The following is a 124,466-nucleotide window of genomic DNA, read 5'->3' on the forward strand; positions in this document are numbered from 1 at the left end:
ACTGATCGATGGGCTTCAGTCCAATTGTTAATCGATTCGAATTCAGATTGTTCTTGATATTTCGAAAGAGGAAAAATCTTTCGTCGCTTCGCGGCTTAAAATACACCTTCGAGTGACATGATGCACGTCACTTGGCCTGTCACTCGGCTTGGACAGGGAGAAGATGAAGAACAAGAAGATTTTAAAAGAAGATGAAACATTCACCGTTTCCGTTGCTCCAAAGAGAGATGGTAACAAAGGCGGGATTTGCATCGACTCCCTCCTTACGGTTTTCTAACACCCGCACCAAAGGCTTTCCAAGAAACCCATGCGCTTTGTCTCCCGTCCAATTTATTACGAACACCATTTTCATTTCTTATTTATTTTCACATTTATATGTCTACTTCCCAACGGCCTGAGCCATGCCAGAATTCTGTAGGCTTGTCATTTTCGGAGACTGAAACAAATGACACGTCGCCCAAGTCATCTATTCACGTTCAGTCCGGACCACCTCACGCTTTTTCTTCATCTCATAAAAAAAATACACAAAAATACACCATAACATCAAAACCTATAATCTGCTCGAATGCTATAAAATAACAATACATGCATTTTCTTAGACACATTTGTAAATAATGTTCCAAATATTCAGAATGAAATTAGTAATCGAATACGCCTATAAAAGATGATGTATCAGTAGGTAATAAAATAACTATAAGTTATTAATTTTAAGGCAAGTATTTATTGAAAATTATTAGAATAGTAATAACTTCATCAAAATCGGTAATATCAGATTTATTAAATGCAAAAAAAAATAGGCATAAGGTGTAGAAATTAAAATATTATTTGCTTGAAATGTTGCAGAATAAAATGAAACGAGAAACACTGAGAGCAAATGGGAAATTTAAAGATAATTAGAGTGGAATCGCTAGTTATAAATAGACGCTATGCGTTTGAAAGGCAGAAAACGGCAGAAGAGAATAAATAAAGTAAAAATGAGGTCGTTTTTGGTGAAACATGTTGAGCCGGGCTGGCTGGCTGTGGCACAGGTTTTAGCTGTGAAAACAACAAGTGTCAACTGTATATAAGTTAATGGTGGTGGTTAACGATGAAGAGAAGGATGAGGAGGAGGAGGCCGGGAACGAAAGGAGTCCCGACAAAGACGGAGGGCGACTTTCCTTTACATTTGGTCCACACATGTTGGCTGGTAGCTCTCCTCATCGTCGAACTTCATCATCATCATCATCATCTGAAGCCGATGAGTGAACAAACGCTGGCCGAGGCATTCTTTGTTTTCTTGGTCTAGTTTTTAAGATTAGGAAGTTCGTTTAGTTAAACAAACAGAAAAACATTATTATGCCTTTCCATCACTGACAGATATATCACTTGGCTCGCTTCTTTTAACTCTTTTTTTTTGTCCTGTCTCTCTCTCTCTCTCCTGGATTACTTTTTAAATACTTCACATTGCAGCTTTATTTATACAACACCGTCGGCCCCAGAATCCAAACAAATAAATTTCCAGTCCATAATGATGACGATCAAAATGTATCTTTAAACGCTGCATTTATTGTTAAAAAACATTTCGAAAATTGATCTTGTGTTCCGGAAAATACACTGAATTTGTTCAGTATTTAATTTTGGCACTGGTCCCTACTAATTTAACACAATAATTGTGCGTGCATCACAAACAAACAAATAAATTTATAATTACCCGTAATTAGTGCACAATTTGCAAGAATTGATCGGAATTAAACTAAATCAACATTCCGGAATTCGATTACAATTCGCACATTTAATTAATGACTATGTAAAACATCATCATTTATTATATATATTCACAAACGATAATCAGACCAAATACTCAAATATTAATTATATTCATGATAAACTTTAAAACAAATTGTTACTTTAAGAAATGATACATGTTATGACATTTATGAAGTTTCAGTAATATGAATTAAATAATTTTGATAGTTTCATTGTTTAATAAAATAGAGAGAATTTGTATAAAAAAAGGAAATAAACTGTCAAGTGTCAAATGGGGGGAAAGGGGAACGAGTAGCGTTTGTTAACGTACAGTGTATGAAGCGGGGAAAGAAAAAGGAAACAGTATTTATAGTTTTAAAGCTGTTAGTTTTGCCGTGGAACGAGTGTTTGGGTTGTAGGTAAATAGCCTTGTCGTTTGAGGGAATCTTTGAAATAATATAAATACAGGAGAAGAGGAGAGTAAAAATTTCCCCAGGCAGGTTTATATTTACTCATCCATTTCAGTTAAATACTATTTTACTACCAGGCTGCGAACAGCTTGACAGGGTATATTGGAAGGAAGACGGAGCAAAATGAATCTCTCGGTTTTCTTTCTCGTGCTCGAAACTCTCGAATGTGTATGTATGTGTGTAACGTACTTCGTCGTTAACTGCTCGATGTTTCATCTCCAGTTTTAAGATTATAATGGGCCTCTAAACAATGAAATCAAAACTTCGCGCCTGGAGTTAAACACGAACCATGGGATATAAATCACGTCGCCGGTTGCCAAAGTACGTGGATATCTGGCTGTGTTTTCCGTTTGCAGAATAATATCAGAAACGAGTAGGTGTGTGTTTAATTAACGCCTTATCGCCGTTGCGCGATCGCAAGCGGAATTCTTATCCGTCCTCTCGTTGGGATTCTCGTGTTTCCTCCTCCTATGGATCCAACGTTGGACGAAGGATGGCTGTTTGGAGAGTACAGGAAGAGAGTACGAGACGAACGGAGATGGAGCTATCTCACGTTGCGTGTGTATAAATTAAACGAGAGTGTGAATATTGCACATATCTGGCGTGCCTGGACTCCCTTCAGTACATGAGCTAGTCGTGTCTTTCCGTTTGACACACATCCATTAGTTAAGTTAATGGATGTTCGGCCGGAGATATAAATTGTTCGGTTCCCAGATTAAAATTTGATAAAACTCCGAAAACTGTTGTAGATACAAGATAGTAGCCATCAATGATCACGATACATAAATTCTCCTCGCTTCAAACAAACACACCAAAACAGAAAAACAAACAACGAAATAAAGAAGATGAAATCGTGGACAAGTGGGAAAAGGCTAGGGAGAATCATTCGAACGTGTGCATGAGAGAGACATTTGTTATATACCTTGTCTTCTTTTTCATTCATCTCACCTCGTTTATTCTCAGGCACGCACGTAAAACGCGACAAGAAATAAACTGAATCCATACAAAAGGAACCTGCCTTTCAATTTGTACTCGTTTCGACCATGTCGCCGGTTTCATTTCTTAGGTTAGCTGTCAGATTAATCAGCTGTTTACGCTTGACGCCATCTTGTTGATATTCGAAATGCCACCATATTTAGTTCTTCTTAATTGTTCAATTGCTCATTAAGATTTCTTTATACAGTGCTGTGCAATAATTTCTTTCAATTTCACAAATGTCATTACAATACGTATCAATATAAATTGTCATTTATGAATTAAAACTTAACAAGTACTTGTTTCTGCAATTATACAAATTGCCATTTTTCTTTTGCATTTTTCACATAATTGAAATGTATAATTTATAATGATGATAATTATAAATAAACGTTTTCAGTTATAACTGCGCGAATATAAATATAAAACAGAAAGTGATGTAAATGTCATAGATAATGATGCGAAGATGTTATGTATTGGAAGGAATAAATGAATATTGGACACACAAAATGTGTGTTTCTTTGGGAGGCGTTAGATTGAGAGACGAAAGAGAAGTAGAGAAAAAAAGATACCACACACACACACACTACGAATGATGTGGAGCCCAAGAGCAGCAATAAGATGAAAAAGCGAGGAGGCGAGTGATTAATAATTTATTTCAATCCTCGATTCCACTCAACGCAAACACATCCATTCCACTTGTAAGCTAAATAAATTAATCGGATTACGAGCTACATTATCACATCTTTACTAAAATGTAAAAAGGAATGTACTAACGCGTTTTAAGTATCGAAAGTAATCCAAATTTGTGAAGCTCAATTATGAAAATTTATTATTTTGAAGTCTAAAGTTAAGATTGATTTTATTAAATAGCGTGCAAACTAATAAATTCTCAAATTGTAGTGTTTTTTAAGTTAATTATTAATAATTGTTTACTGAACTCTAACATGACGTGTTGTTTCAGAAAAAAGTAAGTGTATTCATTGTTTTAGAACATCTAAAATGCTATGTAAAATTTAAATTTATTGTTTCAAATGAAATTATTTATTTTGTTAAGTTATGAAATCTTTGTACGATAAAAATCAAAGTTTATTGTTTCAAAGTTGAAAGTGAATGCTTATTTAATTGAATTAGAAAATCCAAAATGCTATGTAGACTAATAAAGTCACAATTTATTGTTTCAACGTCGCAACCGGAATGTCTTTTGAAAGCGAATATTTTGTGGTATAGTTTAGTATTTTTCTTGGAAACTATGGGCTAAGCCCTCATCATTCATCATCGACGCAAATTCCGAAAATTCTCTTCTCTTTTTTGTTTGTTCTAGTTCGTCATGTATCCTTTTTTTGCCGTTACTGTAATGTATGTGTGTTTCGTTTCATCCATAAATTTTCGAATTTTGCTCCGTGTCCGATTTTGTGACATATGCAAAGCGGCCGGGTCAAAACCCAAAAAACCTTTCTGCTTCTTCCAAACCTCCTCCACCTTCTCTTTTTCATCGTCCTCTTTCCATGTTTCGGGCGGCAGCCGCCGTCGGAACAGAAACAAACGGCGTAGACTCAACACTCGAGGAGTGCCCAAAGGAAAGAGAGAAAAATAAAACAACGCGAATTGAAAGAGGAAAAGTAAATAACAAAGAGCGTTTGGTCAGCACAACAAAAAAAAGAAAGAAACAAAGAAAGAACTGTAATTTTCAAACAACTCGCAATAAATTATATGGGCAAATTACGTAGGCAGAGCTACGGAAATCATTTCAGTTCGTCTTTCGGTTTATTTGGCCGTAAATTACTTTTAATCGTTGCAGCCATTTTATACTTTGGTGAAATTAATAAATTTCAGGAGAACCACAAAAAAAATATATATTTAAGTAAATATATGTACAAATGTCCGAAAAGAGACGAGCCATAAATTTCCGATTAGATTGCCTAAACTCGAAGACTTGCCAGAGATGAAGACGGAGAACGAAACGGAGAAAAAAAAACATTTCGAAGGAGAAAAAAAATATATATATGAGAGGAATACGAGGAGAAGCAGACGAAGAAAATAAGAAACGGTACAAAAATATATATTACATAATTTATAGGCGCTTTCAGAATTAATTTTATTGTTTGTGAAAAACAAATCTGTCGATTCATAAATTTTCTAAATAGTAATAATAAATAAAATAATTTCTACATTTTCATCAAATTAATTGACATCTAAGAGCAATATAAAAAAGCAAAACAAAAATAACTAAAATCTTAAATTATTATTACTATTTGGATTTATTAATTTATAAGTAAAAGCAAATTGGTGTAATTGCTTTCACCTTTCTTTATACGAATCTTTAAAAAAGAGTTTATTAACAATTAGTAACTGTTTATAATAGATAACTCTCATGTGAATCACTTGAAAATACTGAGTTTGTAACTCGTTATAATATTAGAGATGCTTATAATCACTTCAGCCGCAAATTAATTCAATTAAATTTAACATAATAAAACAAGAATTTAAAAGAATTTGTATGCGTTTTCTATATATTTAATCATTTTATTGAAAATTTAATTATAATTCTTTTGAGTATGTTTACATATTTACCACAAACAAATTAAAGATTCATAATAAAATGTTTGAATAGAAATATTCGTCTCACATATTTAATTTCAAATTGATATGTTTCATAATTCCGGAGAAGCGAGCAATCAATTTAGATATATAAATAAAATATATGAAAGGCTTTTAATCGATTACAACCGAAGGAATATAAATATATTACTTTTTTTTTGTTCTTGTATCCTCGTTCTGAAGATTAGCTTCGCGATAAGGAAGAACATACATTAATCTGGTGTTCCTTCTGCTTGTACCTTTTTTCTTCCTTCACGTTTGTTGCTGCTGCTTCTGAACAGCACGATATGAATTATGATGTTTTAAGAGACACGAAATCGATTCAGGGCGGGAGGGGGCGAAGTGCTTGAAGAGTGTGAAAGGAAGATGAGGAACAACAGAGGGAAAAAAGGTTGTTTCCTATTATGTCAAGGATGGTACACATTGTTCGGGCCACCGTCGTTCAAAGATGTTGTCTTCACGGTAGCCTCGTTTAGTGTCTCCATAAGTTTGCGCCCCCATTGTGTTTCCCGGCATGCCCATCGCCCGAGGGACAAAGCCGTATCCTCCCTGGGTCCCAAAATCCTGGACACAGACACGAAGGAGGCGGAGACGCGACTTCCTCCTCACATCCTGTGAGAATCTCTCTTCCCAACTCATTATGTTCTTTCTCTCTCCACGCATTATGCTTCACGTCAATAGAACTTTACTACTTCTGACATTTACGTAACATAGACTGCTTCTGTTTCTAATTACATGATACGATTAACATTGCACTTGAAATAAAGACAAAATTGAAATTCCAAATTTGTCTTACATTTATCCGTACAATGTCCAACGGTTTGAGACACATTTCCTAATAAGAAGTAAATTTTTGATTTTTACCTTATATAGGGTAGAACTTATTTTTGTTGGTAATTGATATAAAATGATAACTGAAATTGTAATATCGTAACATTTTGCATAGGCTAGAGCAGATTTGAGTTATTTCGAATTGAATAACGTTCAATCTTAAGATAGATCGAAGTGGGGATGTTTGTACTTATTTTGGGTGCATTCCAATTGTCGTTTTTCATCTCTTCGTGTTTCTTTTCGCAAGTTTTCCCCTTTGTTCGATCCCATTTCATCGAGCATACGGCATTTTAAGAGCGCACCGTTAATTTTTAATGGCTTTCGCGAATCAAATTTTCCTCCGCCCGCACTAATTTTGGATCCGGTTACCAAACGGCGGTGCGTTTTATTTCCAGCCCGGATCCCCGTCAATAGAAAACAATTCCGGCTATTTCTATATCTCTTCTATTTCCTTTCAACTTGTCAACCCTTTTTAGAAAAATGCAATTTTCTAACGTACTCCGAAATTTAAATCGGTATTTCGTAGTATGTCTTGATATAATTTGTGTTTGTCGAAAAGGTTTAAAAATTTTGTGAAGCGAAAAAATAAGGAGCAAGATAAAATAAAATAAAGATGATGATGTTAAAAAGGGGGTCGAGAAAACAGGCTCGGAGACGTTATTTTAATGTATGTTGAAGGAGAGATTTTTAACTGCGTCCCTCACGGGACGTGCGTTCCTTTCGGTCCGAGGGAATGTGACAAGCAAGAAGCGGAGGAAAACATCTTTGTGGACAAAGTGGATAAAATGTAAAGGCGAAGAGAATAAAAAAATGTGTAAAGACCACGAAAGAGGTCCAAGAAGTGGGACTACTCACCGATCTCTATCTGCATCTGGGGTCGATTCCGTCCGCGCCCTTTTCACCTGAAACACACGTAACAATGCACACAAATATTAGTCGAATCCAATGAAATATTACTTAATATATAATACACAATCAATGATATAATTTCATATACATTAACTATACATCCCTGACTTCAACCTGACATTGCAATATAAATAAAAAACAAAATATTTAGTTAATATTATTCTAATAATTAAGTTTTTTTTTCTCTAAAATATTCAAATAGAAAACTTTTTCATAAAACAAATGAATTAATCTATAATAACTACCTAAATAAATGTAATTTTTACATGTTATAAATGAATGCAATTAATTGCAACTAAATCTTTTCCATATTATAAAGTTTAATTTAATGAATTATTAAGTTCTTATTTCACGCGATAAAAAGGGTTTCCGTCTTACTCGAGCATAGATATCTTCGAATTTCTTCCACTAAAATTACGAATTTCTCCTATTCAAATTAAAATTATATAATGTTATCAATCAAAATATCAACCGAAATTAAAATCTAATTTAATAAAAAAAAACATTTTAATTATTACATGTTTCGAATTAAGGCAATAGTATTTTTTATCTAAGTTGTCTTGACTAATTGATTGTTTTAATTGTTCTATAAGTTACGCTCAAATGTTTTTTAGTTTATTAATATTATATAATTAAATAAGGTTGGCAAATAATGGAACTATAAGCATTTTAAATAAAATTAATAACTTAAAACATCTTTAATTGGACAAGTGAAAGAATTATAAAAAAAAACCGTAGTAGTCTTGTGAATAAGAAAATAAAAGTTCAAACAAATGAGGATTAGCAAAAAATGGATTGCAAAGATTTGACTTCTCGATTCGTAGAAGACATAATTCATCTTATATTGATTGATAAATGACTAATTACAATAATAAATTAACGCAATTAATTTCATTTGAAAAATATTCATTCAGCGTCATGTTCATATTAATAAGGAAATCAATTAATTTAATTTAATTAAGAAAAACTAATTAGACTCGCATTTAAATTTAATTAGGAATATTATTATTTAGGAGTATTTATATTTCAAGTGTAATTTATAAAGAAAACTTTAACAAAAACATAGATGCGAAGTATAATTAAAAATAATTAAATTTCATTGGTATGATTTAATTAATTGGAACAAGTGTATGCAAAACTTTATAATTTAGTATCAATTGAAAACCGAAGAGATAAAGATGACGGCAATGCTGTTAACAATTTTCTGGTTAATTTACTTATGCAATTAAAAGAAACTGTTTTGATTAAGTTCTCATAATCACGAGAGATTTAAGATTATTACTAATAGATTTTCGTGATATCTACCTTTGGTTCGCACATCTTGTCTATCATTGTGCATCTTGCGTTATTGTTGGAATTCAAGTAATTGTACGGCATTAAAGTCACCATTTTTTGGCACCCGTCGGCACCCACAACTTCTGGTCCACTGTGGCTCGCCAAAGCGAGACTACCGATCGCACGGATTTCGTGAAAATCTAGTATATATTTGTACGTACAGAACAAAACACGAGAAGGATTCGTTACAAAACACTCCTAACTTGTAAGTTGAAAACTTAACAAAATAAAACAAAAACTGTACACGCGCAGGTTACGCAACGCAAGTTCCTTGTTGTTTCTACGCTTTTTTTATGCAATATATATGTATATAAAGTTAAGTTTGTTTATTTTTTTTACAATATATCAATTCTGTCAGAAGAAAATCCAAAATTCACGCATTTCACTTGTTTTTCAGCTGTCACTTGGATTGGTTATTTCGCGAACTTTCGTTGTTTGTTGTTGTTATGGTTATTGAAAAAAAACGAGATGTTGCAAGTGCGAGAGTTGGCGTGCGACTGGAGAGCTTCCAGGGAACGGGACCTAGGCTCGAGGCCGGGGGACGACGATGCGCCCCCTGGCGTCCGGCGCCGACAATCTAGGACGAGGGGACCCCGCGCACTCGTCCTTCCAAGGACCAATGATACAGTTTGCTCTTAAAAGGTAGGACGAACTGTGTCTGCCCAATACAATTCCTCTTCATTTGTTATCCATTAGTGCCCTTTCGCCTGAGCGGCACACGAGAGCGATTTGACGAAAGAGAAATTTTCTTATTTTACTTCACTTTACTATAACTGATACTTAATATTTTACAATAGTTAATTTATTTCGAGAACTTATAGATATTTGCTAAAATAAGTTCTATTAATAAATGGATATAATAAAGATTGTTCAAAAATAATTGACAATAAAATATTGAGTTTGTAATAAAAATTTATTAGTTGAAGTGTGATTGTTATTTAAGTATAATATTTTAATAATCAATAGCCCTTTGTATCGGTTGATTTTTTTTACGACTGATGAAATAAGCATTATTTTTTTTAATAAATATATTTTATTTCCTTTCAACTCGACTTATTCTAAAAGTTTTTTTTATTTTGAGTTCAATTTAAAATTGATTAAATGAATAATAAAACTATAGTTCAAGAAGATTTCATGTTACTCTCAAAAAATAAAAAATGAAAATGAAACATTTGCCAAATATCAATGTCAGAATATTTCAAAAAGAATAATGAATGTAATTTTTGTATATTTGTGACAATTTGAAAAATTGGAATTACGCCAAACCGTATAATATGTTCTTTATGAAAAGTCCGTATGAAAATTGATTGAAAATGATGATTGTTTTTTTTTATTCTTTTTCTAATGTTGAAACATTTATTTATTGTTTTATAAACAAATTTTTGATAATTAATAATATATAATATTTCTTGGTATAATAGTTTAAACCGTTTAAATTCAATTACATTTAATATTTGTACACGTTTTAGATTCTCATCCGGAATATTTGATGTGAAATTTTAGAATCACCACTTTGCTTGGGTATATTTACGCATAGAGTGTGTAGCATATGCAATATCGATTAATTTTTTTTCTCTCCCCGGATTGAGTCATTAGCTTGTGCGATAGGAGGTTATGATAATTGGACGGTTTGGAAAATGTGATGAATGATGATGAGGTTGTTAATGATTGATCCACCCCTTCCCAAGGGAACACTCGTCGCCGAACTCTCTGGATAAATGAGCGAAGTGCTCGTCCGTACTAAAACGAGAGAGAGAGAGACGGATGTACGACTAATTGAATGAAAGAGAGAGAGAGAGAGATAAATAGATATAGAGAATCGATGGAAAACAAAACATAATGTGAAACAACAACGGCATTCTATCGCTGCCAGCCAACGTTCGTTCGTTATTTATGGTATTCGAAATTCAGAGAAATCTTCTCAAATGTGTTTATTAAATTAATCACTCAATTATAGAAACGCACACAGCTTAATTAATGGGATTGAGAGAGATAGTTGGGGAAAAAAGGAAAAGTCACTATTTTTTTTTAAATAGTGAGTTGTAAATCAAATCACAAACTTGATTTGGCGTTTTTATTATCTTTCCAATAGCTTTAATTTATAACTGTATAAAATGAATTGAATAATTTTCATTCGTGACTAAAATCGTTTTAATATTATTGTTCAAACAATGATTTTTCAAGATATTCCATTTGGTGCAATAACAACTCGACTCAATCAGTCGAAATAGCTATATTTAGCTGCGTTGTATTTAGTGCAGGAAATAATCTAGCGCGTAAAGTTCGCGTTTCATTATTTTTAAGATTAATTATTTTTCTCGATGAAATTGGATTTTTTATTGTAACTTATTTTCTTGGCTTGAAATTTGTTGCATTCATTGTTCATATAATATTACCTCACACATCTAACTAAGAACTTTGATTAACAATAATAAGTTGTTAAGTTGGACACTACTTGCGGAAAATGATTAAAATCTTGTTATTTTTCACACGAGAAAATCGTGTGTATTAACTGAATAGAAAAGAAGGGTTTGTCAAATAAAGTTGACAAATATTCCATTAGATTTTATTGCTCGTCTCTGCTCCACACTCTGGTGTTTTCTCGATGCTTATCTGATGATGAGGGGGGTAGCGTTTCGCTTCCGGTACCGGATTCTATTATTGAGTTTGGAACTTGTCGGGCCGCGATAAAAATCTGGTAACAAATCGGACTAGTTTCGGGCCAAAAAATCCAACCCGAAACGATATTTAAAACAGCTGCTTGCTCTAACATTCAACTTCTTTTTTTTTTCTCTCGTTCATCTGCACCATCACTAAATTCTTTCCTGTTTTCTATTCCAATTCCTGTTTTGGAAAAGGTAATCTATATTTATGTGTGTATGAAATTGCACGAAAATTTACGACAGGTAGGGTAGTAGTAGGCTGGGGCGTCGTCGTCGTCGCAGTTTACGATCTGTTTTGGAGAAGGCAAAATACGTATCGGGTTTCATCTTCCGTAAATACGCGTTTTTAACGCCCTCCTTAATTATTATTTTATTGCTGCCTGGCAACCAAAACGTCAAAGAACAAAAAAGCATTTCCACTTTCGTTTTGTTTTGCTTTTTTTTCGCCTATATTCATGTGTTTCCTTCTAATAGTCCTTCAATTTTGGAGTTAGAAATTACTTCGATTTTATATATAATATAAGACAAAAATAATTTTGTCGGTTTGTACTTTTATATTTATAAAAAAGGATAAATTTTACAATTGGGAAAGGAAATGACATGAATTTGACATTGTATGACAGATGTCAATTTTTGTTAAATTTGCTAAACTAATAATTAAAAGCATATTTATTTTAATTATTATGATAATTACTCATGATAAAACTATAAAAATCAATAGAAAATTGGCTTTCCCGGAAAGTTCTTGATGATTTAACCTAAAAGTTGAATTTCAATTTATAAAAAACTTTGCCTATATTCGTGCATTTCTCAACGTTTTCAATCTAATTGATCCAATTTCAATTTTGGATTTAGAAATTACTTCGATTTTATAAACAATATAAGACAAAATTTAATTTTGTCGGTTTATACTTTTTAATTTATAAACACAGAATAAATTTTACCATTCGGAAAGGAATTGACATGAATTTGATATTATATGACAGATGTCAATTTTTGTTACTATTTGCTAAACAATATAAGCATATTAAAAGCATATTTATTTAAATTGTTATGATAATTACTGATGATAAAACTAGAATAAAAACAATAGAAAAATGGGTTTTTCTAAAAGTTCTTGCTGATTTAACCTAAAAGGTGACATTTCAATTTATAAAAAAGTTTGTTTCGGATCAAATTTATGTGAGTTTTCTGATATGAATAAAAAACAAAGTGCATTTTAGACTTTGATACTTTTCTATTACTGAAATGCCACTAAAGCAATAACTTTGATAATTTTATGATATGAAATGACAGATGTCAATTTTTGTTACGATTTGCTAAATTAATAATTAAAAGTATATTCATTTTTATTATTATGATAATTACTGATGATGAAACTAGAATAAAATAAATAGGAAATTGGGTTATCCGGAAAGTTCTTGCCGACTTAAGGTGACATTTCAATTTATAAAAAACGTTTGGTTATGATCAAATTTATGTGAGTTTAGTGGTATGAATAAAAAAAATAAAGTGCATTTTAGACTTTGATACTTTTCTATTACTGAAATGCCACTAAAGCAATAACTTTGATAATTTCATGACATGAATTTGACATGAAATGACAGATGTCAATTTTTGTTAAGATTTGCTAACTTAAGAATTAAAGGCAAATTTATTTTAATTATTATAAAAATTACTAATGATAAAGCTAGAATAAAATCAATAGACAATTGGGTTATCCGGATAGTTCTTGCCGATTTAAGGTGACATCTCAATTTATAAAAAAGTTTGGTTAGGATCAAATTTGTGTCAGTTTAGTGGTATGAATAAAAAAAAACAAAGTGCATTTTAGACTTTGATACTTTTATATTGCTGCCACTAAAGCAATAACTTACATAATTTTATATCTTGTGTTTTAAGCCTGAAACACCAAACGGAATATCTGTTAATTATTAGATCAAATATTGATATCGTATAAAGGTTTAGATTTTCAATTTTAATAAAAAATCATTACAAACTTTCAGGACTTTCCAAGTTTGAATTGATTATAAATATATAAGTAGTAAATATATAAATTTATCAAATCTACCCATGACTTTCTTTAACGTTTTATTAACTTTTTAGTAGCTTATGAGATTTATTAAAAAAATAATTATTTTTCTTCATGTTTGCGTTGAATATCTTATTTTGTTTAACAAAATTTGTCGTAAAATTTAATTAAAAATTAATATCATATTATATTTAATTTAATGTATTTTTGTTATTATATGTTTTTTGTGCAATGTACAACTTTCGTTGTGAATCGTATCTTATTGTTAATTCATACTGTCAATAATGCTAATCGCGCGAAAACTGTTTACAAATAATAATTATCTTATTATTGTTGAATAGTGTTTATTGTTTAGACTGTGTTTCCGTTGCTCGTTTGCAGTGGGTTTTGTTAATTGTTTCGCAGATAAATCTGAACTGCGACGCGAATAAATAAATATTGCGTTTCCTTGTAAAATAGGGCCGTTATGGGGGGGTAATGCAATACCAAGCGTTCGATAAACGAGAAAGTCTTTTATTTGTTGTTTATTGCGCACTGATGGCGCCTTTCCTTTATCATTTCATAATTCTCTAAACACCGACTGCAGATATATTTCCTCTCAGCAATATATAATTAATTACATAATGTTTTAACTTTACTAAAAGACAAGAAAAAAGATAATTATTAATTGATTTATTGGGTCGGAAAGAAATCGTTAAGAATCTCGATATTTTGACACATTTTTTAAACAAATTATTACTAGTGATGAAAAAATGATCATCTACAATAAAATCAATTGAATACGATCATGATCGAAACGTGATGAACCAGCACAAATCGCATCGAAAGTTGAATTGCATTAAAAAAGATCATGATATCAATTTGGTGAAATTACAAAGTTGTTGTGTAGATGAAACCAAAGAGCAAATCAAAGAAAGCAAATTGGAGGTTTACTGTCAACAACTGATGAAACGGGAAGTAGCAATCAAAGAAATATTGCCAGAATTGGCAAATTGAATGAAAATCCTCACACGTATTTGGTAACGTGTGGAGATTTATTGGTGCTTACTTGGAAAGGCATGTCGCATCTCATATATATAACCCTGAGCTTGTATCATCAGATTACCATTTATTTGGAAGTTTTCAAACTCTTTGTTCAATTTCTTGCTGATAATGACCAGCAATTTTATGAACACAGAATTATGAATTTACTGGAAAGATGGTAAAAGTTGATTGAACAAAATTTATTATTTTATATTGTTATAAATATTTATTTGTTTAAAGTTTATTGCTAAACACTAAAAAAATTGTAACTAAAATAATGTTTCAATTAATTTCAAAGTAGAAATATTTTCATTGAAATTTAGCAGTAAATTTTAACAATAATATTAACTTGAGTATCCTTTATTTACAATTATTATTAATGATTAGTTTGTTTATATTTATATATTTCTGTTTGTATGTGTTGTGTGGATGTTCGTGAATGAAGTTAAAAATATAATTCGAGTTCAAGTGAGTCAGTCAATGTGTATAATAAGTACATATGCTGTGTGTATGTTATGTGAATGGCGAAACATGAGAAGTCTCTCTTCCATACTTTCCGTCCTTTTTTTATTCATTATTATTTTCGTTGCACTCTATTTCTTTCTCTCCTCGTCTCGTAAACTGATACATCCGAACCTGCTCCGAAATAAAAAGAATTAAATAACACTTGCTGAAATTATTTACATAACTTTCGTTATTACTACAATATCTTCAATATGGAAACAAAACATTTCTATAAAAAAAAATTATGTAATTATCGAATATAACATTTTTCGGATTATTTCATATGTGTGTGACTTTTCAAGAATTGGTTAAATTCTGAGAATACAGTTGTTTTTCTTTATGTCAATAATATAAAGGGTAGAAATGTATGAAACGAATTTAATTTATATGTAATCCAGGTCAATCCTTTACTAGAAATTATTCAATTCGTTTGGTTAGAAAAAAAGGGGTTGCAGAAAACCCAAATGATTAAATTTAATGTAAAATAGTTTCTTGAAATTCAGGTAAACTAATTTTGTATTGATTCGAAATCAGGTAGGAAATATGCATTAAGATGTTGAATGTAAGGATAAGATTTTTGCTAGATTCAGGTAAAAATAAGAAGAAATAAAAGGGTTCTAAAGGTTATTTCAGGTCAATCCTTTAACTTCGTTTTTGTGGTCAACCCTTTGGCTACCGTCAATTTGCAAAATTGAGGTAAAAGTAAAAACTATGATTCGATAGGGGAAGTTTTTTCAATCTTTTATTATTTTTTAAATCAGGTAATATTAAAGTGACAAAAGAATGAAAACGTGTAATATTTGCTAATTTTAGGTAATAATCAAATTTTCAGATTCTTACACTTTGACCTTTTAAGTTTCATTGGCATTTGAGGAAGAAATTAAACTACCTACAATTTTCAAATGGTTTTTCCATTTAGTATTGATGTAAATTTCTCTAAGTTTGTATAAAAAAAAATTGCAAATTACTAAATTTATTTTTCACAAATTAGATTGTATAAAATAACAAATAATTCCTTAGTTGAGCTTAAATCATTTTTTTGAATTGATTTAGTTTGAGGAAAGAAACGAGATTTTTTTAAATTTTAGGTCAACCCTTTGCGTTTCACCCTTAAGATTTTTGAAGATTCAGGTAAAAATATCACTTATGATTCAATTGGGGGAACTTTTCCGGAAGTTCTGTATAGAGAATTACTTCCAAAGGGTTTAAATGTAACATTTTTCAAGTCAATCCTTTAATTTTTCTGAATCAGGTAATGTTAACCCCTTACTGAAATCAGGTAATAATCAAATCTTAAGATGCTGACCCTTTGAACTTTTTATTTCATGTTGGATTTTCACACTTCAGGTAGAAATTAAACCCGTTCAGTATCAAGAAAAGGTGAACTCATTCGTTGGGAAAATATGAAGTTCCTCTTTCAAATTTTGTGAATCAGGTAATATTAACCCCTTGCTAAAATCAGGTAATAATCAAATCTTAAGATGCTGACCCTTTGAACTTTTATCTTCCTGTTGGATTTTTACATTTCAGGTAGAAATTAAACCCGTTCAGTATCAGAGTAAAGGTAAACTCATTCCTTGGGAAAATATGAAGTTCCTCGTTTAAATTTTGTGAATCAACCATTTATTTGGTGCTAAAATCAGGAAATTATCAAAACTTAAGATGCTGAACTCTTGAACTTTTAAGTTCCTGTTCGATTTTTACATTTCAGGTAGAAATTAAACCCGTTGAGTACCAGAGAAAGGTAAACTTATTCGATGGGAATATATGAACTTCCAATTTTTACAAACCCATTTTTAAAATCAAGTAATATTCTGATAATTATGTAATTTTAAGTATAAAAATCCGTTAAAGATGATTTTTTTAAATGCAGTAATAGAATAAAGGAAAGTTTCGTTTTTGAACATAATATCAAGTAAACAAATAAGTTTCAAGATTGTAGAAATAAATAACTCTGGGATTAATAAAACTAAAGTTAATAAAAAAAACTATGTATGTTTTAATTTAGGTAAATTTAAATCAATTTTTATATTTTTTTTAATTCAAGAAAAAAAGGTTGAAGATTTTGTAAAATTTTGATAAAAATAAAAAAAATCAATAGGGAAAGTATTTCCTAAAGTCTAGAATAAAATATTCTAGGTCAATCCTTTAATATTTATAAATCAGGTAATATTAACCCCTTGTTGAAATCAGATGACTCCTTGAACTCTTTCTCGTTTCAGGTATAAAAAACTCGTAAAAGAGGAAAATTTTAATTTTGTTAATTCAAGAATAAAAAGGGTATGAAGATGCTGATCTTTCAAATTTGAGGTCAACCCTTTAGGTTCCACCCTAAATATTTTTCAAGTTTCAGGTAAAAATACAAACAACGATTGAAAATAGGGGAAGCATTTCCTTTAACCTTCTATAGAAAATTAGTTGTAAAGGGTTTAAGAGTAAAATATTCCAGGTCAATCCTTTAATTTTTGCAAATCAGGAAACATTTTAACCCCTTGCCACGTTCAGGTATACCAAATCTTAAGATGCTGACCCCTGACCCTTCGAACAATTCTATTGGATTTTCACGTTTCAGGTATAAATTAAACCCGTTGCGAAGTAAATGCAGATGAAAGATATCCTCAAAAATGGGTAAAATTTAAACTAAAAGGGTTGAGAAACTTCTTGCGTTTTTCTTCAGATTCAGGTAAACGCTTTATGACCTTTTGAACCCTCCAAATCGGATTGCTTCCGCAATCATCGTCGATGGTTTAGTTAAATCGTCCGTTAATGTTTTTTCTTCTTCATCGAGTTCATCGTTCTTTACACATCGAGGGGCGAGTTATAAACTTTTCGCACCCCAAATTGGGGCACATTATCGTGACATATGTTTTGAAAGTGGGACCGCGTTTCCCCCATGCATCGAGAGACCCTTGAACAAATATCATTTATTTGGTGGCACTGTGGTGGTGGTGGTATTGCTCATTTTCGGATGTCTTGCACTAAAGACCCCAGTTCACATTGCCGCAAATTACCACCACTTTGGAACGCCTTCGAACTACAATAATGTGGGGAGAAAATGAATTCATTCTTTATCTTAATTAGTCATATAAGTTAACACCAATGATTTTATTCATAAATTATAAGAATAATAGTGAACCATTAAGTAACTTCATTAATAATATTGAAGTAGTTATTTGTAATGAAATATTATGGACAATTAGAGAATCACAGATATATTTAGCAATTATTTTATTAAATATCGAACCACTTAATATTGAAATTATTTTGTTTTACATTTATGTATTTTTTTTGTTATTGTTATTTCTGTTTGTCTGCATTCATGCATGTATATATATTAATGGTATTGCATTTCTCGTATACATTTTTATGCATGTTTGTTTCGCTCTGTTTTTTTTTGCTTTCAAAAATGCTTTTAAACTAAATTGAATTGCATTCCAAAAAATAAATAAATGCAGCGAAAATATATATATATATATATATCGTTGCATATATCTATTGTTTTTGCTTTATTCATTGAAATCATCAGAATATCGAATTTACAATACATTTTTTTGCGAAGCTTGACATTTGATAATGCTCATAGCCGGTTTAAATTACTGTTTTAGAACTACGCCCAATCCTCTCTTGTGTCTCGCAGGGAAGTGTTTCTGGACCCTTAATCTTTTTGATCTTCACGGCTGATCTACCAACTCTTCAGTACGCCACTATAGACACATTCGTTGATGACACCGTTGTTCTAGCATCCCATAAAATCCGGACACACAGATACTGCAAAGAAGTCTGAATAGCATCGAACATTGGTTCAGAAATTGGAGAATTAGGACTAATGAAGCTAAGTCGGTGCATGTAACGTACACAATGCGTCGACAAACTTGTCCACCCGTTACACTGAATGGCAGTGCTCTACCACAAGCTGATGATGCTAAGTATCTTGACATGAATCTGCATCATCGACTCACCTGAAAAAAGCATATTACGACAAAAATAAAACAGCTGGAACTGACAGTAAAAAGATTACATTGGCTCATGGGTAGATACTCATCCATCTCAGCGGAAAACAAAGTTTTAATATACAAAACAATCATAAAACCGATATGGACATACGAATTACAACTGTGGAGATCTGCTTGTAATACAAGTATTGATATCATACAGCGGTTCCAATCAAAAACGCTTAGAGTAATTGCCAATGCTCTCTGGTTCTCGACTAATCAGTACATACATCAATACACTGGAGTCAGATTTGTGAAGGATGAGATAACGGAACTCAGCAGCAAATACCAACATCAGCTGGAGGTCCATCCAAACCAACTTGCCTCTGAGCTTACACACACTGAATCTCATCGACGAAGATTGAAACGATTAAAACCACAGGACCTCTCTAATCGCTTTTTTAGTCATGTCTAAATTGTCAATAAGACTTATTTGCGTGTATGTGTTCGTAAGTTTTACTTTTATAAGCATTCTGTGGAGTTTGGTCGCTGGATTAATTTCCAATATACACTTTTATTTTTTCTTTAATTAACGCAAAATCTAGAGTTTGTTATCTGTATTTCTTTCTTTCTTTCTTTTGCTTGTAGATAGATTGCTTTATAAAATAATAAAAAAGAGCTTTTCATGTATAATATAAATAATTGTAATATTTTCAGAGTTTTTTATGATTAATAAAAACATTGAGCTAAAAATTCCTTTCTTGTAAAACGTTTTTGGTATTATTTATATTAATGTTATTATAATTTCCATTTTATACAACATGTCTTTTGATTATTATTAAATATAATTGTTAGAGCTAATAATTTATTGGTTCAATCAATATGGTAATAATAACGATATCGATGGAATTGTTATAGAAATGTTGTTTATGTGAGTGAAATTGAAAGGAAAAGTCTAAGCGTATATCCATTTTACACTTTACGACTTTCAGTGTTTTGAAATTGTCATTAACATTAAGGGCGTTTCTCGGAGTTCTCGCAGTAAGTAAACATTCTGCCCGAAGAATGCTTCCATCTCCTTTTCCATTTGTAATTCGGTTAATTTTTTGTTGTCGTCGTTTAATGGTCGGAATGACGAATGGGTCTGTTAGCGTGACCGTGGCCAATTCCGAAAAGACCAAAGAACGTTCTTCACGTATACACACAAACACACGTAGATTTCCGCTCTTCCATTCCATTTCTTCCCATTACTCGCCTCTGCCATTCGCATGAACCCCGCATTACGTGTACTCTGCTCTGAATATGTGTGTGTTTTTCGGATCGCCATGCATTTTGCGACCACTTAACGCGCAAAACTAATCAACTCGCAGGAATTTAGTGCCAATCTTCCAGTCCAGAAAATTAAAGAACATGAAAATGTGCTAACTATAAATTGGCTGCGCGACTTCGCCCACGCAATTACCTCTCACTCCTTGCATTCCTGAAACACTGTTTTTTTTTTGAATTTGAAGTTTTCATTATTTCTCTCATTCGCATTTCAAGTCTATTTTAAAAATTATATAGAAAACATTGATTTTCATTCTAGATGTGAACAACACAATTTCCTAATATGCGTATACAAATTGCCGTACAACAAGAGAGTGTACGTTAATCGGACATTGAATGCATGCCTTTTCATTCGTGTCTCTTCGTTCGCACGAACGTACACATTTACGTTATATATTAGAAAATTGTCTATATATTTCAATATTATTTTAATCACTCTTAGTTTTAGAAAAATATACTAAATCAGAACTCAAAAACATAATATGGTGCATTCATATAGACTTCGGCTGACATCATTAGTTACATAAGTTCAGCCGATTGTACGTACATTAAGAACATTTACTGTAATCTGTATTGCAAATCCGCACATTCGAAATAATGAATTAAAACTTTATAAACATAGTAAACAAAGCAATACCTCGCATAGTCCGGCTTTAGCCAATATACAATCGACTCTTTGAAACCGGTCTAATTGAGGAACTAAATACATACCACAATAAACCGTACAAAAAGTGTAATAAAATTAATTTTATGTAATCGTCAATTTTTATAATGAATCCGGACAGATCGAATCTGTATTATAATTATCGAATTTGCTTTTTAATATTACTACACACAATCGTTCGAATCGTATTGAAATTTGTTGCGACCTTTAAATCTGATTCGAAACGCGTTACCAAATGAACAATTGTATTTACAAACACATTTATTACTACACTAATTAAACGCAACACAATTTAATTATATTCAATAACATTTAAATTATAAATAAAATATGTAAATATAATTTCTATTCACTTTTCAATTACTACATAACCAAAAAAAAAAATGAAGGAAACAAAAGAAAAACAGCGATGTTATAATGAGAAGTGTCGCGTGTGTAATTAAATAGCGTCGCGTAATTGCATTGTTTCCAACCCCTCCATTGTTGTATTCCTCCGGAGAGGGCTGAACGAATTGGATGCAAATTGTGTAATTCATTGTGGTATTCATTTGTACGCTCGCTACGTGTGTGTGTGTGTGTTATGTGTATGTATTTCGGTGGAGGAGTGTATTAGAATAACCTCTTTATGCAAATGGGCACTTGTCGAAGTGTTGGAGAGCTTCTCCAGGGGAAACCCGACACCCTGCCGCTTTGGGACCGACGACTACACATTACAAACAGCCTATATCCATTCCATATCTGGGTACAGGCAGCTACCAAAGCATCCCATCCAACCACCTTCCATCCCCATCAACTCTACACACACTCACACACATATATACGCACTTATACTCATACTCAGATCGGTCCTAATGCGATCAATTCACGTCTCATCAACTCTAATAGGAATCGACATGACATCATCATCACCTACTGTTCACTTCCAAACAGTTTCCTTAATAAATCCTTACAACCCTAAAAGATAGCAGATTACGATAAATACAATTGGATTTACATATTAATATAGTTTTTTATTTTATACCCTAAAGCCACAATTCAGTATTTATTATTAATGACGTGTAATTGGGCAAAAGAAGAGGCGCGTATCTTGTATAATTATTACATAATGCAAATGCGTTTTGCAATATCCGATAAAATCTATAATTACTAAAATTTTTAATTACTTTCATTTTTATCATATTTTAATAGATTTGTATTGATATAGAAATTAATCATAATTATTATGATAAACTTCGATGTTTACATATATAAAGTCATAGGAAAACTAAGAAAGACAATATTATAGAATGTTAATAGAAAATTCGAGTTGGCATGAAATATATTAAAAATAGTATTTAATTACTCTTTCCTGTTACAAAACAAGGAGCAAGACATAATAAAATTATATGTAAAAATTTTAAAATTATTTCAGTAATCTTATGACTTCGACAATACTTATCAGTTCTAAGTGAATTAATACAATTACAGTCAACCCTCCTATAACGCGGTGAGTGCGTACCGTGTTATATGGAAACCGCGCTATAAGAAACTTGGAATTAACCGTACAAACCAGGCTAATTCGTAGCGTGTTCTATGGAAACCGTCTACCGCGTTGTATGGAAACCGCGCTATAAGAAACTCGGAATTAGTAGAAATCACATCATTCGTACCGCGTTATATGGAGACCAATAAATACAAAAGACAAGATAAATTATAAATTATTTTTATTGAATTTAATTGAAGAGTTCATATAAGGATTGATAAGAAAAAATGAAACAAGGACTAAACTAAAAGACTGTTTTTCAACAAAAACATTGAAGACTTTTGTAAAATTATGTAATCTTTCAACACTCATCCTCGCTGTCAGATATGAGTCGCCTAACTCGTCTTCTTTTAATGGGCAAAATGTCTTCATCACTTATTAGTTCATCTTCACATTGGTTTTCCATTGTAGCTTTTTTTCTAACTCCACTAAAACCTCTCTATAAGGAGCTAAGCAATTTCTTAAATCTTTTTTAAACTTTGCGCTGCGCACCGTTGAACGATCAGTTTGAATGAAATGAAGTTCTAATTCTTTAGCCAAATTTAGTCCTTTTTCACATCTTGTAAATCGAGATGTGGCACCCATTCGTTTTTCTTATTTTCGTTTACCAATGCATTTGAGGTGGATGCATCAATTAATTCCATCAGTTCTTCCTCATCTAAAGTTTCTTCCCCGAGTACTAGTTCTCTTACATCCTGATGGTTTACTGCAAATTCTTCATCGCTTAAACGAGAAGCAATGTTTGCTATTTCTGTAACTAGGAGTGAAATTGTACAATCATCTTGTATTACTTGAACCATTTGAGGTAAAAGAGGTTTCCAACACGAATTAAGCGTTGATGGTTTAATTTCCGCGCAAGCCGATGACACGGTTCTAATACAATCTAAAATAGAAAATTCCATCCACACTGAGTAAGGGTTTTATTTTCACTGTTTACTAATCTGTCGAAAATGGTTTGGAAAAATTGGCGTGTGTAGTACATTTTTAAAGTTTGAATGACTCCTTGGTCCAAAGGTTGTATTAATGACGTGTAGTTAGGAGGAAGGAAGACATTTTAACTTATGGGATGCTGTTGAACGGAAACCGCGCTGTAAGAGTACCGCGTTATAGGAGGGCTGTCGCAATTTCAGCTTCGCGTCATATGGAAACCGCGTTCTGAGAGTACCGCGTTCTGAGAGTACCGCGTTATAGGAAAGTTGACTGTACTTTATGTATAACAGTTATTTGAAATATCGTTAATAATTATTTATAATTTTCTTCTCATTAAAGTTAAATACCTTTGGTGATTCATATTTGAGAATTTATACTGTAACTAAAAAATAAACATTATTTGTTTGTTTTTTTTATATACATAATGAACAGTCTAGAGTCTAGACAGTCTAAACATAATTTATACTCTAGATTTAGTTTAATTTAAATATGACTCTTACTAAAAAGAGTTTTCCTATTAGAACATTCAGCTACCAATATTCTCATTGATATTCAAAAAATCACTAATGATATTAATAATTTTACAAATTTGTATGTATATTTACTGTAAAGGAAAAATAACTTTGTGCAATTCGAAATATTATAATTTTAGTAATAAGTAATGCTTTTATGATTAATAGAAACTAAAACCATTTATAAAATGTTTTTTTTATCATTGTGTAGTGGAGTTGAATTGAATGTACATAATTGCTTTTATATTTGGTGCATCGATAAAAGACGTGGGGCTACAGTACGAAATAAGAGTCGTGCTGTGCGGTTCGTATCGAATCATAATTTTTGGGGCATTGAAAATTCATGTCAATCAATAACAACAATTTATTGGACAAATTATTGATAAGTATCTGGTTGGAGCGTGTTGTCGCGTCGATAGCAGGAATAAAACGTGAGAATTTAGTGTTGGTTTTGGGTTCGGGTGGCTTTGGAGATTGGCGGAAGGCACGCGAGGGTTATGAGAATAACAAGAAGACGAAGATGTGGACGAAGGAATGGAGCGACGGGGAAGTCCCCCTCCCACCATCAACTTCTTCTCCCTGAAATCCGAAACCGAAAGCCACTATTTCAGCAATGACATTACATTACCACCGCCAGACCACTGTCAGAATGAAAGAGAGACAACAACAGTCCGATGTATAAAGAAAGACAAGTCTCCCGTTTCGCATGACAGCACATTAACAAATCAACTCTTCAAATCCCATCGTCCACCTTACTTTCTCCTTCCGCACAGTCGAGCTCCCCCCCATCATCCACACACAACTCTCACTCTCTTACATATTGTTTCTCTTTGCTTGTTTTCTTTTTTCGCCTACGTACACACATTTGACACTTGACAGTTAGTTGACTTGTGCTGTCAACGAACAAAGTTATTATTATCAATCGGAATAAATTTATTGTTTCAATAATAAATCGTTATTAAATGTAAACAAAACAACAAAACTTATTATTCACAATCTGCCAAATGCTGGTAACGATTAAATAGTTTTGGAACTGTGACAAAATATAACACTGAGCGCAATAGTTTCCCATTGAAAACCTAATTTTAACAATAAATTACTAAAAATATTCTTCTAATTTTAAAATCTATAAGGAAGATCAAGGGTGTTATACCTTTTTAGTTTATGGGGGGTTTTACTATTGTCAAATAAATTCATAGCTAGTGTATTGTTTTTATTTAAACATCTTCATTGGTACTAATTTTGAAAATCTACTTAACAATTTTCAAAATTTCATAAATAAATAATTTATTATATTTTTTCTATATTTATTTCAAACATTCAGTTGTAGATTAGTTTGATATTAATATCTTAGTATAATCAAAGGTTGTGTAGTGTAGTTTAGTTGCGATGCTTTTGTGGGTATAAATTGTGCTGTAAGCGTAATAATAATATGAAGTGACTGAAATGCAAATTATTTTTTATATTTTTGTACCTGGTTGTAATGGGAGTGTTAAATATGAAGATGGGGCGCTGTTTCTGGGGTGGAAGTAATTACGAAGGCGGCGATGGTGGCGGTCTCCGATTACAACAGCCGAATTCGTTAAGCCAAGTGCGAAGAAGGAGCGAGTCGCGGTGACTTTTGCCCCGGAAAACCGATTCGTCTTAGTTTGCAACCCTAAGCAGAGACCAGAAAGCATAGTGACTTCTATTTTTAGCTGCTTACTCTTCTAAGACCCGAAAAAAAAACCACTCACAAATAAAAAATAAGAGTGGAGGAAGAAGCCACGAGGAGGAATCTGGGATGAAAGGCGTTATGCTTTTTAATAACCGGAAACGTGCAAAATGTTAGAATTTGACTCCGAACATGTTATTTTTCTTTTCGAATGATTAAAGCCGTTCATAATTCAGACTCATTAAGAAGAAATGTTTTGAATTTTTTTTCTCTCGTTCCTCTTCTGCCCTATCGTAGCGACCACGGAAGTTGAGAAAATAACTATTCACCTAGTTAGTGAAAACAGGGAATTCATATTTTAATTAATAACGTAAACATTTGTTATTATCTAAAATTTATAGATTTATAACTAAAGTAATATGTTATATAATAATAAGCATAAGTTCTTCAATAAATGAATCAATTGTAGATAAGTTTTTAATGAAAAAATAAACATAAAAACTTCCAGGTTTTCCAGATTTTACAAATAATTTAATACATTTCATAAAAATGTGTAATATTTCAATAAAGAAATATAATTTTAAATTCAATTAAAGCTATAATCCAGTTTTATCCACACTATACTTAAAAAATAGTTAAAAGTACTATGTATACATGACAGCATGAACTTGGAGCTATAAATAATAAGTAAAAACTTTCATTATAGTACAAACAAACAAAATTTTAATTGAGAAAAACTTTTGTGCAGTTTCTTTAGTACCTCGATTAGTCCGGTTTCAAACAATATCAATATTTAAATGCAACGTTTGAAGAAAAAAAAAACAGTAAGTTTCTTGAGTTTTGCTAATGAAAATGCTGATTTAAAACTGAAATGATTTATATTTGTTTTCAAATTTAAATTAAACCAATTATATTTCCTGGAAACGCGTTCGAATTTGAAATAGGAACGTGTTTATAATTATGTATTATGCATTGGTTTCCTGGTAGTTGAGAAGTTATTTTTATTTTCGTTCCTTGGCCACCACCACGATTGATCGCGTTTTCATTGCGAAACGCATTTCGCAGTCAGCGTCTGAGCCTGCACAAGATTCCGTTTCTCACGCCTTTAACGAGCTTAATGAGAATGCTGTGCATATGGCTTAATTAATCTACAACTTCCTTCTTCTCGGTACATAACGAAAGGGGAGCGAAATACAGCAGCAGCAACAACAACAACAACATCATAAAGAAAAGAAAACCAGAACCGAACAAAATAGAAAAAGAGCAAACGATGAGACGAGCAAACAAAAGCGAGGAGATGACCGTTATTATGCAATTGCATTTTAGTGTTTTTGAAAAAATGTAAATAGTTATAGAAACAGAAACTGGCTTCGGTTTTCATGCAGATAAGACGTGAAATGCGAGATCTTTCTGCGGCTTTTTGTTAATTTAGTTTTTTTTTATGTAAACCCGTAAATAACAATAATGACTGGACTTTATCAATTCCCAGTAGAAGCGTGCAAAGTGCCGATAATAAGTCAACACTGATAATGTCTGGAGCAGATGACGCGTGATGCTTCAAGTATGCACTCGAGGCTGGTGTTGCCCCCTAACGATAATTATATGCAACTTTAAAAATTTATTAATATAGGAAAATATAAAATTGCTATGAAACACTATAGACGTTTCATATACTAATTTAAATCATCAATATTTTCAAATGTCTGTTCTGTTAATCAATCAAATCCAATTTTGTAAATTATTTCTTTATATAACAGGGGTGGCTAGATTTTTTGCAGCAACAGCCGCACCTAAACTTTTTTGTATAATAATTTAAAAAAAATCTCAGTCATAATATAAAATATATATAATATTTGTATTTTGTTGTGTCTGAACTAGCCACAACAAGACTCTTGAAGAGCCGCATGCGAACCACAGTTTGGCCACCCCTGTTATATAACATGGATTTCTTACACATTATTGAAAGGTAACTTGATTTGTTTGTGATAAATCAGAAACTTCAAATTATTTTTCTTGAAAATCTCGGGAAATGAAAAATAATGTAAAATTATGAGAAAAAGTTATTCAAGAATGTTAAATAAATAATAAATAAAGTTTCCAATACACACAGTCTTCCTATCTTTATCGCACAAAAAAGGACTAGACGCACGTATAAAAATATTTTTTTAAAACCGCATAAAACTAAATCAATGAGTTACAATATACCGAAAATTGCATAAAAAAGGGTTTATTAAATTTCAGAAAAAATATTACTCCTACTATATTCTTTCTGAAATGTTTATTCATAATTTTATAAAAACGTTAACAATCATAGTCTAAATTTATACTTAAAAATTTTACAAAAAAAAATACAGAAAATTTTTATGAAAGTTAATCTTTCTTCACATTTTTTTCTTTTCAAGTAAAATTAGTCTCAACTTCGCATGTTGATTTTTTTCCTTTGAGAATATAATCAGTGAATAAACTTTGCGATGGCTTTGCTATTTTTTTTGTACAATTACTGATATCCAGAAATGTAATTTTGAAGCTCGCGTTGAAACTTGAATGCTCGTTCAGAATTATTATCTTTTTCGATGAAATGGTTCTCCAATTTGTGTCAAAACGTATCAAAATGGCCTAAAATAGTTATTTAAAAAATGCTTCTTGAAATAAAAACCGCATAACTTCAAAACCGCATAAAAAGAGGACCGAGTGTAATATACAAATATTTAAGTGAATTTGATTTTAGATTTAGTAATTTTTGGGCAGAAAATGACCTTTGCAACAATTCATTTTAGTTTTAATTTTCTTATTACGTTCTTTTGTAAATATTATCAAACTTTTTAAAGTTTATACTAAAATAATGAAATCGCTTGAAAACACACGTGAGAAGATAATCAAAGAAAAAGTAATTTAAATTAAAAATAAGAAAATTGGATTTATAATAAGTTTTCAGTTTTAATTTATGATAATTCAATCATCTCCAACAGAAGATTACTTCCAATGTAACATGATTTTATGCAATCTCCAAACCGAAACTGTACAATTTCCAAAGAAAAGGAACGAAAATTAAGGACAACATTGATTAGAATTTAAATATTATTTCCCCAGTTGCGGTTTACAGTTTGACGAGGTTTCGTGTTTCACGCGATACAGACAATTTTTTTTTTCTTCTTCTATATATTATTATGATTATTCTCTTACTCGTATTTTTATTTTCTTGTTGCCTTCCTCTTGTCAGTTTTTCGCACCGCAGAAACCGCGAATGGCCCAGTTCGTTCAAGGATAAAAACGCAAACTAATAACGCTTTCATTGCACATGTGTCATTGTTTAATATATTACATAATGAAATTATAAATTTTAATTATTTATTGTTCTTTGGTTTATTTTAATGGATTAAATTTTAATTAGATATAATTAATTTTCTTATTACTTCAATGTGAACAATTTTAAATAAATCAAATAATTTCAATTATAGTTTTAAGATTGATCATGCCTTCAATATAAAATTAATTACATTGTTTTATATTACATTTTTAATTAGTTTTTCATTACGAATATTAAATGTTTCTAAAAAAAAACGAAATTTAAATATTTTTTTTTGTATAAAAATTATAAAATTTATATAAAAAAATTGATCAGTGTTTCATTCAGTTGTCTGTTTAATACATATTCTGCAGAAAACTGTTTATTTGAATACATACAGTCGTACAAATACGGAACGTGTGTAAGTTTTTTTTCTTCTTTCTACTTTTGTAATTCAACACTTTGTGAACTAGATTCCAGTTTTTTTGTTGTTGTTTCTGCAAGTGGCTCGTCGTATTCCTACTTTTGCAAAACACTGCTAAAACTTAGCGCATTAAACATGTCAATCCGAGTGATGAACTCCGCGATTCCGGGAAACTCGCGCATGGATCCGACCTTGACTCCTGCACTCGGTGGGAATGAAAATGTAGAGAGAAATAGGTAGAGCGGTAATTACTTGCAGGGAGATGGGATAGAAGAAGAAATGTGTGTCAGTGCGATAAGTACGTGTCGGAAACTATCCAGAAAGCAACTCGTATCAATTATATCATCCTTTCATAATATATTATCATCGTAATTTTTTATTACCTACAGTTCATTTTTCACATAATGGCAAAAAAAACAAGTTATAAATGCAAGGAAAGATGAAAAATATGTGTGCAATGGTCAAAAAGGGTGTCATGTTTCGTGGGAAATTAATTTCTAATGAAGAATTCTATGTATTCTAACAAAAAAAAACATCTCAATCATTATATAGTAAATTGTTCTTGAAAATCTATACAATTAAATTATTTCTAAAAGAAATCTAAAGTTTAATTACTATTTTCAACATTTTCCTCGTATAATCCGGATAATTCAATTCCTTCAGTATACCGGACTGTTTAAAATCAGACTAATCGAGAACATTAAAAATAAATTGGATAAAAAGAGAACTTGATTCTATAAATAATTTATACACAAAAAAAAATTGTGTACTATTTTTTTAGAATTCATTTTTATTTTATTATTCAAATTTATTTTGTTTTGAAAATTTCAAATTATGCGTGATATATTAGTTCTTAAATTAGCAACAGTATGGAAAATTCTTATAATGGGCTAATAAAATAATTAAATCCAACATTTGACAACATTTAAAAATAAATTGTATCATTGAACATTTGCTATTTTCCATTCTGTTGTTTTTTTTTTCATCCTCCTTCCCTTGTTTATCTATCTTCGAAAAAGTTTTTTTTTTCTTCGGTTTTCTGGGGTAAAAATAGTTGACTGAAAAAACAGTTCTGAAGTTACATGTCCGTCCGCAATGAGTTTTTTGGAATTCGGATTTTTCTATTTGCTTTATATCAACAACAAGGAAAAACACGCACACGTTTATATATCAAGTTTCATTTTAAATTTAAATATACGAGTATGTGCGCATACGAACTTAATGAGTATGAAGGACATTGCTTTCAAACAAATCGATATAGATACTGAAATTTACGTTAAAGTTAAATTCATTTTTTTTTAACTTATTTTTTTTTTTATTAATACTAGTGTTACAGGCAGATCTCCTTAGCTGAATGCCGTAGGTTCATATCGGTTTTAGAATAACTTTATACAGGAGCACTTTGTTTTCTGTTGAGATGCAAGAGTGTCTTCCTATTACCCAGAGATTCTAGTCCAAAACGTTGAGGAAAATTACCAATGCTTCATGGTTCTTCACAAACGATGACATCCATAAGCAAGCTAACATCAATTTCGTCAAGGAAGAAACAGCAAAAGCTAGCACAAGTTACCATCATCGGCTAAAGATAATTCTTTAGCCAAACCAACTAGCTACACATGCAGATCATCGTCGAAGACTGAAGAGGTTTAAACCGCAAGACTTACTTAATAATTAATAAAACAATGTTTGTATGTGAAGTGGGGTTGTTGGATCATCTCTTCATTAAGTATTTAAGTGTCCTTTTTTTATTTTCTTTTTACCACATTTGTAAAGCTTGATATCTATGTAAGATTGATTTATTAATAAATATAAAAAAAATATAAATTTTGCATTATTATTTGCGAATTAACATTATTAAAATATTTAATTGAATTAATTTTACATAAAAGTTTATTTTTATTTATTTGTTTCTTATTTTTAGTATTTTATTAAGAATAAATCTTTTTTTCTTTAATATCACGTAATATGTGTATACATTACCATTTATTTCCAATTTAAATATATTGAATATGCCACATATTTTATACAATCGATTATATTATTATAATTTATTTCAGTTTTTTTTTATTAAAGATATCTTTTGTATATAATAGTTGCTTTAATAGTTTCAGTACATTTTTCATAATTTATTTTTAATCTCCATTTAATACCGATCACCTTGATATTGTTTGAGTCAAATGTTTTGTAAACTATAATATAAAAATGATAATGAAGAAAATATAGTAGGCAATCAAGAAGCAAGTGCTTGAAAGTTAAAGTTTGTTGATTAAACTTTCTGCGGAGTTTACAGGATTCCGTGCGATTGAAAGCGGATCCGGAAAGAGTACTACTGCTTTTTTTTAGATTAAATATTTAATCTGTTTTTGGATGGTAGGTGAGGAAGCCTCATTACATTTTTCCTTCTATACTTTTCTTCCCATCCTCATGCCTCTCTCTCTTTCTCTCTCTCACACACTATTGCCGCCTACACATGCGAAGCTCGTGGAGGCCAAGGGGAGTTTATCGATCGGAAACTTTACGAGTTTTTCAAAAGCTTACAAACAAAGCTAATATTTGTTGAGAGGGTGAACAATAAAAGCATTTCATTCATGCCGGAGCGAGGGTAGTTTCCTTCGCATCGTCTTCGTCTATCTCACGGTGCACCAACGAAGCAGAGACAAAGAACGAGCGCTCCGTGTCCGTACGTTGACAGTGCGGAACATCTGCCACCATTCTACGCTAGGCCACGCCCCAGATCCAACCCCCACCACGCCTAGAAACGATAATCCCATTGGTTTATCTCCCGTTGCCATGACAATATGTTTATACACATCTTCTAACCTCATCCCCACCATCGCTGGAACGCTAGAAAACGCACCGGTCGTTGGAGGTAATGCAACTTGCAAAGAAATTAATTATTCAGATTACCTAATCGTAGCCGCCCGTCCGAAATTAAATTTCGCGGTTCAATGTTCAAAATTCCTCCGCAATCGAATCCCGCCGCCAGCCCTTGGTGCGTCGCGACGCCGTGTAACCGGATACGACGCCATTTTCGTACCACCCTCACGACGTTCGTCGTCGCCGCGCCCTTCTCTTAATGTGTCTTTTCCCTTAATTACATTCCAAACAAAGACGATGATGGTGACGATAATAAAAAGATGTGAATTCCTTTTTACCCACTGGCCGTCGTCTTCGACGAGGATCGAATTACTTGCAAAATTAGAATTTCCTCCCCAAATAAAGAGACAGGAGAAAATAAACGTTTTCTAATGTTATTATCAATAGGCTTTCTCTCTATATCTTTCGTTTTTCGTCCAACCCTCATTTCTCGGATCACTGAACGGCCATTATGCAATAACACATAAAGCATGCTATTTAAACTTAATAGTTTTTGATGGCCTGAGGCTCTTTTGTCGTAGAACACAATGGCCATTCCTTTCTTTTTTTGTCTATATTATCGCGTTTGCAGACGCGGATGGACTGAAATGTATGGGGAATGGTGAAAAAAAGAGCCAGGATTTTACAAAATGGATCGTATTACACGGCCAATTGACAATAATACACTCTTAGATAGTCTTTTTTTCATTTTACCTTTGTCTTGCTCTTTTTTTTTCTATAGAACTGTTCAAAACCTAAAATCTGTGAGAAAATACTCCCTCATCGGCACACTTATTATTTTTCCACCAAAATATATCGTTTAAATTTATCTAATATATTGAAAATATGAAATTATTAAAATATAAATTAGTAAGAATTAGTTATTTTTTAGATTTTTATAATTAGTATCCATAGATAATTGATCTAATTTATTGTTTTAGTGAACGAACAAAAACAACTTAATGAAATAAAGTTTTCTAATTAAGTAAATATAAATTGTTGTTAAAAATAATGTATAAATAATTTTTGAAAATATAATAAAAAAACAGAGAAATAAGAAATTTTTAATCATGGATGAAAACTCATAGAAGCCTCCAAACAAAAATCAACACTTTTTATGTGCTTTAATATAAGGAATAAACCAAAGCATGTTCTCAAATGGGTATCAAATCGTGTTTTTTTTCATAATGTTTGAAGTATTTTATAATTAAATTAAATTTTTTAAAGCATTGGCGGTGTTATTCGATGTTCCTCGGCTGATTAAGTTGAATATGGAGGTCTTATTTAATTTTGTCACCCTTGGCTAAGTTTAGTTAAAGTCTTCAAGAAACTAAATAAAAATTAATATATTTATATAATTTTTCACAAAATCTATTGGTCAGTTTGATTTCATTCGTCAAGACTAGTTTTGTTCAATTTATCAAATATTCTTCTAATATCTCTATTTTTCCTTATGTAAAACTTACAATATTACTTATTTACGTCATAATAGTAAAATAATTCTGCACAAAATGATCTCCATGAACAATCATTTTAGGAGAATTTCTATATATTCAAACATTTTTATTGTTTGGATATTATTATTTGATACTCTAATTAACAGATACTACATTTAACTTTTCTTGTTGTTTTGTGCACTTAAGGAAGTTTGTGTTTCCTTTAAATTGTTGCTTTTTATGTTTCCTTGTTTTTATTGTATTTTGTTATTTAGCAGGCGTCGCCGCTAATGAAACAGAAGAATTATATACAAATAAAAAAAAAGAACCCTGAAGGCAAGAATAAGGGAAGCGCAGGAGAAAATAAACAAATCTGGAAAGGATGTTTTTTTTGCGTGCGAAAAAGCATCCCTCGCGCCTTTTTGTTTTCTATTTTCCTCACGCCGAAATCGTATTCTGACGGCTTCCAGAACCCCTCAACCAATTCACTTCGCCACCATTATTTTTGTTTATTTATTTTTTATTATTTTCGCATTGCGTTTCGTGTGCGTCCTTTTGTCTGTGAAAGATAATAGCCCGGTACATTTTCTTGATAAAGAAAACCACCCGCATCGTACCTACATCATTCTACATCGCTTCCTCTTTTCCTTAATTCACGTTCCTCGTTGCTGTTGTTGTTGTTTAATTCATTAATCGGATCCGTGCGATCACCAGATGGCCTCTATCCTCGGAGTCCTTTGTCTTGGGCCCCGTCGGAGCAGAAGAAGAAGTTACTTAACCTGTATCGACAGCTTAAGTTTCCTTGCTTTTATTTTTCCCGGCTGAGACGGAGAGATGTGTGTGACGGGAGAACAAGACACAAAATTGAGAGAGAAAGAGAAAAGGGCTCTCCCGCTTTCGAAAACGTCGGATGTGGCGTATCAATTTTTATATTTGCTGAGGAAATCCTTAGAACGAAAAAAAAAACTAACTATCTGACACTTAAAGATAGAAAGACATTTTTAGAAATTGTCACTTTGTTGGAACTAACAATCCATATCATTATTTAAATACACATTTTGTTAAAAAAGTCTATTAATTCATTTGAAAATTTGTATAGGCCTATGTGGGCTATTGATAATAGTATTTTTTTTTCTACTAGAAAGTTAATCTTGTTGATATTTCAATAAATCAATATTACTTAATTCCAGTAGAATGAAAACAATTTTATAGATTTTAAAATTTCAAAAATTATACATTGGTATAATTTAGAATGTATAAATATATATTTTTTATTATATCAGAAGAAATTTCTGTTAATTTATTAGAAAAATTAAATAATGTAATTAACTGTATAAATAGATTTATTCGATTTGATAATAAATAAGTTTATTATGAAATTTATAAAGTTTATTTGAGTGAGAGTGTGTGTTAAAGTATAAACTTGGATAGTTTGTAAACTTAATTTGATTGATTTGATGAATACATATAATTACAATCATTTTTAATTTAAGCTATAAATTAAATTTTACATTGTGTATCAAGTTTAACATTGAAAGTTTTGGCTTAAAATACCTATTAATTTATTTGTTTTAATTAATAGTGCCAATTTTGCATATTCCACATATATATATTACTTATTAAACTTTCATTAATTATACATCTATTTATGTGGTATAAATTAAATGAAAAATTAATAAATATTTACTAAAAACTTTTGTTTTAATGTTTTGCATTATTTCATTTTAAATAAGTTTTAATTAAATTAATAACTTCTTTACTATTTCAGCCCATTTTTACTTCTTCTAAGATTTGATAGATTTACTTTAATAGCCAGAATTCATATTATTCTGAATAGTTCTGATCGATTTTAATTTGCTCTGTCCGCTCATATACACATGATTTACATTTATATGTGTTTACTTATGTAATGAATAAAAATATTGCCGAAAAATATTGTTATTATAATAATAACATTCTTATTTCTAAACGAAATTAAATGTAATGTATTGATTTTTTTTTATTTATGACTTGGGTATGGGTATGATTTGTGAGTGGTTATATTATTGGTAGAAGACGTGGAAGTGCATTGATGGCATGTTGTTTCCCAACCTGGTCGAGCGTGGTCAATGGAAGCCAAAGAAATTGGTCTTCCCATAGGATATAGGATGTGGCTCAAAGGAATGAAGCCAACAAAAAATCGTTTCCTTTCTGGTTGTTGTTTTCTTTTCTTTTTTTTTTGTTAATTCATAGCGCAAAGACCACCAAGCCGGGAATCCTCAACAAAAATCAAATTTCAACAAGCCAACTTAAATTACACCAAAAAAAAAAATATAACGAGAATTATTCATAAACATTCATAGTCAAAAGAAAATGCATCAATATTTCAGTCGTTACCTAATAAAAAACAGTAAATAGTTAGAATCCGCACAAATCGAGAATATTGTATACTATTTTTTAGAATTTATATTGTGAATCCGGATTAATCAAAATCACACTATGTAAGATATTGATGTATATTAGAATTTTTATGATTTTTTTTTTTAAATAAATACATAAAATTTGCATCTTAGTACACTAACGCAATTCTAGTATATTTCTTTAATTATAAATTAACTGCATTTTTGTTTATACATGTTTAATTTTTCAAATTTATGATATTTCTAAATAATCCAATTTTCTATATATATTTGATATTAACTATTCACAGCAATAAAATGAACTTGGTAGATTTCTTTAATGAATTATATTTAAGTACAGTTTTTAGGAAACGGTTTGCATGTTTCTTTTTTTGCAGATTTTGTTTGTAGCGATGCGTTATCCATCGATTTATGATTATATTCGTGGGCACACTTTTTTCTTCGTAATTTATGGTCAATTTGGGTGACCGCGCCGAGAGGTGCCAGTACCGTCACGGCTCGGTGTGTGGTCAGAAATGCTGCGGCGTCTGAAATAATTTATATCTTTATCTGTGGGCTTCATCTCTAAGTAAATTATTAATTAAATTTTAATTTAACGAAATAAAAGATATGAACGAATGCAAACGCGAACTGCACCGTTTTCAGTGGACCCGAAACGTGATACTCTCCTCACCCATCATCCGTTCCTCCTCAACAACTTATTATACAAGAACAATAAATGCATTTGTTTATGTAATTCCTCTTCGGTGGGAATCGAGCGGCTTTGTCTGGTCTGGTTCGCATTGGATGTATGTTCAGATGTCTGCTGAGTTCTTGAATCCTCAACGTTTTGACACCTTTGATTGACAGGTTCAAACGGACCTTTGGCGTGTTTTTATTCCTTTCCGTCTTTGACAACTGTTTCCGTTCCACAGGCCACAATCGTCCTGTGTGTCTGTGCACGTCCGACCACAACCAGACGTCCAAGTCCATTCATCCCCGCAGGACAATGTCCAGTTATCAACTTTATTCGCCTTTTCCTTCCGAGGGTCAATCCAAAATAATAGCCAACTAATAAACTTCGATTCTTTCGGGTCTTTTCTTCTTTCTTTCTCTCTTTCTCTCTCTTCAGCTTCTTCTTTACCGCACTTTTCTTGTTCTTTTTGTCGATGTGCGGTGAGAAACTCGTCGGACGACAGGAATTTCTTCGCCCCTTCGACGCACGTCAATTTGAATATCCAATAAATATAAAATACGTTACATTATTAATAAACTCCTACAGTCAATTGACATGGGAGGGAAATTAAATGAAACGAAGATACAGATAGAACCAACGACTTTTTAAGTCGTCGTTAATTACATAAACTTCAAATCAAATCATTGATATTTCCAAATTTATATTTTCTTAAATAATTATTTTTATTTACATACCAACAACATGAAATAACAATAAAGAAATATAAACTTCTCAAGGTCCACAGCATTTCAATTAAAACATTGATTATTCATTTTTTTGTTATAACTTTATCTAATTTTTAAAATACTTAGAATTTAACATAAATAATTTTCTTACAATACTCAAATTCTTTAATTTTTTATTATATAAATAAATTAAGTATACCAATGATCTCTTGTATTAAAACATTGAGTTAACTAAGAATCTGTTTTTATATCAAACTTGTTTTTATATAACTTAATTATAGCAAGTCTTAGTTGAAAGTAAAAATAATTACTAAATCCATTTACTTGAATTTTCAATGCATTTACAAATATGTCGAAAAAAGACAAGAATTTTTGAAAAATTTAGGAATAGCAAAGAAAATATTGTGTACCGAAATGTACAAAACTGAATGTAGAAGAAAAAGGTCCGAGAAGCTGCGTATCAGATGATCTGATATAATGGGATTTGTATAACGACTTGTTTTCTGTTCTTCTTCTGTTTTTTTTTCCTCTTCATTTTATGTATATATTTTTTTTTTGGGGATGAAAAGATGGGTTTTACTGATATTTTTTTATTATTTCTTTGCTCGTCTAATGCTTCTGTGTACAAAACAGACAATTTTTGGTAGCAGCATTGGCGACTGTCTCGTCCTCGAGAGGAGGAAAATCTTAGGTAGATAATACCTATTGTCAGATCATGGGTGATTAGGCTTGAGCCGTTTTGGCAGCGCGCCACTCGTTCACGGTCCGTGCGCTTCCAAAGCGGATTATCCATACAATTTTAATTAATTTCCATTGAGCATTCAGTGTTTTTCGCCATGCAGACACACTCTCGTGTTGTTGTTGTTGTTGTTGCTGTTAGTCTGACTACAAAAGGTTCTGACTATAATGCAGACATTTTCCAGTTCAGAACATTAGGTTTACTACAAACGTCATATGTTATTAAAGTTTTTAAGTGATTTTTTAGAAACGATTTAAATTTTACATGAAAAGACAATAACAGCTTGAATCAAAGCAATATAATAAATGCACTGATTGAAATTGTTGTTAAATTAATAATATTTGTTCGGACTCTTCGTAAATTCATACAATCGTAGCAAAGTTACCGAACTTAATTCGAATAAATTTGAACAACTATAATAATGAATAAAATCGATATTTATTTCTAATTTCATTGAAATTAAATAGAGATGATAACTAAAAAAAAATTGATTTAGTAGGAAAAATCACGTACAGAATGGATTTTATACTAGTTCATATATCTTGCTCAACTTTAGATATTTCGGTACAGTGTTTCAATTTTAGAAAAACTTGATAACATAGACAGTTTGAAATTCTCAAAATTGTTAATAATCTTCGATTTGTTCTCTCATAATTCAATTAGAATTCGTGCATTCTATAGAAAATTGTTCGAACTTAATTCAAAGTATAAAATAACATATGGTTTTCAGTGTTCCTGTTGCGAATAATAATAATTAGAGCGAGATTTCGGAGGCGGTGTGTGTGTGTATATGAGAGACGAACGAAAGAGCAAATTGGATGAGGGTCTTTGCGAGTTATCCCATTATTGTAGGGATTGATGTGAGCGAGAAATTTGGGAGAAGGGGCGCCGCGACGCCGGCGTCGACCCCTCCGGCCGCCGCCGCCGCCTCCTCCGACGTAACCACCCCCGTTGCCATGAGGCGAAAACTGACGTTAATCCGAAGCTGAACGGTAATAACGACGCTATTCTCTGCGGGAAGCACGTGTAGAGCGAGCGCCCTCATTTAATTAAATCCAGTTTATTTTGACAAATATTTGGTTGCTACATAATCGCAAAATCTAATTAAAACCGTAATTTATTTATTCTACCGCATGTACACAACAACAACATTTCCAATCTTACGTCAATATCCCGGACTGTTTGAAACTAAATAGAAATAAAACGCACAATAGGAGATTTGACTATATAAAAGCAAAAAAAAAACATAGTATACATTGTTTATAATTTTTCATTAATTAATATAAAAACTGCATTATATAATACATCGTATAGTACGGTTTTTGTTATTTATATTTGCATTTTAATTAATTGCAAACGTAAATTAGAAAAAAAATATGATTATTCTATTATTATGATGTGTTCAATAATATATTAAAAGTTCTTTTAATGATGTATCATAATAAAATTTTGCATGCGGAGCATATTTTGATCAAGGTCACCAAATTGGCATTGTCATCATATATCTGTTATCGTTGGAAAGGTCGATGTTATATTTGTGTTTATATAGCATTTTTTGCATACCCACAATTGTTAAATCCACGTTAAAGTGGATATTAATAAATAGTTATATTTTTTTATAACTTGCAGCAAGAAAATCTTATTTAATAGTGACTATAAATTGAAACGCAAGATCATTTGATTATTTACATGAATAAATGTATCTCAAATATAATTGTAATATTTAGAATAAAAAATAATGGAAAGTTTCAACTATTGGCAGTCTTTTTCATATATAAGCTGAAATATCTAAATTTTGTTTGATTGATAATTTCAATTAGAATTCGAATCGTGAAAATTGAGATGAAGAAACATTTTAGGATTTACAGTCGTTTTGGCTGATGTAGTTGTTGCTGTTAGCGGTGGATGAGGATTTATCGAACGACGAGGGTTGAAGAGTGCGACAGAGAGAGAGAGAGAGAGAAAACTAGAGTATGTGAGAGGTAGAGATAGATTTTGAGAGTGAAGGAGCATCAACGGCGGCAGCAAGCGGAGAATGTGGATGGATGTAGTACGCGTGTATATATAAATAGGGAGGCCGCTAGTACATATCGAATTACCCCATTATTCTGCCACCCTTACCTTACCTGCCCTCTTCTGCTCTCTTCCACGTTGTGCGGCCTGTATACGGGCATCTCTGTCGGCAACGGTGGACCCTTTTACCTTTTGTAATAATCCCATGTGAAGTGGATGTAGTAGCTGGCATCAGAAGCAGCAGCAGCATCATCGGTAGTTACGATGCTCATTTCTGATGCTCTCCACATCGAGTGCGAAGTGTGCATATGTGTCTGCATACACACACATTACGACGAGATCCACCCCATCGATTTTCCCCCTTCGTTATTAAACATCCCGAATCGCGCAGTTACGTAATTAAATTTACGCCGTCGTCAACGCCACAAATCCGTTAACAATAATAATCAAGTAACAGATCGATAGCTTAGAAATCCATGAAACATCTCAGAACATTATAAAGAATCATAAGTCAATTAAGATATACAGTGGAACTTCGTTTAACGAGTTTAATCCGTTCCAAATTTTTACTCGTATAATGATACACGTTTTGCCATATAAAGTAACTTGGTCGAGATTTTTAATGACTTTGCTTTTCATATCTATGGTAACTTTAATTCTTTGGCTTTTTATTAGGAGACATACAAGTGTTATTAAATTTTGCACAAAAAAAAACACAAACAACATGACTGAACACAAGTTTGGAAATTTCGTGATCACAAACAACACGAAGATACAAGTAGAATGACCACAACACCAGAAACTATTTTCCAATTCACACACATATTTGAGCGAGTTTATATTACTTGTATCAATTCGGATACTTGGTGGAGATTTCTTTATATTTTGTTTATATAAAAAAACGAACATAGTGTGTTTATATATTATAATAATGGTTACACAATACATTTGTGTTTGGATTAACAGCAAACCTAAATTATATTTGCAAATTATAGTCCGCTTTAAACAATGATGACAAAGAAAATCGAAGATGGTTAATAATAATAATTTAAAAAATACAGGTCTATATCGCTAGCCCGACAACCGAAAGACCGTCTATTGAAATCCCGACTGTATCAAAATCCCAACGTTCCAAATCCCGACTATATCAAAATCTCGACGACCATAATCTCAACTGTATCAGAATCTCAACAACCATAATCCCGACTGTATCAAAATCCCGACTATATCGAAAATGTTTACAATAACATTTTTAAATTATATCGTCACTCGTTATGCGAAACGTCGCTCGTTAAGCGAGGTTCCACTGTATTATGAAAATGTATATATCTAATTCACTTTATTATAGTTCATGTAAATGAAGTTAATAAATATTACGATTAATGAGTTCTAATCGAAATGAAAAGAAGTTATCATTTAGTTAATTGGTGTTGTTTGTTTTAGATTAGGTAAACCGAATTATATTCAAATAACAATAATAATAATAAAACAACACAAAAAATACATCATGAATATAAATATAAATACGATGAACCAAAAATATTTTATATTTTTAAAGCGTTAATAAATTGCCATAACTGTCAGCTCGACACCTGATATCTCCATATATACATTTAGACATCAGGCCAGCCAACACTATTTCAAACTGGGGGGAAAACGAAAGAGCGAGAAGAGGATAACAACAACAACACCAAAAAAACACACACGACGAGCGAGAGAAGAAAATGGATAAAAAAAGCAACCGGAGAATTCCTACAAATCAGGCGTTAATGCCACATAAAGTATGCGAGGGTGTTGTGCGGACACCTCTCCACTTTTCCTTCCTCTTTCTTTATTTTTTGATTTTCTCGCTACTTATTTCCTCATTTTTAGTTCATTTATGTCTCTCATTATTTGTATATACACTTATCCCCAGTTTTACTTTATTTACTCGTTTTCGCAAATTTTACATGGTTTTCAAAATTTAAAAAAATTAAATGTTTAAAATAACCTATACCTCGTTTTACACGGTACTTTATTTATATGTTTTCGCATTTACACGGTTTAAAAAAAAGTAAATGAAAATGTTGGTTTATGAATCTTTTAGATTATATTGTTTGTTAGATTTAGGAACCTTACAAAAAAATGAAAAAAAAAAACATAATTAATAAGCAACGAAATTAAAAACGTTACAATTTCAATTTACACGTCTTTTTCAGTAACCTATAGGTATACTTCTTACATATACTTATTCTTGGATTAACAATTTAGTTTCGATTAACAGTTCAACGCAGTAACTAGAAAAAATGATAGAATTTGATATAATTTTCTGTAAATAAATATTGAAGCACTATAATTAGATATCTATTAGGAAAAAAAAAACAATTTTTGTATATAAATAGTTTTTGTAATAAAAAGAAATAACTCTGTACATATAAAAATTGAAAAGTAAATTGATATTTAACAAACATATGTATAAATAAAGTATTTTACAATTTAATTATAAAAAAAATATATATATTTGTTTTAAAATAAAAATCAAAATCGGCGTAAATAAAAATATATATTTACAATATTAATAATAGTCGAATGGATCATATTGATGTGCTCCACTTGTTTTTCGTCATTACCATTGCATTGTTTTTTTTCCCTGTTATTGTTGTTTAATGTTCAGTGAAAAGCGATATTTTACATTAAAATATTGAGTTCGTTAATGGTGCTCTTTCTCGTTTTTATTTCACTCGCATCAACAAATCTGACAACAAAACTGCGAACGATAAAAAATGGAAAATATTTTGGCCCAAAAGAAATTCAATATTACCAACAATTTAACGTTGTATCTATATTTCCATCAGTTTTTTTTTTGCAGCAGTAGTAGCAGCATTCATTATTGTACAATATAATATTTCGAAATACATAAATAAAAGGTATTAAATCTAATTGTTTCAATTACTAACTGTAAAAGCCTAAATTAAATTTGTTATTTTCTATATAAAAAAAAAATGATTGCGATCCTATTTCGATAGATCAAATATAGTTTGCAATTAAAATAAACAGTTTCTTTAACTGTTCGCAATCGAGAGAACTATTATGATATTATTGTGATAAGGGATAACAGGATGTATGTCAATTAAAGGAAAACCGCAAGGACAATGAGCATTTTGGAAAATGAGTGGCTTCGGTTACTCCATTATTATTGCAAACAACGGTTGCTAATCAGTATGCGAGGGTGCAACGGTGGTTGTAATTTGGTGCCCATGGTGACCAATGGGTTGGATGTAGGGTGCGGGCCCTTTCGTTCCCACAACGCGCTGTTCGCGTGCAAGACACGCTCTCGCCTCGTGCATTTCATTATCGCATCGCACTTTTCCCTTATTTCATTACCTTTTATATTACACCCACCTATTCATTCACCCATCACATAAACACTAATCTCCTACATCCTTAGATAAAAGTATTTCAATCAAAATATTTCAAAATTAATATGAATAATAATCTTTTTGCTGATACATTTAACTCAGAGGTTCTTTTTTGTGTCGTAGACCCCTTGCTATGTTTTTCGGTTATGGGAAGACCCCCTACTTACCTGATATTGATATTTTGTAAATTTCTAACTGTAGTGAAGTTTAGTGTTAAAAACTTAAAGTAAAGTTTTATACATTTAATAATTGAATTTAAATTAAAACTACTCAAAATAAAATTTTGTATCTGTTATATAAAATATACGTAACATAAAATAAACTAAGCAATAAGTAAATGTTTTTAGTGAAAAGGATGAACCTGATGCTTTAATAATAAATTATCAACATTTGGCGTCAATTTAGTAAGATTTAATCTTAAATCTCCTCGGCTAATGATGTCCAGTCTGTTTCTTTTTATCGTTAGGAGATTGGTAACAGCGATGAACCCCCTTTCCACTAGGTATGACGATGGAAAGGAAATGAAAAATTTCCTCGCTATATTCCATAATACGAGATAAGTCCACTATTGTGGACCCCCATTTTCATTTCATGGACCCCCCAATTTTTTTTTTGCTGACGTAGACCCCTTGCAGGTTGTCGTAGACCCCTGGGGGTCGATATAAACCACTTTGGAAATCACTGATTTAACTAAACTTTATGAAGAAAATATATGAAGAATCTATCTAAATTCAGTTATTTTGTTGCTATTGAATGTTACATATTATGAAGTGTACGATAAAGAAAAATAAAATAAATATTATGGACAACTTTGAAACTGCAATTATAAATCGCATTTGAAGCATAAAAATAAACAAATGGAAAAAATATAAACATTAATAACGTTCGCATCGCTGATATTATTCACGTATATACATAAATAAAATTGGCGCCGTTCAAAATGATAGCAGAATGTTTGTTTACTTAGCTCTGGTATAAATAATAATATTAATATCAATTCTGGTGAAGATAAAAGAGAGCTTAATCATAATCGTTCCACTTATAATGGACGCATTATTATCAGCTCAAAGAAGGCGTCGATGGTAATATTATATGAGTACGGAATGAGATCATATTCAGCTGTTGTACGACACATAAACTAATCACACTACTTAAATCCGTGTCATTAAGATAACTGATTTTTATCCTAATAATTAAACTCAATTGGAGTGTGTATGTGTCACTAATGCGTTTTATTCTTATGAATCCATAAGCAAATGTTTACGTTGCATTTAAATTACGTCTTATATTTTATATTCGATGTTCAGCACTTCCGAATATTCTAACCTATTGTATTATTTATATCCTTTGTGCAGCTTTGTCGTTCTTCTTTTCTTTTCTTTTTTTGTAGAATTGAGGGCATTTTAGTTCCAGCATTTGAGATCGAGTCAAAACAGTGAGCATTGTCGTTGGCCGTGTTAACAATCTCTTGACTATGCATTGAAGAAGGGCGTCCACCGTTGAGCTGTCGAGTTCTTCAGGTAAAGACCTTCGTAGTATGCACAGATGAAAGGAGATGGAGATATTCCTCTTCATCTTTTTTTTTTTCATTTACTTCTCTTCTTTTTTTTTCAAGTAGCCGGTGTGCACACAAAAGGCCCAACTTATTATTTACAAAGTACCGTAGTCGATGGGACTTGACTATCGCCGCAAAAGTCCAATTCAAATGAACACCACCGGGTTCAGAGACGGGAGGGAAAAACCTCAATGGTCTATAAACATTGTTCATTTCCCCTGGGTTCTTTTCTTCATCTCAGCCACGTCTCGACCACACAAACAAGGCCACTCATCGCCAAATCATGCAGAAAACCAAATTACACACGCACTCGTTTACTTTCTATTCTCTACCATTCTATCCTACTCCTTCAGTGTATACAAAAAGTCAAGATTAAATATTGGTCCTCCTATTGTGCCAGGCGTATTTAAAAATGGATCTCTCAAATATTTGGAAGCTCTTGACGCGTAAAAATTACATTTTCCACGGTCAAAATCCACAAAACGAGCACATACAATAGTTATGTCAATAGACATGGCGCTAGTACCAATTTGATGCTATTTATCCATTCAATGGTAACCACAAGCCAACCCTATTTAATCTACAACATATGCAACATAATTAAATAAAATATTTATTATTATATAATTGATGCACCCAAGTTGCTAATAATAGAAAGTACAAATGTTAACACATTAATCAAACAACATTATATATTATAAAAGCCAATTCGATCTTAAAAGTTTGCAAATTGAGAGAATTTCACCGAATTCAAATAGTTTTCTTGTTATTGAAACATTTTCGCAAGTAGAGAAATTATTTATGTAAGTTAATGTTGAAAAAAAATAAATTCAAGAAAATCCAATTACATAATTGATTATTCATTATGAAAAATATTCTATGAATTCTATAAATATATGTCATATGACATTTAAAATCACGCGAATTGATACGTCGTAAAGTTGTCATTAGTTGAAAAAATTTACTGAATTTTTAGGAAAAAAATATAATGGGAGAAGAGAATAAGCCTCGAAAATGTAATCAACTGTTGGCGGGTTTTGCCGGTACGTTTGTGTGATATCGACGATTTGTGTCTTTTTTATATTTATTAATTCAGTAAGTAGCATGCGGAGGTGGATTTGTGATCGGAAACGTGATTGGTTGGGCATCGCCTGCAGAAAGTATGATTGCCAAGTCGATGAACATCACAGGAATTCAATTCGGATGGATTGCAAGCATCATGGCTGTAGGTGCAGCTTGCTCGCAGATCTTGATTGCAATATTCATGGATTTGGCTGGAAGACGATGGTCTTTCGTAATATTCTCCGCGCTGACCGTCTCCTCCTGGGTCGTCCTCATAGTCCTGAACAATTTCTACGGTTTGATAGCCGGAAGATTCCTGTTGGGCCTCTTCGCTGGTGGTTTTTGTGTAGTTGCACCAACCTACATAGCGGAGATTACACACAAGTCCATCAGAGGTGCCGTCTCCGTAGGATTCCAGCTGCTGCTCACCATCGGCATTCTCTACTCTTACATATTCTGCGCTTTTAAAAACTTGTGGGCTTTAAATCTATGCTGCATCGTACCACCGATTGTCGTCCTCGTGGCATTCGTTTTCCTCAAGGAGACGCCAGTGTATTTGATGAAAAATAACAACGAGTCGGATGCAGTTAAAGTGCTGCAGTTCTACAGAGGCAAGGACTACGATGTGACTCAAGAGATGAACGAGATTAAATTGCTTACGGCCAAGGACGACTCGAAGTTCTGTCGCGCGCTCAAGAAGAAATCTTGCATCAAAGCATTTCTGATGCTTCTAGGGATGCACGTAGTTCAACAGCTTAGCGGCATCAACGCTGTCATGTTTTATGCGGAGAGTATTTTTATGGATACACATACATTCGTTGATGCCTGCTTATCTCAAGTTGTCCTCGGTATAGTCCAGGTCCTTGCCACAGGATTGTCAGCTGCGATTGTCGACCGAGTCGGACGAAAGATCCTTTGGTATGTCTCCTTATTTATCATGGCTGTATGTCTCATACTAGTTGGAATTTACTTCCAAATTCTGGCCAACGACGAGGAAATTGCGAAACGGATCGACCTGCTTCCCGTCTTCTCCATCTTCATATACATAATTGGATTTTCGCTCGGATGTGGACCTCTACCATGGGTCATGATTGGGGAACTGATCCCAACCAGAGTCAAAGCCTTCGTCGCTATGACCATAGCTGCACTTAACTGGATGCTGGCCTTCGTCATATCGCTTACATATCCGATACTGAAAGATATAATGGGCAATTACGTTGTATTCTATATGTACGGTGTTGTATCCGTTCTAGGAATCGTCTTCGTATGGTATTGCGTTATCGAAACTAAAAATAAGTCTCTGAAGGAAATCCAAGAACAACTTGAGGCTAAAAATGATGAGAAAGAAATTAAGAAATAAAGAAAATACATTTCATTGACTTCGTTTTTGTTATTACATACAAATTATATATATAAAATCAAATACAAATAAAAGGTATTATAAATATATAAGATAAATTCAGTATTATTTATTTAAATCGAATAATTAATCGCAAAAGTCATTCATAATAGAAAATAATAAAATAATTAGTTTTTGATTTTATTATGTAATATGAATATTTTGTAATAAATAATAAATTTATTTTATATAATTAATTAAATATACATTTCCGATTTGGAAATGCATATATTTCATTGATATAAGAGAACGTCTTCCATTAAATGTTATATCAGAGATGAAATAACCGTTCAACAATTACTTATGTTGTCAGACAATCATTAATAATTCTTATAAAGATCTTTATTCTCTTCTCTGATATTTATATATGCAGGAATCTTAAATTTAGTCAAAATAAATTCAATTTGTAATTTTTCATATGATGAAATACAAATTGTTTACCTCTTCTTCTTGAATTTACCACATTTAATGTTTATTATAAATATTTTTATTTTTACTAAGTATTTTCTTTAGTAGCCGTATGGTTAAGTCGCCCTACCCACGATTTTATGGTCGCCGGTTCGAATCCTGGTCAAACTTGGCCCTTTGTGAGTCCTCTAGCTGATTGCAGCATACGGACCTTCAGCCAATTCGATGGACAATGACAGTGTTAAGGATAGCCACAGATTTACAGTGAAAGGAAATAGTGGAATCGCAGAGCATCAATATACTACTGAAGTTAACTTACAAGACGACATTCAACCAACAAATTCAAAAATCTAATCATCATAATGGTAAAACTATCCACCGGGAAAGATTATCCAATTAATATCAACCGCGATCTTAACTTTACTCAATGTTCACATTGCTGAACAGATTGTGTATTAGACGACATAAAAAAACTATAACTGACTGCATCCGAAGAAATCTAAGATTGAATCAATCTTGAATCTTCAGAGAATAGAATTGAGCATACAATCATATAGGTAACTGTTTTTAGGCTTCTTTGAAATGAAATACGAAACATCGGGTTTCATCAATTTTGAGAATCAATATATTATGATGTAATAAGACGCACGCTAAATCTATGTCGTTTCTCAACGACAAATTGTTCAATTCGTGATAAATGGCACTAGAGTATAAATCGCAAACGGGGATATAATAGGTAATCGATCGCGCAAGTTAATTGATTCTTTCAGTATGTTGTTACTCCTTTCAAAGTGCGTACATCTGCTGGAAATCGAAATCGTTCCGAAGGGAAAACGCACGTATTTATATATCTACAGTTCCTTTCGCACTCGTTAACTTAACACTGCGGTTCATGTTGTTGTTATTGTTTACTTTTTTTTGTGTATTTCGGGTAAAATCGAAAAGGGTTGCGATTTTTAGCGAGAGGAGCAGCAGCGCGCCTGGATCGGGTTTCCACGCCGGATCTAGGATTACAGAGGCGAAACGCACTCGACCAGTTCAGTGAGTGGCTCTGCCTTTTGCGCCCTTTTGTCCGTTTTCAAACCGAGTATTTGTAATGGTCTAATGGTCTCGTTGCACAGTTGCTGCCATATCCGGTTACGCGATTTTATTTCATTTGCGGTTCGCGGTTTACAAGGTGATCCCTTTTTTTTTCTTAGCCCGGTTCCTTTTCTCTCCCGCAACATCTCGTCTCCGTCTCACCAGCACGTCAAACATACGACTGTCTCCTTTCGGATCACTTCCTATTTAGATTTTCCCTCTCATTTTTATCTGCCTCTCTCGCTGAAGGAGATTCGTTCTTTCCAATCCGCAACTCATTACTTGCAAATCCAAGCACGCCGTGAGAATCGATGCCGTTGCGAAATTGCATTTCTGGTTATGGCTCAACTTTTCAGCACGAGCTGTTCTTTAAAGAAATAGATGGATGAAAGGAAGAGAAGGAACGGACTTAACCGCATGGAAAATCCGTGGAAGCACAATAGACAGGGCATTAGTTCTGTTTACAAGCAATGTTCGCTGACTGCTGCTCCATCCGTAATCGCTTAATCCATGCAGATGCTTACTCAACCCGAGATTTTAACCAGAAACTCTCTTTCCTGTTTATCTTCGATTATCACTTATTTTATTCAACAACAACAATAATAAAAACAACCAATAGCATTTCTTAATTACTAATGAACCCTCGAATTGAAAGAGTTATGTAATTGAGCCGTCGATTGACCCTCTTTTTACGCGGCTCTCGTTCTTCAGGGGTGCGAAGCTGAATGTAACATGCTGGATGCATAATATTCGTAATTTATGACTCCGATGATTACGGAAGGAGATAAATCCTTAATAATGGTGCATATGTATGGACGGTGTGATAAAACACATCTATACGCCGACGACAGAAAGAGAGAGTGAAATAATAATAATAATAAAAAAAAGGGCAAACTCGGTCGACCCTTTCTCCTGGTCGTAGTAGGCTCAATAACGAGCCCCCGAGCGACCAATATACTTAGCTATGGAACCAACCCTCGGCGCAGCTGGAATTAAATGAATCAATTTTCCTCTTCCCCGGCTTATTTATTATATTCTCTATATATATATTTTTTTATTTCGCACTCCTCCAGAACACTTCAACAGTCCAAAGGGAGAATGCGATATGGATCATTAAAATCAATTAATTATTTCCGCAGATCCTCCCAACCCTCAACCAAAGAGTTTGCCATTTGACGTTCGTCAAATGTGAATCTCATGCTACTCATTTTATTTGATGATAGATTGATACAAATTTAAAAAAGATGACACACATTCATACGGATAGAAATTTTGAAGATTTCAACTAATTTCAAAACTTCTTATAAATGTAATTACTTTATTTTAAATTTAAAAACTTTTCGAAAAAATTTTCTTCATTGTTGCTTATATTTTATTTATATATAACTATTTTAAGTATATAATAATTAAGTATAAATGATTTTTTAATACTTTACAATAATTTTATTATAATTAATATCAATAGAAAATATATAAGAAATATTCATGATATTCCCAAAATCTTTGTCAATAAAATAAACTAAATCTAAAAGAATATTATGTAATATTCTGAAAATTTACTTAAAATAACAGAGAGAGTTTTCTTGAAAAGTTTGATAAAATGATAGCAGAATTATATATAGATAATATACAAATCAATATAATTGTATGAATGAAAATTAGTAAATTGTGTATAATGTTCGTAAAATCAACTGAATGCAAATTCCTATCGGGGAAAAGCGCGGTTTGTTAACAAACAAATTAAAATGAGCGGATTTCGGGATCGTCGATTGCCGCAATAACAAACAACAAATCATCATCACGGTATAATTTATAATAATTACAATGTAAATAAATGGATTGTTTCTTGATGGAAATTCGATTTGCATTGTTTTAAGCGTGTTTTCGCAAATTATTTCTTTCCCACCCGAAGCAGTTATCTCGAGGCACGTTCGTTCGGATAAGTGCATACGCGATAAACAACAGAAGACCTTGAACATGACAAAAAGAAAAGAAAAAATGGTAACGCGGACAGCGGCAGAAAAAAAATGCAGGAATTTGCAAGAAAAGAAAAACAGTAGTGAAGAAGAAAAAAAAAAGTTATAAAAAAGCAGCAGCATAACAAATATCTGCGAATCGAAGACGAACGTGCGGACAAATAACAATAGACGCTTAGGCAGGCGTCTTTTCCTGTTTTGCTGTTTTTTTCATCTACTAAATACTTGCGGATTGTTCGAAACCAACGGAATAATAATAAAAAGAATAAGAAAAAGAACTTACCTCATCGTATGAGGGAAGCGGCGTGTAATCTGGATATGCGGGGATGTTGTACAACATTATTGTTCTTCTGTTTCAAAATCTTGTTTATTGCGTCGGCTGTTCTATATGTTGTTATTGTTTTTCTTTTGATGAAATCAGATGAGAAGTGTTAAAAATTATGAAAAACACTCGGCGATCGGTCGCGCACAATTAAGTTACAAAGCATATTTTGTATTCCATACATGAAAGAATGTATGTACATATTACGTTGAATATACACATATATATATATCTATATATTTATATATATACATATATGAATTGTAGTATTCCCATTCCGTAATGGAACATGTAATTTGCAGCGCCGCGCGACGACGCAACGGTAATATTGAAAACCAAAAAAAATATTGGTGGGACGGAGCTGCGCTTTTGTGGTGGGGATGATCCTGCTGCTTGTAGATGTACAGGTGGTGGGGATAAATGGGTGTGTCCTGTGCCCCGCCTATATTTCCTGCCACCGACGAAGAAGGTGCCACGCCTTTCGCAGGATAGCTTTCAGGAGCTTCGGATGACTGGAATACTACGTGAGCTTTTAAGAGCTTTCATGTGTATTGTGTGTGCGCGTGGAATGCTCAAGTCGACGTGAAATTCGTAAAATTAATCTCAATTTCGAGGATATGATATGCTCGAGAACCAACACTCACGAACGAATTAAAAATGAACGTGTTAATTGTAGAATCATGAAATCTTTTTGGAAAATCCTTTCATTTCAATATGTTCTACATCAATGTCATCTTTGTAACTTTCTGTTATTTATTCCATACCATTTGACAGGGATAGCTTTCATCATAACTCATATTGAAATAAATAAAACCACGACATGAATATGCGCGTATGTTTATAACCATTGGTTATCAAAAATTCAGATCACATTAATACTAAGTTCTTCGTATTTATATTAACCAGAGTTTCTTTTATATCGCTAATTTTTAACAATCGCTTTGGCTCATAAAAAATGAAAATAATGTATAACAGCAACAAAATAAGCAATAAAAAGAAACGATATATATCGGCTTTTTTTTGTAATATTCTACTCTAAAGTTATTAAATCTATTAATACCAAAGACAAAATGTAGAAAATCTCACAAAAGTAGTAAAATAATTGCATAATTTCAAAATAATCAATACATTATAGTTAATTGCATATTTAAAACTTTTAACTTATAAAAATATATTTAACAGGAAAATAGTTTTTTTTTTAATGAACAAACCTTTGAATATAGAGCCCTATATAATCAAAGAATTAGCTAATTGATAATTATGAGTTACATAAAAAATACAACAATTATTTAATTAATACTTTATAACGATTTGGCTTTTATTTAAATTCGTTCAAATAAATTTAAAAAAATAAAAATTTTAAACGGAATTTCTTAATCAAATTGCATTTTATTGAATATTATTTCTTTCTACACTTTCTCGATTTCGTCGCCAAGGGTTATGAAAATAAAATATATATTGATCTTTGATTCAATGAGTTATGAAATGATATGATTCATGCAATTAGTTGTTTTGTGATACTTGTTTTAGTATATTATTATCTCATGTTTGTCAATCTGACATAAACTTTTTAATGTGTAGCTGTAAGCTCCATCTGGTGAATGACTAATATAGTTCCTAAATATACTAGAACATGATCATCACGCTGTAGTAGTAAATAAAGAATGTATGGCAACCCTACATACACATGGACAGCGGCGGCTCGTCTGTAGAGGTTCTGTTACTTTTTGCAGTAGCCAAACTAATACACTTTGTAATTTCTTCCCCTTGTCGTGTGGCTAAAGTCGCCTGTATCACAAAAATCCTGCTCAACGACTCGGTCTGATTAACAAAAATTTGTGGGGGCCGATAAACACGAAAAGTTGTAGAAATTGGGCCAAAGTTAAAATTTAAAAAAAAATGTGATGCCTTCACATTTTATTGATCTTATCAGAAACTATAATGGATAAAATCGATAAAAAGATTCGTATGAAGACTGGTTGTTTGGGGAATGTAGCAAGTATTCACACATTGCTGTGGATGGGGTCTATATCGCAAGCCCGACAACCATAATCCCGACAAACAAAATCCCGACTATATCGAAAATTTCTACCATAACATTTTTAAATTATTTCGAAGCGTAGTCACCTTGTGATACATTTTTATTATTAATAACAATAAATTATTATTAATTTATTTGATTTTATTGAATTATTCATAATAAACCTTAATATTATGAAATAATCTCAAATACAATTAGATTATTAATTGTTGTTATTTATTATTAATAACAATTTAAAAGTGAGTACGCTCCGGAATAACTTAAAATTGTTATTGAAGACATTTTCGATATAGTCGGGATTATGGTTATCGGGATTTTAATATAGTCGGGATTATGGTTGTCGGGATTTCAATACAGTCGAGATTTCAAACGACGGGAATTTGATTGACGGTATTTCGGTTGTCGGACAAATACAATATTATAGATTATGTAAACGTATATTTCGTTCATGTTTTGTGTCGGATGTGTTATTTTGTGTTGTATATCATGTCACTAATCGATACGTTCACTTTCAGGTGCTAAATCATAGCATTTCATTCTATCCCAAATTTTCTCTATTTTCTTTTTGTTTCCTCCCGGGTGTGCGGTCACGCGTTTGCTCTCATTTGCTGTGAATGAGAGCAGCGGCTTCCACGTGGCCGCATTCCTAGGTACAAAAGGTATATTATCTTCTCTCGAAGATGATAACTAGGTATCAATTCAAGCTCAAAACATAGCCGTTTTGCATTTACCTTCACGACGTACTCGTAGCATATTCTGTTTCGTACAGAATATGCTACGGATCTCGTTTTCATCCACTAGTTTTACCATACATTGCTATATCTATGGATTGCAAATTAAAATTGAAAAAAATAATGATTAGTTTCTTGTTCTTCTGTTTGAATAAACATCTGACATCTGTTAATATCATTTCGAGTCAATAACTTCTCAACATTATAATTTTGGGGTTTATATCGCAAGCCCGACAACCGAAATACCGACTATATCAAAATCTCGACTGTACCAAAATCCCGATTATATCAAAAATTTCAACAATAACATTTTTAAATTATTTCGGAGCTTTCGGTATTTCGGACTTGCGATTGCCACCGATAATTTAGACTATCTACCGAAGAAAAGAATTGAGGGATGTTTTTCCCGTCTTCGATAAACACAATAAAGGATATAGCAGCTTCCGATTTGAAGGCCGACTTGATTTTTTTTGTCAAGTTTTATCAGAGAAGGAAAGCCAGTAATCATGAATATTATAACTCTAAAAAATATATACTAATTATTCCAATCTTACTGCTAATTTTAGTTGGTGATGGCCGAATTGTACAGCGGAGCAAGCTAAATGATGCTCGGTGGTAGTGAAGAAGATACAGAAGAAGAATAAAATAGAATATGATCCACTTGATTATTGAATAATACAAAATATGAAACTAATATCAATTATTCTATTAACTACTGTATGTAAAAATATATTAATTTTATGTGTCAAGAATTTTTGTTGTCAGTTAGTTGAATCATTATGTTTTATTCAATATATTTTAAAAAAAAAAAACAAAAAAGTTTATGTACCATATTTATTCAGTATATTGTTAATTTTTATATTGAAATTTCATCATTACTCTATCATTTAGTATCACATTTCACATCAAGTATAAAATATCCTAACTCAAAATGTATGTTAATTAAAGTGTATAATTGTAGGATAATTAAATAAATTCAATGGTGCACTTCAATTTTGAACATAAGTCACGGAATGACAAAGAAAAAACAAAATATTTGAAAATGTACACTTTTATTTTACAAAAGTAGACATTTAGGCGTGACACGAAATTGTATTTTTTTTTATTATAAAAGAGATTTATATCAATTTATTTATTGATATAAATCTCTTCCGGCCCTATTTCTACCCCTTTCATGTTTAACAACCACCACAAATATTAATTGTTATTATTTATTATTAATAACAATAAAAGTAACAACGCTCCGGAATAATTTAATACTGTTATTAATTATAAGACATTTTCGATATAGTCGGGATTATGGTTGTCGGGAATTTGATTGGCTGTATTTCGCTTGTCGGGCTTGCGAAATTGTATTCCAACAGAGATTTTAAGTTTTCTCATGGCACAACCATCTATCGGCGAGAGCGCAAAACTAAATTTAGCGCATGTTACGGTGGTTGCATACTGAAGATAAATTCAATTTTTAATTATAAATTTTTACACTTTTTTTGTCAACTGCTAATGAACTCATTGAAACAAATGAATCTGCAGCTATGAATTAAGAAAATTTAAGGTAGCAATGAAATATTAATTCTATTACTATCACATACAATAATTGCGTTTTTAGCTTAATTTGATTAAAAAGGGCGGTCGTTAGTACTTTGACCAGCCTATTAATATATATATTTTTTTTATTTTATGTTAGAATTTATTTATATATAGAATGTACTTTCTTTTTCTGTTTTCTTATGTATTTATGTTTGGCCAATAAATTATTATTATTATTGATTAAAAATATTTTATGTAAAATATACCAATTACACTTTGTTTTATAGTAAAAAGTAACTGCTCTTTTTATAATTACAATTTTAATATATAAATAATAAAATATTTATATAAAGATAAAAGAAGCAGCGTCGACAGTTTTATTAAAAAAATACACTTTTCAGTATTTTTTAAATGATAAAATATTAATACAATTGCTTTAAAATTTTGTATATTATCTTATAGTTAAAAATTGGAAATATTGAAATGCAAAAAAATATGTATTAATTATGAAACTTTTATACAAAAATTACTTTTTTTTTCAAAATATAAATGTATTAAACAAAATAGGTTTAGAATTTCTCTATTAAATAGTGAATTTATTAATAATAATATTTGTTTCAACAATAAAAAAACATTGAATACAATATTATAACACAATAAATAAAAATCAAATTACACAGCTGAAAATAGCTATTGGTCATAGGTCTAAGTTGTTATGAAATTTTATTTAACTGCAAATTCCTTGAAATTGATTAATGTTTAAAAATAAAATAAAGCTGATCGTTTCAGATTGAATAAAGATTGCGCTTGTTCATGAGATAAGTGGTAGCCGTCTGAAAGCCAATTGTTTCAGCACTGGTCTGCATTTGAACAAATTGAATGCATCGACCTATTTCCTTGACATATCAGTCGGTTTGAAGCAGTTTGAAGGTCTAACAACAAAATAAGTATTATGTAACTATGGAGAATAAAAATAATAATATATAATATTTTACCATGAGTAACCGATAACAAAGCGATAAGAAAGATAAATTTGTCATGTACTGGCATATGGTCATGTAGCAGGACGAAGTGAACCAGAAATGTACTAAATGTGAATATTAATTATCGATATTAATTAATCTCCAAATTATAGTACTTTAAAGATAAACAAGTTGGCCGTTGATCAGGGTTACCTTAACTACATGGCTAAATGGGCTATAATCCCGATACGTCAGCCTTTTGTGGCGGCAATTTTGCTTTTCCTCTGGCGTATATATCTTAGGACGACCCTGCCGATGATACAACAAATGTATATTTATCATGATAACAAAAAAAAAAGTTCCAAATCACTGTTCAGTATTATCACCGTAATTGATCAATTACATCAAGTGTTCATTTATTAATTTTCCTCGTCTCGTTCTATAGTTAATATATGTTTGTTTATGTTATTATCAGTAAAGTTTGTTCGCTCTGATTATCATCTGATCGAGTATATAAGGTTTGGTCGAAAATTTATTCGCACAAATTTTATTAGGTGCACTTTTCTTTCGGTTGACACGATCAAGGTTCTACCCTGTAATAATATTAGAGGAGGATGGAGTATAGTAAGGAAAGTTTAACATCCGTTTTGAGGAAGTACGAGGTCGATTCTACCGTCGATATCAAGACTGTTGATGTCAAAAGGGCGGTAGATATAGGCAATAATTTCGTTTCCGATGTCAAGAAAGTTACGGTCACCGGAAGTAAAACTGTCCAAGGCGTTAAAAAAGGTAATTTTGGTTTTAGTAATTTAAATTAAATTTAATCTGAACAACTCAAGGTCATTTACATGTGACATTAATAAAAAAATATTTTATAATCTGTTATCAAACATAACTCAATCAAAACAAAAGTCGCAAGATTAGTTCTGATCATAGTTTAGAGTGAAAATAATTTTCAGAATTTTGCATATTAGTTAATAAATATGTTTTATTGTGTGTTTGAATACTGGATTTTTTTTTATACATTATAGATTTTCAAAAGTCGATAATCGTGAAAGAACTGCTAAAAAATAAAGGAATCTCTGACAGTTTGAATTACGATCAATGCTTCGTGAATGAAATGATTGCATACAACAAAATCCTTCCAGAATTGAAAAAATACACTGTCGACGGTGAACTTCCGGTACCGGATTGCATTTACGCAAATGAATCAGCAACGGCTTTGGAAGATCTCTGTCCTGAGGGTTACGAAACCGTGGATAGATTCATTGGGTTCAGCGTCCAGCAAATTGAGGATATCCTAAGGGTAAATTTAAATGTAGATTAACATTGAACTTTATATTATTTTTATCCAATTTCAGGTGTTGGCAAAATTGCATTCGGCTTCGTTGGTGATGTCGGAGAAAGATCCTAAGAAGCTGTCTGAACTTTCCAAGCTTATTCCGGAATTGGTGTTCGTAATGGATCCCACTGGTTTAGCCAAGTCTATGAAGAGTTTCGTGAGAATTGCTGTAAGAGTCTTCGAGGAGCTGGAGCCTACGGAGAGGAATCGCGAAGTTCTGGCGATGCTGAATAAGTATTATGAGAGTTTCCAAGAGAATAACACTAAGCTGTTTGAGGTGCCCAGGAAATACTCCGTGTTAAACCATGGCGATGCCTGGGGCAACAACATCTTGCTGAAGGAGAGGAACGTGAAGTTCATCGATTTTCAATTGATGCGCTTTGCTTCTGTTGCTTCCGATCTTACGTACTTCTTCTGCTCCACTTGTAAACCATCGCTCAAGATTAATTTGGATCACTATCTTTCGGTGTATCTAGACTCTTTGCATTCTCACTTGATGGGCTTCGATATAAATCTGAAAGATATCCTCACCATGGATTGGTTGCGTAAGGAGATGTACGACTTCCAGCCGGTCGGTTTCGTTTGCTCCCTCTGGTTCCTTCCCCTTTATTTCTTCAAGAAGGAACACCTTAACACGGACATGTTCACCGAAAAGCAACTCACGGACGACGAGCTTCGTTGGACCAAGTGCACTCCAGAGTTTAAGCAAAGATTGATCGAGATGGCCTACGATTTTTGCACAGGATTTAAAATATGAGCGAGCATTTTATTATATTTTGGATTTCTTCTATTTGATCTGCATGTTTTTTTTTTGCTTCATTTAATAAAAAAAAATAAATACATTTATTGAACGACAAAGACAAATCGTTTTCGCCAAGCAGTCGAGCAAGCAGATATTTATTTACCATTGAACTGAATAGTTTATTGAATGGAATTGGCGTAAAATCGACCTTGCCAATAATATATATTCGCACTAAACAAACGATACGGACAGAAAACAAGTTGTTGTTATTTTCTAATGCGGATATATGTATATAAACGTGAGCAAATCGCACGGTGCGTTTATCAGTTCTCAGTCGATCCAGTCCAAGTTACGAAAAAATAACAACAGTTTAGGCACTCTGTGTCAGATTCATTGATTTTAATATAATTTTAATAAGTTAACGAAGATGGGTTTGGGTAAGGTAATGATGGACCTATGCGGGAAGCAAAACCATTGTGATTTGCTACCGATCCAGACCTTTCTCAGGGACTTGGAAAACGATGAGACTTTGGTTGTGCAATCGTGTCGATCTTTTGAGTCCGCCGATGTTGCGGAACATTTTGTTTCGGAAATCTATAGGGTCGAAGTGACAGGATTTAAAAAAAATGAAGATAAACAACAAGGTAACACATTTCAATCCACTCTTATACAAACCTTTAAAAAGAAACGTTATAACAAACAGAATTTTAGTAGTAGGCGCTTATATATTATATATTCAAATTGAATTTACGTCAGCAATTAAGGGAAAATATTTGAACAATTTACTAAATCATGATCAACAATGAAATATTATTTTTATTTAGACTACAAGAAGATGTTAATAGTAAAGTGCAGATTACGAAACGAAGCGGTCGTGAAGGAATTTAATTTTGAAGAGGTCTACAAGAACGAGTGGTTGGCTTATACCCGAATTTTACCAATATTGAATAAGAACGCATCCGGCGATCTCCCAATTCCAAGATGTTTTTACGCTGATCCCACCATGTTGGTCTTGGAGGATTTGTCCGTATTAGGTTACAAAACTGTTGACATCGTTGAACCATTCACCGTACAACATGTCGAAAGTACACTTTGTGTAGGTATAAGCAAATTGTTTTACCAATTAAAACTTAATAAAATATTTTTTCAGGCTTTGGCAAAACTACACTCGGCTTCCATGATTATGGAAGAGAATGATTACGAGAGCTTGGAGGCCTTGTCAGTGTTCACGAATGATGTTGTCTACAATCATGGCGATGTCAGTAATCCTGCCAAGTACCAAAAGCTTAATATTGACCTAGCTATAGCAGTATTTAAAGAATTGGGCGATTCCGATGAAAACTATTCTGTGCTGGAAAAACTGAATAGATTGAAGGACATCTGCTTCGATTTACAGAAAAAATTGGTGTGCACGAAGAGACCATACCGCGTGATTAATCACGGCGACGCTTGGTTTAATAACATAATGTTGAAAGACGGCAAAGCGATGTTGCTCGATCTTCAAATAATGCGTTTCACATCTCCGGCCGTCGACTTGAGCTACTTTTTATATGTTAACTTGAAGCCTTCTATGAGGAGGGAGAATTTAGATAGGTTCTTGGACGTGTACCTGGAGAACTTGGAAGGTGTAAAACGATCCAAGAATTGGCTGGTCAAGGAGATGAAAGAATTTGCAGTCGTCGGATTTATTAACGCTTTGTGGTTGCTGCCTTTGTTCTACTTCAAAAAGGAATTTTTAGGGATCAGCCAAGAGATGACACGAAGTGACCAGGAATACATTAATATGTATTTGAATAATGCTTCATTTTACTTCAAAGAGCGCTTGCGTGAAATAGTCATAGATTTTTTTAACCACGAAGACTGTCCGTTAGTTTTATAGAAATGATTTTAATATCCGATTTTATTTGTAAATTTGTAATTTTATTTATTGTTTCAATTGTATTGTAAACCCTCAATTGAGACTGATTTTAATCTGTTTGTGTAGAATTTTAATATGTACAATCTTTGAACTAATTAATTAAAACAATTCATTCCTTGTCGGATGTTGACTTCATTGATATCATAAGCATATATCTTTCATTTTCATGAATGCATTACCCTTTAATACATGATTTCTCTAATTTAATTTGAAAATAATATCAAATATCTCGATTTGGTAAAAAAATATTCAATATTCATTATTAAAATCATTTTGATACGATTTTAATTATGATTCTTACTAAGTTGCACACCAAATCATTATTCAGATTTATAAAACTCATCTTTATGTTATTGGTAGAAATAAAAGTGTTGTTGCTTTAATATATTTTACAAATACATTCGATATATACAAAAAAAAAATAGTATTAAAATAATAATTAAAAATGAGAAAATCATAAAAGAAGGGGACGGGAAATAATGTATATAAAAAAATAAAATAAAACATAAGAATAAATATAGTTCCAGTTTCATCTCAGTGTGTTGTAGATGGCTTCGTCAGAATCCGATGTTACACTGTCGCCGTTGGAGCCTAGCTTCACGTAACAATATTCCGAGTGCGGTTTGTGTCTGCACTTGCAGATAGAGCCGTTATCACATTTGCATTTCGCGTCCTGCTCGCATATCTCAGCGTAGATGTTCTCGTGTTTCCCGCTGGGCTTGGCGCACACCTCGTCGGCGACGTGGCTGTAGGGGATGTCCTCATCCAGAATCTTCTTGCGCAACTGCATCTTCGTTTTGGATAAGGAATTCTCGTGGATTTGCACTACCACCGATTTAACATTGGGCTTCTTCTCTTGCGCCATTTGGATATCGAAGATGGAGAGACTTGTGGATTCGGCCACCCGCATGCTTCCGCGGTTTTTCTCCAGGTTGTTCGTAAGCATCGAATGCTTGCTGATGCTGCGCTTCTGGACTTTCGTCTTCACGTGGAACTCCGAACACAGGCGATCCGTCATGAAACTGCTGTCGTCCTTGGTTAATGTCGGGATGAGATCGGGCTTCGTCTTCTTTAGTTTCACATCCTCAGTCGCAGGTCTGATTTCATCCAAGTCGATTTTCAACGGTTGCTTCTTTTTCGGTTTCTCGATGGACGTCGTCTCGTTGTCCAGGATGCACATCTGGAAGTCGTAGCTCAAGCTATCGGAAATATTCGACTTGGCGGTGTGCCACTGGGTAGGCGGTTGCGATGATTCCTCTATGGAAAACAACTGAGTATCGAGACTTTGACATTTGAGCAGCGCCGGATTGTTTTTGGTCTGCGTCGGCGTCTCCTCCAAATCGATCCTTTTTGTAGAGAACATGAAGCTGGCGGACTTCTTCACAGGATTGTAACTCTTCTTCCCAAACTTGTCCTCGATCAGCTTCGACATGTCCTTGTATCGCTCTATGCTCTTTACCTTCTCCATGCCATCTATAGGATCTTTCAAATTCTCAAACTTATCCTCTGCACCAACTCCGAGGATCTTGAAATGTTTGTACCATTTCTTTGACTTGGGAAACTTTTCCAGCACCTCTTTAGTTATGAGCTGTTTGGTCTCTTCCTCCACCAAGTTTTCGCAGCTTCCTTTCTTGCAATTTGAACCTTTGCATGATCGGCACTCGTAGCACACCTCAAGGTTTGGCGCTAACCTAACTTCTCGATACCAGCTTTCGACGTTCTTGTGGCAGAACGCCAAAGCTGCCTGGAGCCTCTGCGACTTGAACAGCCTGTTTTCCGAGTCAAATCCCAACATGCATCTCGATATCTTCACTCCGGAATTGAGGTTGATGCAGCTTATCTCGTGCTTGGCAGTTTCGGAAGGGGCTGGTAAAGTGCATGTTACCATGAGCGGCTCCTGGAACTTCTTCTCCAGGATGAAAGTATCCGCTGTGAACCATTAAAAACCAAGATTAAACATGTTTATTGGTGATAATCAGAAGTTTTGTGGCGGGTTGTAATTACGCATCCGCATCCTGGACAATAATATATGCGCAAACTTATAAACTTAAATTATTTCTGAGAATACACCTATCCATTTTATTACCACTACATCATAAGAAACATTAATGTCTTACTTAAACATGTATCGAATTTTAAATTTGTATTTTAAACATTTATACACAGTAGCCAACATTCGTGTATGTTAAGAGGTTTCTCTACCAACTGATTATAATCCATGTGGAGATTCTTGATACTCATATCTTTGACTATTAATTGCTTTAAATTAAATGAAATAATGAATAATCATCTATGTTCTGTTATTTATATTATACTTTATGAATATGCAATATATACATAAATTTAATACTGTAAACTTTGATTAATATTTATAATTAATTTACACATGCTATTTCGAATCAAGATGCATAGACCACACAGAAATCTATTTCAGTTACAACACGCACCGTATAATTTATGACAAGCAATGTCTTTTTCATTTTCATTGCATTTTTGTGAAAAGTTCAATTAACGTAATTGCAATGCAATTGTGAAATGCAATTCTTATATCTGATGCTTATTATTTTTTTTTTGGTATTTAATTATTGCGATTTTTCCTTCCACACTCCGGAGCGGTACAGATGAATAGGTTTTGTGCAACCGTTCGTTACGATGCAGAAGAAGGAGACCGTCTGGACTAAAATTATTAGTTCCAAACCAATTGGTACAGCCGTCTGGGTATTAATGGTATAATTGATTGCGCTCTTCGAGGAGACTGCGATGGAGGCAATGAACCAAAAATCATTTCCTACACTCCATAACAAATAATTGACATTTGCCGAACAAATTTATTAATACTGTCAAATTCGTGTTTTTTTTTTCAGTATTAGTTTTGATACAACTTTGGATTTGTTATTAGTTAAAGTTTAATTCTCACCTGCAAAGTCTTTTGGAAGTCCAGTAGGTAAAGGTCCCGCCAAGAGTTTAACTTTGATGGGCAAAGCAACCCTTCGCAGTAGGTGTGTTATCTTGTAAAGGCAGTCCTTGTCAAGTGCCAAAGGTCCAGTCTTGTCGAGCATCCCCGGAAAGCACAGTTTCGCTTTCACCGAGCTGTGTATCTCGTAGAATTCGCCTTTGGTCGTCAAAGGCACGTAGAATTCCTGCGGAAATAAATCCTCATCACTCGTTATTGCATTTGTTAAAAAAAAAGCATTACATAATTATGTTCGAATGTCGTGCACGAAAGTTTTGTAAGTTGTGTAAGAAGCGCCACTTGATCAAGAATAGAGGTGTCTTAAATATACAGAATGGTTAAAGGAAAAAAAAATAGGTAGTGCTCTTCAGCTTTTGTTCTCCGCTCGTAGATAATTAACGTTAATAACAATAATTTGATAAACGGCAAAAGAGCGATTTTCATCTCGTTAGCCTAGAATGTGGCGCGCGGTGTTGCATGCACACACGGCCGCTCGGAACAATCGTAACGGCACCGGCTGTTAATGCGTTTTTGTTGTTTTACACATTGTCCGGGGAAATTTCAGAGGTTAATAAGTGTGTGCTGTGGCCGAAGAAGTGAAGGCCCCTTTCGCAGCTGTTAAGAGGAGCGTTATGGCCTGATTGTTCGTGATCTACAGAAATGCATGCTAGTTTTTTTTGTTTGTTTTGTTACATTGTTGTCGTTGCAACACCATCTATCGATAACGATCGTAATTTTAATGCGGACTCACTTGATTAGTTTGACTAATTAATTGAGCGTAGCGGTTGCCCAGGTCCTTCTCTCGGGTGGACTTGGAGAGCTTCACCGTCTTGGTGGACATCCTTCCACCGTCATGGTCCCGATGCTGGAAGACTGCCCTCAGCTGGAACAACTGTCCTCCTTTCACTTGCGTTTTCAAATATTGAAATTTCGCGGGTGGCGTAGAATCTTGAAAAAAATCAAATCATTATATTTCTTTTATATTCGAAAGTCTAGATGGCGATTCTATTGGAATCCAATTTAAATACGCCCATGCAATTTAATTGTTTACAATATGCAAATAACTGGGAGTTAATTGAAAGTTTTTGTATGTGGGAGGAATAACATTAATGGTATAATAATCGAAAATTTGCCTGGAGTTATTTGTATATTGCGTTCTGTGTATTATCACTTTTGATTAAGATTCAGAAGATTCGAGACAATAGTATAAACTATGATTAACAGCGGAGGTTCCAGGTAGTAAAGGGTGTCCCGGGTTCAATGAAAGTTTAATTATGAATTTTATGTGCTGCTCGCGTATGGATTCAAGATGGCTGCAGAAGCAACGATAGAAGGACCTTCCTCCTTCTCGCTCTTCTATTATGATGGGGGATAGTGTAATAAACTTACCAGAGGGGTCACTGTGATGACCAGCGTAAGCAATAAAAGGTTGGATGCTAATAAAAGAGCACACTTGCTCTCTAACTAGCTGCAGCACGGACGAGTAGGCCACAGCGCATCGATCGCCCTTCTCGTTAATTAACGAGAACCAACCTGCGAACAAACAAGAATTCAGAAACATCAAGATTTTGACCAGGAACAGATGTACTTTATTTATGGTATATATGCATGGTTCGCAAAGTGCAGGAGGAGTCCAAGATGAAGATGATGATGAAGAGGAGTAGGAGGCGGAGGAGGTGAATGTGCTCGTAAAGTCGAAGGATTCCAATGGGAGAAGAGATGCGAATACAATAAAAGAGAATAACCCAACACACGTATCTACTAAGACCTCCTCTATTCGCAAAACAAATATTTTATATTTATATTACCTAGCTAAACAAGCTATATATATATACAGTGTGATACACATTATATTTCTTAAAATTAAAATTAAAAGTTTTTAAATTACTTTTTTTTTTGGTAATATTAAACAACTTTTAATATTATTGGTAAAAAAAATTAAATTATATAAGAATCTAAAGCACATTCAAATGCAAATATTTTCTAAGAGATGACCAATACTTATGAATTGATCCCTACAATTATCTTATATAAAAAACACCGAGACGGAACGAGAAAAATTGTATTGTTGGTTGCATATACTGGACTTCATAAAACGATTAAATTCTTATTAAAAATAAGCAAGAAAAGGTCGTAAACATAACAAATATTTTTTTTAAACTTTATTTATAAATGTTATCGATTTATTCGGTATATATTGAAGGAATATTCTTTGTTAAAATTGTTGTAAAATTGAGGCTAATATCGTATATAAAAAAAATATATTGCTGAGAGATGTTAATTATATGAAAGCTGTTACTTGAATCAATTAAAAGCAATTAGTATCATCATAAACCGAATAGGTGAGATCCTAAACAACGGTATATTATTATGAACATCTTCAGGATTGGAGTAAATAAAAACACTTAGCAACGATCTGTCAGAACAATAATTAAGAAGTCTAACAAAAGCGACTCCATTAGTGCATTAATTTCCTTTTGTTTCATTTCCTTCAATTATTTATTACAGATAGAACATAAATCTTCACAGGCTATAACTGAAAACGGTCGATATAAAAATGAATGAAAGAATAAGTAGATAAGGCTTACATATTTCAAATAGTTTTGAATCTGGCGCGCAAAAGAGATAACCCATATTACTTGTATCTCTATAGTCGTCGTATATATTATTCTACACGCGATTTTGCATATGTGTAATATGTATAATAATAAATTTCCCACGTGGGCTTTTACACATAGAAATAATGTAAAGTGAATATCGACTCGGAATTACACAACACTTATTATACATACAATGTACGGACGATAATCTCGTCGAACATAAATATATATACATATATATATACGTATACAGCGTGGTTCAAGTATTTCTTGAAAACTATTAAAGTAAAGAGGATATGTTGTGTTTGATGTAATGTAATTGCAATGTTGGTATCATAATTAACTGCGTCAAAATTGACGTTTCTCGGATTTGACAAATAGGGGTTGCGTTAGGTTGAAACAATCTGGAATTCGATTATGCAGTGGATATATTCGATGATTACCATAGTCGGCGTCATCGGTATCATCGTCGTCATTATTATCATTATTATGTCCAGGCATTTAATGCCGCTATCATTTCGCTGGCCATTATTTATCCACACATACGTTTAGAGGCGATTTGCATAATTGGCTGTTTTAAAATCGAACATATATCTCGGTTGTAATTGGTCGAAACTCGACACACATCGATTTTCCGCTAAATCGCTTTTAACCATCTTCGGCCTATGCACGTGTAGTATAGACCTATGGGACGTCTACTTACACGTAACATATTATATACGCTTATTTACGTGTTTTTTTTCCTTACCATTCTTCTTTTTTTATGCAATTGTTTTTCTTCTTTCGTTCGCTTTTGTTTTCTTCTCCTTTTCATCGTTTTGTTTGGCTTCGTCGTCGCCGTCTCGAAATTGTATTAGTTTGATACTCATTGTAAAGTATGTAGGTTTATCATTAAGTGCAATTATTTTGCGAAACTCGTTTCGCTCTGGCATATGGCATATTTTGTAAAGCGAAACCGCATCATAAAAGCACATACATATGTACAATATATACATGCTGGCACACATCTACTAAATGCATTTCATGTAAAATACTCAGAAACTTTGAGAGAATACCAATTCAAGATATCTAATTCATATATTAAGAAAACAATAACATTTTATGAATCATTAATTTGATAAGTGTTCTAATTAAAATCATAATTCACTTATTCAATCATCTTTTCAAAATACAGTGGAACCTCGCATAAAGAACATTTCGCATAACGAGTGACGATGAGAAGAAAAGTCCCGGATTGTGCGCCTGCAACATCATTTTAAAACTTGTGTACACATATTATGTGTATTTGTTTCACTATACGAGTAAAAATCCGGAAATTAAACTCGTTAAGCGAAGTTCCACTGTACTTTAATTTATATCGATCAAATAAACAATAAAATATATTAGAAGCCATTGACCTTAACATATCATCAACCTTGTGAATTGCATTGATATGTATGGTCAAATACTTATTATTCCGTCAAATTGTGTCCGATGAATTATTAATATTAAATTATATGAATATTAAAACTAGGAAATATGTCTTTACATATCAAATAAATATTATTGCAATTACTAATAGTTTAAGTCGTTATAGAAGCGAAAAAGTAAATTCACTATTGTTACACAACATTTCAAACGCTTACGTGAATCGTGTGTATTCCGTGTGGGGAAATAATTTACACAGTTATTGTTATAGTTCCTTAAAAAAAGAATAAAAAAAGGAAAGAAGTCGTAACAAATAAAAATAAATTAAAGAAGTAGAAAAAAAAAGGATGAAACAGCGACGCGGAGACGTTTCTTCCCATAGATGTAATGTAGGAAACGATGAGAATTAGTTTAGTCGAGGAAAAACCCGCATTGTCTTCTACCATTCCCATCGAAACTGTTAATCGCAAGTATCATTTTTATCTTTTATTCTTTGCAATTTTCACTACGTCGAGATTTCACCATTTCTCTCTTACTTAATAGCCACTTTTTGACCTAAATACGACACGAAAACTTTGTTTGCAACAGCACTAATGATAATATAACAACACTTGATTTGTATATTATTATTTTTTTCTATCGGAAAAATTACTTTCTTCTATTCGTTGAGCTAAATAAATAAAATGGTTAAATATTTGTAATAGATAATTCTCGTGTATTAAAACGGAAAGGAAAAGTTATTGGTTTTAGTAGATTGTAGGGTACAATACTTAATAAATATAACTACAGTGGAATCTCGCTTATGGAACACGAGCATAACGAACATTTTGCTTAACGAGCAAAATGAATTTTAAGAAAAATGTCTCGCTTAACGAGCAACGTTTCGTATAACGAGTGACGAATTGTGCGCCTGCTACATCATTTTTAAAACTTGTGTACTTATTTTTGAATATGTTTCACTATATGAGTATTTCACTATACGAGTAAAAATCCGGAAATTTTGAAACGGATTAAACTCGTAAGGCGAGGTTCCACTGTAATTGTAATTTATATATTGATTCAACGTATGATTTAATATTTGCTTTTTCGTCCTTAGTTTATTTTGCTCGCATACTTATTATTACGTGATTTATAATGCGGTTTTTGTTTGCGCGAGTTGTAATTGAAGGGAATTTATGCTCGTCTTGTTAAGCTCATTATATAATAAAATATTACAGATTTAAATTACAGTTTTTAGCAAAACGAAAATTACTCGTTTGTTTCACATGTGTCTGCATCATTATAATACACTTTATATTGTCATAACGAGACGTTAAGACCACCTCCAGTATATTATTTCTTTCTTTCGTCCTTCTTTTTTTTCCGCCTGCTTCTCTCGATCCCTCGTTTTCTCGTCTCTTTCAGCTTGTTTGTTTAACGCACTTCATTTGCTTTTGCTTTTCTTAATTTTACCCGTTTTCTTATGGCACTCACGATTCCTATAATTTATATTAATTATTACTCTTCGTATCATTATTATTTATCTCACTATGTAAAAAAAAGTAAAATTTATAAAGTATTATCTTTTAATTTTAATACACCTGACAATATTTCATTCTCGTGTCACGCATATTGTAGATTCAGCATAAAATCATACCATTAGAACGTGAGCAGATTATGTTCTAGGCATTATAATTAATTTAATCTAGAGTATAATATAATCACGTCAATTATCCATTACATCAGTAAATTAAATTTGATGTCTTAAAAGTATGAAAATAATGTAATTCAGAAGTGATTTATGATAAACTTTCTACTATTTTTCTTTTACTTTCTCCGAAGATTGTATGCGTATGGATAACATATTCTGACTTACCGTTGTATCCTTCGGGGAAGTGCAGGACATTAGTATCCGTCTTCTCTTTGCCCTTCTTGGTGTAAACAGCTCGTGCTTCGATCTTGGTGAAGCTGTCGAAACAGCGGTAAAGGAGGAGAGGTTCGCTTCCTGCAACCCTGACAACCCTCGGCAACGAATAACGTTCGAGGAAATCCCTTGCCTCGAGATCCAACTTTCGGTCACCTGTAGATTCGGGACTCGTGTCCGGGGTGGTCCTGCTATCACGACTTTTCGTGCTATCCGGAGTGTTGTCTTTGCTGAAGTTCGCGCTGGAATCATGGGAATTGTACCGCCTCAGGACCGCAGTTTTCCGATCCTTCTTGTCCTTCCTCTTCTCCTGGAAGATGAAATGCGAGGCGTCGAAACTAGTCAAGGCGTCCGAATGCCTGAACAGTGGATTGTACGAGGTCTTCGGCGACAGCGGACTCCTCATCCTCAGCGAAGGCATCGAGGAGTTCCTGCTGCAGCTGTTACCGCCGCTCCCACGGCTGGAGCTGCTCCTCGAAGAGACGGTCGCGTTTTGAAACATCGCACCATCCATAACTTTTACATTATAAATCTGTAAACAAAACAAAACATTTATTAACCAAAAGTTAGAATTGTTCAGTTGTATATATAAAAATGTTGGGAAACACTGAAGAAGTTGGAACATTCAACGGAGACGGAGAAGGCGAGACACGCAATGGAACGAATTGGAAACAGTAAATCTTCGTAACCCACATATTAATTTTCCTCCCCAACAGCAAACCAGCTCTCCTCTCTCTCTCTCTCTCTCGTACAACGATAATTTATTTATTATAATACGTTACGGGCATTCGAGATAAATCAAATATTTGCAACAAGGGGGCAAACTCCGCTCATTCCGGAACGGAAACTAGTTTCCACTTTACGTTTTGCAAAATCCATACAACAGCGATTACACAAAAATTTACAATGTACAACCGCCTCCATGACCTTCGTCGAATCCTCCAGCTTGAAATGAAGATTTTAAATAAATTTATTCTTATATCCTCCAGCCATATTCAACAAATAAAAGACAAAATCAAAATCCATTATTTTTTCAAAATTTACTTGTATCACAAGTTCTTTAGTATATAATTATTGTAAACTATTAGATAGAAAACATTTTCATTTGTTTGCAACAATTTATCCAATAATTATGTTAATTTTTTCAATATACAAAAATAAGAAAAAAATTAAATGTTCGTTGCATTTAATAAGTTTCATCGAAGCTGTATTTTTCATATACAAACAAATAAAGTAAATAAAAATTGAGAATCTAGAATCTGTTTTCTTATAATTACTATCTCTATAAAAAGACAAACTTCAATTTGAAGTCCTCGCCTTCATATCTCAACTTGCCATCGTTAATTTAAAACAAACTTACCTGCAGATGATCAAGAGCCTGCAAATTAATTATGAAACCACTGCAATTATAATCGTGCATCTTTTTATATCTTATTAAAATGCGAATCCCACGCATATCAATACTGAAGATAACCGTATTATAATATTCGATTTCATTACAAGTTTTAAAATGTTAAAAATATGCTGTTTCTTTTGGTATTTATATTCACATATTGTTTTCTGTAGCTTTACTGTGAATAAATATTGTGCTAAAGTGAGCAAAGATCTTGCTACATATTCGATCTAGTTTCTGCGCGAATTTAGAATAATGTCAATTCGACGGTAATGATTATGGTATGTTGAAAAGGTGTCTCGTATTGTTGCGATTCGCGGTCGGCCGTTGCTGCATTACGACATAAATGCAAGGAAACGGTTTTCCAAATGGAACTGTCCTAATTATGTAGGCCATTACTACTAAGCGCACGAGATTTTCCACTCCAGTTGCAATACTCCAATTCTTTTGCTGTTTTTGTTTTTTTTTCGTTCACCTCCGACAAATGCAATCTGGCGACATTCATGAACGCACAATGGTTTGATTCATGCGACATTTCGTAAACACAATCCAAATCACGCCTATATTCCTAAATGGATTTCATATTATTTTTTTTATTCTCAATGCTCGTATTCGTATTAATACATTGTGAAATTGCATCAAGGGATTTGTAGTTTTTTACACAGTAATTCCTGTCGTTGTTTCTACGAATTTGGTATTTATTGCGTTCCAATTTACATTCAGCGGTACGTGTGCATTTTCTGTTACTGACATGGCCTCATCTGGCCATCATTATCATCATCATCGTAGTCGTCTCAGATTGTGGTTTCTGTTATATATGAAAATGCAAATTGGTGTAAGTATCACTTACACAGACACGAGAGCGTTCTGTAATGATTGAGAAATTAGCATCGAGACTATGAAATTTCCATGTCAAAAACATAATAGCGTCCACTTTATAAGTGTGGACATAAAATGAAATTACCAATTTATTTATGGCATATAGCCGTGAGCCGCGTCTTCTCATTCTTCTACGTTCTCGTCGTCTTATTCTTATTCTCCTCGGGACCTCGCCTCTTCTACTCTCATCGTTCCCACCGTCCTACGAAACGGCATTTCCAGACAACTCAAATTTTCATAGGTTATTTTAAATTCAAATACATTAAAACTCTGTTTCTTGAATCCATTACTATCATTTGAATATTTATTTTATGAAACGCAACAATCAAGCATCAATCAGTTTACTTTTTTATGAACCAGAAGATGGCGTAATTATCATTACGTTTTTTTACTAAAATTATCCAAAATCCAAAAACTAATGAAAACAGTGCAGAGTTTAACTATTGAGCACACGAAAACATATTAGAAACATACATATTTTGTTGTTAAGTTATGTAAGAGATGACAGAGTCATAAGAGGTCTGATAGCTCGGTGGCAATCGCAAGCCCGACAACCGAAATATCGTCAATCAAATTCCCGTCTATCGAAATCCCGACTGTATCAAAATCCCGACGTTCGAAATCCTGACTATCTCAAAATCTCGACAACCATAATCCCGACTGTATCAAAATCCCGACTATATCGAAAATATCTTCAATAACATTTTAAATTATTTCGGAGCGTAGTGACTTTTAAATTGTTATTAATAATAATTAACAACAATTAATAATCTAATTGTATTTGAGATTATTTTATAATGTTATGAATTATTATGAATAATTCAAGAAAATCAAATAAATTAATAATAATTTATTGTTATTAATAATAAAAATGTAGCACAAGGTGACTACGCTCAGAAATAATTTAAAAATGTTATTGTAGAAATTTTCGATGTAGTCGGTATTTTGATACAGTCGGGATTATGGTTGTCGAGATTTTGATATAGTCAGGATTTCGAACGTCGGGATTTCAATACAGTCGGGATTTCGATACAGTCGGGATTTCGATACAGTCGGGATTATGGTTGCGAGATTTTGATATAGTCAGAATTTCGAACGTCGGGATTTCAATACAGTCGGGATTTCGATACAGTCGGGATTTTGATAGACGGTATTTCGGTTGTCGGGCTAGGGCCCACGACCTTAATACGACCCTGAAAATAAGCCCACTATCATAATAACAAAAACCTATTTATTATTTGTTTTCTAATCAAATTCTATATGGGCAGATGGATTATAATGACGAAAAAAATAATGTGATTTTGATGTTAAATATTAAATTGATATTAAAAATCAGTTTAATCAGGAATTTTTTAAGTTATTTTGTTTGTTTAGTAACGTTTTAGATAATTTTCAATGTTCTATATATTATCGCAAGAACCCTACTCAGATTACAAAGAAACTAGTTATCATTAATATATTATGAAGTCATGTGCAAAATTGGAACGGTGTTGTATTACGGCTTATTATATGTGACAGTGCAGTTAATCAACCTGAAAATAGAAGTAATATGTAGATTATATTAATATGAGCAAAAGTGGAGTACTTAGAGAATGTATTTTGTGTGTGTGTGGTTTTTGGGTAAATTTTGCAACCGTTTTGCGTATGTGGTGGATTCGGATGGATTATGATCGTGTGTAGAAGACAAAGCCCATTGACAGGGAGGCCGGGGGTCACGGCAAGGTCATAAAGGCAATGACTCTCTCGGTTTAGTCGTGATTCAAGCTCAGGTGGTGTTCGCGTGGGCGAGATCCGTCTGATCTGTTTTATCGGTCCATCTGCGGCATCGACACAGAATCTGCCCCAACGGCTCTGGCAACCAGACAACCACCGGTGCTCGTGCATCTGGAACCCTAGAATCGTATCAACGCCATCTCATAAAGTTCACAAAAACTAAACTTGCAAATGTAATTCCACTTCTTAAATGTAATCATACTATTCCTATCTTATCCATAAGATTATAAATCTTCACTGGATCATCAATGAGTGAAATAAAGTAATAACTTTTTTGTTTGTTTATAATTAAATATGTTTCTTGCAATGAATGTTATAACTTTAAAAGAAGCATACGACGACTGTAAATTTCAATGGAAATAACATATGAACAGAGAGAGAAAAAAATGTAGCAATAAAGGCACGATTCCAGAGTACATTTGACATACCTTTTGATGCAACAAGCCACAATTTATTTCTATACTTTGTAAAGTGTGATAGAAGATAATATCAGTTATAATGTGAGTTATTTTTAGACCACGCGATCCTCAGTTCCTTTTTTTTTGCCTGTTTGGCCTCTGCTCCTGCATCTTCTTCTTCTTCTCCTTCTGGCCGATCTTCATCATCCACACACACACATACTCACACATCCTTCCCCCCTTTATATCTTTCTTTTTGCATTATTATTTTTAATACCGCCAACTTACATGCTTACTTTGTTTTTAGTTACTTTTCGCGTTCTTATTTCATCTCGTAATGGCGCGCAAGATGCGATCGTATCGCCGTTCTCTCTTGCTATCCACGGTGTATGTGTGTGTGTGTGCAGTATCCTTGGATGCACACAAGAATTTATCTCTTATAACTGTGCATAAGGACGAAGCGGATAAATTTTACAGCTCTATTCCATTCCGCACGATTTTCACTATCTGGAGACAGAAAGACCACCTCATTTCTTTACCCAACTCGAATTTATTTTCTATAACCACATTTTACAGAAATAATCTAAGATTAGCAAAACGACAGTTATAGAAAAAATAAACTAATGATAAAAATTGTTATATGGAAACAATTCATTTTGAATAACGAGACCGAGAATAGAACCTCGGGGATGGTTTCATAATGCAGTCTCCGTACTAATGAGATGGATGGAATACGATAGAATAATTGGATTTTGAGCAGCGTTGAAGAAAAGCGATTGGTATATAAGCAGCGAGGGAGAGCAAATAGCACATAAATTATTTTATTATGCGGAGATGGCAAACGGATGAACTCGACGAGGCGAGGGAACCCATCTCCTCTCTTTTATATATTTTTTCCCCCTATACTCACTTTACTACTTCGAGTTATACTCGAGCCCAGCAGGGATTTGCTCCGTTTTACCACTAAATCCATTTAAAACACGTGCACACGTGCGTCGGTTCATGCCAACTGAGTGAACGCGACCTTGCGCAACGTACAACAAGCCAAATACGAAAAAAAAAGAAACAACGGACAAATAAATTGCTACAACTATAAACAAGAGGAGAATAACGAAGAGATGCTATAAATGGCGGACGAAAACGAGATGCAAATGCATTTTTTTTATTACGTACGCTTTTGTTGTTCGACTTAATACGGGGTGGGAGAGAAAGTGTGGCCTTAAATTGGGATTTATTAAAAGTTGAAAGTTCGCGACGTAAAGTGGTCGTACATATTTACAATTTTTTTTCACCACCAAATAAGACGATATTGCACACAGTCTTATTTATTGTATTATAATTTTATTACTGTTGTCGTACAATTTTTTTTATTGCGCTCTCTCATTATTATACTGATACGTTACGCAATGCGGTCTTGTATACATTTCTTAAATTGTATTTAAATCATATATTTAAAGCATATACATTTGAGATTATGCCATCATTTACAGAAATATCGAATACAAGGCAATTTGATGATTCGTTTTGAAAAATATTTGTTTTTTTAACAGAAAAACCTATGATCAATTTATAATAACCATTCAAAATAGATAATAACACTTTGATTTATATAAATCAAATGAGATTAGTATGCATTACGAAATCTAGTAATTGAATTCGATTACGAGTGCGTATTGCATCATATAGCTATTATGAATGGTGCTAATACAATCATAAACTTATTAATGGCCGTGATAAATATGCAAATTATATATGTGTGTGCACCAAAAAACAAGCACTATTAATTAATCAGAAGCATTCCGATCACAGCACGAATAATTAGCAATAATAGTAGTACTATATTTCCAACTTTATCAAGTATATTTTTTGCTTATAGATGAAATCGATAAAAATCAAGACTTAAATAACGAAAGGAAATCGGTAATTATCGGAAATAAATTAATTACTCATTAATACCAGATTAGCTACTTTCGTTTCGAAATTGCTGCATTTCGATTTAATTGGAAATCCGAGTTGCGTAATTATTATCCGCATAGTAAAAATAAACGTGTTTTCTTTTCGGATTATCTTCACAAAGATTATCTTAGTCTAAAAATAAATTGTAAATTAGATGAATGAACATATTCATCTAACGCTGTATCCAAAATATGCGTGACATGTCAGAAGTACCAAGTATGATTGACAGTGTGTTTCCCGGAACGGAAAAATAATGTGTATTTGGTAAAAGATGAATGAAAGAAGAATCGTAGTATCTGAGAACAGATTTAATTAGAATCAATAAAGTTTTACGAGCGTTTGAGCCAAAGACTGGTTGGTTTACGGTGTGTCGCGATTGAATGTTATCTAATCTCAGCCAATATTAGCTCGGTTTACAATTGAACAATGAGAGTCAAACACACGTACAAGGCGTTAGATAGCGACGGAGATAGTGTATGAATAGCGTGGATGCAGAACTGAGACAAAGACAAATGCCCAGATATTCGGCGGAAAGTTACCACTGCTCCATCTGCAGAGACCGCTTCAATTTCCAATAAAAGGAGTGATTGCAAATAGCCGAGGCTAAGCACCTAAGGTTAGGCTAGGGTTAAATGTGTGTGTGTGTATGTTAGGTCACGGAAATTAATGGCTGGTCCGGTGACAAAAACCTGGGCTGGAAATTTACGAGGGAAAAAGTGGGAGCCACCGCCGCCTCAGCATCTCTCCGCTGCAGCCATATACGGGATCGGGCATAATCTCGGGAATATTACGATAACCGTAGGTGAATCTACATATATTGCACATTACTACCATATGTAGATTGTAACAGTAAATATTCCGACGAAATAATGGTTGGTGGTGGAGGACGGGCGGAAGGAGGAAGAAGAAGCAGAAGGATGTAAAAAAAAAAAATGCAAACTCACATACGGAGGAGGCGCACATATCCATTTTACGTACACTGCATGTGTATTAGGTGGATGGAGTACGTCGGAGGAGGATAGGAGATCGGTTTCGCTGTTCGCGCGCTCTCTTCCGACCCGTTATTCGAGAAATGCCAACGTATTTCGAGATTGCGGCCGTAATTATCATTGCACCGATGCATCATTCCCTGCGAAACGTCAAACTGCCAATAGATGGTAATTAAAAATGAAGGCACGCACAGACACTCAAAAAATAGCTCAAAACGACATGCAAATCACATCTAACATTACTTACTACCAGAAAGACGACATTATTAAAACTATATAATTTTCATGTCAATTATTTGTTATATCAATTTTCAAATACCTTTATTATTTATAAACTACTTGGCCGATGAATGATTTATTTATTATTAATTTGTAGTTGTGGTCAAGCAATGTTAACAAAACACAAAGTACATTTTAAGATAATGTTCTTAGGCGACGACACCAATTTCAATTTCGTTCGTAACGTAAAGTGTTTGCTGAAGATTCGCAGCGAAGGTAAGATGGGAGACAGTTGGGAGAGTGAGTGTCAATTTAGCATCATTATCGAGAGTGTCGCGTAATTGCATAAATACGAAATTGCAGTGCAGTAAACCCGTTGGATTCCCTCTAACGAGGACGCCAATTTGGCGCACTCTCTGCGGCAGGACAACAAATGCGTTTCGTTCACGCATAGAATGGCAAAAAGGACGTACGTCCATTCGCAGCAGAAGATGTCCGAAAAATTACCATCTATTAACATTCATGTACCTCAAACAAATGAAGGAAATATATTTTAGAGACCCTACTTTATATTTACTATCTCAACACTGCAAACGTCCAATTTTAAATTCTCATTTCTTATTATATTGTCGTGGCCGACCAATGTATTGTCATCTATTGTATAACTAATATGTATATTTGTTAGGGCTATGACTTTCCTCTTAATTATTACAAATCATATTTAACGTATCGATCAAATATACAAACGGATACTTGTGCGTGATTATTTAGAATAACTTGTGGAATATTCAGAAGGACGGTTACACATTAAATCGTATAGTTGCGTCTCTTGTATCACCAATTAACAGCCTTCTTCAGCCCCTAAATATTTGGCTAGGATCATAAAACTTAGATAAAGAAACGCTTGTATATTCCACAAACTCAAAACTGATTTCCTTACCTCCCACACAGCCCCTTTTTGAAATGAACACATTTTTGTATTATATAATTTAGTCTTAGCTAAGGGGTCGAATAGAGAAGAAGTCCTACTAAGAGGGTCCAACGAAAGACATGGTCTTACTTGGAGAGTCCAAGGAAGAGCACTTACTTCATAATACTAACTAACTGAGATCAACTATTGTATAGTTGACTTCTCAATAAAACTCCGATATATACAATAAAACTAATTAAGAATATTGCATTTAATATTCATAAACCCCTCTAAGACTCCACCACGACATAACTACGAAATAATCCACGGTGTCCAAGGATTTCTTAATCCCGGGATACGACAATATTTATAAAGTTATTTTTATTTGCAAGTAACATTTGAGAAGTATCAAAGGTTACTGGAATAGTGTAAATTTAAAAATAGCTCAAAAAACTATACTAGTTTTGAGTCGGTAAAGATCAAACAACAAATTTTGCATTTTCTGCATTTTTTATTATAAAATATTTGCATACAATTTTAGTATATATTTTTTTTATAGTAAAATATGCTGCTGTATTAATATTTTTTTATTTGAATTAATTTAGTATAATTCGAAAATAAAGCTGTTGGTTGCCTATCAATAAATATTTTAGGTAGTGAACATAAAAGACTTTCTTTACTATCAATGTGTCAATAATTTTGTGTTGCGTAACGACGATCGCTGCAGGCAGGCTTTTATTAACTTCCTCCGCATTTTATTCTAATTTATTGGGCTATTGTAAGACTAGTAAATAAATAGATAAATAATAATATATAAATTCCAACAGCATCAAAACCCATTATGATTATTGCATGTTTCATCCATTATCGTTACTGTTATTGTTGTTGTTGTTGTTGGGTGAGCTTTGAATAGAATAGGATGGTTATGCAACGAGAGATCGCTGAATGGAATATAATTAAATTGTAACCCGTCCTATAGGATTCCATTTCACGCAGGAATTCTTGCTTTTTAGATGCAATTTGTGAAATTTAATTATACATAGCAGAGACGGTGGAACGGGGGCGGCTGCATCGACTCTGAACCGGTATTCTTTTCCGAACGATTTTATCTAAAATATTTAGTGGCGCGGCTATTACCGACTATGAGGGTTTTCGCAAAGACGCTCGCGGCTCTTGAAAGAAGAACCTGCAAACCAAAAAGAAAAAAGGAAAAATGCCTCTGGGATTAATACGGCTTTACTGAAATAACACAACAAAAATACTCACACGCCCATCTGATACACACACATTTTCTTTTTCTACGCAATATCCCATCATAACATCATGACCATAATTTCGCAATTTATTTTTCTTTCTTTTACGAAATCTCTGGGAATTTAGTACCAGAAAATGCCGCGAATTTGAAATCATTAAAATCGCAAAGGCTTAGCAAAAAAAAAAACTAAAATTAAATAATTTGCTTTTAGTCGTAAAAGCTTCCATGTGCGAACAACATGAGATTCGGATCGAAAGACAAACGCAATCGGTTTAATTCCAGAGCTTTCGCGTCTGTTTATGTAAATATTTAAATGGGTTTTGTGCCGTTTGAATACGTAGTTGTATTTTTTGTTTGTTTTGGTTTAATGGCGCAATAAAAGTGAGATTCCCACAGGTTCAATAGATGTGGCGGCAAAGACGAAAAGAAAAAGTGAATGATGTACCACAGCATGTCTCCATGACACCTGATACCGCAAAGACACCAAATCAAAACCTAAATGGTTTCGTTGAACTCGAATATTTTAATTAGTATCTGATATGCTGATTATCTCTTCTAGTGATGAAAGTGATTTCGAACCAGTTCGCAAATTATGCCGAACACTCTCATATAGCGACGATAATTCTGAAGAAAAAAATGTGAAGAAAGATTAACTTTCATAAACATTTTCTGTATTTTTTTTTTGTAAAATTTTTCCGTATAAATTTAGAAGGAATATGTTAAGATTATATTTTTCTGAAATTTAATAAACTTGTCTATGATTGTTAACGTTTTTATAAAATTATGAATAAACATTTCAGAAAGAATATAGTAGATTTAGTTTTATGCGGTTTTAAAAAAAATATGGAACGTATCCTTTATTTTTATACGTGTGTCTAGTCCTTTTTTTGTGCGATTTATTTTTATGCGTTTTTCTGTGGTACATATCTACCGCATAAAAAGAGAACCAAGTGTATACGCTTGTGTTGTGTAAATTCGCGATTGGAAGTTGACGCTCCGCGGGTTTCGTGAAGACACGTTGCATAATTCCCGGTCTAAAAGCGCTCGGCGGAATGCCATGGGATCTTCAGTTGGTATCGTGAGTAAGTAGTGTAAATAGTTGACGGTGTAAAAATAGCATCATCGATTTGGTTCACAGATCACGGAGCCTCGGAGAACCGCTGCCACACGGCACCGCATAATTTCCAACGCGTTTAATGCCCAATAATTAACTAGATACCCCCCATTTTCATCGTAACTCTGCACAGAGAACATCGCAAACTTTACACACGAAAAGACGCTACAGTTTGTCATTTCGATCTGGGAAGGCGCATTCCTTTGCATGTCTAGGTATACTCAAACAATTTCAACTACATAGCAGTCTTTGTGAAAAGCAGTAGATGTCGATAATTTCCAAACTATTTGTGTGTTAATATCAAATACCCGTTTAATCAAAACTTAATCTAAACTAACCTTACTTATTTTATATAGTAAAACTTTGTTTAGCATTATGATGCATTCAACGAGGACAAGTACTATAGTAAATAAGTAAATTTAGAGATTTTTAGATTGGACTGCCGTTAATCGAGGTTTTACTTTATACAGACCAATTTAACGTTGTCATCTGTTTTTTTATTTTTCTTTGCTTTTATCTCAGTGTTATGATGAATTATTGTAACCAAAAAGAATGTGACATCAGAAACGCGTAGGTGAAATAAATTATAAAATAACTCAGTAATTTACACCCATAGATGTTGAAATAACAATCAGCAGTAAAAAAAGGAACCATTAATCAACTTATTCGAAAATCGATTACGTACGCGTTCGTAACGTCAAATACAAATATAATGACTGCTCAATTTACAAGTCCGACGTAGACATTAATTTCGAAGTGGCTGGCACTGTTGAAATCTGGACCATTAATCCATTAGAATTTTTGACGTGCCACCGATTAGGAACAGATTTGCGCCTTGTAGATGGAAATGCGGTGAGCGTTGATTAATTTCGGAACAATCGAAATTATGCGCGGGACGCACCGACTTTAAATCATGAAATGTCAACAACTTTGGTCTTCTGCCCACACGCGTATTTTGGCGCGAGAAGCAAGGCCAAAAGTAACGCGCCACAGATGATAATTTTCGTTGCGTAATTGGATCGGTTTTCGAGGCGAAATAACAATGAGCAAAGACAATTGATGCTGCCACGTCATCTCGGTTAAATGGCGCCACAGATGAGTGACGTGTTTGCCGCCGGATGGCGCTGCCGTCGTTTCGCGTGTTATTTCATTAGCGTGCGGCGTGGGCGAACACGGGCACTTTGCAATACGGAAACCATTCCGGCTGACTTTGTTATATGTTTTAAAGTAATTCACGACGTTATATAATCCGGGCAAACCGTTGACGAAGAATAACGACCAGTAGTAACGATCCGCACAGTCGCGCGTGGTCATATTGCAATCAAATGTAATGCCACCAGATATATGGCAGCAATGGTAATCGATCACAATTATGACCGCAACCTGCGTTCCTTTCTTGGAATGTCAAAATATTTAAACAATTTCCAACAATTAACCAACTGATGATGCGACGTCCCAACTGAAAAACCTTTGGCTTTGAGCGTTTCTCCGCAGATCACCTTTAACTTTCATTTTCACGATCAGACATTCACGGCTCGGACGCAATATAAATGATTCCAAACGCTCAACACTTCTGCTAATTTACTACCGTGATTTATAATGAAAGTCTGCAGGCAAATAAATAATTAAATCGAGTTAAAGCATATTTTACAGTAACTTAAAAAATCTTATAATAAAGTAAATGTTATTATTTAAAAGCTTTTTTATTAATAATAATCACTATTATAAATATTCATTAATTACGTAATGTAAATTTATAAGACTTTATGACTTTATATAATTAATTACTAACGTTAGGTAGTTAATTAATAGAATATTTATATTATGCTTATTTTAAATATTTATAGAGCATTGACTATGGATGATTTTGTCGTTATCCTATATAGATGATATCCATGTAGAATATTCAAGTGAATAAACCTATGGAATCAGCATCCGCGTATTTTATAATTGTGTTTGCTCGCCATTTTATGTGCGCCAGATATAAAGCTATTCTAATCCGAGGTTTCCGCCAGACATTACAATTTGCACGCATTTCAAACACAAATCTACTGTGCCTATGGGCAACAGCATGGATTTATGCGCCAAAACTAATATTGCAAACTATATTTCGGTATTCGGTATACACGTGTAAGAAAGTTCGATTTTTTTTATTTGCAGAAAACTGCGATATCGTAACTTGTTGATCGCTGTAATTAGAAGTTGTTCTGCTTCAATATCCAATGTATATATAGTCGATACCAGCAATTGGTGCTGTTTGTATAACTGCAATGAATGAACGTATCCAATCCGATTGCTTCAAACCAAAAATACATTCATTAGAACTATTCATTCGAGTTTGATAAAGAGAAAATAATAGTAGATAGATTAAATAATTAACTAAATCACACAGATTCGTGCTCTCAGTCAATCTTCCATTTATTTCAAGTATAGCAGATATTTTCATTATTTCATTGTAAAATGTCTTCAGGTAAATTTCTCATTAAAAACAATCTATATTTTTTAACTTTTTGTTTAATGTAATTGCAATATTAGAATAATTTTCCAAGTAGACAAGCTGAGTCATAGAGTAAAATGCAAATCAGAGTATGTACTGTTAGGAATTTCATTACTACAACTTCTACAAGTACAACATTGGAGATATATAAAGGATATTGAATTTACGTCCTTCGATTTAACATTCAAGAAAACCATGCCTGAATTAAGTGTAATAATGACAAATGTTTAATTTAATGTAAGTTGCTTTAAAAACTAGTTGCAAATGGACAAATAATTAAACAATTAATAAAATTATAAAATAATTGTATTTGATTATATTTTAAATATATAAATTATATAAGAAAACACATTTAGAATCGACAAAGACAAAACGATTAAAAAAAATGAACGCAGTAATTAATTATTATTAGCAGACAAATTTATTCATAGTTCTTGTTTATGTGTTTGTATTCGCAGAAGAATTTACAATGAATTAGATTTAATTGAGTACCGAATATTGTTTGTTCTTGGTACGGCTTAAGCTAATTAGATTATCCGGGGGCAGAACTAGACCCAAGGTTTTCAGCGTTTTGCATTTGAATAAATGAAACCGTTTGACATTTATCGTGGAAACATGTTCATGATTAGATGTTAGACATTACTTACTGGCCTCGCCTGTCCGACGGAAGTGTTCTTTTCCATATGAACGTGGGCGAAAATTAAATTTTCGGCTCGTGCGAACATACATCAGAAATTGTTTGGTTCGAGAGAGCGGAAAATATGATTGGAATGTTTCGATGAAATGCAATGCAAACTTATGATATCCAATGCGAAACAAGAGCGACATCTGCGACTACAAGAATGTAGAGGCTGGCTGTGTCGCTTCATTCCATCCTTATATTCTTTCTTCTTTTTTTTTTTATTTGTATCTCAATTTTTATTGCGCGCGTTACGCAAAAATTTCACTCTTTATAGATTCGGCCATAAATTTTATTGCGTCGGTCGCTGTGGCTTTATTATTAAAAATGGACATGGACGGGACTTCGGTTTTAATTGAACATAAAATCCAATGTTAAAATTGCAATTATGAACGAGCACGCACATGATTTGTAAATCCGTGTCAGCGAGCCGCGAATGCAAATTGCGAAAAGAGGCATTTCGCAAACTCGGACGGAGATGTACAAAGGAGACACGAGGAGCGAAAATAAAGGAGAGGAGAGAAGATAATACACTTTTTTGCTTTACCTCGGAGGATTCCTTTGCCGCTTCTGTTGAAGAAGTGCATAATCTGAAACAGAAGAGAAAAATAAATTAAATTTAAAAAAAAAAAACAAGTTTTAATTAGAACAATGCAGATTACTTATTATTGGCGAGATTCGTATCTTGGTGATGGGAAAGGCTGAGAAGAGGAGAACAGTAAGCGGAGCCGATTGGGATCTAAGATATTTTAGTTATTTTCTCTGCATCTTGATAAACGTGCTATTATTATAACGCGATTTAATCACGAGCCAAATGGAGATAGCCTCTTCGTTCGAAGAGTGCGAAAGACTGAGAACGAGCCACTCGCACTGAATAGGGAAAATAAGGAAAATAACGATATTAATTGCAACTAATTTGCCGATACAAATTAATCTTACTTCAATTTTACTCTTCTTTCAATAAAGTAAGCAGATGTGCGTATAGATGGCGCAACGACTTTCCTATACAATATGCATACCAACATGACAGCATAAGCCAGTATTATATTCAGAATGATTACAACAATTTGCGATACATTAAGATACTTATTACCTTATTTCTATCTATAATTAAATTTATTTCATTAATATAGGTGATGCACTTTTAATAACCAATTATTATATCTGAATTTAGAAAGAAATTTCACTTTAAAGTTATCATCAATGAAAGTTGAATATCTTATTTCTCTTTTAATAAATAAAAAATAACATTATGTAACATATTATTTAAATATAAATTTCTTAGGAAGATTAAAAATAAATTAAGAGAATTTTATTATATAAAATAAATATAAATGGAAAACTTAAAGAAATGAAATTCACAATTATAAAAGAATATGATGATATCTATAAAAGCATGTAAAAAAAGAGACTGGTTGAACAAGTTGAATGTTTCGTTCGTCGTAAGTTCAGTAAACTTGAGAATAGATGGCGCTGGCGATTAAGACAGTCAAGTGGTTTACCAACTGTTGGATGGAGAAGAAAACGAAGATGCTGAACAGATATCGAACTATTATTCCATGTGTCGGGTAAGTTATGAGTTTAGCGGAGAAGAAGCGGTGGATCGTCGATGGATTAATGGCGAACACATCCCGATGTTTCAGGAAAAAGAATGTTTCTCCTCTTCATATTTCTCCGTCCGTGCGTTCAATTATAATGTAACGTTCCATATAAGTGTAATGTTTATGCATGTAATTATTGGCTTATAAGTGGAGTCCGTTGCGTTTTATAAGCAGTAAAGGATCTGAGCTCGGAGCCCACGGTTAGGGTCAGATTACGTGGGCCGGCAACGTGTAAACTGGCCATTCGTATCTATGCATTATCTATGTTTTGCGTACGTATGCCAGAGTCTGCACGGGACGTGTTATGTCTGTCGCAGACAAGCAGGAAAATGAATATAGCAACAACAAACAAAAAGTAAAAAAAAAAAGTGATTATGCAATACGCCATGCATCTATTGTATGTGTGTTCTGTCAGTAAACATATATACACACACACAACACACGCAGTTTGATAAATGGAGATAACGATCGATAATGTATAATGGAGGAAATGGTCTTCTTTGACCTTTAGGTGGGTGTTCCGAAACTGTTCGGATTCACGCAACAATCATTATTATACACAACATTCCCGTACACACACACACACACAACACATTCCACAACATTTATGTAAGTTTATTTTTAAACCGTTGGTAACGTTTTGACATGTAACAAGGTTGGTAATATTTCCCGGCTTGTATCGATATTTTTTGAAATACACCTTTCACTTGTGATACACCCTATCTTGTTCACGACAACATTAATCCCAGCATTGTATTCGCTGTCCGACTACAATGTAAGCATTTCCGCTTCCTACCGATTTCAATCTAATTTATTATTTTTTCTACAAACATTAAAAACTCGGCAAATCTGACATTTCAAAATTAAACTAAAAATCAAATTCTTCCAGTTTTTTTTTGTTGTCTTCGTCTCCTTAATGTCAATACAATTAAAACGTAAAATTTATGTGACGGAATCTGGATCCAAGGACGAAGCCGTATGTCGAGGGCGGGAAAAATATTCGAATTCGTTTTATTTTTTTTTTGTTTGTTTCTTAAGTTTCTTCTCGGTTTTCATTTTATTTTTGACGTTAGCAACGCGCGCCCTGCGTGATTTATCGGCGCTTGTAAATGCAATGCACATTCGAAGCCCACGACGAAGCCGGCTGTGGCTGTGTCTGCACGGCTGAGCCGAGCCGGTCCGTTTCAAACGGCTCTCGGCCGTAACTCACAATTTGACATTTATTTAATTTATTTTACGGCGGCCTTAATATTAATTACAATCGGAATCGACCTTCTGAGCTTGCGCGTGGGCAAAAAGTCATATCCAAAAGAAATCTTCGTCTAAAAGCTAAGTATTTTGGTTTATTGAAAATTACATTTTTTTTTTTAATTTCTCGAATAATAAGCTTAGGCCAGATGTGGAAGAAGGTTCAAATGAGATTAAAATTCCTGTTTTAATAAAATATAGAATATTGAGTTTGTCGCTGTTAATATCATCGAAAGTTTAGTTAATATTTTAATGGAATAACTTTTGAATTGATGCGAAATGTTTAAATAACTAAATTGACTCCATTTTTAGATGTTATGCAAAGAAATGTGTACGTAAATTACTGCTTTAAAGCAGATGGCGCTTCTGTCAAAACACTCAACGTGATGCAACCAATTAAACAACCCATAACAAATACTTGTGACTGTTTTCGTCGTCTCGTTGAAATATCCAATATTAAGATGTTCTCATCTCTTCGGCGGACTTTTAATTACCTTCTTTTTTTTCTCGCTTTTCTTGTAGAACATGCACGTTAATTATGAAATTGAGACGACGTGGAATGGATGGATGGATGGCCGTTGCGTTGAGTAATCCAGAACCTGAGAATGTAACGCCTCTGTGTGCGCTTTAAGAGTCTTCTTGCGTAATTGCTAATTAATTAATTATTAAGAGATTTCGAGGCCTTGCCTTGCAAACGAACCTCGGCCGCAGTTGATGAGAGTCCTGCTGTTGCTGATGCTCGGAGGAGGCATGGAACGTACACCGTAATTACATGAAAAATGAAACCTCCGCAATTGGAGACCAGAGAGTTTAGTCCATCGTGCGTCGTGCACAATTAATCAAAAAAACATTTTCTTCTCAATTCCATATCTTACACCATCCCCACGTTGCTTTTCGGATCCATTAAACATCGACGCTTTCACTGGCAAATGTTATTAATTATCCGAGCAGTAAGTGTTGACCGTTAATTAATGATCATTGAAATTAATGAAGCAGCAGTTTACGGGTTATTAATCGTCCGGCGAAGGCGGGAACTTTGAAAATTTAAATTAAAGCGAACTCGATAGATGGCGTACGAATAAATAGTGGATTTCTAGTCTTTTTCATCTACATCTGGTTCATATATTTTTTACTCCGTTTAAGTAAAACTAATCGTCGGATGGTGTGCACTGAATAATGGCGGATAATTTACGGGCTTACTGCAATAAATTGTGTGGCAAACTCGCGTGTAATCTGACAAATCTTTACTGGTCGTACCGGGGTCGAGGATACTTCTGCTCAAATCTTGGCGAGTGCGCTCGTGCGTGTGTGTTGTCTGCATGTGCAGGTGTGTCTATCTATGTATGTAAATATGAGCATCTACTATATTTCAGAATAATCCAGTTTCTGATTTTTTAAATCATTATTAACCGTTATTAACACTAAACCTACCACCGTTTTTGAAATTTCATTTACAATTAAGAAGAAAAATATAGTGGAATCTCGCTTAACGAGCATAATTAATTGTAAGAAAAATGACTCGCTTAACGAGCAAGGTTTCGCATAACCAGTGACGATGAAAAGAGAAGTCCAGGATTTCGCGCCTGCTACATCATTTTTAAAACTTATGTTTCACTATACGAGTATTTGACTATACGATATATCACTATAAAAATGCGCTGAAAACGCATAACATATTCTAAATAAATGAAAAGATTTTGTTCATCCATTTTTGTTATTTGCAAGTAATAAATATCAAGTATTTATTTCCTAAATTATGTTGAATTTTGCGTTATAAAAAAAATATTATTTTCATACGTTGGGTAAAAAAGTAGGATTGATAATATGCAACATTGTGTAATAAATATTTATAATAATGGGAGTGAAATGTGTGTGTGTATGCGTATGTTCGTTTGATGTTCAGTATCGATTTTCTATATAATTTATGTGCAGATCGTTGGGCATTTAGATCTTTAAATTCTCGCGTTCGCAGTAAGAAAACGATGCACAGGAATTATTTAATGCACATAACTTTGAATGCCGGAGTTACAGTTGATTTATCTTCCATATAAGAGTAGACATAGACTTTGGCTCCTCTCCGCGCATAAATGTGCGAGCATTTTTACCTTTAAAAAACTGGTTGCCATCATTCTTCATGTAAATATCCTTAACTCTCTCACGTGCATATATATATATATGTATACTACATACACATGTGGATATCTACATATCTCTTCTACTCGCAGCACACTCGAAAACACACCAATGCCAATACAATAAAATATTATAATTTCAGCAGGTACGAAACATTCCAACAATGAAAAATAAGTCAAACATTTAATTGCAACTACTTTATCCTTCAGGTAATACAAATTTGTCGTTTTCTCTTTATAATTTAATGAATAATTTAAAAAAAAACACTATACAAACGAGTAACATTTCAAATATGGATGTAAAATATGATTCAGCGCTGAAACAGTTACATAATGCGAGGAATTATAATTAATATATTGAATTACATCCGAAAATGCGAATTGAGAAATGAATCCTTACATCTATATGAATTTTTCAATAAATTTTTAAATGATTATAAATTCTGATAAATATTACTATTATATTGATAATTATTGGAAATTTGATCAAATATTCATATTTTTATAGTTTTCTTTAAATTTTCTTTGTTTCAAATTTATAGCTGCTATTTTTATATAATTGACATACTTTGAAATTAGAAGATATAATGAGTTGGAAACTTGTATATATTTATTATTTAATTATTAATTGGATGTTGATTCTAGTTTCTTTGTAAATCATTGGAAAATTCCATATCTAACTATAGAGAGTTACGAGAAGAAATATAAAACTTATCGTTTTCAATTACGGGAGTTGTTGCCTGCAGAAAATAGACGGCTGAAGAACCTACACTAGAAAGAAGGCGATAGAAAGAAAATGATGATGATGATGTGAGAGGGAGAGAGAGAGAGACAGAGGAGTAAAGTGCCCCGTTTAAACTCATTTATTGTTAGATGGCCGGGGTTTAATTGGAATCGTGACCCGATAAGGGCCCTAAAATTGCCGCGCATTTCGAAAATTACATGCGATTAAGTGCGACCGAACTTATAATTTCGTATTCAAATATATGATTTATGAAGTGCTGAAAAATAAACCTCGCTTCGGCCGTGGCCGAGCCAGAGCATATCCATCCCATTTAAAAGAGAAGAACACGACAGATCGAGCAACCTAAATACAAGAGTGAAAGAGAGAGAAAGATAACTAACAAAAGAAAAACAGCACACAGAAGATCGGCCCTCGAGCATACATCGATTATTTTAATTTTACAATAAACAGCAGAAAGGTAATAAACAAAATAAAAATTTGATCTTCTAGAAATTGTTTTTCTATTGAGTATGATGGGTCGATGGCCGCAGCATTCTTCGGAGTTCTGCTAATTATTGTTAAATCACAATTGAAGTACAGTTTTTTTTTCGGTTGTCCAAATAATTAATTCCCGGTGGATTACGAATTCAATGTGGATTCGAAGCCACATCCGGTCTTTACAAAAAATCGAATCGACAATTATTGTAACGGATAAGTTAATGAAAAAAAAACTACTTGAAATGAAAAAAACTGTAAATCCATTTACGGTGCGAATCGGCAAAGATCCTGCATTATTATTATTAAATGTGCGAAATGGTCAATGAGGAAAAATTATACGACAGAAGAAGAAACGGTGGACTCGAGTTATTAACGCGGCTTAGCGGTTTATCCTCGACTTAATCTCATCCACAATTAGGCTTAGCCTTACGAGTCGGTAAGACTGCAGCAATTAGGTTTTCTGTACGGTGGTAATAATGTAATAGTAATGCAGACAAACAACCCCCCACCCATAACACGACCGACGTATTGCGCAACAAAACGCTGTTGCATAATTGGTTGCATGCTCTTAAGGTGTCTTAAGTGATGTTTCCGTGACTACTTGATGTGTGCGTTTCTGGGAATCCCCCGAGTCGTCGCACGCAGAACGTCTTTTCATTCCATCCAGTACGTGCAATTTTTTCCCTGTCATGCACATAAGTGATCTGATGATCTTCCTGATCGAATCGAACAAATCGCTCGATTGAAAATCCGTTTGGAAATTCGGCGTCAATAATAATAATAATAAAAAAAAGAATCGATGTACTTCACATACCGATTGCATCAAGTCATATTTTTTTTTGTATCTGTCCGTGCGTTTATTTAAATGGTGATGCGAGCAGTTGGGAAAAGGAGAAAGTGGAATGGAGAACACGAAACACGCTGAAAATTAATGTTCACAATCGGTAATCTCGTCGTCTCGATCTGTTTGCATTTGTCGAATCGTTATTGCACCAATTTATCGATCTAATAATATTTAATTGGAAGCTCTATCGCTCCCAAACATCATAACAGACATGATCCGAGAACCCATCATTACATCGGACATGGACGCCTCTCCTTCACGCACTCTATCTGCCTCTTCTTACCAGTCTCCTCTTTCTTCTTCTTCTTCTTTGAGGACGGAGCGAATTCAATTATTTCTTACCCTTTTGTGGATCCCGATTTATCGGGGCCCGGGAACTCTGCACTTGTACAGTTAGCTAATGGCACAACTCGACACAATTAAGTCGATAAGTCGAGCAAAAAGTAAGTTACTACTGCCTTATAAGATCTAAAACCCAGAGCAGGAAAGAACCTACAAAACGACGCTTTCAATTTATCCGTGCTGCTATTTACTTTTACTAATACTTAATCGCTATAGTATCATTGATGGTGTCAACTGTTAACAACCTGATAAATACCTAACCATAATGTACATATTCTATTTATTTGCAACTGCGAAAAAGTATTGAAAATTATCAAATTTACACATATCGTCATATAATAAAAAAAAATAATATCAACAATTATCACAACGTAAAATATTTAAAAAAAAAATTCAACTATCTAATGGAGGAATGACATCTTTTATGACATCCTGTAGAAACTTTTAAGAGTTTTGTATTGTAGATACAAAAAAAAATAAAGTGTACTTTATAAAATAATATGAGTTGTATATGATATAATAATAGAAATATAACTATTCGAAGTGGGTCTTGTCTCGCCGTCACGGCTGAGTTGCTTTGCTTGGTTGGCTTCGTTCTGGCATGCTTTTATTGAGAGTAGATAAATTATGCGAGAGCTCGCAATAAATCAGTGTTATTTGCGAATTACTTATGAAAAATCATTTTGATGTTTCTGAAAAGAACGAACGTCGAAGAAACACGAACACAGCGAGCGGCTAATGGAGTAAGTCTTAGTTAAAAGATATAACGAATGCAATCTATATTTACGAATACATTAATTTGCTTTATGATTATATAAATTCATCGACTTCCATTTCCATTTTGACTACGTTAAAAAAAAATTACATATTTTATTTTGTCTATCAAAGATGATGAAATTCTTTGTAGTTGTAACAATAATCAGAACTTTAAAAGTTAATTAATATAGAAGAAAACTAATTAAAACTATATGAAATTTATTAATATCTTATTATTTAATTATGAAAAATAATTGGCATACTTATATTAAATGTAATAATTTGAAATATTATATTTTGATTTTTTTTTATTGGTGTTTAATTGGAATATAATTAATCTACTGGTTAATAAATCCAGTTAGAAATCAAAGTAGAATATTATTAATGTGTCGTATGTAAAAGAAATTTCTCTGATCATATATATAAATTATTAATTTAATTGATAATTGGAAGAAACTCGCGTGCGCGTATAAAGTTTAATTAAAACGAAATGCAAGACGCAGAAGGACGAGGAAAAACGGCTTTGGAAGTAAGTGCATCGCTTTTTGCGCCTCTTTTCCCCCATCGACGTAATGAAAATTCGCTTAACAAAAGCCGATCAAATTATTTAATTACTTACGTTGGTAATAATAATAATCCTATGCGGAGACGTTCTTTTTTTTTCTCTCTTTCTCTCTCTCTTTTTGAAAAGGATTAGCTATGTGCATGTGCGTTCCAAAGGGCAACGATCTGGGAAGAAACGGCGAAGAGGAACAAAAAGATAGGAATGAAGATGAAGAGGTGGTCGGTGTGCGAGAATGAATTTATGGACGTTATTCATGAAATTAATAAACTGTCGAGGACTCTGCGCTTTTTCCTGTCTTTAGGCGCGAAAAACGCTGTTAAGATATGGCGATGAGCCGCCGTTTAAGGACATTTTTGTCCGTCATCATCATTAAATTCTCAGATGGAAAACTTCGTTACATAAATTACGGACGGTCATTTACGACCTCGCGTGGGCCCTCCTTTTATTGTTTCATAAATTTCCGCTCATTAAATTGCGAACTTAAATTGCTTTTCTTACCAATGCATTTCTTCCTCCAATAAAAGCGACTTCTTTTCAGTTGACACACGCTTATTCCAATTGTACAGAAACATACATGCAATTTCTTAATATCAAAAATAAAAACACACACACAATGCAATTTTGTTTAATATAATTAATGTTAATGATGCTTTTGCTGGTATGTAGGAAAAACAGTAAAGTTATTTTAATAATAATATGAAAAAAAAAAATGTTGTCGTGCAATTGGGCACTAAAGAAGTTTACTAATTGGTTCCGGCGCGCAGCAAATCGCGGTGCAAGTGCAAGTGTGAAATCGCCTCGGAGACGAGTTTTAGTGCCACAGCATGACCATGAATAAAATGAAAAGAAAAACAAACAAAATAATAAAAATAATAATGTGGAAATGCGAACCGTGATAGTAATAACAAACGAACTGTGGAGACTCGGAGGCCCCGTGCAGAAAAAGCGTCCACGAAAAGAAGAAGAATGATCATTTCGCTTCGTCGTAATGCCGTTTGTTGAAAGCGAAAGGCGTCAACCGAAAGAAAGAAAGGTACAGGTGACTTCGAATCACCACAGGTACAAAAAAAAAGAGTCGAGCAGCGACGACGCGAGAAAACAAAACAGAAATGCGTTGCGTAATTAATACGAGATATATTTCCAGTCACGTTTTTTTTCTTTGATTCACCTCTCCACCCCAATTCCATTGGATCTATGATAGATAGATAAACTTTTGAGTTTGAGTTAGAAAAAAAAACTTCAATTATTTTATAATACATTCAAATTACATATAAATAAGTAAATTTGATAATAGCAACATCTAGAGCAGAGGTGGCCAAACTGTGGCTCGCGAGCCGCATGCGGCTCTTCAAGAGTCTTGTTGTGGTTCCACTAGCCACAAATATTAAATATATTTTATATTATGATTGAGATTTTTTAAAAAATTTTATACCAAAAAGTTTAGGTGTGGTTCTTGCTGCAAAAAGTCTAGCCACCCCTGATCTAGAAAAAAAAACAAAATCTAGAGAAAAAAAACAAAATTTTCAATGTATCATACCTCTTATATTATAAATTAATTATATTATTAAATTACCCAAAATGGGGTAAAATTATTTTTTTTTGGGTAATAGGGAAATTTTTCTAATTTCATCTTACCAAACTCAGAGAGCGGTTCTCTGACTACTTTTCAGATATTGATGTACAAACTGTGAATTGGGTTGTAGATCCTTTTAAATGTGAAATTACTAACATACCAGAAGAACCTCCAGGTTTGGCAGAGGCAATTCTTGAATTCCATCTAATACTGTACTCAATTTGAGACCAAAGCAAATCTGTCGTCTTTTTGTTTGTCAAGGGATGCAAAGCCTTTCAAAATTGCACATGAGGAGGCGGTAAAAAAATTGCTGCCATTTGCAACAACCTACCTTTGTGAACAAGGCTTTTCCACTCTAATGAAAATAAAAACGAAAAACAGAAATCGATTAAACGCCAAAGACTGTATTCAAATTGCTCTTACATCAAAAAGTCCCAATTTTAAAGTAATTATACCAAACATGAAGCAACATCATGTTTTCAAAACCTAAAGGGGGAAAGTTTTCAATTAATTTTTGTTTGTTCCAATTTAAGAATTTGATTTTGTTTGTCTATTACTATTTGTTACTATTTTCATGTAACTTTTTTTTTATAAATATGTAAATGCAAATTAATTCAATAAATAATGTTTATTTAAAATTGATTGTTTTCTATTCAGAATGGGGGGGGGTAATATCGACTTACGCAATAATATTTTGGGGTAATGGTTAAAAAAGTTCCCCGACCGCTGTCTTAAAAGAATTATCAATTGCAAATGAAAATAGGGTTTTTATATTACTTGTTATATGTATCTGACTTTATTACTATTACAAGTACATGTGAATATTGAGGTAACAAATCTTCCAATAAATGATCAAAAAAACTTATAACAATAAGAATATTGTTGGGCGTCATTAAATTTATGTAATTTAATTGTCCAAATAATAGTTTTGTTTGTTTTTAATATTCAATAATTCTGATTTAATTGATGACCAAAATCAGAAGATTGTTTTGTTTCTCTCGAAATGTGCTTTGCATACAATTTAGATTCCACTCGAGTTATCAATGTAAAACATGTTCATTGCGTGCACAGGGTTGTATACATATGCGTATAATTATGTTTGCGTTCGTCGTTGATGTGTTATGGTGCTTTGCGTTCCAAATACCCAAATGGCATTACATAAATATGATTGTAAAAAGGCTCTCAGTTTAATATTCAAACCTGCACATTTGGTGACACACTACACTACAAAAGAGATCCACGTGGCATGAAACCCATAAACACAAAAGAAAACGAACCACAGGAAACGTTGCTTCGTTGACGCACGACGAAACGAAATAAAGTAAAAAAAGGAGAGAAATACAAAAAAAATATACTAATCGATTACATCATTTCGCAAAGGAGAGAGAGAGAAAAAAAAACGTAGCAATAAAAAGCCGAGAAATAGTTAAATAAAATAAAGAGCACATGAAATGAACGTAAACGTATGCCCCGGCGATAGCAATCACGAATTCGTTACATAAATCCATTCCCGGTTTGTCTTATATGCGCAAAACGAACACACTCGATCAAAATAACCGTTTATTCCTAATTCGGAATTTATTAACCCTCATCTCTTGATTTATCGTTTTCCAATCTCCACTCCGGAGAAAGTCCCGAAAACTTTATTCGTAGATCTGAATTAAATTTTTGGTTTATTTATTTATCGATTTCAATATATATTTATAAATAATATATTATGTTGTATGCGAAATTTCTCCTCGTGCAATAAAATATAAAATGAGGGGGAAAATATCTGATTTGAAAGCTGCAGGATTTGCGCCGATGGAAAATTGCTCTTACGATTATTGTGATTTCGGATAGAAAGTTTTTAATGCACCTTTCCATTTGCGAATCTAGCTACAGCTTCTTGCATATATTGCTAAAAGAAATTCTTATAAATTTATAATTATAATTTACCACAAAAGTTACCTTTTTAAATCATCATCAGTATCGTGTGTTTAAACAACGTGTTTTAGAGTGTTTTGTATACTACAGCTGTATTTGCGTTGATAATTTGGTAAATATATCCTCTTGGAGGAATGCAAAAGTAAATTGGCGTAGCCAAATATTCAGATTCGCAGAATTTTTCGACGGGTTTGCAGCCTGTGTGGGCGTTGAACTCGCTCTCTCGGCCGTCTCTGATCTTGGATAGCAAATATTTGCCACGCCAAGCTCTCGAGACGACCCAAAATGGATATATTTGGATACAATAAGGAGAAATAAGTCAATAAATTATAGGAAATCCAATAACATCCTTAACCTTTATAACCAAGTTTTAAACATAATTCCATAATAATAACGATTATTATTGTATAGCTAACAAAATATGAAAGGAAAATAACTGATCTTTGGCAGTTATTCATCCCAACAATGCATAGTTGTACTGGTTAGTTGTTAATTACTTATTATTGAAGTAATCCAAGTACCGTAACATTCGTGTTATTAACACGTGAAACATTCATACAATTCGCCAGGTATAAGTTAAAGGACAATTATAGAGAATTCTCGGTCTCCGACGACCGGACTGGACGGGATATGGCCGTATATGGTTTTCGCAAAACAGAATCACCCCATTTGTAAATAACTATTCGTTATTTTTTTTCCTCTCTTCTTCTTCTATTGCTTCGTCCTTTTTTTCTTCGATTCGTTTCGTTGCGTTATTTATTTGAGTTCGAAGTGTATTTCACGTTCGCAGCTTTCGCAAATTGCGTACGGCCGAGGAGACATAAAGTTCGTTCGAATGAATTGAATCAAGTGAAATATCTGTGTGAGCGCACGTAGGAAGTTTATCGTTCCCCAAACCGTACGAAAATTGATCTCCAGACGCACCATCCGAGTGCGCTCCGTTTCCTTTAACGAAGCCTTACGTAATTATTGATTGATCACTGATGGCAAACTTATACGAAAAAACGAACACAGTTTGATCATGTAACATTTTTTTTTTTACAAAAGTTATAAATATGTAACATCAATAAATTAAGATTTATTTCTTTACTTTTTGACAATAATAAAATAACATTTTGGAATAATAGTAAAATTCATATCCAAATATTATACGTAACTTTAAGATATGAAACAGTATATAAGAGATTTATTAAAAAAATAATGATAATACTGGGTAAAGTAAAAAGTTTTCAGCGTTTTTCTTTAGACGGCTGTATTGAGCCATATCTCAGGATGTATACTTGCATCTTGTCATTCTATACTGCGACTTAAAGGCGACATATCGCTTTTAAAAAAAGTTTTTTTGACAGTTTTATGTTTAGTGAATCCAGTTCAAAAATTCAATACATTCTTCAGTACCACCACGACCAAGCGTTTGTATTGTTTATGGACCCAATACAGTATCGAATTCAACAACAAAGTGTTGGTTCCAATGCTTCCGTTCTGGAGGACGTCGAAGATGAGACATGCTCTGATAGGCCAATCGTCGAAAATGTTGATAAAAACATGGAAATCGTCGAGTCGGTCCGGCATGCGAGCATTTATTCCATTCCCCAGGACCTGAAGATTAGCCAGAAAACCATTTACAACCATTTGCTTAAGGCTGGTCTCAAGAAGAACCTCGATATATGGGACAAAACGCTCAGAACTTAACTTATTAATTTTTCATGGAAATATAGGCAGATAACGGCTATAGTAATCAAAGCACGGCAATAAAAATCCAAAAAAAAATCCTAATAGCATTTATCGGCCAATTAAAAGAATCTCTCGCGATGGGAAAGTGATTAGGCGGATTTCGCGCCCCGTTACACGATTACCGTTGTACGCACAGAATCGCGTCCACCACGTATCGTTTATTTCTTCGATGATGATGATGATGTTCTCTCGTTTCCTGTCGGAAATTTCGAATACCCAATTCTTCTTGCCTGGGAATTACATAATCCGTTCGTGGGAATTTCACGCTGCTTTTTATGTGATGTTGTTGTTTAATTAACGACTGGCGAAAAACCGTTAATGAATCGATTTTCGGTTAAAATTGCAATTTTCTCTCATTGCCAAACGAGTTACGCTCCCCGCGTCATGTCTTTCTTTATATCTTCAGGTTGATGTATCTTTCGGTATAAAATCCTGTTACGAGTAACCGTTGTTGCGAATCTTTTCCACGTAATTTATGAATATGCAACGGACGTGTATTGGTTTGGTCTATGTGTATGTTTGCGTGTGTGAGTTCGCGCGCGAACCGAAGACAAACGCCAGAACCACCCGATTGTGACTCACACCGTTTCTCTTATGCAACTCGATTAATATTAATTCGAATCGGCGACAGAGAAAATGCATAATGATCGTAAAGCTAGGACCTTGCTGCAACTGTCTTCAAGTCACTGACTTTCCGCATTACCATGTCACAATCTAACGTATTAATACATATATTATAAACGTTTAACATGTTAACTTCCCTGGGCCACGATGAAAAAAACTCGATAACGATAGTTATAGGTATTTTGAGTCGATGCTTGTGCATCGATGATTCAAACAATTTAGAAGATTCTAACAAAACTGAATCAGCTATGACCTTAATTAATAAGACATATTTATAAAAGGCTATGAAACAAATGCGACTTGAAAGAAAAGAAAACGTAGAATGACACTAATAGCACCAAATAATTAGTTTCAAACTTGTTTCTAGTAGTTGTATAAGTCTGATAACGGCGAATAGTAGAAAGCGTTTCGTGAATTAGTTACAAGAAAAAGCGGAGTCAACGTTTAAATGCATTAAAGGATTCCCTATTGTGTACTAATGCGTTCGCGGAATGGGCCAAGTTTCCTCTACTCCTCTTTCATTCACATTTTGTTTTTTGTGTTTGTTTTCTTTGTCCGACGTTGTATTTGGTCTTGCTTGCTCTTATTTTGCCGTATTCGTACACGTGTACTTGTTCTTCGACTGAACAACACGATTATATCATTTAAATCTCATTACGTTTCTTGCACTTCTTTTCTTTTTTCACGTGCCAAATCTTCAGCCATTGTTCCTTCGACTCTTATCGCACTTTCTTCGCCATAAGAAGAAACAGTTCTCGATTAAATCATTGCATTAAACAGTTATCACCAGAAACAAAATAAAGTTATTACTGTAATTGTAATGACAATTTTCATGTTTAATATAAAATTTGCGAATCTCATTTCATTTAATAAAAGTAAAAATACAACATTTTAATTACTATATTTAATTATTGAAACTTTAGTATGTAGTATATATACTTTTTATGTATCTAATAAACATAACTTACCCTTAATTATAAGAGTTTCTAATCTTGTAGTAGATGTAGAAGAATCTGCAACAAAATATAAGAAAATTTAGAAGATAAAGTCTATAAAAGTTCCGTTTAATTGATATTGAAACAATTAAGGATTTCGCGGAATGCGAAATTAAAACATCGATTGCAAAAATAAAAAGAAGATGATTCAGGTATGTTCAACGAAGATGCCTATGCTAATCGAATGAAAATGAAGATCGCAGTCGAAATGGCTCAATATAATTTCTGCGCGGATCCATTCCGTTTATGTTTACTGTGGGAATGTTTCGAGCAAACCGAAAACAATAACTATATAAGCATGACACAAGTATGGATGAGGAAATAATAAGGCGGAGAAGACAAGAAGTGCGATGCATGAACCTTCCGTCCGTCCGTTAATAATATAAATAAAGCATTTAATTCGTGCGCGCCGTGTAATTGAATCCTCGATACAGATAATATACGAGAGATTCAATTTAATATCTTAATTATTATTAATAGAGAGCAAGTACGCTCGGGTCGCCTTCTTTCGCTTCCTCGTTATTAAGTGAACAGTAAAAACCAGTTGATAGGAACATAAATTTGACAGTTGCACGACGCTCCCTCTAGATAACAATCTGGATTTAGTTGTTTTGTCCACTATCACAGCATTCATATAGTTTTAAGTCCAAATACTATTAAGTTATATTCTCAAAAACTTAAAACTCATGTACGTGTTTTCATCCACTTGACAAGCAAAGATATATAGTACAGTGGAACCTCGCTTAACGAGTTTAATCCGTTCCAAATTTCCGGATTTTTACTCGTATAGTGAAGCACATTCAAAAATACACATAATATACACAGGTGGGCAATCCGGGACTTCTCTTCACATCTTCACTCGTTATTCGAAACGTCGCTCGTTAAGCAAGTCATTTTTTTTACAATTCATTTTGCTCGTTAAGCGAGGTTCCACTGTATATAGTATTAATAGAAACAGCTAATAAATGAACATTACATCATGACTATCCAAAATTTGAAAATGTACGGTAAATAATTTCAGTTGCAAAAACAAATTGAATGCAAATGCGATTTATTTGAATTTTTTTATAAGATTTATAAGAGATTTCTAAGAAATCATACATATAAATATTATTTTAATGAAATAATTAGTAAAATTACATTAAATTTAATTTTCCGATAAAAATTTCTTGGAAATCTACATTTATTCGATTCACTGCTTCAGACTAGTGAACAAATTTAAAAATTTGTACAACTATAAAATTTGGTTCATTTTCAAACTGAAACACGGTCATTAATAGAAAGCAATAGAAATGCAGCGACGACAATTTAGTTCATATATGTAAACATATTGTAGCTGCAGAAAAAAAATGTAATTTAAGCTGAAAAATAGGAATACATAACATAGGGAAATCCGAACGAGAGAAGTTTGTGAGAAAGAAAAGAGAAACAATGGCGTAACGAATTTGCAAGCTCCTGAGAAACGTTTCAGAAAACAATAATCTTTACAAAACATTTTTCATCAAACGCAAGATATTAGCAATACCACTGAAATTAGTACGCAATTAGTGTTATTACTTAATTTGCGATACATTTTTTGAATATTACCAAAAAAAGGTTTATTACGTTTTCATATATTGCAATTGAATCTATAGCTTATACAATTGTAATTTTTAAAACTATGGAAGCTGTATTTGACCTACTTTATATTTCGCGCATCAGTATTTTTATTTGTATTATTATAATTTAAGTTATAAGATCATTTTCATATGTGAAAATCAATTCATCAATGTGAACATTAAGTAAATTTAAGATCGCTGTTGACATTATGTCCACCACATAGGACATAATGGTATTTTTTAGTTTTAATTTGTATGTTGGCTGTCGTCTGTAGGTTAACTTCAGTAGTATATTGATGATCTGCAATTCCACTACTTCCTTTGACTATGCTATCCTTAACCCTCTGATTGTCCATCGACTTGGCTGAAGTTCCATATGCTGAACCTCATTATGAGAGGGCTCACAAAGGGCCTGGCTTTGACCATGATTCGAACCGTCACCAGTTCGATCGTGGGTAGGGCGACTTAACCATTCAGATATTAGTCGCCCTAAAATATATTCTTGAAATTATTATTAATACTAAATTTTCTCTTATTAGCTATTAGAAATGAAGAGATTTGGGAATATAGTTAAAAGTTTTAGTATTTATCTGATTATGCATGCATGTATCAAGACTTTTCCTGTCTGAATTTCTCATGCGCACAAAGTTGTCATATGTCAAGCAGTACCACGAGGCTCCAGCATTGTCCCAACTACGCCTATCCGCATAATTGACCCAGGCGAATTCGGGCCTTGAATCAACGACAACACAAACAACAAGCGCGAATGATTATTAATGACATAATCGCCGGGCCCTGTTTCCAATCTGGTAATTATAAATTATCGAAGGCACGTTTTGATTTACGACGAGTCGCCCTGCTCCGATTGAATCAATGAACCGTTTTGTAATGCTTCTCTCCAGATTGCTCTCTTTCTGTCTGCTGCACGGTTCATAGATTAATCTACGGCTCTCTGTCTCACTACATCTTCTTCAAATCATATTCAAACGACGTGACGCAAGACTGCCGTACGCTATCTCGCCGGTGCGTGGAATTAATTGGGAGCCGAGTAGTAATTAATTTGTATTCCCAATGAATATTATCTATATTGTCGTTTTGCTTGTTGCTCGTTCCTTGTTCGTATGTGCGGCTCTGTTTCTTCCTCTTGTACAAATGTTGTTGTTGCTGCTGCTGCTGTTGTTGTTCAGTTATCCGAACGCGAGTGCGCTAATAAGCATCAAGATACTGTTTTCCGATGGAGAAGGTAAACGACATCACCGCAACGAACCGAAACTACTATTCCCTTCTCATTGCCTCTCAATCTTCGATATCATATCGAAATAAGTTTCATTTACCTCTATCTATTTTTTTTTCTTTCCCTCTCTCTCTGACTGTCGCCGCTTGTTTATTGCTCCTTGTTTACTCCTCATTAGTACAAACTCATTATAACATCATTAAGAAACGTTAGCTTGCAATTTCATACTTTTTTTTTACATATTCCTTGGCTTCGTTTAACTATTAGATAACGTCTTACAGATACAACATTTAATTATTAATTATTGACAGTTTAGCTGCGCATTGGTTGCTTATTATGAAGATATGACATAATTATAAACACACAACAAATAGTCAATAAAATCATTAAATTATTGGATTATTTAATATTGTAACGCAGCGTTTTCCAAACTGGAAGGCGCGGACTAGTCTAAGGGGAGATGCGAATATTAGTCACAGTGAGCAATTTCCAAATGACTGCTAAAGTTTTATCTATTTTATGAAATGTACGGGGACAGGGAAGGCGCCAAATGATTAAATATTTTTGATTTTTTAAGCAAAATCATCCTAAGCGATGAAGCACATTTTCACCTTGATGGCTTTGTTAATCGCCAAAATTGCCGCATTTGGGGTCCGGAGAACCCACATGTGATTGTCGAAAAACAAATGCATACACAGAGTGTCACTGTTTGGTGCGGATTTTGAGCTGGAGGCATCATTGGACCATACTTTTTTGAAAATGAGACTGGTCAAGCAGTGACTGTTACTCGATATCGCGACATGATAACACACTTCTTTCTGTCTCAGTTGGATGATATTGATATAGACGACATGTGGTTTCAATAAGATGGTGCCACATGCCATACAGCCCGTAAAACAATTCAATTACTGCATGAGACATTTCTTAGTCGTGTACTCTCGTGTACACTCGTTTTGGTGATCAGAATTGGCCTCCTAGATCTTGTGATTTAACACCATTAGATTTGTTTTTATGGGGTTATTTGAAGTCAAAGGTCTATGTCAACAAGCCCACAACCACCCGTGCATTACATAAATAAATTAAACGCTGCATCAACGATATTCAGCCACATTTATGCAAAATAGTCATGGAAAATTTCGATAAAAGAGTGCGTATGTGCCAGAAAAGCTGTGGAGTCCATTTGCCCGATGTTATTCCACAAATAACCTATGTATTTTATGATTCAATAAAAAAATCACAACTTGAAGACTAAAGTGTTTTCTACTGTGTTTTCTATTTAATTCAAATCTATCGTTAATTTTGGGACACACTTTATATAATTATTATTTTAATAGTCATACTGTTTCCAATTAAAATTGATTTGCATAACGTTTTTCTATAATTCACAATTTGACAGCTGTCATTTCGTGACCCACCATATTTGTGTATAGTTGTATCAATTGCTAAGAGTTTTTCAACAGTTGATTGCTTTGACACAAGGTCACAGCTGTCATTTTGCCAATCATTAAGAATCCATAGGTTGGGAATCGTTGCTGTACATTATAATGATTCATAAGAAAACCATATATAATATATGGGTCTATATCGCAAACCCGACAACGTTCAAAATCACGACTGTATCAAAATCCCGACTTTATCGAAAATTTCTACAATAACATTTTTAAATTTTTTCGGAGCGTAGTCACCTTGTGCTACACTTTTATTATTAATAATAATAAATTATTATTAATTTATTTGATTTTGTTGAATTATTCATAATAAACCTTAACTTTATGAAATAATCTCAAATACAATTAGATTATTAATTTTTGTTAATTATTATTAATAACAATTTAAAAGTGATTACGCTCCGGAATAATTTAAAAATGTTATTGTAGACATTTTCGATATAGTCGGGATTTTGATACAGTCGGGATTATGGTTGTCGGGATTTTAATATAGTCGGGATTTTGATATAGTTGGGATTATGGTTGTCGGGGTTTTCGATACAGTCGGCATTTCAAACGTATCACTGCTAAAACAAGATGGTTAAGTCTATTGTTATCTATAATTAGTTATATATATTAGTTATATAAATGTGTAAAGTAGCAATAAAACGAAGGAAACAAAGAAGCATCAGGAATGATTTGTATGCGTGCGCGGCGTTGCCGGATTATAAATAAATAAATAAATCGGTAGCATGTTTTGTAATTGAGCCCGATATAAATCAATGCAATTTAAGTGTCAAACGGCGCAATAAAACACTCGGGCTTTATTTATACTATAGGAAGTAATAGTGGAGAGAAAACGAAACGAACAAATGGAGACCGGAGCCGTTCGTTTGTTATTCATGTATGCAATGTTATTCTAATTACCGGGAATTCTGAACACTTTGTTTCCATCTCGCCAGAAGGTCAAAATTGTTACACATATTGTCGGGTTCGTGAGCCAGCATTGCTGCTGCTGCTGCAACCGTCTCTACTTCTTGCTAATAGCAAACCGACGCATCCATCTTTGTCCGCTCTTAAACGCCGCTTCTTAAAAACACATTAAGACGATAATATTTAATTAAACTTTCGTACATTAAGAAATCTTTTTTTTTTACTTAATTTCTTTTTATCCTAGTGAATGAATTATAATCATTATAATGATTCAATTGGAAAACGAAATTGATTTTAAAGTCGATCATCATCTATTGCAACAAGACCAATGAACAAATAATAATAAAAAAAACATGTGTTTTTTTTTGTTGCAATCATTTCATTTTCTCAGATGTTATTTGCAGAATGCTTCAAATAAATATAAATTTAATTGGATATATCTTTTTATGGATAGTGCACGTAATTGACTATAGTTATTTACAAAAGAGAATATCGAATTTGATGTGAACGAATGGCGGCAACAAAAAAAAATAAAGCTGGACATAAATAACTGTAGTTTAAACATCAACCAATCTTTGCAGGAATCAAATTCTATATATCACAAAACATTCTATGCACAATGAGTTATTGACCTTAAAGCTTTTTGTCCTAATTACTCAATCATTTATTTCCTGCTTTTTTTCTCTTTCAGATCAACGTTTTATTCAATTCTTGCACTATTATACTTAAAAGTGTTTTTCAACATATTAAAACTTTTACAAATTTGTAAAAAAAATAATAAAATATTGAGGATGCCAACTTTTCGATTTAGATATATTTGGCATGTGGATTAGTGAAATTTCATTCCAACAATTTCGTATTTGCCCAGTAAATTAGCAAATATTCCATAATTTTTAGTATAAAACAATCCAAAAAAAAGATAATCACTAATTGCTAGTAATATTTTTAGTTATAAAATCGAACGAATAAGAGACAATCTAAGATAACATTGTATATAAAATTGTTAGTAAATGTAGAGCTAGAGTTGGAAATAGCAATGGTCTGTCGTAAACATGGATGATGTCATTTTTAGTGCACCGGGATTACGTCGATGCAGGCTAATAATTTGCCGAGTTTTATGGTTTTCAGAAAACGGCGAAGCGGGCTGCAACAGCGAATAAATAAATGAATATGACAGCAGCAGAAGGTAAAAACAAAAAAAAAGACAAAACAATAATGGTAACGATCGAAGGTTGCCAATCGCAGAGCGGAGAAAGTCGACTCAAGTTCATTTATAATATGCATTATCGGTATTTAGTACATGCGCCATTACTGAATTGTTCCAGTTACCTTAGAAGTAAACAAAACAAAAACAAGATGGAGAATATATTAATAATACATAAATAAATAAAAAAAAAAATAACGAGCAAACAGAAATTCCATTGCATTTCTGTGCACAATTAAACAATAGACGGCAATTATTTCCAATATCCTTCGGTTTCCATACTCATTGTTAATTGCTTTTATGTAAATATGTGTTTGTAATAATAACATGATTTGATATTGTGGCATTTAGTGGGGAGACACGATTATAGTTGAAATTATTAGTGACGGTATGCAAATCGCGCGATCGCGTCCCGTTTCACGATTCTAGGACCGGAAGCGGCGCCGGAAGCCGAAGGTTGGAACCTCCTCCACATCAACCTTCCTCTTTCTCTCTCTCATACACATGCACACGGGTATTTTCAATGCTTGCCCCGTTTTTGACCTCTGGGCAAAAGTTAACGGTACCACAGGTGATTTATCGGCTCAATATTCGCGTAATGCCGCTCAACGCGCATAACCTCAATTTATTAACAGCCGCCGCGATATTACACGAATGCACCGCCGATTTTTGCCGACCCCGTTGACATTCCAAGTTTGCCACGTTTACAGTTAAAGATTCGTGCAGCTGCCTCCTCCTGTTCGTGTACACTTCTATGCGGATGATGCTTCTATCGACGAAATCCTGGAATTCAAATAATTATGTTTAACAGCACGATTCAATTAATCAAACACGTAATCATTACCACCTTTTAATATAGTCGTATAAACAACCATCCGCACCATTTCTGATATGGTACTTTATTTTCGTAAACTACATTTGGTCTAATAAAAGTTCGCTAAGTTGACTGGAAAAAACAAAATAAAAACAATTTTATTTTAATATATAGGATGAAATTTTGTTATTTCTCAACATAATTTCCATTTATTTCAATACATTTCTTAATTCAGCAGAGCCACCTTTCAAAACATTCCTCAACATCGGCATTTTGGAGCTTTTCAACTTTTAATTAATGATCTCATCATTGTAACTGAAGACTTTTTCTTCATTTTTTTTTAATTTTCTGAAACAGCCAGAAATCACAAGGCATCTAGGTCGATAGAATAAGGTGCTGGGCGAATTTAATTGATGCCAGAGAGTTTAAGAACGCTGTTGACTATTTCAATAGTGTGAGTGGGCGTATGATCGTGATATGTAAACAGTAGCTGGTTTCTGGTTTCCCAACAAATTTTTGAAAACTTGTGGTAAACAAGTCTCTGTGTACTACTTAGCAGTTACCCTCTGACAAGTTTCGAGTGAGATAGCAGCTACCACTTTTACTCTGGTAAAGGAAATCGACATCATCACTTTTGTTGCTGATTTTCGTTGTCTTGCTTTAACTGGGGGGGATTTGCACCTTCTGTGAATCAAGATTCATTACCTGTTACGATTTTACTAAAAGTGCTAGAATCTCAATTTTCAAAATTGTCCAAGAAATATTCGGCAAAATGAACACGTTCCTTTATTTAGTCGACATTTAAAAATCCTAGAATACATCGAGCGGATTTCTTCGTGCAGCTAAAGAATGATTTAATATTTGCAACAAAGCCAAGGCATTCAAACCCAGTTCATCAACTAACATTTCCTGTGTCGCTCTTGGATCTTCAATGTTTGCCTTCACCAGGGCTACATTTGTACCATCGGTCGAAGATTTCTGGCAACCTTCACAAGGTTCGTCCTCCACAGAAAAATGTCAGGTCTGAAATCTTTGAAACAACTTGGGATGATGCATTCACTCCATATACATTTTGGCATTCCTGGAAAATTTGCATAGGCTAGAGTTGACCTCGAAATCTTTGCTGTGTTGGTGGTGGAGGTCTACCATTCTTACATCACTAATCTTGCATTTTCTCCTCTCCATTCTTACTGATCTTCTTGAAATTTGACATGAAATATCGTTAGACTTTAACAAATTGAGAAACAAATTTTGTTTTAACGCCAACTTAGCGAAATTTTGTTAGTAAATAATTATTTTAGTTGGTACTTATGATAGCACAACGTACAATACAGTTGCTTTATCATCAAATTGCATGAATACCGACTACACGATAAAACACTAAATTACCTAATGTATAACAGTTGGAACATCTGAACTTATGATATATTTCAAATGATTGGACAGTTGGTACGATTCATGCACCACGCCTAGGAGAGAAGAAGATATTTCAGATGAAATCGGAATCAATCGAAACCTTTCAAATTTTTATTTTGCGAGAAACAAAATTTGATGGTAGTGTGCTGGTGGTAGTGTTTTTTCAAATTTGTTATTGACAATTGAAAAAAAAACTTTCATTAAATATTTTTAAAAAGATTTCGACCAATTTCGACATTGAGAAGATTGCAGAGTAACAAGTAAGCAAGTAATATACAGTATACATATATACAAGGTACACTGGAGCATGCTGCACATAAAATTTTCTATATATATTTAAAGTTTGGAAAATAATTGATGTATGATTTATAATTATCATATATAATTTAAGAAAATTAATTTGTGTAACACAATATGAGTTTTCATTCAAAATACTATTAATATAATTAACACAAATTCTATTAATAGAATATTTCAATCAAATTTAAATATTTATTTTTTCCCAATTTAAATTATGTCACCAACATTAAGTAGAAATAGTGTGGGCAGCCAATTAAGAACGTTAATTTACAGCTGTTTGTGTATTTTTTTTCTCTTACTTAATTATGTCACATTGTGCATACAAAACAATAACAACAATAAAGGAGGATCGCAGAAAGCAGGAACGTTGCTCAATCCGGGCGCACATAATTAGGTGATTACGAGGCCCACGCGTTTCATGCTTTTCTGATTCGCTTTTTCATTCATTTCGACCGCCTCCGAATCTCTCGTAATTAGGGAACCTTTTTTCCGCGTTGATGAATTTACATAAAACAGCGCCGCAATAAAACTATTTTAAATGTCAGATACTTTCTCATTCTTCGTTCTTTTTATTACGCTTATAACAATAAACACAGTTTTCAAACAAAATGTATAAAAATCTTTCCAAATTTAATTTGAACTTACGGAATTAACAAAAAATACTATGTTATGATTATATTTAGTTTAAATGATTTTAGAATGTACAAATTCTTATTTTACTTTTTTATTTGTATCTCTTCAATGAACGAGTGTAAGTGATTATGTTTTTGTACTAGTTCGATACGTAATAACTCAATTTCGAAATTCGGTACAAACTGAATATCGATTGTGATTGCGTTGCGTCAATTAATTGTGGCATTTGACGCTTAACACACTATGACATTTGATGATGGAAAGTGTTATTATTATCATCATCATTATTATTAGCAGACGGAGAGGAAGAATGGAATCTCGGGATTTGGATTGTGGCAAACATGGGCAACGTTTCCCTTTGTACTTAAGTCTGAATGCAAAGTCTATTTCTGTCCGTAGACGCGCGCAATTAGACGTTGAATAGTTCAAATATTGACGGCGATGTGCGAACTGCAGGATGCGAACAGTCAGAACGACTCATTTGTTACTCGCATCTAACGAGGAAAACGAAAGTCGACCATATTATCCAATGGTTACACGAAAATTTCTAAACGCTCTTTCTTTCTGCGTCGTTGTTTCGTTGTTTTGTCGAAGGTGACTAAACATTTACTCACTTCGATCGCTGCTACTACAAGGAACGACAAGAACAAAAACACAGAGAAACGGATACAGCTGGAAACTCACCTTGCTTAGTCATAAAAAAAACGCGTGTAATTGCTTTCATTAACTATTGCCGCATATAACTGGTAAATTATTTTAATTTCTCATACTTCGAGCTTTGTTCCGACCTATTATTTATATTTAAATATAAATAAAGCTGTAATTACTGATCAGTTCGAGAATATAAGTAAATACGTGTAACAACTATGTCTCAATTTATGAAAGACGCTCGAAAAAGCAATGTTATAGTTGGAATGGATCCAAAAGATGCATATGAAAGCTGGATGTTTGGGGGAATGTAGCAAGTATAAGTATACAAATTTGGGTAGTTTGGAAACCGTTGGTTTAAAGAGAAAAAATAGAGAGCAAAATTTCGAAGACGGAGAAAACTACGCGGTTCTGAAAAACAAGATTACCTTTAATAAAAGTTAATGACCCAAAAGTCAAATATCTTTCTACTAATAAATTTATATACTTTTCGATTGCAATAATGAAACCTAGAGTATGAAATGGCGGCATTGTGCATCTGATATTGCATCAATGATTTGTGTGACGTAATTTATAAAAGCCAGTGTATCATTGGTATCACGTTATGGAAGTGGTTGCGATTTATTAATGCAATTAGATGCATCTGTAGTAAAGCGGATACGAGGGAAAGTTGAAAATAAAAAAAGTCATTTTATTTATGGCCCCACTGAAGAAACAATGCCTTGATTGCCTTCACGAAGCGGCTTTTAGTACCTTGCCGAAGTAAAACTAAACAAAACAAAGCATCATTTGTTGGTTAGAACTCGGTTTTATTTTTCTCCATTTCATATTTAGTTTTATGAATATTATACAGTGAGCATAATTGCAAGTACTTTATTTTACTACTAAATGGTTCAACTTTAGTTATTGCAAAACATGCATACCTACAGCTTTGGAATTTAACATTCGTATAATAATTACTAAAATTACACTTTTCGCAATTAAAAATATTTTTTTAATTAAAAAAAAACTAAAATTGTTAATTTTTGCATATTTTTCTTTAGTCATTTCTAGTACAGAAAAATATATTAATTCCTAAATATTGTCTATTTTGCAAAGAAAAAATATGTATAAAAAAAAAATTGATGAAATTTTAGAAATTTACTAAAAATAACTGGAAGATAATAAATTTAATTTCTTTTTATCACAGTAATTTGTTAAAAAATTGTGAATTAAGCAGCGAATATTGTATATTACGATTGTTTTCAAAAATAATTATAATTTCAATTTTTTTTTTAATTCTAATAATAATATTTAGTTAATATTATAGTTATAAACAATTTCATATGGAATTAAGTAAGTTCAATCAATTGAATAATCCAATTATCATTTAGGATAATTAATAAAGACATATTTATCAACAGAAGTAATTTATATAAATATATCAGAGAATAAAATCTGAAGTGTAATAATGAATCTGTGTGGAGTAAATGAAAAGATAAAAGTTTTAAAAGCACTAAGAATGAAAGATAAATCTAATTTAATATAATACGTTTCGTACGACCGTTATATGGTCGGAGATGTTTCCGGACTCGATCCATTCTTGTTAGTAAAACGGATTAATTTTCAATCGAAATACAACGTTTAGAATTTCCCCACGTTGTTGGCTTTTCCACATCCAATCAAGTTTCACAGGAAAGCATCGAACCGGGCGGGATTTGCGTTTGTATAGATAAGGAACGAATAAAACGCGTGTTAACATAGAAAGGTTAGGTCCGCGTTTTGAATTTCAAATTTCTTTCGTTCGTTCCTTCGCAACACGAAGTAGTGAATCTTGTTTTCACTGATTTATTTATTTACGTTCGTCGCTTTATTTTTATTTTTTGTATTTATTCCTATTTTCGATTCGTTGTTCTTGAATCCCGCGTGGGCGTACCGAACCGAACACAACTCCGTCTGGTACATATGGATGATGGCAATGCAATCAGGAACAGATCTATTCTCCATCTTTCTCTCACTCGCTCTCACTTGATTTTCCTTTCTCTCTCTCAATTTTTTTTTGTTTATGCGATCGTTGTTTTGCGTTGGGTAACCTCGCCGCGGGGCAAGTGAAATTTCTCAAAGCCTACCTTCTTCCGCACGCTGTTAATTTCATTATTTACTATATAAATACTCTGAGCAAAAATTAATTCTATTCATTTCTATTGGGATTACATAGGTGAAAATTGAGAAACGAGATTGATCCAATCTCGTGGAGTATCTGCATCTCTGATCAAAGTGGATCGAAGTTCCTAATGTGCTGCTCCTTCAGGTCGCTTTCAAAGCGGTTGATAATAAAGCTGTAATTGCCCAATTCTGATGATTACATAAGCCCAGATCCCAATCGGTGTGTAATCAACGTTCTTTCGAATTAGCGGCGTTCGGAATTCAGAGAGGGCGTGTATAATGAATACCGTCAAATCAATTAAATAATAATAATAACGATGTGAAAAAGAATCAGTTTCTTTTTATGTCTGTAATTTGGAATGCATAAAAGTAAATGAACGGTCCGATTAAACTTTAAAACTAACTAATATTAAAATTAATTGTATTAAGTTTTCAATTGCAAATCTGCAATAAAACTTCCTTAATTTTACAATTTAAAATAAAAAATAATTTAGACATTGAAAAATGTACTCAGTATTAAGATTTTGTATAATAATTATGTTTTTTTTTTGATTATTTTCTTAGTTCTTGAAAATAAAATCATGATTTATAAAAATGAAGTTACTGATTCAAAATAACTATTTAGCATCATTTTTTAACTAATTTTTACAAAATATTTTTAACTATTAGTATTTTTGATGTATTCATGAAATTAAAAAAAAAATCAAATATTATTTCTTACATATGTTTATTTTTTTCTGTATTGACTAACGTTTTCGGTGCGTGGATTTTCTAAAGTTTACTAAAATGCAGCAGGTTTATTGAAATCCCAAAGGTGTGATTTATGTTTTAGCACAGACGACGTATTCCACTTTCTACTCGAGTATCCGCGAAAAGCAGCCATTATCCACTTAAAGAACATGTCTAAACGGCAGATCGAGGAATGCGTGCGTGCATGCGACCTTGATAACCCAATCAAGCCCTCAACTATCTCAATCCTTCAACAAAAAAACTTTTTCTTTGACAGTTGCTTAGGCATTTGAAAACACACCTAGACTGCTACGGATAATCCGCGCTAATTAATAAGCAACAGATTATGCGACATCTAACATCCGTTAGATGCAAAAATAGAAAAGTATAAGAAAACGACACTTCCCGATTATTATTAATCCGTTTCGTTTCGATAGCAGCAATAAGTCGCATTCGGGCCGCACCCCGCGAATTCCAATCAAAATGCAATCTGATACTGCATCCAGCAAATATGAATAAAATAGAAATGAAATAAAGTGTGTGGACTAACAATGAGACTTTGATTGAAATATCTGTTGTTCGCTCGAGATTAATATATATATATATATTTTTGTTTTGTTTAGATTCTGACGAGAGACCAATTCGAGTGCAGGTTTAGAGTAATTACAGGTTATTAAGGTTTGCAACAATGGTGTGTGAGTGCGCTTAGGAAAATTGTGCAAATGATTTAAGTACGTTTGCGTTCGAAGCGGAGGTAAATGTGTCAAGGCGGCACCGTTTGCAATTGTTTAAAAAATAATTTCAAAGATTTCGGCCTGGATATTTTCTTCTATCCTTCTCGCCCATCGACGTTCTCGGTAATTATTTATTTATTAAAATGCTAATAATGTAATATCCTTTTGTCCTCGGCCAAGTACCGAGAACGGTTTCGCAACAGATCCGCCGCCGCCGCCTCCCTCCAACCCTCCTCACACACGATGCGTGCGATTCAAAGTTGCCGCCGTCTTTGCGCACACGTCAAATTAGGAGCAAGCCAGAAAAGACTTTTACAGTTTTTACACGGTTCGCTGGAATTTTCTAACATGCCCATTTGCTCAAACACAAAGCTAATTTCACTCTTTGTTTGGTCTTTATTAGAAGACTTTCAAGGTGGGCCCTGGTACATCATTAATAACAACAACTGTACTATTATAGTTCATAATTCTAAACCGAATATGAATACTAATAATCAATTAATTCCAATAATTCATCCATAATTAACAACAGTTTCAATTATTGTAAATAATTATCTTAATATACAATTTATATAATTAAAATATTGGATTTTTTCGTTACTTTAAGTTATATCTTTTGGTTAAATCAGATTGTTTTTTTTTTCTCTAAGTATTTAATTTTCAAAAACAAATTAGAGAATGTGACTTTTTCAACAGATTTGTTTAATAACAAACTTTATAATGATTGTTTCAAATTACCTGAATATGAGTATAAAATTACATTATTATTACATAGTCAACAATAAAAATAATGTGCAAATTCGTTTTAATGAAATAACTACATGACATTTAATTAAAGACACTTAATTAAGATTATTACAGCAATAAACATATTGAGAAACGATTTAAAATTGAGATATAGAAATAACGACTTAATTAAATAATAAAGTGGACATGAATATTTACGAAATTTCTTTCATTCCATGCATTTTCTTTATTATTTGATTTGAATTCGTTATATCTTTATTAGAAAATAATATTTTTGAGGTTTTCATTTTAAGCTGCTCTAGCAAAAGGTCTGGAAAACGAAGAGCTAGTACGCATTCTGCAGAAGATGAACATCAAAGATATTGATGCTGTAATCTCCAAAGAGGAGAACAACAGGGAAAAGGTTTTAATATTAAAATGTAAAAACACAAATGTTGAAATTTATATGAGATTTTTTTCTTAGTGAGAATGATGATTAACTGAATAATAATGAAATATATTAATAAAATCAAAGTAAGCTATTGTTTGCGTTGTCAGGACAACTAAATATATGTTTGGGAATTATGGTTCGCGGAGCAAAGAATTAATTGTGCATGTAAAACATGATAAATAATTATCGTATAAATATTGACCGTGCAAGAAAGGAAGTGCATTAGAAAATTTTCGAAATAAACGCGGTGCCCGAGGCCGAATTAATGTTTCTGTGTTCACTTTCAATATTTATTCATCCTGTCGAAGTGTTTCCGTTACTTCTTCATCGTGCTCGAACCACGAAAATAACACCGAAACGCAGCACGAAAAGAAGGTAACCCGAAACTGTACAAAATTTGTACAAAATTCCCGCTTATAGAGAGAGAGTGAAACCGTCCGAACGGACGCTCATTATTATGCGGATGACATAATCCAGGAACCTCCAGATTTCCACCGCGGATGGAATATTTTCAGCGAATTCCTTCAATGGTATTTACATAATTGTTTATAGATTCAGACAAAGATTGAGTGGATGTGGTCCAATTAGAAATTCAATTCAAACTATCCGAATCGTTACGAAATGCACGTCTCTCTTTGGTTTCCAACAACCAATCTCATAAATCACGATATGCGTATTTTAAATATGTCACTTATAAAACTTTTGTCATGAATCAAATAAGTGGAATGTATAAAAATTAACACTTAACATTAACTAAGTAACTAAATCTAATTTAATCATAATTGTCTTTTAAATAGGAAACTGTATACTTTATTGTTTTTTAACTTATTACATAACAGAAACACTTTAATTATGCGATTCCACTGAACGAATCGCGATTACGTAAAACGTCGGCTATATTCGTATAAACTGTTTCTTAATTAGAATGAATTGTTAATTGCCAGAATAAACTGTGCAACAATCAGGATGGGAACGAATGAGAAATTTCTTAATTACTATTATAATGATTTGGGAACATTTATTTATACAACACAACGAGAAATTTGTTTTGTATTTTTTTACTTAATTTGTCTGTAATCTTAATTAAATTCCTCATTTAAAAAATTTAGTGCAATTATTTATTGAGACTTGAAATAATCTTCTAATAATACTTGATTTTTATATTATCGCAATTATAATTGTTGCATGTCAAGTATTCAGTTAGTAATGAAACAATAAGAGAACTTAAGTAATTAATTGCACGTATTTTCGGTTTGCAACTATTAAAACGTTGCGAGTTTCACTTTTATCTCGACTCCTTGGATGAATCACACGCGCACACACCTGAACTGGGATTACGCAACAATATAAACCCAAATACGGCGTTATTATTTCATATGCGACGGATAAAAATGCATACACATTATTTTTTTCGATGTTGTTATTTGTAAGCGTTTAATTGCCCGAGAGATCCGAAGGTATCTGAAAAAGAAAATGAAAGAAAGAAAAAAACGTAAACACACACGAAACCGATGATTTCGTAACCGAGTGGAATTCCATTATTGGAATTTATGTAAATCTTAACGCCTCTATGATTCGGTACATTAAATCAACGAGATAAAGACCTGTCTCTCTAATAGTAATGGCTCGTGCCTTGTTAACCGATACATACTTAATTTTTTATCGTCCGTTTTTTTTTCTCTAATTCTGATACAAATCGATACTGAAACGATTCAATTTAAATGCAACAGTGAGATTTCTTAATTATTTGTTATTTGGAATTTTACGAGCGTTCCGCAAGGATCGATTCTGAGTCTTATTCATTTGATTAATAATATTAATTAATTAATAATTAATAATAACAATACTATAACATTATATTTTTATGAAGAAAAAAAAGTTATATTGATTATGTTTTTACTACGAATCTTGTATTCAAAATTAGACTAAGAATATCACTTAAAAATTCATTATTTTGTTTCGTTGTAAAACTTATAAATCTTAAGACTATAATGCTATAATTGGTGTTTGAAAAATGTTATTTTGAATTGAATTTTACATTTTTAATAAGATGAAAAAATGAAAAAAATGTGTCCAATAAACTCCAATTGCTTATTTGTATTAATGAATTGTTAAATGGTTCCCATTCAAGTTCTATTCATGCCACACCTTTGCTTAACTTTCGTAAAAATACCAGGAACAAACCCGATGGACGACGGCAACACCACCGCCGACCGGACTCGTTCCGTTTCAAGTGTTTCGTGAAATTGTCGTAAATTTGATTTATTCGCCATCTCCCTACTACGGTCTCCGTAGGTGCATGAAATAGTGCCGATCGGTGGGCAACTGAGCAATAGAATGTGCACTGGACCTTAAACAGAACCAATAACCGGGCAATTATTATAATGCGTTGTGTAATTATTTAAAAGCTACCGATTTCTCAGAAACAATGGCGAAATTTACGGTCTCCGAAGAATTTTTCGGTGCGGCCGGCCCGATTCAAATTAATCGCAAGAACGACAACAACTACAAATGAAAAGAAACAAAGAAATTTTGAATACGTATAATGAATGAAATGAAAACCTATATCCTGACACACAAACACCGGTGTAGTTAACTTAGAACTAGTAGTCTCATAACATAATACACTTGGTTCTCTTTTTATGCGGTAGATACGTTCCACAGAAAAACGCATAAAAATAAATCGCACAAAAAAGGACTAGACACACGTATAAAAATATTTTTTTAAAACCGCATAAAACTAAATCAATGAGTTACAATATACCGAAAATCGCATAAAAAGGGTTTATTAAATTTCAGAAAAATAATTAGTCTTACTATATTCTTTCTGAAATGTTTCTTCATAAGTTTATAAAAACGTTAACAATCATAGACAAGTTTATTAAATTTCAGAAAAAATATAATCTTAACATATACCTTCTAAATTTATACGGAAAAATTTTACCAAAAAAAATACAGAAATTTTTTATGAAAGTTATCTTTCTTCACATTTTTTTCTTCGCTATCGTCGCTATATGAGAGTGTTCGGCATAATTTGCGAGTTGGTTCGAATGTTGATTTTTTACCTTTGACAATATAATCAGTGATTAAACTTTGGCTTTGCTATTTTTTGTACAATTCCTGAATTATCATCTTTTTCGATGAAATGGTTTGCCAATTTGTGTCAAAACGTGTCAAAATGGCCTAAAATAGTTATTTAAAAAAAATACTTGTTGAAATAAAAACCGCATAAAAAGAAGACCTAGTGTACCAACAGCATGTGTTCATTATGTCTTCTATTTAATCCTTGCTATGAAAATTAATAGTTTCAACATGAATATTGTTCTACAAAAAGCATGTAGTATGTTGATGCTCTGCGATTCCACTATTTCCTTTGACTGTGAATCTGCTGCGGTAGGCTGAAGGTAAATATGCTGAACCTAATTCATTTTACTGTCCATCTGTGATGAACGATGGCCCTATTGCTGCAAGTACCGAGAGGGCTCACAAAGGGCCTGGCTTGACCAAGATTCGAATCGTGGGTAGGGCGACTTAACCATTCGGCTATTAGTCGCACCTAAAAAGCACTTAAACGTTTTGTACACATTAACAAAAGGTAGTTCTCAAAACGCAATCGAAATAAGCAAAATTATGAAAAAAAAGTATATTAAAATTGAACTTTAATCAAATAATTATGATTTTTTTTTCAATATTGATCTCGTTAATGATTATATAAATGATTAATAAAATAAAATAAATTGCAGATTATTTAAAGCTTTCAAAATACAGCAATACCTCACATAGTGCGGCTTCGATTAGTACGGATTTGGTATGGTTCGATTTGAAAATTGCAACTAAATTATAATAGAGAAAAATAAATTAAAAGTACACACATTTATTTTTTTTTAATATATATTTACAGCAGTTTCAAACAGTCCGAGATATTAATGGAACCGATTCCACTATACGAAGCATTGCTAGACATAAAATGTTATATATTTCAAAATCACAGTAACTGCTAAAGCTTCATTCATACTGATTTTATAACAAATTACACAACTAATTCAAAGAGGACAAGGCTTTTCGCTGTAATAATTATGAAAATTTGTACCAAGATATTGAATATTGTCTCCTTCAATTAGTTTTCTATAAATATTAGTAAGTTTTCAATAAATATCATATAAAGCAAAACATGTTCAGTGATTGCAATTAATAAAACAATTAGCAATAGATTGAAGTGAGTCGGCAGAATGTTGAATGATAAAAGTGTAATTAGAATTTTTATTCTCGGAAATATGCTTAAATAATTACATAACTGCGCAGATGGAATATACAGGTAGAAAAAAAATATACATATATTGTTGTCGTTGTTCTGCTTCTCTTTTTTTTTCTTCTCTCGTTTAGTTTACGTTCGATCGATTCTTGTAACTGTGTTTCAATCATAATAATATACCGAGATGAATTCGTGCTTGCGGTGGCCGTTGCGACATATGTCGTCGTCGGTCGTCATGGTAACAGATCGAGGAGAAAGAAGAAGAAGAGAAGCAACGGGAGATAATCTCCTTGAGGCCACCCTGTATATATATATAATATTTTTACTTACACTTGGAAATTAAGTCTCATTTCAACTAAATGGTACCATTATTACATTTCGGTTTCGTGACTCGCCTATTTATAATCCAATTCAATTATTCTCTAATCTCTGCTGCACGTAATAACGAACAAAACGTTTTACTTTCCAGAAATGAAAACAAAAATGAAATTAATGTTTAAAGAAAATAATATTTCATGTACAAATAAAAACATTTCTTTTTAATGTTATTAATATCATAAAATAATTTTAATCCCTGCTAAAACTATGACTTAAGATTATGAGAAAAAAGCGTACAAGTCTATAATTAGTATTAAACATCCATAAAATACAGCAAGTTAAACGTGTTAAAAAAAAACATGATTCATTCCACTTTCGTTACAAATTATTATGTAACTAAAGCCACTTTCTTATTCAAGTTAATCGTAAAATAATTAATTAATACAGTTAGCTAATAATACAATAAGAATTCAGTTAACTCAGTTAAAATAACGACTTTGCAAATACCGCAGTTGGTAAATTCTCGCATCACAATGTTGAATATTTTAAAAATTTTGTTGTCTAGAATATTGAAAATTCTATTTTAAGATTACTTTATATAATACTGTATGCATTTTATATTTATATACACATTTTCTTGTAATTGTAAACCACAGAGAATGTGACATTCGTTTTCGGTATTGGACTTTCCTACATCGGACGGTTTCGTATTAAGTCAATGGAATTATCGGAAATATTTTAAATACCTGAGGTAAAACCAGCATCAATTAACTTTCTTTCCTCGCAGACGCCGAAATTCTCGGAAATGCGACGTCCTTGCGAATGATAAAATCGATCAAAGTTCGCATTCTTTCAATTCGTATATTCAAATGCTCCACAACAGGATAAAACTACACCTTATATAACATATGATGCAATCACGTCATATTAATTTTGACAAAAAAAAACTTTATATAACTATTCTTCTTGCTCTAAATAATAATTTAAATAAATCACATGTGCAGGTTGCAAATTATTAAGTCTTCTTTGTTTGTTTTTATTTGTTTCCGACTGGTCGTCAAGAGTATTCCAGATCACTAGATTTAAATTATGCGATAACTTGAAATGCATATGATTCAGAAAATAATAGCAAAAGTGCCGACAATAAAAAAAATAAATTGTGTAAAAGCAGCAGTAGGGAATACGGTTGATGGGTGGTGATGATATCGAAAAATCGACGGAGGTGGAAGTAAATGAAATTTTCGCTTATGAATATAGATGACGGCTGGGAAAAATTGAAGCAGCGAGTTTAAACAGTTACGTTTTCGGGTCAATACACCGAAAGCATTTAATTTGTTCGGATCTCGGGTTGTTGTGTTGTGGTGCACCAACCATCAAACCATCATGCACAAACGAAAAATTTAACTGATCTTTAACTGCACAACGTTTCATTCTGGGTTAATTGATTCTTGGACCGAACAAACGTGTACAATTCCAACTGTCAATCTCGCCAAAATATAAGGAGATAAATCGCATATGCTACCAAATTATATTCAATCAAATGCAATTTAATTATTATAAATTAATATTATATATAAAATTTTCATCTTAAATCATGTTAAATTAAAATAATTAAATTAACACATCATTTTTATTATTTTGTGTAGTAAAGATTTTTGGCACATTTCAATGTTTTATTTTCCAAATCAACTGTTTATTATATCTTATCACTCAAGGAAAATAATGGAAATTTGTTATAATTTTAGTTAAAATTATTATTACCATACTAATTTGTTATTATTTAATAAATATTTTATATTTAAAACAAGTGTAATTTATTTAAAGTGATTTTATTAATGCAAATCTATAAATTGAAAAATAGATTCATAGTTTCTATTGAAAATAATGTAGTTATTAAAACAATTGGAACAAATCATTTTTGAGTATACAACAAATTACATAGAACAAGCAAGAAAATTAAATTACTTTTAATTATAAAATTAGTTAACATAACTAAACAGAACTAATTTGCTTGAAAATCATTGCTTTGGTCATAATTGTGGCCAATAAATTAGTTATTTAGTGAAATTTTTTACAAGTATTATATAAATAATGAAAGTTGTACGTACCAAAGTATAAATTGTAGACCAGAATGGGATGTTAATGATCACTGTATGATGTATTTCATTCGATGCAACGTATTTACTCGTTTAGGTATCACTAAATAAGAACGATCACCTGGTCAGTTTATGGAATCTCTTTGTAAAAAAGCGACGTTAGCACACGACTTGCATATGGAATGAAAGAAGTCGGAGTGGTACCAGAAGAAGAGTCGAACGAAGGACGCAACCCTCGGTCGTCCAGCAGACAGACACACCAAGAGGACACGATGGTTATCGGCACGCTGATCTCGGTACAGCGCGTACGGAAAGTGAAATAAAATACAAGAAAAGAAGTTGAAACGACGACAACGAAAACGAAACCAACGACAGAGAAAGAGAGAGAAAAAAAACACGGAAAAGGGCGCTTATGAATTATGCACAATCTCCGAGAACGATGAGAGCGAGCCTTATAAAAGGAAAAATAGTTATCGTACTTGTCCCAAGGACCTGTCTTATGTCTCTGTTTCTTGTATTTGCACGTCCACGGCAGAGACTTCCCCAAGGGCGCGCACAATTTTCGTTTGTCTCTTGCTGTCCGCAGTGTTTGAGGGATGCAACTTGCGTTTTTCCGAACTCGCTCGAAACGAGATTATCCAGGTGCACAGCACTCGCGTTGTCACGTCTGTTGTTGTTGTTGTTCTTGCATTTGTTGGAGTGAACAATTGTCGGATGGACAATGATCGTGTTGGTGTCTGGAAGGTCGGGCAAAGACTGGCCGCCGCGTCTCTCCGCGGTTTACCGCACAGGTGAGGCCCGCGAAACGCGAAAAAAGTCCGCGCTCGCTACACTCGCCCTACTCGCTAGCTGCTCGACACGATCGACTCTCGTTCGGAAAGCGCGCCCCGATCGTTTCATGCGGCCACGATCAGAACTAAACGCCTATTGTTGTTAGCCCACGCCGATCGTGGTTTCGCTAATGAACCGGACCGCGACTCTACCTTTATGACACATATACAGGGTGAACTTGAATTTCTTCCAGAATTGATGCATCTACAATAAGATTTACATGAATCATAAACGTCTTTAAGGTGTATCAAATCAATAAGATACACGTACACAAACATCAATTTGAAAACTGAAGTAATGTAAAATTAACGCTCGAAAATGCAGTGGATCCAAACGATGTATTTAATTATTGCTTTATCGATTTGGCGTAATTTGCGTTAAATATTAGAATTCAAAATTGAATTGCGCCTGGGGGCTAAAGTGCTAAATCCGCCACTGATGCTACGGTAAATTGTAGTTTTGGAGAAAATCTGTTGCAAAATGTAACTCAATCATCGTAGCCCAGATTCACGTAAACAAACAATACACACAAAAAAAAGAAAAGAAATAATCAGTTGGGAAAGAATCACAAAATAGAGTATATTAGCCGTGCAGAAAATGTCACGCAATCGGCAATAAATCGCGGAAACGGAGCGATCCACGGTGCGTTACGAAATTATCCACTCGTTCCGGCATTCTGTCCTGAGAAAGTTTTTTCTTCCTTTGAAATCTGAAAATGCAGACGAAACTTCAGTCGAAAACCGATCGGACAATAATCCTGGGATGCAACGTCGTCCAAATTCAGATTACGCCAGAAAGTGAAATTGCGAAAAGTGTGTCAACGCAATCGCGTCTAAAATTGGCAATAATCATAATAATGGGAGAGTAGTACACGGAATGCACAACAAATAAGAGATTTTCACATAATTAATACCAAAAATTAGCGGACGCTCAGACAAAAGGTTTTTTTTTTTTTTTTTTTGCATAATGCGTGCGTGCGGCCCCTTATTTTTTTTTTCTCTTTTTTTTTTGTGAATATCGTTACATTCCGTTTGTTGTTCGTTGCACAATCGATTCCCAGAGGATTTTTGCTGCCTGTCTACACTTTTGCGTTACGTAAGCACGTTGAATAATTAGGAGACGCGCGTTGCACAAAAAGAGATCTCAGCTAATTGGGATCTCGCATTTGCATAATGCATGTAAACCAAATACTCGAAACGGGCACCAAATAATCAATCAATCTATATATTCTCGATTTCACAATTCTTTCTTCATGAAACGTGACAAAAGCGTTGTTGCTCAATCGCTTCTCTTAAACGGATCCTCGTTAGGGATCCTTCTCTCTTTTTCCTTCTCTCTCTTTTTCCTTCATTGATCCTTCTCGCATTCCTTTTGGTAATTGAATCTAGACACATATCGATTAATCAGGAGTAAATTTGATTTCGTTCATATTTTTATATAACCAATTTCATTCGAGATAATAGAAATAATGAGATCCAGATAAAGAGTAAACGTTATTATCTTTGCAACAATTAATCAGAGCCGTTCTGTTTCCGCGGATCACACTGTATAAAGTGAGAATGTCCATTTGACTGCGATTGTCGATATATTTCGAGTGGAATGATGAAATAAGAAATAAAAGGTTGCGGAAAGAATGAGCGGAGACCATAACAAGAAAACAGAAAAAAAGAGTAAGATTGGGACTGTCCGAGCCATCCCACAATTATAAGAGGTCTCTTAAGAATCAGCACCAATGCGGATGATGATGAAAGAAAGAAACGAAAGGTAAAGGAAGGATAAGAACAGCGAGTGTTTAAATGTGTGTGTGATAGGACGAGATGGAGATAGAAAAGCGACGAGAAGAAGATTACGTGAAGGATGAAAAGAACGGTGGAATAAGAATGTAGTTTATACATGAACTATGCCAACAATTCGGTGGTACGAAAACCCAACGGTCGCTGGGTTAATTAGAATCGTTCGGAAGGTGGACTCGAGCGAGGATTTCTTGATTTTATTTTATTTTGGCGTTGCATAACGGAGTTACAATGCGTTCGGTATCACACGACGAACAGCCTCTAACGCCCAGTTTTAATTAAGACCGATTTTTTTGATTAAACACTTTTTTTCTTTATATTATATCACAATCTTCTGTAACTTATATAGGTAGTAATAGTTGACTCAACCATTTTACCACAATTTTAACTACTGAAACTTTTAAAAGATTTTACGTAATTTTATATATTGAAATATATGTCATCCGATAATTTAAGCTAAATTTTTACATTTACAATCTTAATATTGATGATTGAATTGGAATAAGTTTTAAATTTTTGTGTTTAAAACAATAAAACAACATAAAATGTACTATTACCATTACAGAAATTTAAAATAATTGTTTTATTTGATGATAAGTATGATTATTAATAATATTATGTAATCAAAATTTATAATTAATTAATTTATATTTTGATGTGTTCGTCGTGTAAGTGAGCGTTGAAATTTCTGTCGCGTTAGTTTATATACAGTACTAAATTGCAATTAATAATGAAATATTGTATTAATATTATATAAAATTTAATCCGTTCCAAAATTTCCGGATTTTTACTCGTATAGTGAAACATATTCAAAAATACACATGATATGTGTATACAAGTTTTAAAAATGATGAAGAAGGGACTTCTCTTCTCATCGTCACTCGTTATGCGAAACGTCGCTCGTTAAGCGAGTCAATTTTATTACAATTGATTTTGATCGTTAAGCGATTAATTTTTGATAGGTTCGTCTTCTACACTGGCGTTGAAATCTTTCTCCCGAATTTTACACATTTAACCAATATCAACTGTAACGTGGTAAAATCGACAACGCTGCAAGTGCGCTCCACGT

General features: G+C 33.0%; 5 protein-coding genes across 7 annotated transcripts in view; 3 read left to right on the plus strand and 2 right to left on the minus strand.

Moving 5' to 3' along the window:
- The window catches only part of LOC108556698 (eyes absent homolog 2), a 13,142-nt gene extending 3,842 nt beyond the window's left edge, over positions 1–9,300 (minus strand). Inside the window, exons 1-2 of the mRNA XM_017912907.1 lie at positions 8,817–9,300; positions 7,458–7,504 (exon numbers count right to left, since the gene is read on the minus strand). Coding sequence (XP_017768396.1) covers positions 7,458–7,504; positions 8,817–8,900 — 131 coding nt within the window. The 5' untranslated portion in view covers positions 8,901–9,300. The remainder of the gene's footprint in view (positions 1–7,457; positions 7,505–8,816) is intronic.
- Positions 9,301–46,277: 36,977 nt separating this feature from the next.
- Positions 46,278–47,537, plus strand: LOC108556692 (facilitated trehalose transporter Tret1-2 homolog). The gene has a single exon (XM_017912898.1). The coding sequence runs from the start codon at positions 46,278–46,280 to the stop codon at positions 47,535–47,537; it is 1,260 nt and encodes a 419-aa protein (XP_017768387.1).
- Positions 47,538–57,240: 9,703 nt separating this feature from the next.
- LOC108556693 lies at positions 57,241–58,725 on the plus strand. The gene is made up of 3 exons (XM_017912899.1): positions 57,241–57,415; positions 57,658–57,932; positions 57,988–58,725. The coding sequence occupies exons 1-3, from the start codon at positions 57,241–57,243 to the stop codon at positions 58,723–58,725; spliced, it is 1,188 nt and encodes a 395-aa protein (XP_017768388.1).
- A 121-nt stretch (positions 58,726–58,846) lies between these two features.
- LOC108556695 lies at positions 58,847–60,772 on the plus strand. Of its 2 annotated transcripts, none has more exons than XM_017912902.1 (3): positions 58,847–59,354; positions 59,535–59,806; positions 59,861–60,772. In XM_017912902.1, exons 1-3 carry the CDS (start codon positions 59,138–59,140, stop codon positions 60,587–60,589), a joined length of 1,218 nt encoding a protein of 405 aa, XP_017768391.1. In that variant the 5' UTR covers positions 58,847–59,137; the 3' UTR covers positions 60,590–60,772. The 2 variants fall into 2 exon arrangements, with proteins under 2 accessions (XP_017768391.1, XP_017768392.1); XM_017912903.1 differs by having other exon boundaries at positions 59,556–59,806.
- A 327-nt stretch (positions 60,773–61,099) lies between these two features.
- On the minus strand, positions 61,100–121,623 carry LOC108556697. 2 transcript variants are annotated; one of them, XM_017912906.1, is made up of 8 exons: positions 120,786–121,623; positions 99,089–99,133; positions 84,101–84,143; positions 69,444–70,023; positions 64,971–65,114; positions 64,333–64,529; positions 63,546–63,768; positions 61,100–62,557 (listed from the first exon to the last, which is right to left on the minus strand). In XM_017912906.1, exons 4-8 carry the CDS (start codon positions 70,003–70,005, stop codon positions 61,158–61,160), a joined length of 2,526 nt encoding a protein of 841 aa, XP_017768395.1. In that variant the 5' UTR covers positions 70,006–70,023; positions 84,101–84,143; positions 99,089–99,133; positions 120,786–121,623; the 3' UTR covers positions 61,100–61,157. The 2 variants fall into 2 exon arrangements, with proteins under 2 accessions (XP_017768395.1, XP_017768394.1); XM_017912905.1 differs by having other exon boundaries at positions 63,546–63,783.
- Positions 121,624–124,466: the final 2,843 nt, after the last annotated feature.

Source organism: Nicrophorus vespilloides, unplaced genomic scaffold (genome assembly GCF_001412225.1).
Source record: "Nicrophorus vespilloides isolate i.1.1-1 unplaced genomic scaffold, Nicve_v1.0, whole genome shotgun sequence".
NCBI classification, from domain to species: Eukaryota; Metazoa; Arthropoda; class Insecta; order Coleoptera; family Silphidae; genus Nicrophorus; species Nicrophorus vespilloides.

Bases quoted from the DNA above. Each gene is read 5' to 3' on its own strand.
- LOC108556695 (XM_017912902.1), top strand. From the start codon at position 59,138: ATGGGTTTGGGTAAGGTAATGATGGACCTATGCGGGAAGCAAAACCAT. The intron at 59,355-59,534 runs GTAACACATTTC...ATTTTTATTTAG, and splicing joins AAATGAAGATAAACAACAAG to ACTACAAGAAGATGTTAATA. The intron at 59,807-59,860 runs GTAGGTATAAGC...ATATTTTTTCAG, and splicing joins ATGTCGAAAGTACACTTTGT to GCTTTGGCAAAACTACACTC.
- LOC108556693 (XM_017912899.1), top strand. From the start codon at position 57,241: ATGGAGTATAGTAAGGAAAGTTTAACATCCGTTTTGAGGAAGTACGAG. The intron at 57,416-57,657 runs GTAATTTTGGTT...TATACATTATAG, and splicing joins TGTCCAAGGCGTTAAAAAAG to ATTTTCAAAAGTCGATAATC. The intron at 57,933-57,987 runs GTAAATTTAAAT...ATCCAATTTCAG, and splicing joins AAATTGAGGATATCCTAAGG to GTGTTGGCAAAATTGCATTC.
- LOC108556692 (XM_017912898.1), top strand. From the start codon at position 46,278: ATGATTGCCAAGTCGATGAACATCACAGGAATTCAATTCGGATGGATT.
- LOC108556697 (XM_017912905.1), bottom strand. From the start codon at position 70,005: ATGGATGGTGCGATGTTTCAAAACGCGACCGTCTCTTCGAGGAGCAGC. The intron at 65,115-69,443 runs GTAAGTCAGAAT...GTTTGTTCGCAG, and splicing joins CTTCCCCGAAGGATACAACG to GTTGGTTCTCGTTAATTAAC. The intron at 63,784-64,332 runs GTGAGTCCGCAT...ACGAGTGATGAG, and splicing joins TAATTAGTCAAACTAATCAA to GATTTATTTCCGCAGGAATT.